This window comes from Sinohyriopsis cumingii, chromosome 7, assembly GCF_028554795.1.
Source record: "Sinohyriopsis cumingii isolate HCF-2022 chromosome 7, ASM2855479v2, whole genome shotgun sequence".
NCBI lineage: Eukaryota > Metazoa > Mollusca > Bivalvia > Unionida > Unionidae > Sinohyriopsis > Sinohyriopsis cumingii.
In genome coordinates, this window is record NC_142967.1 from 51,153,966 (window position 1) to 51,298,144 (window position 144,179).

General features: G+C 34.7%; 4 protein-coding genes across 5 annotated transcripts; 1 reads left to right on the top strand and 3 right to left on the bottom strand.

Moving 5' to 3' along the window:
- Nucleotides 1-8,719: 8,719 nt before the first annotated feature.
- LOC149795215 (uncharacterized) lies at nucleotides 8,720-77,612 on the bottom strand. Of its 2 annotated transcripts, XM_089964958.1 has the most exons (14): nucleotides 77,524-77,612; nucleotides 70,721-70,830; nucleotides 68,499-69,077; nucleotides 65,938-66,227; nucleotides 61,657-61,835; nucleotides 55,558-55,584; nucleotides 51,267-51,358; nucleotides 45,012-45,135; nucleotides 40,187-40,309; nucleotides 36,114-36,244; nucleotides 32,499-32,575; nucleotides 26,413-26,540; nucleotides 22,386-22,496; nucleotides 8,720-8,982 (listed from the first exon to the last, which is right to left on the bottom strand). In XM_089964958.1, the coding sequence occupies exons 2-14, from the start codon at nucleotides 70,775-70,777 to the stop codon at nucleotides 8,960-8,962; spliced, it is 1,941 nt and encodes a 646-aa protein (XP_089821084.1). In that variant the 5' UTR covers nucleotides 70,778-70,830; nucleotides 77,524-77,612; the 3' UTR covers nucleotides 8,720-8,959. The 2 variants fall into 2 exon arrangements, with proteins under 2 accessions (XP_089821084.1, XP_089821083.1); XM_089964957.1 differs by lacking the exon at nucleotides 8,720-8,982 and having other exon boundaries at nucleotides 10,111-22,496.
- A 393-nt stretch (nucleotides 77,613-78,005) lies between these two features.
- Nucleotides 78,006-90,902, top strand: LOC149795216 (uncharacterized). The gene is made up of 5 exons (XM_089964959.1): nucleotides 78,006-78,121; nucleotides 83,268-83,539; nucleotides 86,283-86,366; nucleotides 87,216-87,342; nucleotides 90,739-90,902. The coding sequence occupies exons 1-5, from the start codon at nucleotides 78,037-78,039 to the stop codon at nucleotides 90,816-90,818; spliced, it is 648 nt and encodes a 215-aa protein (XP_089821085.1). The 5' UTR covers nucleotides 78,006-78,036; the 3' UTR covers nucleotides 90,819-90,902.
- A 17,099-nt stretch (nucleotides 90,903-108,001) lies between these two features.
- LOC149795217 (uncharacterized) lies at nucleotides 108,002-110,688 on the bottom strand. Its single transcript, XM_089964051.1, has 3 exons — nucleotides 110,630-110,688; nucleotides 108,336-108,640; nucleotides 108,002-108,110 (listed from the first exon to the last, which is right to left on the bottom strand). Exons 2-3 carry the CDS (start codon nucleotides 108,632-108,634, stop codon nucleotides 108,104-108,106), a joined length of 306 nt encoding a protein of 101 aa, XP_089820177.1. The 5' UTR covers nucleotides 108,635-108,640; nucleotides 110,630-110,688; the 3' UTR covers nucleotides 108,002-108,103.
- A 30,239-nt stretch (nucleotides 110,689-140,927) lies between these two features.
- LOC149795218 (uncharacterized) lies at nucleotides 140,928-143,277 on the bottom strand. Its single transcript, XM_089964052.1, has 3 exons — nucleotides 143,210-143,277; nucleotides 141,764-142,068; nucleotides 140,928-141,520 (listed from the first exon to the last, which is right to left on the bottom strand). Exons 2-3 carry the CDS (start codon nucleotides 142,060-142,062, stop codon nucleotides 141,514-141,516), a joined length of 306 nt encoding a protein of 101 aa, XP_089820178.1. The 5' UTR covers nucleotides 142,063-142,068; nucleotides 143,210-143,277; the 3' UTR covers nucleotides 140,928-141,513.
- Nucleotides 143,278-144,179: the final 902 nt, after the last annotated feature.

A 144,179-nucleotide genomic window follows, 5' to 3' on the forward strand; every position in this document is an offset into this window, starting at 1 on the left:
AGTGTCGAGTGGAAGGAGAGTACTTGGGAAATTTTAATCAGTTGACTATTGAATTGTCATTAAATTGTTATACGTTGAATTTCACTTAAAAAAATATACAATCATTTAACCGTCGGCATATTGCTGACTGGGGGCACGGAGATTTACATCTATCTTTCACTAATTTAACGTTCAGGAAAAAATCGAGTCTGGGTGGGACTTCTATAAAAATGTAAATAAAATATTGGAAGCACCCCACCCCACCCCACACCTACCAGTGACGTCATAACAACCCGTCACGCCACAATGGGTAGCATCGTCTGGGATCTGAATTAGACATAAATATTATCTTTATTTGTTAGGTTATATTAGTGAACAGTTGTGAGATATTTTCCATCCTGTGTATTTTGAATCATTATGATTTTTCAACTTGTGTATGGGGGCCCCCGAGTGGCCGATCGGTCTAAAGCGCTCTTCGTTACGGATCACTGCCATCTCACCTCTGTCTGCGTGGGTTCGAGTCTAGGATTCGGCTAATGTGGGTATGTGAGAAAGCTTGCTCGTGGGTCGGTGGTTCTTTCCGGGGTTTTCCCCCGAGTTCTTCCTCCACCATTAATACTAGCAGCCATCTATAGCCTATCGTGTGCTGAAAAATGGCGTAAACCCTAAACAACAACAACAACTTGTGTATGTTATAGTTTGATATTTGCATACTTGGTATATTTCAGTTACCTGCAGTAATTGTGAAGCAAATATCGGGTAAAATAACTTACCTGAGCGAAGTTAGTTATTGTCAACAGGTAAATATTGGGTTAGGAACGTTTAACATATGCTAATTGTTTAGTGAGTCGAGACAAGGTATCACTTCCTGTTAGTATTATCACAAAATGGTTACAGAAAAACAGATGATTAAAGAGTATCGCGCCATAGAGTCGGAAGATCTAGGGTACGAGGGAGATCGTCAAGCAGCGTTCATAGAGGAGAAAATGAATGAATGGAGGGCCGAAAAAGCAGCCGAAAGAGAGAGGCCCAGAAAAAGCTGGCCATGATAGCCGAAAATGCACAGAAAGAGCTGGAGCTGGCCAAAATATCAGCGGACGGAGAAACACAGAAAGAGCTGGAGCTGGCCAGGATAGCATAGACCGCAAAAGATGGAGAGCTCGCTCTTGCTCTCGAAATGGAGAATTTATGGGTAGAAGCTAGGACCACCGATAGCGACGACTTCAGTAGGAGTTCTGGAGAAAGTGTACGACCGATTATCGACCACCGAATGGTACAGTTAAGTATGCCGCGGTTCAATGACAAAGAAAAGTTCATGACGATTTCCTTGTGCAAATTGAGAAACTGGCGTGCGCTCATAAAATTCCCGAGCAACATTGGGCGATTAAAGTCTCAACCTATTTGCAAGGTGCAAATTTACCATAACTTAGCTGAAGAAAAAGCTCACGACTACAACGCGCTCAAGAAGGCCCTTCTTCGCCATTATCGGCTGACCGCCGAAACGTACCGTAAACTTTTTCGGGACATGACGAAAAAGGCAATGGAAACCCACTCTTAATTCCACACCCGTCTTCGAGGTTATTTGACATGTGGATAAAGATGGCAGAAGTCGAACGATCGTACGACGGGCTACGCGATGTTATACTGAACATGTCCTAAGTACTTACCGTTGCGTGTTGACAGTATTCCTTGCGGAGAGAGAGATAGAGAGAGAGAGAGAGCACCGGACTCTCGAAGATGTTGCCAGCATGGCGGACAGATACGTGCAGGCACACTAGAAGAGTGGAGGTTCCGGGGTACGGACCGACCCCGACCCACTGATTCGCGCCCTGTGGTTGAGGGAGAGCTGGCTTTCCGTAACCGTCAGGGCGACAGCAAGGTCGGAGGGGGATCTACAGGTAAGGATGCCACCCATAGACCAGGACAGGTCTCACCCACGAAAACGGGCCTATCAGGACGGCGAAGGCCACCGACGTGCCACAACTGCAAGCGTCCGAGGCATTTTGCAAGGGACTGTCCTAAGGGCAGACAGACCCATGTGAATGCCGTCGCTAGGATGGAATGCGAGCCGGAGTCAAGCTGTAAACCAGTAAACCTCGCGTCCGCAACTGTCAATGAATAAGGTGCCTCCCTCTTGTACGACACTGGGTGTAGCGTCCCAGCCCTTGTCCACAAGACGTGTGCTAAGCCCGAGAAATGCACAGGGGAGGTAATTGAGGTCCAGTACGCGAACAACCCGCGTGCCAATGGCTGTCATTGACCTCGATTCACCGTACGTGAAGGGGAAAATTGAAGCTGCGTGCTTGGATGGACTATCACATGACGTCATACTGGGATGTCGTTATGTGTTGCCACAACCGAACCCCGAAACCTGCACACCGACGCCGGTGAGTGCTGTGAAACCAGGTCCAAGAGTTAACAGACGAAACCGACGCCGATTAAAGGAAAGAAATTGATTGATTTTCTTAATGACTGAAATAAGAACTGATTAACTCATTCTTCTGATGTAAAGTATTTGCTTATACTACGACTCTTTACACGTCCAATTGAGTGAAGTTTTCACTATATTTAGTTCATTGTTTGGTTTACAAAGGAACTTAAAGACAAAAAAAAAAGTAATGGTAGGAGAAGTCGGTGAGGCAATGTCAAGATTACAGATTTTTATTTTAAAAATTACTAGACGAACATTATACAAGGATATTTTGAAAATTAAAAACATTCACTAGATCAGTCATATTTTTCTGTTTGCCCATCTCGTATAAGAATACAAACATACTAAAATAAAGAATAAAACATTTTAAGACGGTAAGACCCTTGTGTGTTTGTTCATGTTACATCTGCCAAATAGTAGGAAAATCCAGTCAGAAGATATCTTAGGCTCATTTGCAACGTATTCCTGCGTTTGACGAACCATTTAGCAGACTCAAGGTAGACTGTTGGACCCTTATCTAAGACCAAATCAGGCAACAAACACTTGCTGACCATAAAGTGTGCGACTACGAGATTTTCAGAGTCGTTTTCTGTAAAAATATTAAAACTACACAATTGTAAAAGCTTTCACACTTTTGTCAGAGACACAGACACAGACACACACACACACACTTGTATAGTAACGGACACTAAAGTATTGATATACATAGAAGAGTTGGAGTGGAAGTTTCTGACTGGAAAGCAAACAATATTTGGAAATATCACCATGGAACCGGTAAACTGAAAAATCAGCGATGCATTGCCACACCAGTGGAATGTCAAATTTAGCAATGTCGGTTTCGAAGAGAATAGGGGGATACAACCTTAGCCAGTCTTTCGCATAACTACAAGAGTTAAGGAGAATTAAAGAAGGGCGAGATTTTAAATTAAAGACACAAACTCAGTCTAACTTATTTTATTTTGCAAAAGTTATTACTCTTGTGAGCAAAGTCTTTGGAAAGCACTATTTTAACGCACACCTGTTTGAGTAAAGACCTACTCATAACTGTCAAATAAAACATATGCATACACATAATTTAAACATAATAATCACGAAATGTTTTAGATATTAATTTATCACAAATGTCAATGGCGATGTACTTTAAATGTGCAAAAAAGAAATATTTATATGAATTTATTAATGATATTGAATTACACATGAAGAAGATACTCATTAAAAACTTAAACAATTTGATTCATGGAAAGTTCAATAGATTTATAAGACCCATATAGGAAGATGAACGGGTTGAGAAAGTTTATGTCTATCTATCCATCTGTCCGTCCGTCCGTCCTTCCATCCATCCATCTATCCATACATCCACTCATCCATTTAGCTTACAGAACAATGTCTCTAAATATACTGGCCAAATGGATAATGTAATGAACGTTTATTTGAATTTTTATATATCAAATCTGGTGAAGATGGATGTTTCACCGGACTGAACATTTAATAGTGTATAAAGGTGGATATGCAGTTTGGGTTCGTATCAGTGTGGAAAATAAAGATGATAAATCCACCAAGTAAAACTGTACACTGATCATCAAACTACAATTTAGATAGATACAGTCGTTAATTGTACAGTTATCCTGTAAAAATGGGATATAACGAAAACTGAAAATGAATTTGATACATGTGCAAATGTGTATCAATATTGGAAGAAGGAGACAGCGGTGGGGAAGAGACCGTATTAAGTCTATTGGAATAACTTAGAGAGTAAAATTTGCGGTGACATTTCAATTTTATTTATGTGTAGTGGTTTTAATGACCATTAAGACCGAAGGGGCCTTTACGTTGGAACGAAATATTTTAAACGTTATTTTCTCACTTAAAAATGATCAAAATATAAATAATTTTGGGAGACTTAAATGGAGATAATAATATTCAATATCCATTTCTTTTAAGTCTTCCAGTTTATATGCAACAAAGTTTCATAATATTAATTGCCTAAGTGAACAAAAATGTGAAATTAAGAACTTATAGACCTTAGTAAAAATAGACTTATACTTTGAGATCCCAATATTTGTGAATGGATCTGGGGTTTCGGTAGCCCTACAACGTAAAACATCACCCGATGTTTTTGTTATGGAGGGTGATGGGTCTTACAGTCTAACTAACGGCGTTGTGTAGCGTGTTTTATTTAAAATGTCGACTAACAGTCACATTTTCAGGAATATCTCACACAAATGGCAACCAATAACGATGATTTTCTACAAAGTCATACTATTTTTGTCAGACTTTACTTGCTCTGATGTCTTTTTCTCTAATAAATTAAAATTCTCAGAAAAGAAATGGACCTGTTTTCAAGTTTCGTTGGCCTACATTTCAGTTCGCTGGAATGCGATGAAAGTCGGAGATGCCGAAATCGGGTTAAGTTGAAATATACTTCTTTAACGAAACGAATACAAATATATTATGTCTATTGGAACTGTAAGCAACGTTTCGTTTGGTTTAATAAACATATCCCCCATATGAACCTACTTTGGCATACCTCGACTACCGTCGCATTGTAACAAATTCAAACATGAAAATGCGTCCATTTGCTAATGTCACATTTTGATTCCACCAGGATAAAAACAGCACAGTAAGTATATTCAATACATATCAATATGTGGAAGAGTTTCGATATGGACTGCCAAGTGTGTTAGATATTCCTGAAACTTTGACTACTCGTTCCGATGTCAACCGACATCGGAACACGCTATACAAGGCCTGTAGTAGGGTAGTAAGACGTAGTACTGAAACATAAACAGGGCGATACGTCTTACATAGTAGGACTAATGTTTCAGCATCGTAGTATAAATACCTTAAATTCTGTAATTTGTTCGCTTCTGTCAATTAATTGAAAATGTGATCTATTTATGAGTAATGCTATGTACTCCAGATCACGGGGGCTCGTATCGTTGCTTACAATTTACCTGTCATACATGTACCATATAATAACAACAAGGGAGGACACTTGTCTCCTTGCTCGTGTGACCTATTTAAGAATAAACACTGATCTTTCAAGCTACGCTTTGCGTAGCTTAATAAATTTGGTACCGATATTTAAATAATGCATTCGAATGTGTACTTCTCTCAAACGTTTGACTTAATAGCATACATTTAAGGAATGCCAAATCATTTCCCCACGCTACTGCTCGACATGGCCGTGATCGCACCTGCTTAATATGCAAGTGAGATCCCGTTGAATGGAATACTGTCCTCTTATTGGTTAAAAGAAAATAACGTCCTCTATTTTTTATAACTTATTTTCAGTTTGCCAATGAGAAGGTAGTATTCCATTCAGTGCGTTGGTCCTGCATATTAAAATATTATTTCTTAATTAAATTGGCCGTTATTTTGCTTCGATTTTGTATAAATTGTGCACTTCGCACAAGCCATATTGAAGATCATATGTGTTTCGCTATGCTAGGATCTCCAGACGTTTGTCAGGCTATCTGGATTTGCGAACTACCCCTGGGGACTATGGTGCACCGGAAGTTCGCAGGACTCTAAATTTGTACCAGTTTCGTCTCATACCCCGCGCACCGATTTGGTGTCATACTTGATTTACGGTATGGCTAGAGTAGGGAGATACACAGAATTACTGAAACATAGAATATCCGAAAGGAGAATTGAACTCACATTAATAACATCTGTGTGCCTGTCTTAAATCACCACTACTACATCTATGCCCTCCTAAGAACTTGAAAGCCTTCCTTTAAAAGACAAATAAAACCCTAAAATTAATCCTCCAATGCCTGTCACGTAAGAAGGCCAGCAGCGAACCATGTCAGCTGCCTATATAAATTCGTCTTTTCATTCCCACAAAATGTATATTTGGTTGTAAGGTGTGGCTCTGGATAATTTCAACGTTATGACCTAGGGGATAAATTCCAAGAGTTAGGGAAAAGCCCTGCTGTAAACGCCAGTCTAACATGTGTTGACACTTGGGTTATCGATTACACATATCAGTTATCAGACATATGAGGGATAACACTCAAATGTAAAATTTATGTAAAATATCCTTTACATTCAACCCCACCCTCAAGGAGACATGATTAAGTTCCAAAAGTGTTGGCACCATATACATTCAAGAAGTATAACTGACCAAACTTTCATGCATCTTGCTTTAACGGTACAGGAGGTTTTCACGCGTATTAAACACGTAGGTACGCCAAACCCGGTGTTACGAAACACCCAAATCAACCCAAATTCACTCAAATCCAGCCAAATGAAGACGTACTCAATAAGATACATATACATATCATATAATATTGTATAGTTTTAATTTTATACTTCAAATATATAGTGTTAGCTTCGAAATATGTGGCACCATCGCAAAAAGACAAGGGTAGAAGCACATAGCAAGGGTGTGCAGATTGGTAAAGTCGCAAGCGATAATGAGCAAAAGCTACCAAATTTTTAGTTTGCAATTTTACACAGTTCTATTGGGTTAGATCGGTTTAGACTGATGAGAAACCTATAAATTGATATCAAATTTGTCAAAATCGGTGGTTGTTTAAGATTGTTATGACTTATTTGCCTATATGGAAATTATTCGTATAGGCAGCCATTAGGCGCACGGACTGACGCAAATGAAGACGTACTTAATACGATATATACACATATTATGTACTGGTGTATAGTTTTCAATTCTATGCTTTATTTCTTAACTGTTATATTTCTATACAAAATCAGAGCCACATGTTTAACAAAATCTCTATTCAGGCAAATTAAATTTTACGTGATGAGTATCAGTTCCGACATTGTACTGATAAAAAACCAAACATTATTGTGTTAATTACAAGCAACTAAATGCAAGGTATATAATCTTAATGTTTCATGAGCTCGTCTCTCATTTTGAAACAAAGCTTAAATACTGCACATTTCTTGTTTTCATTTGTGATTTTTTAAGTGAATCATGGCGGATTTCAGTATTTAAAAAAAACCGCATAGCCAGGTTTACATTTGGTGGATGCAAATCAAATTGTTCAAATGGCTGTGTTAAATGTTCATTGTGTAAGAACTGGTATCATAGAAAATGTCAAAAAATGTCGGACGATGAATTGAAAATGTGTGGAAAGATTGATCTGGACTATGTGTGCATTTCGTGTCGTACATTGGATGGTAAAGTGTCTGACTAACTGATGGGCATGCATCGTCTGCAGAATGTAAGTATCGGCATTTTTTAAATAATTTGTAACTAATTTTGAACTGCACAGGTTAGCACACGCAAAAACTAAATTCTTTTGCTAGAGACCCCTAATTATGTGTATAGTCATCATGCAGTACCATGGATTTTGAACCGATTCAGTGACCATTTTATCTACGAACAAATGCAGCGAATTTACATATTTTAATTTGTCTAATATTTATATTTTTTTAAAACAACATAAATGTGTGCTATAAATATGATACAACCTGATCACATGACATTGCAAATCAATCGCACCAGGTCAATTTCATAACATGATGTAAGTTAGTCTTCACATCAGATGGGACAAGAATGCATTCACGTGTGTATAGTGTATTGCACTTACTGTGTGAATACTGTTGTAAAATGATTCAATTACTAGAATGTTATATGGTCCACGTGTTATTTTTTTTTCAATGTCTATTTCACTGTTGTATTAAGTTATTGTCAACCAAAATTTGGAATCTTCTTATTAGTAATTGTAATATATTATAGTTCATATAATAATAATGCAGTAAATTCAAAACGGTTGTTGGCTTGTAAAGCCTAGTAATGTTATGTTTTTGATAATGGCCACTTGATTCGCAACATCTGCGACTATAAATAGCAAAAATAAATCCCCTGCTCCTTCATATGCCTAGATCAGGCGAAGGCATTCGATAAAGTTAACTACAAATTCATGTTCATAACTTTAGAATCTTTAGATTTCCATGCAAATTTCATGCCAGATTTAATATTTGTAGTGTATATACATCTTGCCATGGTTTATCTTTTTCGGTTAAAGTAAATCACAAATATATATTTATGATTGTTAATAAATATTTAATAAACACATAAGGCTACACATTTAAAATTTACAATAAACTAAATATAATATTGGTTATAATCAGCCGGTTTGGATAGCGCGCACTTTGCTTTAGTAAAGCATTTGAACCTCTTACTTCGTCACAATGAACGTTTATTAATAATTTTCGGCATATGCGAAATTAATAGACACAACTATGGGTGCGTACGTAGAATTTTTTTTTTTATTAAAACAAGAAAAGAACAAAACGAAATCATGTAAATCTTACCAAGGCAATTGAAAGCTAACTGTTACCCTGAATAATCGGTCCTTGTAACAGTTTCCAAATGTCAAACAGTAGAAAAATCGTCGATGTTCAAGACACGTGCGATGATATGCATATAGTAAATTCCTTTGATAAATAAACAGGATTTGTAGCAGCAATGAATTCAATCACTTGTCATCACATTCAAAGCTGTTACGTAATTATAATCAGATTAAGGTTAGGCTCAACCGTTCAACAATACGGACTGATATAATCTATGTATCTTCAACGGCTATGAGTAGTGTAGTCTGGAGAAGAAAAAAAAACATTGGATATAAAAATTTTGAAAACTTTTTGAAAAGTACGAAGAGAAAATCAATTAATTAGCAGACAGACAACAAGGAACAAAATGAGACAGAAATTGAGGAATGTCATTGTATTTATGCAAAATGATATTACAGCGCAAAACATACAAGATAAACCAAGTGAAGATTATTTCGAGGTTGTGGTGGTTTTAACAAAATCAATAGTGATAGTAAATATATGTGTCATGAAAGAATTAAAGGGAAGGAAATTGAAGAGGCAAGATATTGGAAAGGAAAACTACAATATATACGTAATGCTCCTTTTTTTATTCTTTGCAAATTTGTGGCCTTTTCTTAAATTTTGAATCTCTGAGTGTCTCAAGGCTTCCGAAAATGTTGGGAAAAAGCCAGGCCAGCGGAAATGGCCAGCATCATAACGGACTAAAACATATTATAAATGACCAGCTGGATAAAGTAATGTACTTAGATTATTCTTTTTTACCATCTTAATGCCGAATCAATATAATAACGAATCAAGTTAATTATGCAGGAGTGTGTGTGTGTGGGTGAGAGAGAGAGAGAGAGAGAGAGAGAGAGAGAGAGAGAGACCACTTCTGTATGACAATACAATATTTGCAACATTTGTTTTTGGTCATTTATATATTTTATATGTCATTTATATGGAATCCCGTTAGGGCCAATCGTTCCATCTCTCCACCGTGTAGTATTTGGCCGAGCGATGAAGTGATGCGATGGAGCGATTTGTCATTTATTGCTTAAGAGATTAAAGTCGAAAAATATAATACTAGTAAACTGCATTTATATGTATTATTGATCAACCCGACACAAGAACGCGAAGTTTTAAAGAGAATAAAATCGGGGGAGGGGAGAGCGATGTCATTTATAGGTGAGACGGTAGACACAATGCGATTTGGTGTGGATTTCGGTTGATTTGTCTGGACTTGATTGTGGAATTGGGTGGATTTGGGTGTTTCGTAACACCCTGCCAAACCTAAGTACGTACATATGAATGTTCTGGCTGTAATACAATGTCCTCACGCATCTTTTAAGATTACGAAATTGAAAACGCCACTTAAAAAGAAGCTTACATGCACACAAATAGGCGGAACATTTGTAGTGTTTTTGAACGGTGTATTTTAATTCGTAATTTCATAATTTTCTAACCTGAATACAGGAACCTCTGAATTCTGAATTACTTGTGCCATAATAATAATAATAAAAAATAAATGACCAAACATGTGGGCGTATGAAAATAAAACTGTTTTTGACAGATACTTAATAAAAATACCGTATATTGGGACATTTTCGCAGACGTAAAATTGTGCAATTTTATTTTTAAAAATGCGGGGTTTAAAGTTTGGTCAGTTATATTTTAGTGACTGCACATCTAGAGAGTTTATAATGTACAACACTATATATATTAAATGGCTTAGAGTTTATAATGTACAACACAATACTATAATGTACAACACTACATATTAAATGGCTTAGAGTTTATAATGTACAACACTATACATATTAAATGGCTTAGAGTTTATAATGTACAACACTATACATATGAAATGGCTTAGAGTTTATAATGTACAACACTATACATATGAAATGGCTTAGAGTTTATAATGTACAACACTATACATATGAAATGGCTTAGAGTTTATAATGTACAACACTATACATATGAAATGGCTTAGAATTTATAATGTACAACACTATACCTATTAAATGGCTTAGAATTTATAATGTACAACACTATACATATGAAATGGCTTAGAGTTTATAATGTACAACACTATACCTATTAGATGGCTTAGAATTTATAATGTACAACACTATACATATGAAATGGCTTAGAGTTTATAATGTACAACACTATACATATGAAATGGCTTAGAGTTTATAATGTACAACACTATACATATGAAATGGCTTATAGTTTATAATGTGCAACACTATACCTATTAAATGGATTAGTGTTTATAATGTAAAACACTATACATATTAAATGGATCAGAGTTTATGATGTACAACATTATACATATTAAATAGCTTAGATCCAATACTGCCCTCACTAACTGATGTTATTAAAACCTCTCTCTCATCCAGGGAATTCCCATCATTTTTCAAAACTGCCGTTGTAAAGCCTCTGCTGAAGAAACCAACACTCGACCATAACAAATTAAAGAACTACCACCCAGTTTCTTATCTCCCATTCATATAAAAAAATCTTAGAAAAAGTATCTGATTTGAATTCAAACTCTCCTTTTTTTAGCAATGTACAGTCTGCATATCGCCTTTGTCACTGTACTGAAACTACTCTTCTGAAAGTAGTTAATGACCTTCTCTCTGCTTTGGATAGAAAAAAGATTACAGTCCTCATCTTCCTTGATTTGGGTGCAGCATTTGACACAACAGACCATGATATATTACTTCACCATCTCCAGCATGTATTTGGCATTCATGATACAACCTTACTGCGGTTCAAGTCCTACTTGGTTGACATGACACAAATTGTGTCCGCAAATGGAATACACACCAGCCCAGTTGATCTATGTTGTGTTGTTCCACAGGGGTATGTTTTTGGACCTGTTCTCTTCATTATATATGCTCAGTCGCTCTCAAGTGTCATAGGTCATCATCCAACATCTCACCAATTGTATGCCAAATATACAAATCTAGCCACCCAATTGAAGATGATGCTACCATCTAAGGTGTAGAGAGGTCCTACTTGGTCAACAGGACACAAATTGTGTCTGCAAATGAAATACACTCCAGCCCAGTTAATTTATGTTGTGGTGTTCAACAGCGGTCTGTTCTTGGACATGTTCTCATCATTCTGTACACTCAGCCGCTCTCAAGTGTCATAGATCATCATCCAGTGTCTCACCAATTGTACGCTGATGACACCCAAATATACAAATCTAGCCACCCAACTGAAGTTGATGCTACCATCCAAGGTGTAGAGAGGTGCATTTCTGATGTGAAATCATGGATGACATGTAACAAGCTGCAGATGAATGATGATAAAACTGAATCCATTTTGATCACAACACAAAGACTTTCTCATTCACATCCTTTACCTCAAACAATAAATATCAGCAACACCAACATTAAATTCACACAGTCAGTACACAGTCTAGCTTTTACTCTTGACAGTACTCTCACACTGCACCAACATGTGATGAACACATGCAAGGCTTGAGCTGAGATGTATCAGCTCCATTCACAAATATCTTTCAGTTGATGCCACTAGAACACTTGTGTGTTCATTAGTACTTTCAAGAATGGATTATTGTAACTCAATTCTGTTGGTTTGTCTCAATATCTACTCCAGTAACTTCTAAAAGTTCAAAACACAGCTGCTCGGAGCATCCTTAGAGTACAACGATCAGAGCACACCTCCCAACTGCTCTACAGCTTGGAGCTTCTAAAGATTAGACGCTATACAAAGTCCTCATTATTATTATTTATTTATTTATTTTCAAGACATTACCCCAGATGCTAAATTATTATTTTTTGTTAAAAAATTTCTACCAGGTAGAATACCTACTAAAAGGGAATTTTTGTTATTTGTTTCATCTATGCTTAAAGACTGTGGGCGAGTCAAAGTTTTTGTCACATTCAGGCTGAAAACAGTGTGTAAACAATTCACTGATCCAGCACTAAAAATGTGATTTTTAATATGTCATGCCTACAACATGCAACATCTGCATGACTCCGAAGTACATGTCTTCATGTGCTTATAAACCACAAATGAGGTATTTGAGATACATTCAGAAAAGCTGTTAATCCCCTTTTTCTGGATAGTTTCTTCTTTCTTGGCATAAATATTAACATTTTGAAAGAACCCAGGTACATCACCAGATTTCTTTCAGACCAATGCTAACTGACTCTGTATTGCCATTTTAAACTTCGAGTTGAACATTAAAAAGACCTCTAAATGTAGGCATGGTACAATTACGTGTCTAACTGTTTTGAAGCGATGACAAGTACAGTTGTAGTGTCAACCATGTTCATGAGGGTGTCTGTTACCCTGAAGGTTAGAGACCAGGACTACTTGCACTACACAGGAAATATAAATTTGATTTGCAATAAATTCATGTATTTTCTATAGTCCTGATAGTGATACATTCTTTATGTATTGTTTATAGTCCTGATGGAAATGCACACTTTATGTATTGCAATACAGTCCTGATAGTAATGCATACTTTATGTATTTTCTATTGTCCTGAGAGGGATGCATTATTTATGTATTCTTTATAGTCCTGATAGTGATGCATACTTTATATATTTTCTATAGTCCTGATAGTGATGCATTCATTATGTAATGTTTATAGTCCTCATAGTGATGCATACTGCATGCCTTTTCTACAGTCCTTATAGTGATGCATTTTTTTATGGATTGTTTATAGTTCTGATAGTGATGCATTCTTTATGTACTGTTTATAGTCTGGATAGTGATGCATACTTTATATATTGTTCATAGTCCTGATAGTAATGCATACTTTATGTATTGTAATACAGTCCTGATAGTGATGCATATTTTATGTATTTTTATAGTCCTGATAGTGATGCATTCTTTATTATTTTTATAGTCCTGATAGTGATGCATGCTTTATGTATTTTGTATAGTCCTGATATTGATGTATTCTTTATGTATTTTAAATAATCCTGGTAGTGATGCATTCTTTATGACTGTATTGTTTATAGACCTGATAGTGATGAATACTTTATATATTTTCTATAGTCCTGATAGTGATACATACTTTATGTACTTTCTATAGTCCTGATAGTGTTGCATTCTTTATGCATGTTCTAACATCCTGATAGTGTTGCATCCTTTATCTATTGTTTATAGTCCTGACAGTGATGCATACTTTATGTATTTTCTATAGTCCTGATCGTGTTGCATTCTTTATGCATTTTCTATAGTCCTGATAGTGATGCTAATTTATGTATTGTTTATAGTCCTGATAGTCTTGCATTATGTATTAATAGTCCTGATAGTGATGCATTCTTTATGTATTTCCTATAGTCCTGATAGTGATACATACTTTGTTTTTTTTATAGTTCTGATAGATCTGCAATATTTGTGTATTGTTTATAGTCCTGATAGTAATGCATACTTTATGTATTGTAATACAGTCCTGACAGTGATGCATACTTTATGCATTTTCTATAGTCCTGATAGTAATGCATGCTTTATGTATTTTCTATAGTCCTGAGATTGATACATACTTTATGTATTTTCCATAGTCCTGAGACTGATACATACTTTATGGATTGTTTATAGTCCTGATAGTGATGCATTTGTTATGTATTTTCTATAGTCCCAAGATTGATGCATACTTTATGGATTGTTTACAGTCCTGATAGTTGTATATCCATTATGTGTTATTTATAGTCATGATAGCTGTGCATTCTTTATGTATTGTTTACAGCCAACTTTTGTCTGGTTTGCACTTCAGTAAATATAATTTGAATAAGTTTAAAATTGAAAACTTGATCAAAAGTCAAGCCTCTGTGTTCATATTTCATTTATTGAGAAGGTTAGTTCTCACTAATAAAATCTGAATTTTTGCAGATAAGTAGAATATACCCTGCTTTAGTTAATAAAGCTGTCAACAAGTTACATTAAGATTACTATAAAATTTTCAAACAAAACAATATAAACCCAACCATAGTTAAACCTAACTCTTTACTGGTGGCTCACTCTGTGCTGCTAGATTTTGATAATAAAAAAATAATGACATTACAATATATACACTGAAACAAGTATTTAACCTCAACAACATCTATACAGCCAAGACAAGTATTTAACATTAACAACATCCATAATACCAAAACAAATATTTAACATTAACAACATTTATACTACCAAGACAAGTATTTAACATTAACAACATCTATACTGCCAGGACAAGTATTTAACATTAACAACATCTATAATACCAAAACATATTGTACATTAACATCTACATTGCCAAGACAAGTATTTAACATTAACAACATCTATAATACCAAAACATATTGTACATTAACATCTACATTGCCAAGACAAGTATTTAACATTAACAACATCTATAATACCAAAACATATTGTACATTAACATCTACATTGCCAAGACAAGTATTTAACATTAACAACATCTATAATACCAAAACATATTGTACATTAACATCGACATTGCCAAGACAAGTATTTAACCTTAACATCTACACTGCCAAGACAATTATTTAACCTTTACAACATTTACACTGCCAAGACAAAGTTTTAACACTGAAATCTCATCCCTGAATAGTTTCACAAGTATACAGACATTATCAATGTAACAATACAATCGTAAGTATAGACCCCAATCAACATTTCTCAAAATGTAAAATACAACTGACATCCTTTTGCAAAAAAAGGTCAACAGTCAACCTGGGTAAAACTGCGACTCGCAAATTAAATAAACAAAAAAAAAAAATGCAAGAATTTGGTCCTAAAGTTAAATTTACTATATTTCTGCATGTAAATTTTTCAATTCTTATTCTGATTTGTATGAAGAAATGGAACGGAAATTAAATGATATTACAGCAAAATATAAATTTGTATATTTTATAGACTACATAAATACATGTAGAGAAAATATACATCATATTTTATATTAAAATCATGATGAGTTGAATGTTTTTCAAACCGATGGATTTAAATTCCAGATCTAATTTGTCCCTAGATATATTGGGTATTCCTAGCCATTGAAAACATGGGATACAAAGACTAACACAAATGGCCATCGACTGACTGAAATGGAAAAGTCCTTGAATCTATTCATCTTAAATGGATGCATGACAGATGATAGACATATGGGTCAATGCTCATGTAAAAATGCATCTGATTCAGTTGTTGTTTAGTTCTGTCAACAGTTGAATCCCTTGACTACATCTCTAATTTCAAAAGAGTATTTATTTGAACCATATTTTTTATGTATATGTCTCCAGTCAGTAGTTTCTTTCTTACAAGAATAATAATCTGAATGAAAAGAAAACTGAAATGGTGTCAAGATTATCTATAAGATGAAATAAAGTAAATGGTAAAAGCTTGGTAAACAATACTGATGGAGCAAAGCTCACAGTTATTAAAAATGTAATACAAATTTTACGGTTATGGCTTGGGAAACTTCTTGTTTTACATATATGTCTAGAGAAGTCAAGGATACACAATATAAATAGCTTGGCAATGAATAGAAAAGTGACACCATACCATTTAGCAACAAGACTGCACTGACCAGTAAGAGAATAAGTCAGACACTGTAAGTCAATTATATAAAAGCACCAACAAAAACACTTTAGGTTGCAAAACCCGAAGTCAGCGATAAACAAAGAAGACTTTGCAAGTCAGATCCAAAACAAAACTGGAAAGTAATTATTTAATACTGGAGAAAAGAAAAATAATCCGGACATAAGCATTAATGTGTTTAATAAATAATTCAAAGGTAATCATTCTTTTGATTAAACTTAAAATGATTTTGATCTTTAACTGAGACTGCAAAGACATCTTAGCAGGGAGTGAGGAAGAAATCAGCAATAGTAACAGGCAAGTATTGCATCATTAAAATTAGTTTTACTACAAAACAATAATATTTTAAAAGCAGTAATACATTCTCTGCTTTTATTGCAATACTCAATTTCCCACCCTGGTGTAAGGCTGATGGCAGAAAGATAAGCTTTCAAAGTGAACTTACCACTGCTGTCAGTAGGGTGCTCTTCTGCTGTCTGGATGATGGCTTGACATGTTGGGCCAATATGGATGGCTCTAATGTGCAAATACTCTCGCACTGTTTTGAGATACAACAGGAAGATGGGGTGATTCATGATATCTTCTAGAGAAGGGTGATTATGAAAAGCACAAGATGCAGAAATAGCCCCAATCTCATGAACTCTGATTCTCAGGAAGGAAAGATATATCTGAAAGATGATAAGCTCTTTTGACAGAAAAAAAAATCATCTTGAAATTGTGGCTGCTGAAATATCAGAGGTAACTCTGAGAGGGAGAAAAAGATGGTGAGAATCTGACGATTGTTGTGTAGAAAGAACCTCTGTATTGCGACATCAGATCCCTCCTCAGCAGTAATCTCCTGGGGTCATGTCACTGAAGCATGACTGTTGAAGCTGGGCGAGGGATATCAGTTCTGGCTGCAAAGAATTTGAAGGATTATTCTGAAAGATGGGAATGAGTAGGGGTACAAACAATCCCACTTCAGACTGAAGGCATCCATTGCCCATGTTCTCTCACCTGGAACTGAAGATGGATAGATGGTTACTATTGTTCTGTCTCATAGCAAAGATGAAAAGCTGTCTCTGCTGCCAACTGGTGCAGAGACCATTCTGTGAGGACCACCCAACCATCTAGTCATGTGTGCCATGATACCTCTTGTGCTCTGATTATCGCAGACTCTTGGTGATCTCCTCAAAGACTGTCCAACAAAGGATGTTCCAGACTTCCACACAAAAAGAAGGGGCACTAGTACCCCCCTGAAGTCCTGATAGTGATGCATTCTCTATGTGTTGTCCATGATGGTCATAAGGCAATGACGTATTAACTGATTGACATTCCCTTAAAGTGCTTGAAAAACAACTTGCATTTTCTGGTTGTTTATATGAAGAAAAGATACTTCCCAAGATTAAAAGCCCTGCAGAATCAACACCTTGAGCTCCAGGTAAACACCCCAAGCCGAATGTGGGGCATTGGTGTACAGAAAGGAGTGGGGTTCCAGGGCATGTATCATGAAAACAGTCTCAAATAATTCCTGGTTTTGCCCCACAAACTCTGATGGTAATGAAATTTTGATCCCAGTGAAAGGTGAGGTAGAAATTGAGAAATCTCATGTTCCAGACAAAACCATATGAATTTTCTGTGGGCTGGGAAGATGTGTATGTGACGGTACACATCAGGGAGATTTATGGAGAACCCCAGTCATCTGACCTAATGACATTCCTGAATAAGAACACATTTTCCTTGAGCCACTACTTGGTAATAGCAACTTCCCTACACCAAGGATCCCTCCCTCATAGGTCTGCCAGAAGTGACAGCAATCATTCCCTTGCTGAAGCAAGTGATTTTTTTATCCTGGAAAAAGTCACAGACCCATCCCTTATCGACAAGTTGATATAACAATCTATTCAGGAGGAGTAGTGAGCACAAGATTTTCAAGATGGCCACTGTGTAATGGCCATATTGGATGTCATATCAGCACCATTTTCAATTAAAAAAACTTGACAGCATAAGAAGCCTTCTGGTGAAAACCCCATGTCAATATGACTTCCTGTTCAATAAGGGTTGTGAAACCAAATTTTTAAAAAATGGCTTCCATGGTGGCCATATAGGATATCAGATTGGCACCATTTCTATCAGGATCAGCTTGACATTATAGGCAGTCTTTTTGTGAAAATCCCATGTGATATGACTATACATTCAAGAGGAGTAGTGATATTTTCAAAACGGCTGTCATGGTGGCCATATTTGACATCATACTGACACTATTTTCAATTAAAAAGAGCTGGACATCGCAAGTCTTTCAGGAAAAACATGTTGATATGACCATCCATGTAGAAGGAGTAACAATTGGATTTTTTTAGATGGTCACTGCAGCAACCATATTGGATGTTCAATAGATACCATTTTCATCTGGGACTATCCAGACTTCACAGGAAGTGTTTTAGTGACCATCCATTCATGGGTACTAGCAATAACAGGACTTTCAAGATGGCTGCCTAGGTGGCCATGTTGGATATCTGAGTAGTACCAATTTCATTTATGTCCAACTAAACCATGAAATGAATGTGGGTGTGTAAACTTCATGGCAATCCTGCAAGTGGTTTAGGAGCAGTAGCAATGACAAACTCGTGCTAATGGGCAGATGGAAAGACAATGGACATCTGACAACAGGTCATCCCATAAGCTCTTCTAGTCTATGACCAGTAGAGCTGAAATATAACCTTTATAGAAATGAGTCAAATATTAGTAAAACTCAGGGCCTTCAAAAGGGCTCTCAATGCATATGATATGACTTTTTTATGTGTTTCCCCCACTTTTTTCATTCTGAAGGGTTTTCAAGACCAGACAGAAAATTCAGGGTATCTCAATCTCAATTCAGGGCCAGCTAGATACCATAACAAGTCTTCTGATGAAAACCCCATGCATATGTCACTTCCTTAAGGAGGAGTGGTGATGACAAGATTTTCAAGATGGCTACTATGCAGGCATCATCTTCAATTTGGACCAAGTAGTCACTACAAGGTGTCTTTTGACAAAATGCCCATGCTTTGAAAAGATCATCCATTCAGGAGGAATAACAATAACAAGAATAATATTATAGCTGCCTGAGTGGCATCCATTTTCATATGGGGCTAACTAGACTTTGGAATGAATCTGAGAATAAGGTTTCATGGCAATCCTATCAGTAACAAATGGACGGATGACTGATGATGGACAGAGGCCATCCCATAAGCTCTTTATTCTATTACCAAAAAACAACTTTGCAAAACATACATTTCTGTAAGTGATCCTGTGTGATAAAATTCCAAAGCACTTTGGATGGAAACAAGACACAGTATATTTTCATTTAAACACTGCCTCTTTTGAGTCAGCAAGCAGTTTTGTTTGATATATGTGTCAAGAAAGAAAAAAGCATATCACAAAATGAGAATCAAATTCCATTCACCATAGTCAAATAAAACACTTCACTCATTCATGTGAACAAGTCAGTATGGTTTTGTAAATATTTTTATATATATCAATTGCTTTGTGCAACACATTACTTAGTTTTTGGAGCAAAATAAGAGACATGCTCCAGTTTTCCTAAATTTGTCTTGCTTGCAATAGATTTGACAATACTGGGGTTTTTCCTGATTTGTCTTGCTTACAATACTTTTGACAATACTGGGGTTAGTCCTGCAGGATGAGAAAGTAGAAAGGCTACAGCCTATTGTTTTAATTAGTCTTGCATTTTACACCAATGAATCTTTTTTATTTCTAAGCACAGAGTAACTAACTCCCCAAATTTAAGGAAAACCTTAATTTCTTCCTCAAAGAATTAAAGAAATTTTTACTGTATCTTCCTCTTAAATGGTCCTTTGCGATCATGATGGGTGACACTGATCACTGGCCACATTGCAGCACACAATATTTTCTTACCATATTGTTCCCTTCATGAAAGGCCACATCTTTTTGAAGGTCAACTTATCAATGCAGAAAGGGTAGCCTCGTGAGAGGGTAGGGGGGAATCACTGTATTGATAAATCTGGACTTGACAAGAAACTTTCAGTCATTTTCGGGTGGAAGTAGCAAGAGTATAAAGCCATAAATAGAAGACTCATCCATTATGTACATGTTAGAAGCCACACCTTTGTTCTGTTGCATTTATATAAAATACTAAAAATACAATAAAATATGATACTTCCTTCTCCATTAAGGAATAAATATTTATCAAATAGTTGGTACACTTTGCACATAATGTGTGCAGTTTATTATTTTTGATATGTCAACATATTAACATATCACTTTATGTGAATCTATGAGGTGAAAGAAAAAATTGGAAATTCTTGCACAGTATTTCCTTCAATGATTTTCTGTGATGGGGGAATTTTCCTTACCCAACCTTCTGTGACTTGTTTTAGTTTACTATCACATCAACATTTTGGTGGCCATTTTTCAAAATAAATTGTCCAAGGGGCATTGAGAAAAAAGATTACATCTGTCAGAATATAGCAAATTTACCCCACAATGGCTTGATATAAATAAAACTAAGGGTATCAGGCAATGGATATATGGTTGGGGGAGACATACAGCATGAACCCCACCATATGGCAAGTGTGGTTTAAATATTAACTTATAATAGTAAATAAATAATAGTGAAAAACTCAGTGTTTAGAAAAGAATGTAGGCATGTGCTGGTCTTCCAAATTACAGAATGTTATCAAACCATAGCATTTTTTATGCAGAAAATTAGCTTTAATAAGCTAATGTTTCTTATTATGTGATATAATTGTGACTGTTAATAAATTCTGTCTATGTCTACTGTTCCAAATCAAAGAATGCAAATATCCAGTTACAAATACATTAAATCTGAAATCTCTGCATCAAGTAATCAACCCTTCACATGAATATCTAACAAATGGAAGGCTTGGTAGTGGAACTCACACATGTTTGGTAGAAATGTAAACATTCTCATCGAAATCAATGAATACAGTATGGTCATGGCTTGTCCAACCGAACACAAGTCAACTATGTGTGAAAATATACAGTAATTTCCATTACAGATCCAGTGTTGAAAAAAGATGTCTGTGTCAAATGTTCTATTGATGTGAAGGACAGCTGCTCTTTGAATCATAGTTTCTAAAAGAATCTACTTTTAAATGTTACTGGTTATAGAACTGCACATTATTAATTCAACTAACATCTGGAATTACTTGATTATATGCAAACATTTCTTCCTTGTTCCTTCTAAGCTATTTTCATTAAAATATAAAACTATGTAATAAACAGAATCTCAAATGGGCAATTGTTTAATATTAAATTTACATAATCTGTTGAAGTGCCACAAAAGTTGGCTATTATTCAACTCGTTTCATAAATGCAATAAATCATTACTCATTTGAGATCCTCTGTGTATGACAGTACATATCACATTAACCAAATAAAAACAAAACTTGTGTTTGGTTTTTAATATCATAGCTATAGCTAATTTAAATTTGGTTCCTTTTTCCCAATTAAAAAACTTAAGAGTCATGGATGTAGAACTCTGATCGTTCCTACCAGTGATAACAATCCTCATAAAATAAATTCCTAAAGTGTTTAATCATTACTTTTTAACAAAAATGTGTCAATACCACATGGATTCCCCCATCAATATGATGCAACTGAAAGACAAGTTCTAACTAAATTTGATGAAAATTGTGAATATGGACTTGAACTAAGGTCTTCCTGATGAAAAACCTCATACCAAATTTAACCTTAGTTCATTAAGTCCTCAGTAAAAGTTGAGCAAAAACTAAATTCACAATGAGCGTGACGGTACATGATGGGACCGGGCAGATGAACCAAGGCAATATTATATGCCCACTCCATGCATATGGTGGTGACAAAAGAATTGATTTCCTTATCTCTTTTCTTGCTTAAAATACTCTCCACTCATACAGCATGGCAATGACAAAGTATAAATATTAAACTCTGACCAAAGAACTGAGTCTGTTATAACCAAAAATAAATGAGCACATTCCAAAGTAATGATCCAGGTCATGAGAGAGCTGGATTGGAAACTGGATCCAAACACGAAGACAAAATACAAACAATAACCCAGATAATCATCACCTATCATCACAAACATCAAAAAAATCCTGACCACCTTGTTCTGGTGGAGAATCTGGGGCCAACTTGGGAGATTTCTTCTTATCTAAATATGTCTCTATGTTCTTGATCACCAACTTGGGGTTCTTCTTGGCATAAATTTCAACCTCTGCAAAAGTTAAAGCAAAATAACTAAATGAATACAACAAATATTAAGGAAGTAACTAAGACAAAGATTAGTAAAACACTGATATTGTTTGTATATCGAATATATATATATATATATATATATATATATATATATATATATATATATATATATAAATATATATATATATAATGTTTCATTGTAATTTTTCTTTCTTTAGAGGATATTAAAACAAAAACTTTTATAGTGGAAAAATATTGTAAACATTACTAAATTGGATGAGAAATTTTCATTTCAATCAATTAAACAAAGCAGATCTTATGACAACAAAACAAAATGTGGAAATTTATATATAAAATATTTAGTATTCCCACAACAAACCATCAAGCAAGAACCACATTTTGATTCAATTCAACAGTCCCATTTAACTGAATAACTTTAGAGAGCAATGTATCATTATTTGAATTGGGTTTTATTTTAGATATGAGAAATGACAACCAGTTAAAGCAGGCTACTGAAACCTACTTGTTTGCCCAAAGTCGTTCATAATGAATCCTCAATAAACTGACCATGTTGTAATGTCTGCAAGAGCAACTAACAATGGAGCATGTCATTCTAGGTGACCCTAATGTTTGCCTACCAGCAGTCAAAAACATTATTTTAACATTCATAGTGTCTGCTTAGTTGTACAGTAAATTCCATTTAAAGAGCCCATGGGCAATCAGAATGTTAAGGAAGACTAAAGGGCAACCACTCTGTATCATTAGTTTTTCTGCAGTTTTTTCAATCTATATTTTAAGCTCTGTCATAAACAATAATCATTATCAATAACTCAGAAGAAAGAAAAGAGAACATTTGAAACTAATAAAAATAATTTCATATTGAAGTGCTTTCATTTTGGCTACTGAATTCTGGCTCACAGATGTTTTCCTGCAGCCCATCTTGTGACGAAATGGAGTTAATGTGCAAGTAATGAATACTTGTCAACCTTCCAGACAGTGCCGGGTACTTTTCTGAGACTAAAAAATGTGTTTTGTGGCCCTAAGAGTAAGGAGTTGAATGCATGTAACCCAAACAAGCAACATTGTACAATTAAAAGTAAGTTATTTACTTATATTAACCTATAGAAAAATGACTGAATCCATCAAGCAGTAGTTCTTAAATTTAGTTGTACAAGAATTTACTTGCTTCACAAATGGTTGATCCTTCCATTAAGCAAAGCTGCATTTTGATGTTCCTGCCCTCAAAGATAAATATCACTTCCACAATAGATCAGGTATCAAAATAATATTTTACATGGAGTAAAATTAACCTCAAAGAAAAGCTGCCAGTGATAATGAACTTCAGTAAAGATGGCTTCAACATCTTCATTTAAGGCAACAAAGTATAATAAATTCAACATACTTCTCTTTAATTTGCATAACTTCATATAAATTGGTCTGATCTGCTCTGTGTTCTTTACAGATGCAAAATAGGCATGCCGCTGTTATATACAGACTACATAGCACAATCCTTAATGATCAAAAAATATTGTTACTGAACACTGCCATATTTGGACCTGCCCATGAGCAAGATATATTCCAGTTGTCAGCAACACATACTATGACACTAATGCTAACTAATGCACCCTCAAGATCACATTACTGTCATAATTCCCACCTACTAAAAATAAGCAGATCTGACTAACACCAATAAAGGTTTGCATTCTTGTGACATTTGGAATTCCTGGTCCACCTAGTTTTAGTAACCAAACAGATAAAGCAATGCATTTCAAGTTTGGTTCTAATCATTAGAAATGCTATGTTCTGAATGTGAAGTTATAATTTGATTGGTGAATTGAAGGGTTAACAAAATATGACCTTGTACCAGTGTCAATCAGATCTCTAGTGTGTCAGAGATCTCAATTTTAATCAGATTCCAGAACACCGTGTTGTTTTGTGTGGTCAGAGTTGTTCATTTCAGACAATACAGTTTTAAGACATATATCTCAAAAATGCGAACAAAAGCAATCCATAAGCAAAACAAATGTGATGTTTCTACTGTCTTTTGTCTTAAGAAATATTGTATTTTCTTTTAATAAAAGCAAAACAAAGCAACTGTAGCAAATGTCTTTCAATGGATATGCAGAAGTTATAACCTTATGATTCCAAATCTTTCACATGTGTTCTGTTAAATGTTTGCACACAGCAAATGATTGCTATTTTTTATTCATCACTTACTATGTACATAATTACGTACTAAATACCTACAGTACTCAATATCTACAGTACTCAATACATACAGTACTAAATATTTACAGTACTCAATACCTACAATACTCAATACATACAGTACTCAATACCTACAGTACACAATACCTACATTATTAAATACCTGTTGTACTCAATAAATACAGTACTAAATACCTACAGTACACAATACCTACATTACTAAATACCTACAATACTCAATACCCACAATACTAAAAACCCACAGCACTCAATACCTACAGTATTAAATACCTACAGTACTCAATACATACAGTACTCAATACCTACAGTACACAATACCTACATTATTAAATACCTGTTGTACTCAATACCTACAGTATTAAATACCTACAGTACTCAATAAATACAGTACTAAATATCTACAATACTCAATACCTACAGTACTGTACTCAAAACATACAGATCTCAATATATAAAGTACTCAATACATACAGTACTAAATACCTTCAGAACTATCTACAGTACTAAATACCTTCAGAACTATCTACAGTACTAAATACCTTCAGAACTATCTACAGTACTCAATACCTACAAATAAGATAACACTTGTACTCAAGCAGCATGAAACAATTCTGATGTTCAGATATGACTGCCACCACATAATTAAATGGTCAAAACAGCCAAAACCAGCCTTACCATGTAAGAAAACCAGGCATCACACTTGCAAGCAATTTTGGGCAAAACACTGTCAAATTTTCCTTCTTCATGTCAGGAAAATGAAGTTGACTTTGTCCTGCCAAAAATCAGTTCCCATTCCAATTGAATCCACTCATATATTGCCATAAATAGCGAATCTTGCATGATTTTTGGCTACAAAACTTATGTTTACTGGAGTAAAACAGTACCACATGCTTTAAATTCACATTTATGTACTAATTTAGCATTCTCTGGTGCCTTACAGCTTCTACAGACTTACAATATTTAAATGCAACCATACAAATATGAAACCATAAAATGTGCATTCAATCCAATGTTTTAGAACTCCAAAAATTAAATACTGTTTTCTTAAACAAAGTTCTGAAATTAAACCTATAAAGAGGTTAAAAATTTTTTTCAATATTTACCCTAATAATTTAATTGGATTAAATGATTTTAAATTTCCAGGAATATTAATCACCTAATTTTCGGGAATAGTTTCATGCCTATTTTAAAGCTATGGTCGAGTGGTCTGTTAGTACAATTGACATCTTAACCATTGGTTCAAGTCTCAACCTCAGCCAACATGGGTGAGTGTGAAAGCTCCCATGGGTTGGTGGTTGTTTTTGGCAATTTCCTGCATTCTTCCTCTACCAAATATTCTGGCTACATGTATAGCTAATAAAGTGCTGAAAAATGGCATTACACCACAACAACAACATAACCAATTTTAAAATTTACATCTTATGCTGTTAATAAAGTTTTGAGCAGTTTTTCAGATTCAAGATCAAATACTTTTAACATCCGTATAAAATATGATGATTATTTTATGCACTGTAATACTCTTTAACTTGCAATCAGTAAAACACCAATTCTTGAGGAACTTATTTTGCCACTATAGACTTTGTCCTTTAATTCAATTGTATTTTCCCATCCTAACCCCATCCTAATTAGCTATGCAGAAGAAGTGACTTTGCATAGAATACTACCATTAACTATAGACTACAAAATGTTACTCCATTTATTTTTACCTCTTAGGACATGTCCAGAGTCCGAAATTGTCCTGGATTGACTCTTCCAAATTTCATACATGTGTAGATATGTTCCAACATAAAAATCATTAACAGTGTTCAACACACTTTTACTCTTATTGCACTCCCTGAAATGAAATGAAGAATAAATTATGTTAAACACTAGCCAATCAGACATAGTGTTACATCTATGAAATACTTTATTTAATTTCCATTGAAATATACACAGTAAATTTATCGTGAAAGTCTGCTGTGTTCAAGGATCACCTGTCATGAAATATCAAATTATTCATGCACAAACCAACTGTTACATAACATGATGACATATAAGGAGAAAATACCTGGTTTAAAAGACCACTTTCAGTCAGAAAGAGGAGTGGTCTCTCTGTGCTGTATTAAATCCATTCTTCTAAATATTTACTTTATTTCTGTCAATGTTTTGGATGACCAAAATAATCTTTTTATTGCTGCCTTAAGACATATTAAGTTATAGCTTTTAGTGTCTGAAAAATAAGGGGAGGACAAAATAGGCCTATTCAGCTAAAAACAAATTCCACAAAACAAAGAAGTAAGCACCTACAATTAGAACCATCATAAGGTGTGGGAAACATGGGGTGCTAAGCCCTAGAGGAGGGGGTAGAAAAGGGGTACCATTTCAAGGATCATGCTCTTTTGTTCTGCATTTTACTTAAACATACAGTTTTTCATTTAGTTTTTATTTTCATGAATATTAATACATTTAAAAAATAAACAATTCGCAATGGTTTTTTTTAAGGGGGAGGATAAAAAATGATGTTCACCCTGGGTGCCATTTTGTTCAGCACAAACTTGCAATGGCCTTGCTTATAATAATGTACTATCATGAGTAAAAACAAGCAATACTTCTTTAGATCTAGGGTAATGAATGAAAAAGATATTACTTGCATATTGTTCTGTATTTGATACATGTCTATAAACCAGGAAATGTAGCCATGTATTACTGTCATGTCTTTATGTTTATTTTCAAAGTCAAATGCCATGTTAGGAATTTCCCATGTAACATTTTAACCCTCTGATAAACAGCGATCATTAAAATCTACCCAACAAATGCACAAACATTTTATTTCTGTGTAAATGAGAAGTGTCAACAAATTATATAAAAAGATTTTTAATTATGAAGGTATTTTTCACAGAAAAAAAGGATGCAATTTCAATATTAGGAGTAGAAATACATTTATGATGATAATTTGTTAAGCTTCTTTGGGGTTGGAATTGTAGACAAGCCTAGGATGGCTAAATACCACAAGGAAACAGCAATTTATAATAATTATTATCAGTCAGCATGATTAATATGTTAAGAATCAGAAATACACATGATTTAATAGCTGCCATTCTCTTTTCTTTTCTCTTCTTTTTTTCTCATTTGTTTATAAACCCAAAAAACTGGTTAGTTTGCTGCAGAATAATAAATACTCTTATTCCATGGTGCAGCCAACAATGATAATATTTATTTGGCACTATTCCTTTGAATTTACTAATCATTATTGACAGCTCCGGTGGCTTAATGGTTAGAGCATCTGCCTTGTTTGTGGGAGGTTGTGGTTTTAACCCCGGCCGAGTCATACCAAAGACTTATACAAATTGTACTAACAGCAGCCTTACCTGGCACTCAGCATTAATAGGTTAGTGTTAGGATTGGTCGGCCTTTTGTCAGGATAATGTGACTCAGTGGGATATCATGCCTAATGTCTGTTGCATAATGCCCCAGTGCATGACTATAAACTGTCACAATGCAGACATTGTAGTGATATGACTGAAAAAATGTTAAAGATTCGTTAAAAATTCATTATTAACTCTTTACAGTATTTGTTCTGTTGCACAATTCCTTGGAATTTACTAATCTGTACTCTTATTTTTTTCTTTGTTGCACAATTCCTTTAAATTTATGAATCCATACTCTTTTATTTTCATGTTTTGTTGCATAATTCTTTTAAATTTACTAGTCCATATCGACTCTTTATGTTTTATTTAATGAGTTAAAGCAGAGTATCATGGGTTTTTAAAAAATTACACTAGAGATATCTTTCGTTGTCTGCAATCAAAACCTGACGAGGATTAAGTTTTAAAAAAGTATATTAAATGAAAAACTGGATACCTACCACTGTCAAAAGGTTATTTAAGTTTATATATTTAATAGCTTTCACTGTGAAACCTAATTTTGATGGTAATAACCGTGAAGGATAAGCTTATCATATATTAATGCAACAATAAAGGAGGCACTGCCAAATTCATAGAATCACTGTCCCTTGCCAAAATCATCTCCAAAGAGACAAATGTGCCATCCACAGCAGCTTCAGATGATGCATCTCATTGTCTTAATTCTGAGAGAGTGCTCAACCTTGTTGGCCATTAGAAATACTATAATATCATAAAGCAAAGCAGGAAATTGTTAACCATGACAAACTCCTTAGAATCAGACCCAAAGTTGAAAATTTCAAAATTCCTAAATCCACAGTGAATACATTAATTTGAATTGAATTCTCTGTTAATAAGAACTTGAACAGACATCTGAAATTGAGTGTACTCCCCGTTTTATGTGGAAGAGATAATGATGACAACTTGGTTGAATGGTATTCACTCAGTGTGACATACAGATCAATACGACATATATTCCAGAAAATGTAGAGGGAATTTTTGTATATGCTTTGGAACTCATCCCTAAAAAATTTCTGGACAGCAACTTCAATGCTTCCCAGACTTGGCGAAAGGGTTTCATGTAAAGACCTCCAGCTCAGTCAAGACCTCTCTTGCTCTGTGTTTACCCAGTGATTTGGAAGAAAAGATAGCTTCATTCCACAAGTATGTTTTGTAATTGACAGGGTAAGAAGTACATGTTTGATGATACTGTTATTATTAACAAGGTTGAGACACCCATGTACTTAGTCCCACAAATGTAAGACATCTACCCTGATATTTGAAAAAGACACCCATGTACTTAGTCCTACAATGTGAGACATCTACCATAATATTTGACATGACACCCATAAACATAGTCCTACAATGTAAGACATCTACTCTGACACTTGACAAGACACCCATGTATTTAGTCCTACAATGTAAGACATCTACCCCGATATTTGACAAGACACCCATGTATTCAGTCCTACAATGTAAGACATATACTCTGATATTTGACAAAACACCATTGTACTTAGTCCTACAATGTAAGATGCGTACCCTGATATTTGACAAGACAGCATTGTACTTAGTCTTTCAATGTAAGTCATATACCCTGATATTTGACAAAACAGCATTGTACTTAGTCCTACAATGTAAGATGCATACCCTGATATTTGTTGTTTAGATTTACATTGTAGGACTACCATGTACGTTGATCTTGTGTCAGGAAAAAGAGAGGACAAAGTAGGAGCAAAAAATGTTTTTGTTCATACTCTGAGGAAAGACATGTCCTGCATATTACACCATTATCTTTTTCAAGGGACAGAAATATCTTGACCTTAAGATATCAAAGATAGTAGATTATCACTGTACAAGGTAATGGGGGTAAGGATAAAACACTAAATGGATAATTGAGGAAATCTGTTTGCAATTCACCAAGAAACCGTGATCAGTATTATTAGTGATAGCCTCATTCTGGGCCCACATCAGCAGCAATGTGAAAAAGCAGCTGCAGCATGGAAATGTTGTGGCAGCAATAATTTGTGAAGGCTATGCTTTTACGTTACAACCTCCGAAAATGAGCATCAGCAAACCTTTCAACTTGATCTCCAGCCAACCAGACTACATGATAGAAGCTACAAGTGCTCTGACATCATCAGGTTAAAGCAGCAATGGACAGATTCAAACAGCCAGAAAACAGACTGTTGCAAACTGGATTGTATGTGGTACTGACACATTGAAGGAAAACAGCACAATGATCATAAAATCCTTAAAGGTTTGTGGGATAAGATTAAGCTTTAGTGGCAGTGAAACCACCCTGATCCCAATGAGAAACAGTGAAACAATGTGGATTACAATGATACAATTATTCTTAAAAAAAAAGGCATTTTGTCACAGGACCTTTCAACAGGCTCTGGAAAAATGGCTTGCAAATGAATAGGAGAATATATTGCAGCATTAAATCACATTTATTTCATACTTTGATATTGTGTTTTATTGTGTGTGGCTAATTAAAAAAAAAGAAAGAGGAATTCTCTCTCTCTCCTGAATATATACATGCATTACAGAAATACATACAAAAAGAAAAATTGTACTTAGTAACAATATTTGACAGGACATTTCAACACGGGCCCTTGAAGTTTTAGAACTTTCAAGATTAAGGCTGAGAATTTACAAGAAATTTCAATATCAAATAACTATGAAGCCATTGGAGGTAACTGCTGTTACATTTTTAATCATTTGCAGTAATTTTCCTTTGTAAAAATATAGCTACAAAAGTTTGGAAATACTGACGGAAGTCAAAGGAACTATAATTTCCACATCTTAAGTTTAGAGTAAGAGTGTAATTTTAAGTGTTTTACTGCCCATTTTTTTTCTTTTTTAAATTCTAGGCCTGAAAACTTTGCATCTATTAGATTTGGGAAAAAAATCAAGATGATATAATACATCTACTAAAATCTTCCCAACATTGTTGTGCATTCATTATTTTACACATATTTGATCCTTATACTGTGCCATGTTTTCTGACACAGGCAGTCAGGTAGCAGCCTTCACAAAATGTCAAACATTAAACTATTTCTAGCTACCCAAAATGAAATGAACTTCATCGGGCTAATTACTGATAAATATAGAGACCTTTACTTTATATGAGACACCAAGTCTTCTTGGATTCTGTCTGAAAACATAAGTTCTAGAAAAAAATTATCACAAAGCATCAGTGAGATTTACCAAGCAATACAATACTATTTTTTACCCCCAAAATTGGTCTGAAAATGTATATACAATATTTTTTCCCCCAAAAGAATATTACATTTTTCATGCTATGAAACACAATCTATGAACAAATTCAAAGAATTTGATACAAATGCATGTGAACAATTTACAATTGTCTTTAGAATGAATTAATCATGTTTCATTATTATATCCTTTATACTTAATCAGGGTTCTTATGGTCTTTGAAGATCTTTGACAATTTGGGAAAAATGAGGTAGCATTTTCAAGGCCATGAAAGTTTGCGGAAATCGAGCAGATTACCCTGAGGTCTCTAAAAGTCTTTGAAAATTGAAATAAACCCAAACATTTTAATTTCTTTTAAGAGAACAATTTATTTTGTATTAAGTATGCTCATAAGTTACATATTTCTGAAATAACAATGAATGTTAACCGATCTTCCAGATCATTATAAAGCAATTTTAGGAATTAATTATAGTTTGAATTTCATCATTAAACAAGTATTTTGCATTCATTGTTTTCTCATATAACATAACTTGTATTCAAAATGTTAGTGAATAGGTCTTGGAAATCTACGTTTGTGGACTTCAAAAGTTTGGGAAAAGTCTTTGAATTTATCATTCAGAATTCTGTATGAACCCTGTTAATCATTAAGTGTGGAACATCTGAAATCTAAGACAGGGAAAACCACATTCCCTACTCAATGTTTCAACCTAAAATATTAGAGCCATTTTTATGCCTTGACAGATTTATACTGCTAGACATTATGCTGGTGAATTCACTGAATGCGCTCCAAATGCAACAAATAAACATCACTCATATATTCTTTCTAAGTCAACTCCATCCAAATGCACTCCATCATTTTCCATGTACAATAGAGAATTTTAAAACAATATTCAATTATTTAATTTGTCATGCCTTGGGATTTGCAGGGAGATAACTCTTGGAATTTACAACTGTAAGCTGATGGAATTCCTGTTATTAGCAGAGAGTCCAGAAATAGCTTATCCATCTGTAAATGTACACACAGGAAACCATGCTAGTGAAAATGAGAGAAAACCTACTTAAAGATTATCATCTGCACCAAATCTGATCAAACGGAATTTACTGTCAAACTTTTCCAATTTTCTAAAATATGACCTTTTGTGTAATCTGAGCAAGATTAAAAGAAAACAATAAAACTGGGATATCCTTACCTATTAAGTCCCTCCTCTCTGAGTGACTGAAGGGCAATTCTTGATATATTTATTCCCATGACACAAAATGGAAAGTTCTGAAATGATCAATCATAATCATTAGAAAACCCCAAAACTCTTGTAATGTTTTAAAAATGTAATTGCTGATAAATTTATCTAACCAGTCTATGCTTACGTTTTCCATGTGAATAACATTTTTCAAACAGTAATCAGATTGGGTCATATGATACGAACAATCACAAATATAAAATGATTATTAATGAAAACATAATTTTTTCTCTCCTGCTAATTGCAATATACACCATAAAGTATTTACTCTATAACTTTTAAAGTCAATTTCTACTATAAACTCTTTATTTTCCAATAAATTTCATGTTTTGAAAACACTTAAATCAAAATAAAATAACTGTGTTACATTTGCATCCTGATCCTGGCTTTTTACATCATCAAACTGATATGGTTTTAATGACTGGGATGATTAATACAATAAGCATCTTGGCAAATTGCCAAATTTGTTAATCTGGATATAGTTTCTTTCATCTACTGTATGTGTCATTTCCATTGTGTAGCCAATGTCAAGGTCAGTCTTGCAGTTTCTCATGATAAATTAAACTATAAGTATTTATTCCTTATTTGTCAAAACTTGCTTTGAATATTACTATGATATGTTGTTTATGTATTAATTACAGGAGACTTTATTACATAAAGTTGTGAAACAAGTAAATGAACAAAAATAAGTATTCTCAAATCATTCTCAAAAGTTGAATTCTCAAATATTTTGATGCATGTCACCGATTCTAAGGTGGCTCTATGATAATTGTAAATGGATAAAATGAGTGTTCACAAATCCTTGTGTAGTGAGTATAAATAAATCATTACAAACAGTCTTGCTTTAAGTCTCTCTCTCTCTGAATTAAAAATGCAGCTACTTCCAAAATCATTTTACATAACACTTTATCTGTCTCTATACGTGTACATGTCTACTTTTTCTCTTCCAACATAATGCATTCTAACTCTTTCTAATCAACATGTCTATCTTCATACATTATTTACAAATAGATTTTTGGATAACTTTAACTGTCTGCAAATGGTTATAAAGTGCCAACTGAAATAAAAAAGAAACAAATGTTTAAATAAACAAGATTTACTAAAAATATACCATATTTTATCTTCTTGTTTTACTCATTTTGGGATATTATGTTTGGGGAAACCTCAAATTTTCCAAGGGCAAGTTCAATTTTCCAGTCAGCTTACCCAGGGCTAATTTGTAAACCCCAGAATATTGTCAAACCTGTCCTAACAGTCACCTTTACATATCATTCACCTGGTAACAATGGCCATTCTAAATTCCCCCAACACACTCCCCATAAACTTCCTCTATAAATGCCATGTGTATCAGTCAACTGCTTTCTGTACCATTAATTATTATTTTGTTGTACAGTGTACATAAAACAATCTTGATAATGTAATAATAATAATAATAAAAATAATAATAACAACAATAATAATAATAATGATATTTGGTGCATGGTATTTGTTCAAAAATCAATTTAAAAAGGTGAACCAGTGTATTGCGGTCACCTGTGTACAATGACCAGTTACGCCTTTTCCAATATTGACAGGTTTGACTGTATATCTAAAAATATAACCTAATAAATCGAGCTAGGCATCAAAGCAAGGCATTCCAATCAATATCACACACACAGAATTTTGAGATTCCAATCAATATCACACACACACACACACACACACAAAATTCAGTGATTCCAATCAATATCACACACACAGAATTCTGAGATTCCAATCAATATCACACTGAATTCTGAGATCCCAATCAATATCACAAACACAGAATTCAGTGATTCCAATCAAAGTGAAGGATGGTAGCCATGTTCAAGCATCAGCAATCTCAAATCAGATTTACAGTAAAACCTGTTATGAGAGACCTCTGCTATGAACAACCACCTGTCATTTCTGGCCACAATCAATTTGCATGGATTGATTTTATTATATAAATGATGTCATGAGTGACCACCTGCTGAATGTGACCAGCAAGCATGATGTCTTGGTACAATATGCATTTCAACACTGCTATGAATGACTGCATTGCGAAAATTGGGATAAACTCCACCAAACTTTATTTAATCCTTGTAACAATGACTGTTTACAACATTAAAAAAATATTTAAAAAAACAAAACCAAAACAAAACTTAGGCTGGCTACCGATATCTGAAATTTTGGTAGGTATGCTTATTCTGCTTTATATTTTCTATTGTAAACCAGACTAAAGTACACGTAGCTTACTCCATCAAGCCTGGTTCCCAACCTTATTTGTAGCTACCATTCATATGTATGAATAGGACCCAGTATCCAGCTCTAAGAACAACCCTTTTGCAAGAATAGAGACAGACATCACTGACCTTTATGAACTCATTTGTAACAATGACAGTTTGAATAATAAAGATTGTTTTGATCAAAAACAAATATAACAAGAACAAAATAAACAAAAAAAATGATCCTGGCTACCGGTTTGTACACAGTGACAGATGCTACAATCTGTGAACCAGGTTAATGTACATTTCTTGAATTGCCATTGTTGTGCCCAAATTAAGGTAGTGATCACATATATTGCCTGTCTTTAGAGTTAATACGTATTGCTTGGGGGTGAATAATGTCTTTGTTTATTAAACCAGCAAGTGAGTATTGATTGCAGGATTCGATTGATAGTGTTAAAGGCTTGTGATTTTTTTTTTTTTACCCCAATGTTACAGTAATTACATTCCACTCACCAAGCTGTTGTCTATTCAAGTTGGTGAGACAGCGTTGTCTATAGAGTTAATCCCTGTATGTCATCTTTGAATTAAGCCGTTTAATTTTGTCTCTGAACAAATGATTCTGTTTCTGGATGAGATAACTGTTTCTTTGTATTTCATTAAGTGTTAGATATGCAATGCACATGTATAGATTTTTCATATTTTCCCAAAGTCTAGTCAAAACCGTCTTTACTGTCGACATTACAACTGAGCACTAATTATGTTAACACCTAGTACCTTAATTATAATGGAGTTACATCCAACTAAAAAGAGACAAATTTTAATGCAGGAGAAAATAATTATTGTAACTGATGGAAGTGAAATAGAGCCGATAACTCACAAAATAGTAGTTTAAATGTCGGTAAAACAAATTTAGGGTGTTATAATGGAAAAGGAGTAACTCTGTAACTCTGTAACAATATTTTATGTTAATACATTTACATTTTGTGCTTGATCTTTGCATCAAATTTTGTAATAAAAATGGAATCATGCATGAAGTTTTTATATATAAAATTAAATTATTTATATACAAAATTTATGTTTGGTATCGAATTTAAACAAATTTCACCTGAATATATTTTTTAATGAAAAAAGCACATTTTTCCATAAAAATGCTGACTTTAAAAATTGGAAAATATTAATTTGCTGGTACTGTTTAATAAAAACATCCTAATTGGAATGACTGTTAAATATGTGAAATGTTTGGGTTTGGGATAACGAGGAGAGTGTTAAATTAGAGGCAGCCCAGCAATAGCATGACAAAGAACAGAGGCCAGATATATATCAAACTTTTGTATATTACCTGTGTAGGGTGTAGTGAGAGTTTATAGACATCATGTGCTATGGATTTACATCTTCTGTCTGTCAGAAAGTATAGGAGGTTTACAAGACCAAGTAAACCACATCCTCTCAAGTCAGTGGCTGGGTCAGTTCCTGCAACAAACTATCATATTACTGTCTGGCATGCTTCTACACTTAATTTAAAATCAAAACAAGATAATATTTGTAATAAAAAGGTATGTCTCAGTTGAAAATGTCATAAAAAAGCTGATAAAGATTGTGAAAGTTATATGAATGGAAACAAAATCTCATGCCACCTACATGCAACAATCTTGATAATAATAATAATAAAAAAAATAATAATAATAATGATGATAATAATAATAATAATAATGACAATGATATTTTGGTGCATGGTATTTGCCAAAGTCATGCAGATTTATAATAATTGTGCTATCTTGTTTCTTTTCCTCAAGAAAGTCTATATGAAAAAGGTCTAATAAAAAATAATTTTTTTTGACGTAAGGATATGAAAATCTAATGAGGTCATTCATATAAGCATACCAACATTGCTTACCGAATTTAGTTTGCCACAAATAGTTGTGACAATTATCTCCCCATGACCAAAGGATATACATACAGAAATACAGACAGATGGATGGACAGGCAAACTGAATCAAGATACCTTCAAAAGCAGCAGATATGTCCCTTACTTATCTTGACTAGGGTCTAGGGTCTATGCTATAACTGAAAATTTATGGGGAAATTCTCCCTCCATTTGACAACAAGTTTTTTTTTCTTCAAAATAAATATGAAATGGATTTGAAACATAAATATACATTATACTGTCCATAAAATAATTCTTGGCATTGACATGAGCTTGAATAAAAAAAATTGCATTTAGAGTTTCCTGCCTTTATCACTTGATAAGTTGCACTTTAATGGAAAAAAGCATCTAGAATCCTATATACAACCCATGCTGTAAACAAAAGGCAAATCTGGACTTAATTTCACTCACCAACCCAGGGCCTCAAAATTATGGTGGTCTGCAGTGCATGACAGATCATTTTGGATGGGGGACCTATCACTGCAGTCCAGGACAGATCATTTGGGACTGTGGACCTATCATTGCAGTCCAGGACTAATCATTTGGGACTGTGGACCTATCATTGCAGTTCAGGACAGATCATTCTGGACTGTGGAACTATCATTGCAGTCCAGGACAGATCATTTTGGACTGTGGACCTATCATTGCAGTTCAGGACAGATCATTCTGGACTGTGGACCTATCATTGCAGTCCAGGACTGATCATTTGGGTCTGTGGACCTATCATTGCAGTCCAGGACTGATCATTTTGGACTGTGGTACTATATTACCTTCACTTGCCCATCAGACCATTAACATTTTTTTGCTTGTTCTTATAAATTAAAACAAAAATGTGCAATTTAATCCTCAAAATGTTTCAAAGTGTCATAAAAGTACACGAATGCAAGCATAAGTTGATGGTTCGCTAGTGAGAGACTGTTGTAAAATGTTAATGGGAATATGTAATTCTGGCATGCAATACATGGAGCAAGAGTCGAAGCTTGATCCTTGACAATCAAACATGTCTTTCCTCAATCCCTGCTAAAACCTAGTATCTACAGTATAGGCAAATTGAATCTTCCAAAATGAGTTTATTTAGGTATGGATTTTTGGCAAGCCAAGATAAAGGACCAATAATTTACTACTAGTGCAGTATTTGTTGCACTGCAGGACTGCAAATGTTCTAGGTCTGAAAAGGATTGCAAATGTTCTAGGTCCAAAAAGGATCATAAATATTCTAGGTCTGAAAAGGGTTATAAATGTTCTAGGTCTGACAGGATTGCAAATGTTCTAGGTTCAAAAAGGATTATAAATGTTCTAGGTCTGAAAAAGATTATAAATGTTCTAGGTCTGAATAGGATTATAAATGTTCTAGGTCTGAAAAGGACTGTAAATGTTCTAGGTCTGAAAAAGGATAGCAAATATTTTGGGCCAGAAAGGATTCCAACTACAATAAAAATTAAACTAAGGATTGTTTGTCAGTTTCTTCCTGTAAAGAAAGGTGACAAGGGAGATAACCCCATTTCCTGCTTGATTAATTGGGTCCAGAAATATTCAATGTGAGGCTTCTCACTTCAAGTAAAACATTTTCCTACCATGGTTCAGATTTTCATTTTAAAGTATATAAGAAATAATTATTTGCTCAAAAGATTTCTGAAAATCATGAATGATTAGAGGAAGTATAAAATTTTCTTTGACTATGTAGTAACTCAATAAATAAATTGTTGTTATTATAGGGTTTAACGTCATTTTTCAGCAGAAGATAAGCTATAAATGGCAGCCAGTATAAATGGTGGAGGAAGATGCCGGAAAGAACCACCGACCCACAAGAAGCTATTGGCAAGTCTTCTCACATACCCACATTGGCCAAGACTGAGATTTGAACCCATGAAGTCAGAGGTGAGATGGCAATGATCCATAACGGTGAGCGCTTTAGACCACTCGGGGTCCCAGATAAATAAATAAAATAATTTATAACTGAATAAGCATTGACATAAGGACCTCTCCAGTGGCCTAGTGGTTAGAGCATCTGCCTTGGATGCAGAAGGTTGCGGGTTCAAACCCCGGCCAAGTCATACCAAAGACTTAAAAAATGGTCCTAATAGCTGCCTCACTAGGCGCTCAGCTTTAAGATGTTAGTGTTAGGACTGGTCAGCCTGGTGTTAGGACATCACTATAAACTGCCACACTGCAGACATTGTAGTGATATGACTGAAACTCATTCAACATCTCAATAAGACTTTAAAAAGGAATCAGTGATATTCATTATATCAATACAGTGTGTGTGTGTGTGTGTGTGTGTGATTTGGATTTTTAAGTGAGCCTAAAAAAAAATTCCATCATATCACTATCTGCAGTGTGGCAGTTTATAGTGATGTCAAGCATTGAGGCATCGTTCTGCATAAATGTTGCATCCTGTCCCACCCAGTCACATTATCCTGACACCAGGTCTACCAGTCCTAACCCTAACCTCTTCATGCTGAGCGCCAAGTGAGGCAGCTGTTAGTTATAGCAATGCAGTAGCACTGTACAAAATATCAGTGATATTCATGATAGCAATACAGTGGCACTGTACAAAGTATCAGTGATATTCATTATAGCAATACAGTAACACTGTACAAAGTATCAGTGATATTCATTATAGCAATACAGTATCACTGTACAAAGTATCAGTGATACTCATTATAGCAATACAGTATCACTGTACAAAGTATCAGTGATATTCATTATAGCAATACAGTATCACTGTACAAAGTATCAGTGATACTCATTATAGCAATACAGTATCACTGTACAAAGTATCAGTGATATTCATTATAGCAATACTCCAGAAGTTCCTACTCTCTAGCATAGGTCTGATGTGCCCATCTAAACATCGTAACATGCAACAAATAAAGATAGGATCCACAATGGCTCTGAGATTTGCATGCCAGTCTTGCAAAATACAGGATGCAGGTTTCAATCCTAACATTGTATCAGCCACGATCGGCTACCATGGTGTCCTTTACTCCACTAAACAACCTACTTGCTGCATGCCATGAAACACCTAACCAAAACCATAAGTTGCTGATAAGCAAGTGCCAGAGTGTTTTCAATTCTTCCTTGTGTCACCCTAACAAATCTTACCAACCCAATCAGATTAAAATTTATAATAATCAGATCAGCACTCAAACAAGCTTATTTTCCACTGACCGTGTCATTTACCATTCAAGCTAAAACTTTCATATTTCTGAAACTGACAAATGTAATTCAGGGCATATCATTACTAATAATAACTGACATAACATGAAATATAATGCTTTTTATCTGATGGTTAAGCATGAACTTTTATCAGTATCTGTCATATTGCTCATAAACCTTGATTAAATTGCCATGGACTTTGCTCATAGCAATTGGCAGAAAATAAAATATATACAGAAAGTAATATAACTTTCTCACACACAAATATGAAAGGCAGATGTTTATTTGTTGCAAAACATTAACTATTTGATGCCAACAAGTCTACCTACCTTGGAATCCAATTTCCTCCCAATGTCCCCCAGTACGAGGACAGTCAAACTTGGAACCAGTCAAGCACCTGTATACACTCTGTAAAGTTCTCACATGTAAACGGTCATCATTAGCAAAAGTTGCTGAAATGAAAACCAATTAATTTTACACACCAATATTTACAAGACATGACAAACATGTAATTTTACATTTAAATGCAGATGGCAAGAAAAATGGAATTTTAAAAATATCACACTTTTAACCAACTCAAAAAGAATTTTAATGTGACTAATTGCTATTGAATGAAACAGTTGTTATTGTTGTTGTTATAGGGCTTAATGCCATTATTCACCACAAGATAGACTATGCATGGCGGCCAGTATAAATGGTAGAGGTAGAACCCAGGAAGACCCCGAAAAGAACTGCTGACCCATGAGAAGCTACCAGCAAGCTTTCTTGCATACCCACATTGGCCGAGCCCGGGACTCGAACCCACAAAGACAGAGGAATAAATGAAACAGAGCAATAAAACCATTTTTCTGGCTCACCAGATAGTTACACTAGCTATACTGTTTCATGCAAAGTACCACATTCTTTCTTTGACATTTTTTTATTCTTGAAGTTTCACAACAACTTATAACAAATTATAAGGTGGAAGCCAATATATATAACAAAGAGTTTTGTGGTCCTTTCTAACGACTCACATTTTTATTCCCACTGGTCTGAATTAAAACAGGGGTCACACTACCAGGTTAAGTGGGCAGCTAAGTCACCTATAAAATGTAAACTTCACTTTCTTCTGTTACGAAAGCAAAAAGGATTTTGTCCTGTGACTTTTTTAGAGGTACATTGATTGACCATACTTTCTGAAATGTCCCCTACCCTTAGTCAGGTTAGTTCTATTGTTGTGTTATAATGAAATGTATTCATCCATCAAGCCATCAGTAACTAGGCATAGTTTTGATATCAATTATGCTGACAAACAAACTTTTGCACATTCACAGGCGTGCGTTTTGATAGCTGACTGACAATTAACCCTTTCCCAAGTAAGTTAGCAAATATCGCTACCCAATTTCCACGTTATTCATTGATGATAAAAAACATATAAACATGTGTTTCGAAACTTTTAAAATGCAATTTTGTAGGTCAGAAACCGATGGGACAATGCTTTGTTGTGAAATTCACGAGAAGCATTGTAAGGTCAAAGTTGTTCTCTGTCTTGACTCGAATTTGTGAAAATACGGAAAAAACCAGTGAAGGACATACTATTTAACCAGTTTCTAAAATTGCTACAAGTAAGTATACAAATAAATAAACTATAAATTTACAATCCTATCAATGAACTGCTGTAATGAGGCTATATCAAGTGAGTGGTTACATTATAAAAACCCCTCCTTCTAAAAATAGATGCACTCACAAGTCTGTGTTGATTCGGTTGAAAAGAAGGGTTTAGTTCATATACCGACCATAAAGGAGCTATGTCTGTAATTTTATGCATTTTAGTGTGTTACGTATGAATAGCTATGGGAATGTTTTATCCGCAACAAAGAAATGAGGACAAATAGTATTGTGAACTTTTAGAAAGTATTTTTTAAAAAATATTATTAAGGGTAGTTGATTAAGCGGTTTTACTAACTTGCAATTACAATAAAGTAATCTGGTTACTCAGTTAAAATTTGTTACAATTTAGTTTCTATTATTCTCATTTAAAGTCATATGACCAAAATAACTCAGAAAATGTTCTACTTGAAATTAAAGTATGGCTTTAATCTAATGTTAAAGACAAATATGAATACTGGGAAAGAGAGGGCATAATTTAAATAAGAGAACACACATTACCGTATTTTCGCGTATATAAGACGCGTCTTATACAAAATTTTACTTACCCCGCACCCAGGGTGCGTCTTATATTAATGGGCGTCTTATCTAAGTATTTTTTAACACGAACGAATGGTACAGTGTGTGATATTGAAGGACAATTATTGCGGTCGATATTCACGTTTCACGATTTTCATTCCTAGTTGTAAAAACAGTTGGGTAAGTGTTCAGTAATTACCACTTCTTAATCTCCTCTTCCTCCAACCTCCAATCACGTACATTCTTCTCGCTGCAGCTAAATTCTCTTCCAGCAGCTCTGTTGCCATGCTCCTTGGCAAACTTGATGACATCTAATTTAAAGTCGGCCGTATATGATTTTCGCTTCGGCATCGTGACAATTTTATAAATTTTAAAAATGCTAAGCAAATTGATCACTCATTTATATATACCGGTAATAAGAGACTGTTCCCACGTTTACCAGTATATATGCTAACCGCATACATCGGGTATTTATTGGTCTATGAACGGTACTAATCCCACCCGCTGAAGACTTGGCCTAGCAGATCAATGAAGCCGCCTTTACATCTGGCGTTTATTGTTCTAGATTCTAGATACCAGGTACTCAACCCATCCGCTATTGGCCCAGCAGGAGATAAGAATAAACGATAACCGTTGCGGTTCTGCCTCAGACAATTCTTTGATCTCAGCTAAAAATGGTAATGAAGCCTTGTTTACATCCGGGTGATGAAACATTGGACAAATTTTAATTTATGATAAAGGAAAGGAAACCACTGGAGATAAATTGCTCAGTGTGGCAGATGGCTAGGCCGCGTGCATCTTATATTTGTGGGCGTCTTATGTAAAATATTTTTTACACAATTCGTCAAAACCCGCGTCTTATATATGGGTGCATCTTATAATTAGGTGTGTCTTAAATGCGTGAAAATACGGTATATATAAATTTTGAATTTCTTGGTCCACTTCTACCTGTAAGCTCTTTTCCCTGTTCTGTCCAAAAGAAGAAATCACTTCTTCCTAAAATTCAAGTCTAGCTTGACCCCCTATAAAATGAAAAGTCCTATGCACATTGCAGTGTACCCTCACTGTAAGATCCTTTATTATAACAGTTTCAGCTAAAAGGCAAGCATGGTCATGGATTCCATTTCGTTGTTAAGTAGTAGTAAAATTATATGTTTCATGTTCTCAGTATAAAGTGCTCTCACTATAAGGTGATATATTCTGTGGCTCCCATGGGAAGCTTTATAATGAGGGAGTACTGTATCATGTACATCATCATATGGCAGTCTCACAATAAGGTGGTATCACTATGGCTCCTTTATACAATATCACAATGATGGAGTACCATATCATGTACTTCATTGTAAGGTAGTCTCACTATAAGGTGGTATGCTCTATGGGTCACATCCCATACAAAATATTATGAGTACTGTTTCATGAACTTCATTATAAGTGGTCTCACTATAAGGTGATATGCTCTATGGATCACATCCCATACAAAATATTATGAGTACTGTTTCATGAACTTCATTATAAGTGGTCTCACTATAAGGTGGTATGCTCTATGGATCACATCCCATACAAAATATTATGAGTACTGTTTCATGAACTTCATTATAAGTGGTCTTACTATAAGGCAACACACTCCACGACTCCCATGGATAGCATTATAAAGAGGAAGCACTGTTTTATGTATTTCATTATAATTCAGTCTCACGATAAAGTGGTATCCTCTGTGACTCCTGTGCACATTATTATAATGAGGATGTACTATATAATGTACTTCATTATAACGTGGTCTGACTATAAGGCAGTCTATTCTTCTGCTCCCATGGACAGTGTTATAATAAGGGAGTATCGCATCATAAACTTCATTAAAAGGCAATCTCACTTTAAGGTGGTATACCCATGGCTTCCATGTACAATATTATAATGAGGGTTTACTGTTATCATGTACTTCATTATAAGGTGGTCTCCCTATAAGACAGTATACTTCATGACTCACATGGGCAGTGTTATAATGAAAGAGTTCAGTATCATGAACTTCAGTATAAAGTGGTCTCACTATTATGCGGTATAATCTATGGCTTCCATGGGTAGCATTATAATGAATTGGTACTGTATCATGTACTTTTGGTATAAGATGGTCTCACTAAAGACAGTATATTCCATGACTCCCAAAAGGAGCATTATAATGGGGTGCTCCAGGTAGCTGAGTGATCAAAAGCACTTGCCTTTACCAACCGCTGCCGTCTCCCTCTGTCCATGTGGGTTCAAGTCTCAGACTCAGACAAAGTAGGTATGTGAGAAAGCTGTCAGTAGTTTCCTGTAGGTCAGTTCAGTGGTTCTTACCGGGGTTTTCCCGGGTTATTCCTCCATCAGTTACAGTGGCGGCCATATATGGCCTATCTTGCAATGAGAAATGGCATTAATCCCATAACAACAGCAACATTATAATGAGGAAGTACTGTATCATTTACTTCATTATAAGATGGTCTTACTATAAGACAGTATACTCTACTACTCACATGGACAGTGTTATAATAAGGGCATACTATATTATGTATTTCATTATAAGACAGACTCACTATAATACAGTGTACTCTATAGCTCCCATAAACTTCATCATAGTGAGGCAGTACTGTACATTCTTGTATTTTATCAGTAACAAATTAATAGTTATTATTATTTGCATTTTTTAATATTTTTTTAGATGATCAAGCATGACAGCAATAATTTTATGTTTTGTACCACAGCTGTCACACAGGTACCTATGTTCTGACCTATTTTTGAATATTACAGCTATTTCATAACCAGACTTGAAAAACCAATGTACCTGATTCTTACTGCATTGGTCAGTTTGTTATATGATGATATAACCCGCTTGTTGTATATCTATGCTATTACAGGAAGTGAGAATGGACAGAGAGACACAGCTGGAAAAAGTGATTACATTAGCACTCCTGAATCTCAAATATGCTGTATTTCATGAATTTTTTTCACACTTACTTGCAGCCACACAAAAGAGAAAATCTCTCTCTTGAATCAAGTCTCTGTGAAGTTTAGGTGGTCCAAATACAGCATGGATGAATGCAGAAAGACCCTTCCTTTCCACGATGGTTCTAACTGATGACTAGAAAAGATGAAACTAAAAGTTACAGAGCTATTGTGGTAATACATAAATCTAAAGTATAGTTGCCGATTTTTTAAAAGAACTATATGGGTCATTCCAGTACTGTTGAATACATCTATACCACAATGGTCCCCCTCTTACAAGGCTAGGCTATGTTTTAACTACAATGGTCCCCATCTCATGAAGCCACCCTTTGTTTACACCACAGCGGACCCCCCTTACAAGGCCAGCCTATGCATAAAGTAGGTTGTCCCCCATTATGGAACCATTCTTTCTATGATATACAGGATGAGTGGACTCCTGTGTGGGGGACAAAATGGAATAATTCCTACAGGATACAGTAGCTCATCACTAGGATGCGGCCTCTGTTGACAGGGGCCTCAGAAGAGCTGACCTTCCAACTCTGTGCATTTTGTGCATGTCTTTAGTATGTATGTGCACTGAGTGGTTTTAAAGACTAAATAAAAGTTATCATTATCATCAAATAAATCTCACCTATCAACTTCTAGCTGTCACTCATGACATGAACTGCATACTGTATACCAGTGGTTTTCAATACTATTAAATAAAAGTTGTCATTATCATTAGAATAAATCTCACCTATCAACTTCTAGCTGTCACTCATGACATGAACTGCATACTGTATACCAGTGGTTTTCAATACTATTAAATAAAAGTTGTCATTATCATTAGAATAAATCTCACCTACCAACTTCTAGCTGTCACTCATGACATGAACTGCATACTGTATACCAGTGGTTTTCAATACTATTAAATAAAAGTTGTCATTATCATTAGAATAAATCTCACCTACCAACTTCTAGCTGTCACTCATGACATGAACTGCATACTGTATACCAGTGGTTTTCAATACTATTAAATAAAAGTTGTCATTATCATTAGAATAAATCTCACCTACCAACCTCTAGCTGTCAGCTGATCATTTGCTTAATTTACTGTGGGTTATTTTTGTAATGCAAAAATGCTGCATTTCAGATCTTAAATATTTCTACTGTTTTAAATTTGAGCCACTGTTTATTTGATATTATTCTTTGTTACATATATGCATTCTCAACATTTTATGTAAATTTTAAACAAGTTAATGTTTGAGAAAGAAAAAAGGATTACATTCAACACAAATATAAAAACCTCCCCACTAAACAGTATGAAAATGTTTGATGGACTACTGACCAACTAGGTCCTGTCATGATCACATAATCACACCTGGGTAGATTGCTAAACTCCAATACAGGATGGATCAATGACTGTTCAACACTGAGATTTTACAATCATATGACAAATGCATATACAAATTCAAATTGTAATATCTTTTATCTAATGTTGGTTTATCTTTGCTATTAACTAAAACTGTTTCTCTAACAAAACTATCAAATAATTAAAGCAAAGTTAATTATTTTTTGAATATTCTATTTTACTGGGTGGGTGGCTTCATGATAGAACTGGCCTATGATAAAAAGTTGCATTAAGCTGGATTTATAAAAGCATATATGCACAATCAAGATGTTTCTCTTAAGAAGCAAATCCAGTTAATTGTGAATTTGTGTCCCTCTAACTTACCATGCTGAATGTAAAAACAACTGAAATGATTATTATTAGAGAAGCTGAGTCATGTGGCAGACATGGAAAGTGTGTGTGTGTGTGTGTGTGTGTGCAATAACACTTCAAAACAAACAGAAGTCATATGGTGTCAATCAAAAGTAAAACTGGAAAAATGAAGCTATCATGACTGGTGATAGCTTGGTTAAGGTTTCATTTTCTCTGGATTCAGTGATGAGAAATTGTGGCCTATTTCCTGACTCAGTAGAGCTTCCTCAATGGTTGAATTATTACTGGTTGTTTTGAAACCAGGTCTCATACTACTGGCTTCAAGTTTTGCTGTGTTTTCCCATAACAGAATACTACTTCATCAACAGAGCACCTCACCCACCTTGAAGCCAAACAAGAGGACATAGATTTATGCTTATTTATTGCATTTCTTATGTCAGGACTACACACAATGATATATATATATATATATATATATATATATATATATATATACTCAAGAAAAGAAACTATACTCAATTGACCCATGTACCACTCTCAGTGGTTGTGTCCTTTGTAATATCCTAAAAGCAGAAGTATTTTTCTTCACTCACTCTGGTGACCTTGAAAAAGAATAGAGATACTGTCTTAAAAATGAGCCCGAAGCACTTGTCATGGTTAGTCACTTGATCAGACATAGTCCCAAAGGGCACCTGTCTAGCTGAAATTGAGGCCAATGTAGTGTACTGCATCTGAGTGGCAAACATCAGCCTCACCTTTACTCATCTACCAGGAACCTCTTGTCCAACAACAAAGGACACAATCCATGGCAAATGGATTACCTCTACTTCTGTCACCTCTTTTGATATGAAGAAGGATTCATCTGGCCTATTCTACATCCCAGAACCCACAGGAAGGAGATGAAAAGTTTCACGACTCTGTCTTAAAGGACATTAGAGCAATAAAGCAGCAAGGAGGAGGAAAAAGTTAGTAACAGTAAACTTGATGTTGACCCTGAAGATACAATCTGACTCTCGCTCACAATTGTTTCTTCACTAATTTGGAAGTCTAGAGAATCTGTAAGAAAAGGAGTTAGTATTTTTGAGAAACAGTAAGTTTGTTTTGTTAGGCAAACAAATGTTCTTGAACTTTTAACTTCAGAACATTTATGTGTGCACTTCCTGTCTACACTGAATTAACCGCTAGCCAACCTTTCAACCAATTAATTCAACAATGTACAGAAAATGGTTACACAGTCATACGTGGTTTCTTATTTTTTTGTCTCCTAGTTAATTAACAATTTCATAAAATCATACTTGCCAAAACAGTATGTCACATGAAAAACAGAATTTTTAATCATAAATTTCCTGACATGGTCATGCTTCAAGAATACAATTTTCAATAATCTTAGAAAAAAACAAAAAGACATTTTTTTGAAGACCACTAAACATGTTTGAAGCATATAGTAAGTATAAATAGTAAACATCTTCCTTAGAGCCCATGTAAAACAATCATTGGGGCAGTTTATACAGCTTATTATCATTCAGCCAATCAAAAGGTATGGTGGTCTTTCGAGATAAGCAACCACCATTTCACGGATTGCTTAACTGTCTGGGAATAGTTAGGATGATGCCATGTCAAGCCCTTTTGAACACTGTTGTGGGAGAGCCCATTAGGCTAATTTGCATAAGTTAAGAACACTAAATTGAACAACCCTAATTATTTTTTGAGTTAGGTACAGCCAGAGAGGTGTGTGTTGAAGAAAAAAAGTTATTACACATCACTGCCTTGAATCAGAATGTTATTACACATCACTGCCTTGAATTAGAATGTTATTGCACATCACTGCCTTGAATCAGAATGTTATTATACATCACTGCCTTGAATCAGAATGTTATTATACATCACTGCCTTGAATCAGAATGTTATTACGCATCACTGCCTTGAATCAGGATGTTATTACGCATCATTGCCTTGAATCAGAATGTTATTACACATCACTGCCTTGAATCAGAATGTTATTACACATCACTGCCTTGAATCAGAATGTTATTACACATCACTGCCTTGAATCAGAATGTTATTACGCATCATTGCCTTGAATCAGAATGTTATTACACATCACTGCCTTGAATCAGAATGTTATTACACATCACTGCCTTGAATCAGAAAGTTATTACACATCACTGCCTTGAATCAGAATGTTATTACACATAACTGCCTTGAATCAGGATGTTATTACGCATCACTGCCTTGAATCAGAATGTTATTACACATCACTGCCTTGAATCAGAATGTTATTACACATCACTGCCTTGAATCAGAATGTTATTACACATCACTGCCTTGAATCAGAATGTTATTACACATCACTGCCTTGAATCAGAATATTTAAGCCATCATTAATATAGATTACTGACAAGTCTGTTAACAAGAGTAACGTTTCTTTGAAGCAAGATTTTACTCCATATATAAAATGCAAAACATTATTCCTGTAGTCAAAATAGTGTACAAGTGTGGTTAATTTTTAAAGGAAAATGCAGAAATGTTGTGATCAAGCAAATGACACATGCATATCCTTAATAAAAGCCAGCAAATGCAGACAAAACACTATAGTGAAGAAGCTTTGACTTCAATTACAAGCCACAAATTGCCATTTTGACATATGTATAGTTACATGATGCATGGTATGCAGCAATATAAATGCAACCCAGATTCAGTCTGAATCACATTTAGTGCTAATCTAAGTTACATCTAAGAAACATTAGTACAGTTTAATAACCCTGGCTAACAAAATTAACAACAGGAGACAGAACTATTGCAACTTTGTGCTGGACGAAATATCAAGCATTACCTTTGTATTTATGTGAAATTAGCAGTACATCATTGCAATCAGTCTATAGATACTGCAGGGATCGTCCTTGGCTTCGCCAATGTCGCAAATTGCGATTTTCTTTCCTTATTGGCGACAAAAATATCCCATCTGGCAATTTGTTTGGCGACATACTTTTTGGTTATTTAACTTGTACATACAATCATGGATTTGGACTGGATAAATTAAAAGGCAGAACGAAAGGAAGCCACAAACTTGACTAAGCAATGCATTGGAATCAATCTGTTACACAAACGATCCTTTGTTCTTATTGACAACCCCATCTTTACAGTGCATTGTTACATCATAATCTGCTTATGCTGACATCTGGGCTGAGGACTGTATGCTGCGATACAGTCAATCATGCTACCGCACTATACCTACAACTGACCGACTTCTGAAGACGCGAATAGAACAGATACAATTAATTGTATGGCTAATCCTTCTGTTTTTTTTTATACATATACCAATACAATAGTTTTGCTGAACCTTCATAGAAAACTGATAACCTTTGAAGTACCGACTACTGTGTATAAATACAAAGCAAATGGAAAAAATCTCAATCACAATTACATCTGTCGCCAGTGCAGCATTTTACTCATTGATCTTTTCCTTTTGCCATCAGTCCCGTGTCACAGCTGCAGAGACTTAAACTCCACAACAAGAAATAGCAAAAAAAAAAAAAAGTTTTGCATAATTAATAATAATTATTTATTTCTCAAAATACAGGAGTGAAAGAATCCCTAAATTGGGTGTGAATTTATGCTTATATATACGGTCCAGTATTGCCAGGTGTTGACTCGTGTACGTTTCATTCGTGGGAATGGAGATCCTATTTTTCTTGTCGAGAAAATTTATACAGCATTCAGTGATCATTCTTGGGAGTTAGGAAGCAATTCGCTACAAGCTTTGTGAAGCTAGCCATGGGGGGGTGTGCTGCTGAGAGACTACTAGTGTCACCTGTCAGCACTGTAGACTGTGAACGTGGATTCCGTATGATGAACCTCATAAAAACAGACATCAGAAATAAGCTCTGCATCTCATCTCTCGAGAATTTAATCAGAATCAGCATGTACAGATGTGAAAAATTAGACTTTGAAACTGCATTCAACAAGTGGGCAGCCCTAAAATCGCGACGGATCTTCATGTAACACTTTGTAACATTTTGTTAATGCTTGTTGTAATTAAAGTATTAACTAACCCATCTTTTGTAATTTTCATTGCCTGTTACATTAATAGACTAAATTAACACTTGGAAAAATGTACACTACATGCTTTGGCGACACTTTTTGAAAATTGGCAACAAAATATTGAGGTTGGCGATTTTTTTTGCGACAGCTTTTTAAACGCCAGGACCATCCCTGATACTCTATGATTTTTGATCAATTACAACCATATCTGCGGGGGTAAAGAGAGGGGGAAAACGGCAACCTGATTTTCTAGTTTTGGTTAACTCACAGAGTTGCTTCATGGCTCCTGAAAACAGCATTGTAAAATGACCCAAGTGTATGATGATGATGATGATGATGATGATGACGATGATGATGATGATTATTATTTTTATGCTGACACTTGTACTAATTTCCAGTATACACTGACCATGATATAATTGTAAGACTGACCACTGACCATGATAACATTGTAAGACTTAGTGCTGTAATTATTATTATTATTGAATTTGTTCCCACTGTTGTTGTTATTGCTGTTGATTTACCTTGACCCTGGTAAAGTCCTGAGACTGCAGGTGTTGCACAAGTTCCGGAACTGACATTAGTGGTGTTGCAGTTGCCATCACAGGTTCTGGACCTGAGAAGGGGATGACACATTTTTAATTAGGGGTTTAATTAAAAGGAATGGAGTTTTTGTGCATCTAAATAAATAAAATAAACTTTGGCACATACTTCCCTGCAATACCTAAACTTTGTGGGGTTTTTTAACACTTATATTAGATGTCCCTAATTTCCTGAAATTTTTTGAAAATTGATGTTAGAGGAAAGTATTGAATATATCAATGTATATATCAAACAGTTTGTCTTATTTATCAAATTAACAGTTTCTTATACAACATATATATGCTTGCTAACAACATTTCTTAAAATGAATTTGGTCATAAAAGGAAGGATAGTCAAGAGTTTAATGTGTTTGATTTGCAATTTGTTAATTTCTTTTTATTCCTTGAATGCAATTTTGGTGTGTTCTGGAGTGTGCAACTAGCCTTCAATGTTTATTCTTCAGTTTATTTATTTCCTCTGGTTCATACCACTTATCTACATGACTACTTGGAATACTTGCTGATTATTCCAGCATGCTTTCTGTGGTTGTGAGACTTCACAGCAGATAACAACCAACTGTCATCTTTGAGCAAAGTAAGGACAATGTGTAGTTTTCACCCATCATGCACCATGCAAGATGTGAAGCTATCGATCAGTCACTACACTTCAGAGAACTTCTAAGCTTAATTCACACTGGCCATATAAAAATGAAGTCATTGTTGTAAAAATGATGTCTGACCTATTATATTGGCTAGCCATTCAGGCCGAGTATGAGTGAACCTGTACCACTTAGAGACCTGTCTCTTTCACGAAACAGTCTGAACTATAATTAAACATTAATCTAATAATGCAACTTGTGAATGCCGCCTTTTTATTATCCAAAATTATTTCTGAGCAACTTTCTTAGTTGAGTAGAATCTTATGATGCAGCGACCTAGAAAAATGGAAAAGTTTTTTTTTTAAAGATTCAAGTTTGGTTTTAAACTAATTTAGTATCTCACTTTCAAGCTCCCCATTATACTGCTTCCCCTATCATAATGTAGGTATGGTCAAGCATAGTAAATTTCTGTCTTATCACTGCTACTGAAAAGATTTCAATTGATCTTTTGTTCTTGACAAACTGAAAACCAATATAAAGCATTTGACATTGCTATAACCCTATGGTCTTAAGCTAAATAGCAAAAAAGAGCAAAAAACAACAAGTTTAATAAAAATTCAACAAATAATTTATTTCCCTAGAACACAATGTGAAAATTTAAAAGGAACTTACAGTCTTGTGAATTAAATCCAAAAGTTCTATCACTAGTCTAAATATAAAAAGAGTTCTGAATGAATTCTAGTACAGAATGTGCTATTTCAGAAGTCTTGAATAGTCTGATGTGCTAACAAACCTAATGTATCACAATGATATAATCTAGGATGTCATTCAAATTCATAATAATCTTAAAATAGTGATTTAGTCCAAAAAGGATCCAACAGTACTATGTAATTAAAATGAATAATTGCAATAAATTAATCATCTGATCACAACTAAAAGACTGATTCCACTACATATATTAAGATGGAAATAAACAATTATGCTGTAAACAACATTGATATAAAAGATAAGATGCAACAAGAGTACCAAGATGAGGGTCAAAAGTTCATTTCTAGAACATTCAAAGTTATAAAGAAGGTCAGGTCTTTTACTTAAATTTTAATAAAGAACATGACAAACATCAGGTAGACCTGGACTTTCCACGGGGGAAAACCAAAGTCCTAAACTCTGATCCAAGTAAACATGCTTACCTACAAGTAATATTTATCTTAAAATATAATCTACAATCAAAGACAAAAATTATCTGCATAATATTTTGTTTACAAAATGACCCTTACAATCTATAATCATGAGCAAAAGCCAAAGATACTATATATATATATATATATATATATATATATATATATATATATATATATATATATACACACACACACAACAACATCATTAAATACCCAAGTTTGTTTATATCCTCTATTAAATATATGACATAGTCAATATCCCTTTTGATAATGTGGACTCTGTTATGATGTGTGTTGCTCTTTTTGGCTCCCATGAACAGCAAATTCCTGTACAATTGATGTACAAAGACTTAGCCCTTGTAACATTTCTGTTCCAGACATACAGATCATTTCTGTCTTTTTATGAGTGCTTTAATACAAAATGTGAAAAATGTGAAAAAATCACGAACATCATTCATTAGAATTAGTGTATACACCTTTGCACAGATTTGTTCTGGCACTGTTCTTACAGATAGTTGATTGGGAAATTCAAGCTCTTTTGAAAGACTATTCAAGAACAACAATTAATTTTCAACCATAATGACTAACTACATCTAAACATTGAAAGAATACTGACTGCAGTGAGAGGAGTTCACATAATTTCAGATTTAAGTATTTCATTGTAAGACAAGAACTCTAGAATACTTTTTCTTCAACTTGGCCTAGGTGAAGACACTGTATCTTAAGGGGGCTTGTGGGGCATAGGCTCATAGGTGCATGTGTGTGTGTGTGATTTGGATTTTTAAGATAGCTTTTAACAATTTTTCAGTTATATCACTACGATGTCTGCAGTGTGGCAGTTGACAGTGATGTCTAGCACTAGGGCAACATGCCGCAGACATGTAGCATCATGTCCCAACCAGTCACATTATCCTGACACCAGGTTGACCGGTCCTAACACTAACCTCTTAATACTGAGTGCCAAGCGAGGCAGCTGTTGGTACCATTTTTGTAAGTCATTGGTATGACTTGGCTGGGGATCAAACCTATGACCTCCCACATCTGAGGCGGATGCTCAAACCACTAGGCCACTAGAGCGGTACGCTTATGGGTGCAGTCTCTCAACTGAATCATTATTTGCTTGAGTTCCTAGCTGTTTCATGATCTTTCATGTTTAAATATAAATATCCTAAATTTATACCCACTGATGATATTCTTTTTATGCTTTTCGCTCTTGTCATGAGACTTAATCCCAATTTTGCACACTAAACCTGCAAAGCATTTTCATGCACTGTTCAAGTACAATTTGGAGACAATCTCAAAATCAAACACTTTTCAAGGTAACCACCAAAATTCAAGCATTTATCATGACTGTGCAAACCCTCTACATTATATATTCCACTTCACTGGGATAAAAAAATGGAAAAACTTTAAAGAATTACAATTCTTATACCTGCTGTTTGCAGTGCCAATTGAATAAATATGAATAATGATTGTGGGGTTTCAACATCTTATATGAATCAATAAAACAGTAATGATAATAAACTTTCAAATGACACAATCTAAAAAAAAAAGACTATTCTAACATTACTATGATTTATGCAGCAAGGATCTGAAACAGTCACGGTGGTATTCATATAAATTAGCCAATCAAAAGCACCCCTGTCCAACTTCCAACTGTTAATTGATTGCATTTGATTTTGTGAAAGTTTTTAAAAATCTATCAAATAAACAGGAAAGGTGAATGAAATGAGATTTTGATAGTTTGGAAGATTCTTGAATACAAGTTAGTGAACAGGAAGTTGCATGTGACCCCTAATGTGCCTGTTCAAATTTTCATAGTATTGATCAAAAAAAAAGCATTACAGTTTTAATTTGGGTCAGATCAAATGAAACATTTTTAAATTTTAATTTTTTTATGAATATATGATAGAATCAAGAGCTAATGCAATCTTTAGCTATGTTTACTTATATTACTTTTATTTATGCCTATCTATTGTTACTGAGTGACTCACTTTAACAGCTTGTTTCAATGCATATGTAAGTGGTTACATAAAAAAGTACCATTCTGGTGGCCTAGCGGTTTGAGCATCTGCCTCAGACACGGGAGGTCATGGGTTTGATCCCTGGCTGAGTCATACCAAGGACTTACAAAAAATGGTACAAACAGCTGCCACGTTTGGCATTCAGCATTAAGAGATTAGTGTTAGGACTGGTTGGCCTGGTGTCAGGATAATGTGACTGGGTGGGACATCATGCTACATGTCTGAGACATGATGCCTCAGTGCTAGACATCACTGTAAACTGCCACACTGCAGACATCATAGCGATATGACTGAAAAATTGCTAAAGCTATGTTAAAAATCTAAATCACACACACATAAAAAAGTCATACTTGTAAGTAACACATATAGTGAGTGCACAGTCTGATGCACAAGAAGATTAGTTGAGAGATATATGTAAAGAGGTCAGTACCTTTCACCTTGTTTTTATCTGCATACCCTGCAAAACACAAACAGGCATATACATATACATGTGCTGAACAGTGAGTTAACAAGGGCACAGAACAGGAAATTTACAGTGTAATATTTGGTTAAAAAGTATTGAATTTAACAGGAATGTTTATTTATTAACTTGATAAACATAGAGAGTGATAAATTCACAGAAGGCACCTTGTAATGAAAACATGAGACCAAAGTGAGTCTCATATTACTCATCTGACTTTATTTCATATCCATATGCAAAAGCAGAAGGCTAAGAAATCTGCATCAGTATAATCCTTTGACAAATTCTGTTAAGCAGTTTTGAGTGGACCTTGCTTTTATTTTTAACATTTTGCAGTAACAGTGACTTTTTTTGACTGCCAATCAGCATTATTTGTATAAAATTCCAAGGCTTTTATTCCAAGATGCCCTCTGTCAAATTTTACATGAATTCTGGAGAGGAACTTTGTTAAATAAAAGAAACTGCTTAAAGGCTTATGAATAAAGTGGTCCTATCTGATAGCAAATGAACAAACTTGAAAAGATCTTAATTTTAACTTATACCTGTAAAATTAGGTTCCATTGATCAAGTTCTTCAAACAGCATATAAAGACAACAAGAAATGAATGATGCACACTGAATACAGGGCCATTTTGGCTAAACAAGGTAAACATTTGGGTGAGTGTGTGAATTCAAACTTTAAATTAAAGGGCCATAACTATGCAAGGGAAAATAATCCAAATATACACATTTAGATAAGTCTGAACAAGACTTATAAATTGGCATGGTAACCATCAAGCCTTGCTGGTTATAACGAAACTATATTAAGCTAAATTTAGAAAGAAATGTTTTCATACAGTGATCTGAATCCACAAGAAAATTAAAAATGGTCACAAACTTTGGCTGACTGATGTCCATATGGTAAGCTAGAGATCCTGCTAATAAAGTTACTGTAGTAAAGAAAACCTCTTCCTAGTTGTTAGTTTTGTATGGATAAACTTTAAGCTGGTTTATATAGTCCTCTTCTGAATCAGGTGTTACAAGAAATCAAACTAGATGTCACAAAATTAAAATATATATATATGTGTGTAACAGAAAGTATAATGATATACAGTGCGACCCCACTATAATGCGAATTCAGATATAATGCGATCGTGGCATGGCTCCCAAAATTGTATATATTCATTCACACATGAAAAAGTATTTTTTGTTCAAAGTACGTGAAATAGTGTATAAAAAATGTATTACCATTTTGGGGAAGAGATCGTGTATGAATTTGAATATAATACGATCATGGCATGGGTCCTGAAATTTCAAATACTTGTACCAGGAAAAATATTCTTTTTAAAGTACGAGAAATAGTGTGTAAAATGTTTATTATCATTTTGGGGAAGAGTTTGCATATGAATTCGAATATAATATGATCATGGCGTGGCTTCTGAAATTTAACAATTTCACAAGTGTTATGCCAAAATAAACATTATTGGAAATGTTACTTATTACTGATCCATGAGTAAAGCCAGTAAACCGTCTTTGGGATTGTCTTCAATTAATTCTGTATACAATCATTGCTCAAACAATAGCCGACATGTGTTTCTTCTTTAACTGTATACACAACCAAGCAACAGACAATGTGGTGGTTGATAGAAGATTCTCACAATTTAATAAACATCAAAAAATAAAAACCGCCAACATATTTGCTGGGCTTTGCAGTGTTATTAGACACAATCAGTTGACCAGTAAATAATGTCCGCTTTATTAGCTGGTCAACTGATAGGGTGTGAAATTGAGCATGCGTTCACCTGAATTTTTTTAAAATAAAAGTTACTTGTGACCATTGCATGAATACTGCACTTATGTCTCGGGTTTTATATGTGTATGGTGTTTGCTTATTAACTCATTATTAATTTCCTAATTTTTATAAAAATATTTTACCATTCTGAAAAAGCAAGTTCACAAATGGCAAGTCTTTCTCTGCACTTTGCAGAATGATTAGTAGTTTTTACTTGTTTCTTTTGATATTCACAAAATCTGAAGTAAAAGTTATATGCATGCTGAAAACATGTGTTGATAGTTAATTATTCTTGCTGTAGTCATTCAAATGAATAGGCATACAAGTGTTAATTATTGGAAATTTACAATGGATAAATGTACATGGAAATGCAATTGAGAAAATTTTAGCAGTATGAAATTGGTACAGACACCATTCATAGACTATGGAACGTAATGAACCATATATGTGCTTCATCTTTCTCAACCTAATTTTGCTGTCAATTTTCCCACTGAATTCAGACACATAATGATCTGTGACAAAATTATTGAATAGTTTAAATATATATGCAATTTTTGCAATGGAATTACATGTATTATAGATTAACTGCAAGCCCAGATAGTACGATATCAGATGGCAAGTAAATGGTGTTAATACTCTGTTCATGCTATATATTAAACGTTGAATTCAGACACAATGATCTGAGACAAAATTATTGAATATTTAAAATCTGTGTGCAATTTTTCAATGGAATTACATGCATTATGGATGAACTTCATGCCACGATGGCATGATAGTAAACGGTGTTGATACCCTATTATTGATATACATTAAAAACGAATACACGTATATGTGCCAACGATTTGTTCTCTGAAAAAAGGAAATTACTGTCAAAACCTCGCATTAACACGACCCTGCTATTGATGCAATCCAATTTTTAGGACCCCAATAACTGCATTATAGCAGGGTTCCACTGTACTTCAAAATAGTAAAACTGGTAATATGTGATGTGAAACATTCAAAATCACTCATTTCAATCAAAAACTGGTGATTATGATATTTTACAAGTTAGCATTGACAGAATGATTATTTGAGACTGCACATTTTCAATATTTCAGGGAACTAAATGCTAATTTTGTGTACAAATTTTACCTAAAAGGGGAAAACAGCGGCCTATGCTCAGAATAGATGTTTTTCAATGCATAAAGGGACTAACTGATAAATGATAATGTTTAAAATATAAAACTCCATGACAGTGTGCATAAATAAATACAATATGAAGCAACAGCCCATTTTACATGGGAATAAATTTCTGATCATTTATTCTCCAGTTATACAGATACTTAAATCCAAAAATGTACTTTAATATTTGAACATTTGTAAATACAAAATTTAACAACTTATAGCAATAGAGGCGATATTCATCTTTCTGTGTAACTTTGGGTCTTATATTTCATGAAGTAACAAGTAAATTAATTCACTTGTTATCCCCTACCAACACTGAAGAGGTGATACAAATAAATTATGTTAGACTGTGAATCTGACCTTGATAATACTGGGTCCTTTACTTTCATTTGGTTTCAAAGTTACCGAGCAGAAACACAGCTGATACAGAAGGATGGATGGACAGCCATACATATGGATGGATCCAGAATGGAAACATGAATAACGTCTCCCACTTTTCAGGAAATGGGCAGGGAAGAATAAAAAAGTGAAAAGTAGGTCTCAACAAATCATTTCTGGCATACTATTTTATTTTCTGAACCCATTATCCTTTGGTATATGACAGGATTTCTTTTGAATTCAAAGAACTGTGACCAATGCAATCATTCCACAAGTTCTGCCAGGAATTAATAAAGTGCTGATCAAGATGCATCATACTGATTTATTAAATCAAGCCTAAATGTTGCAATGAACAAAAAATAATGGATTCATTTATCTAACACACAATTCAACTTTCATGCATTTCAGAATTAAATATTTGGAAATGGATGAAGGCTGATGATTCTTAAGGCTTCATTTGTGAATTTAGTTATGGGAATCAAGACTTTCCTCGAGTATTTATTGGTGACCAGGAAAATGACAACTGAAGAATAACTTTGTCCTATGTCACTAAAATAAATCAAGCTGAAACAGCACATTAAAATCTTATAAGTCAGGAGTATGTGAATTTTTGTATCCATGGTAGTAGTGTTGGTTGGCACTGCAGGCCTCAGGAAAAAATGTCCTCATACCTCAGACAAGTGAGCTACAAGAGTTACTCATCACTGTCCTCATACTCAAAACATTATACTTCTCCACTACGCTGTTTATGCTTTTATTAAGGAAGCAAAGTGCAAGATACTAAAATTGGTCAAAATTATAAAAAATATTATGTTCTAATCACTGCACTTCAAGGTTTGTTACTCAAGAAATCGTAGTACACACATAGCCCTTGATTCTTAGTGGTGTTTTCATTTACAGTGAGCCTTTCAGTAATCTAGGTCACTGGTTCCCAGCCTTTTCAAGCATGAGGACCCCTTCTTAACTTGAAAGAGTTCTGCCCCTCCCCCAAGCTAATAAATGTATTTTAAGCTCCATTGGCATAACTCTGCTGCCCCAATGGGTACGTGGCCCACTAGTTGGGAAGCAGTGATCTAGGTGCCACAGCTTTCCTTTTTAATGAACAATCACACATCTTTATAAGTTAGATATTGGAGAAGGTAACATATGTTAGTTTTGGTTTTGTGGGTTTAACACAAAGGAAGCTAAGTTTTCTCACATACCCACACTGTTTGAGCTATGACTTGCACCCATGTGGACAGAGGTAAGATGTCAGTGATCTGTAAAGGTGAACACCTTAGACCACTCAGTCACACAGAGTACCCAACAGGCAAAGAATGACAACATTTTTATGATTATCATATGGTCAGACATTCTTATGTTTACCCCAGATCACCAGTAGTTTTAAGACTGTAGATTCATTACTACAATGGCATGTCCAAAGAAAGATGCCAGTAGATATTTATACATGAATGTAACTATTTTTCTCAAGAAAAATGTCAGTAACTTGTAACTTGCATCTGAAAGAAAAATTCCAACTACCTCAATTTCCATCAAACTTCATACTAAATGAAATACTTTGGTCAAACCTCCATTCTAGAGAGTTACATACATGTGCCATAAAAAGATTGCTGATTGGCCAAAACAACTGGAAAATTTCTAAGTCATTATCCCAGCTGGATTTTGCCAATCAGCTGTTGTCTTGATGTTATCTGCTTTATAAATAGATTAAAACATTATGTATTATGTGACAGTTGGTGGAAATAGGCTAAAACACTTAAAATAATCATTTTGAATGTAATAATTTTGTACTGGCTTTTTCCCTTTGGCATGACAATCTGTCAATCAAGTTTCACTCTTGAAAATGTCAGCAACTGGAGCAACTATAACACAGCCTGACCAGCTGAAAATTCACAAACATTTTAACCTTTCTGTCTCATAACTTTCGAGAAGTCTGACTCATAAAAATGTTTGATAGCTCATTGAAAGAGAAACTTTCACCTCATCAAAATGATGCCTGAATTACCGAAAAGTGTAACTGTAAACGTGAACACCAAGCAAGGACAAGGTGACAAACTGCAACATAATATGTTCATAACATTTACCCATTTTATTATCAAGCTTATATGGGCCAGTCCATTTTTACCTGGTCTGGATGATGACAACTGTTTTTTTTCTGAGCCCTGCCTAAGTCAAGTCTGGGTTAGCCCTATGTTAAGTTTGGGTTAGCCCTATGTCAGTCTGAGTTAGATCAATGTCAAGTATGGATAAGCACCATGTCAGTTTGGGTTAGCCCTACACCAAGTCTGGGTAAGCCCTATGTTAAGTTTGGGTTAGCCCAATGTCAGTCTGGGTAAGCCCTCTGTCAGCCTGAGTTAGTCCAATGTCATGTATGTGTGAGCCCCATAACAGTCTGGGTTATCCCTACACCAAGTCTGGGTAAGCCCCATGTCAGCCTGGATAAGCCATATGCTAGTCTGGGTTAGCCTTACACCAAGTTGGGGTTAGCCCAAGGTTAGCTCTTATGGGTTGGTATTATCAGTAAGCCTCCTTGCTTCTGGACCCTCATTTGTTTACTTCTGTACTGTCAAATTTCACAATCAAGGCAACTACAATTTTCTACATAAGGGAATACAGTTTCAGGAGAAATGAAGTCTTTGTTTTTTCTTTTAATAAAAAATCCACAGACAACTCAGTGACTATTATAACCTTGTTAATTCCTAGTCCAAAGAGAAGTTGCCTAAGGACTGAGTGTGACATATTTGACCTCTACATTACCAGCTTGTATAGTGGTGACATTCTCCCACTGCACCTGAGCTGACATCAGCCCCCTGTCCTCAGGTATCATACCATGTGATTGCCCTGTGCTTGTGGTGGGTTTTATAACTGCTACTGGCTTAAAAGATTGCAATCCTGTTCGAACATCTTTACTGCCCTCTTGTGTCAACTGTTGTAAGCTAAAAACAATCAGACAACAAACAAATAATGGAATGTTTGTAAAACACATATCCCCATCATAAACTCCCTGCATATTCCACCACCCCAATAAATATATATATATATATATATATATATATATATATATATATATATATATATATATACACACAGTCAAACCCACTTATCTCGACCTCGGTTATCTCGACAACCCGCTTATGTCGAGCGTTTTGGTCCGGTCCCGAAAAAATTCTTCTTTGTTATGCTATTTTTTACCTGCTTATCTCGACCTCTGTTAAGTCGATAACCCGGTTATGTCGGGCATAAGTTTCAGTCCGAAGTAACATGTGGACCCGCTTAATTCGACGAAATGCAACTTTTTAACGTCAATCTCACAGAAATTGTACAAGAAATAGTCAGCAAAAGCGATCGATTTTCAGGCACAATTTTGGTCCGTTACGGCAGTAGTCACATGTTTATTTCATATTCTTTCTATTTTTGGTTCGTAAGAGTAGCTTAATCGATTAGTTTATTAAGAATATATCATGTTCACTACATAAAATATTCAAGGATTCACAAAGACAAGAGTGTGTACAAATTACAATGTAACTTTATTTTACGAAAACACAAAAATATATGGTAAAATTACCTACACGTACATGTACAATAAACGCATACTATATATGAATAAAAAAATGAATACTTTTTTCATTTTGAATCTATACATCTATAAAACACACAAGTACATAAACATATCATAATGTGCACTACATTATTTTTGTAGAAAATATGAAGTAATATCAGTCTGCTTTTGTTTACTCCGGTGCTGATTTGTAACGAACGATTCAAAAGCACTTACGTTTTCATACATATGCTCGGCACCGTCGACACTTGCCACAAACAATTTCATTTTTTTAATGCATTCAGCCATTTCACTGTAGCTTGGGATAGTGATAGGCTGATCATCATCATCATCATCATCATCTTGCTTGCATGACTGTATCTGCTTCGTTGTCACCGATTGGATTATTTCCTCATCAGTAAGTTCACCATAGGCATTGGCATCATCATCCACGTGAACATAATTAGAAAATTCATCCCGAGCAATGCCTATGGAGTCCGCAATCTCATCAGCCATCGCTTCAAGACCTATTTCTGATTGAGGCTCTTTAATTTCTTGTGCAATTAAACACTGCTGGTGAAATTCTTCATCAGAAATTTCCAGAAAAATACAATGGAACCAGCAGTTTTGAATGGTTTTCGGCGATACACTGTTCCAAGCTGCACGGGCATACATGATGGCGTCTAGCAGAGTTGGTTTATAGGATCGCTTTTCCTCAACTGCAAGCAAATAATTGCAAACTAAAGCTTTCCAATAATGGATTTTAAAAGCCTGAATTATTCCTTGGTCGAGTGGCTGAAGCTTACTGGTAGCATTGGGAGGAAGAAAATACACTGTGATTGCTTGTAACCCTTCTACACGTGGGTGAGCACGGCAGTTGTCTATTATCAATGCGATCTTTCGTTTTTCAAACTGTAAGTGGCGATCTAACTTGCGTAACCAGCTGGTAAAGATATCACCTGTCATCCAGCTATTTGACTGGCTTTTATAGTCAACGGGGAGAGAAGACTCTTTGTAACCCATGCTAGCGAAAGGAGTGTCATTTGCACTCACAGTCAATGTACATGTACATGTACATGTATTTTCAAAAACATTTATTGATCTTTATCTGCGAGATACTGTCATATATTAACCTGGATATAATACAATCTTGGTTATTTTGCACCTAACACCGCGTTATGCGTGAATGGCGGGTGCCTGAAAGCAATCAGTGGATGTTTCTCTCTCACTCTCTCGTTTGTGATTTTCTTTGATCCATTTTTCAATCTGATAACATATTCAAACCCCTGAGTACAACCAAACATGATTTGTTTTTCAATATTCACATCAATTATAAAAATGCGTCGTGTGTTATCTGACATAAGTGATGCACACTACAGTAATGGATGCATACGCTACATGTGATATAAGGAGTTCATAGATATATTTTTTCTTTAATAAATTACTTATGATGATAAAAAAGGAATAAATGATAACAACACCAGGTTAGTTCATTTCATTTTATTATCAATTAAGCGTTTTGTTTATTTTATTGTAACATGCAGTGGGAGGGGATTCCAGTAAACACCAGCAAGAGACAGGAGTAATGCTCAAGGACATTTTTAAAATTACCGGTTTTTATGAACCCGGATATCTCGGGACCTGGTTATGTCGACGATTTTTTTACACCCCCGACGTAATCAAGATAACCGGGTTTGACTGTATATATATATATCCCCAGGTCAGGTCTCAAAATGGTAAGAATAGATCCAATAGATCCATGGGCCATTTAAGGGTGCAATAACCAAAAACCAACCTGCATTATGCAAAATTATGTAATTACTCACACAGGACCTCTGCCAATAGCTATCCAATCATTTACTTTACTTTATTACAAGTTTCACAATTACATGTATTTTTAGGGTAAAGAACAATTTGGGACCAATATTCTGTCACTGAAATTTCACTTTACAATGTTTTGTGTAATGAAAACCATTTGGGAAGATGGACACTTTCTGCCAGAATAAATCATGATTTCTGCCAAGGATGCCATTTCTTATGAATAAGGGCAAAACCTGTTAAGCCTGTTAAAATTAACATACTTAAATCAGGGCTTGAAAAAGATTTGGCTCACTACTTGTCTTGCAGGACATGTGACTTGGAACTTTTACTTGTCCTACACCAAATTAACTCATCTCCACACTGTCTATTGCACAGACTGAATCAGCTTAAAATGTCTCAGAGTCATCTAATTAGATCAGCATCATGAAAAAGTGATATGTCCTTCCTCAGGCCTTGCTCATAAATGCAAGTGGAAGAATGGATTTTTTTGACTCTGTACATGAAAGATTTTACAGAGAAAAATTTCAAATGCACACAAAATAAAAGTGAAGTCATTGGAATCAGAAAAAGGACCTTTCCCAAGCTCTCCTTCCCACTAATGACAGCCAACCATTCAACTGTAGGGACCTTTATGGACCCACAGATTGAGGCCAAATTATCAGGGTTCCTTGAATCCATAAAAGCCTGGGCGAGGTGGCACCATCCCCTTCCCCAGGAACAACTAGTAGGCTGTGGTGCAGTCAGAAAAAAGTGGCACATGCACAATTGTGCGAACGCTACTATAATTAAACTCAACAACAACAACAACAACCTTTATAAAATGTCAATCAACCTTATTCAGCATATCTTTACCTCATTACTATAGTCACTGGTATGGCTACCTAATCTCATTTTAATAGCCACTGGTATGGCTAATTTATCTCATCACTAAAGTCACTGGTAGGGCTACTTTATCTCATTACTATAGTTACTGGAAAATCCAAATCACACACACACTTTACTTCATTACTATAGTCATAGGTAGGGCTACTTTATTTCATTACTACAGTCATAGGTATTGGCAGGGCTATGATACCTCATTACTATAGCCATTGGTAAGGCTACTTTACTTACTTTATTTACTATAGCCATAGGTAGGGCTACTTTATTTAATTACTATAGTCATAGGTTCTGGTAGGGCTATGATACCTCATTACTATAGCCATTGGTAAGGCTACTTTATTTAATTACTATAGTCACAGGTAGGGCTACTTTATTTCTATAGTGTGTACTGTTTAAGTTCCTTCTATTGAAGTATTCTGAACTCAACAATTTAACTCTGATGCTATCAGCATGTATATAAACTGATCTCAATAAAAGATGTACTCTCAAGAATCTTTTTGAAAGTAGTCTTTCCTAACACAGTTACCTGTCCTTACTGGTACTCTAATCTTATAGCAACATGCATGTACAACGTACTACTTTCAATTTGATATGATGTACACAATATGTAAAGAAAAAAAAAAAATGATGATTTTATGCTATTAATTTTTCTAATGCAGAAAGTCACATATCAATACTGCTTACAAATTCTGGCTTTTGGGTGAGCTTAAAACTTCCAAAGGAGAGATAAACTGAAACTTCGATATTTTTGAAAAAATTTCCTTGTTAACAATTAAATTTTTATCTGCATTATATACCTGATATATGATTTCTCTGCTGTCTCTGTAACTGATGGTACAGTGCATGCTTTATTAGCAATCATAGTGGGGGTGCTGATGCTGGTGGTAACAGCTGCTGGTGATGATCCAACTGACATGGTAACAGAAGTTATTGGTGATGTTATAGATGATGTCACCACTGATGTTGTTGCTGTTGCTGGTTTAGTTTTAGGAGAAGGCAGTTCAAAATCAAATTCAGAATCAGAGTCGGATTCATCTTTAGGCTTTTTCTGTAATATCTCTTCTAAAGATATGCCTGAAACATCAACCTGTCAAAACAAGAAAGCATGCTTTTGCAACCAGTCCAATTGTCTGACACGGAGCAATTGTTATCAGTAATTATTATACAGTGTACTGTAAATCCACAAATTATGAGTATATTGCATTCCTAAGAAAATTCATGTATGTCGAATTTGCACAACTCGAATCCATCCATCAATGGGTAGTTGAATCATTATCCCAGTTGAATACATAAAAAATTATCAATTCCTGCTTGGGAACTCATGCTGTGTATTTACATATATATGTGAATGACATATTTTGGCATGTATTTTTCTGCTTGTGTGTTAATATTAATTCATGTAAATGCGAGGCATGGGTAAGTTATATATGCATAAATTGGGAGTTTACTGCATAATTTCATGTTTATTCAAGGAACAGACCCAACTATTTGCCCAGAAACAGTATATACTCTAAGACATATCTATCGATACTAACAATGTATTTAACCAATAATGCTTCAGTAAAACCTTCCAAAAAGAGTAAAGACAAGCAATGACAAGCTTTATCATGGACAGACAGACTGTTGTAGAAGTGGGCAGACAAATGCATGATGGAAATGATAATATCCTAGCTCTCTGCTGAAGTGTGAGGAAAATAAATCCTTCAATCAGTTTAAGATAAGCAATAAACATGTTCATTTTTTAAAACATCCCTTTTGGAACCTGTTCAACAAATTTCCACCAGGCCAGGAAGAAAAAGTGAACAGTCTTTTCACATCTTCGCCAACCAGATCTAGTGCACAAAACAATATCCACTAGGAGGTGCTGGAGGACAAACAATGATCTTGATTACCTAACAGCCCATTTTGGGCAATTCTACCAAACATGGGCCAGAGAAAAAAAAACTATAATTATATCTATCAGACAAAGTATCAATAAATATCTTTTATGAAGTTATGAACAAAAATAATGACATAGTCAGTTTCCAAAATACCTCTTTTTGACAATTTTAGAATATTTCTCCAAGAAAGGGCAAGAGGAAATGAGTAAAACCATACAGCACTTTTTCAAATATATGTACCAAACAATAGGGCATAAGGGAAAAATGTCTTAACCTTACTGTACATTTATACCACACATCTAGACAAGAAAGTTTAAAAAAATCCTCCATGTATTGTGGAATAAGTGAAGATGAACTCCATTCACAAAGCAATTCATTTTGTTTAGTTTCTGAAAAAATGAACCAAAAAGGAAAAGAGTAAAACCTTATTGTGCATCTACCAACCACATAATCTGCCAACAAAGTTTCAATCAAATCCTCCAAGCAGGAAGGGAGAAGAGGACAACTTGATTCAATTTTTTGGACACTAGTACGAATTTCCTGAAAAATGGGTCACGTGAACAAAAAATAATCTTATTCTACATCTACAGTAACCAAATATCTAGCCCATAAATCCTGAATAAAACTGTTTAAGCAGTGCTGGACATTAAATGATAAGAAACTAAATACTCAAACTATCTATATTTTACAACTTTTCAAAGAAATTCCCCACAATTTGGCAAAAGTACAAAACAAAATGATACTGTGCATCTAAACCAACCACACAACTAGTCTACAAAGTTTCCATAAAATCGTCTAAGCAGTGTAGGAGTAATAAACTTTGTCACTGCCAGACAAATGGAAGAATGGGCCTATATACAGAATGAGGCATTAGGGCAGTACTCTTCACAGAAGTATATCAACCGCTCCGGTGGCCTACCAAAGACTTTCAAAAATGGTACTAACAGCAGCCTCGCTTGGCGCTCAGCATTAAGAGGTTAGTGTTAGGACTAGTCAGCCTGGTGTCTGGATAATGTGACTGGGTGGGATATCATGCTACTTGTCTGTGGCATGATGCCCCAGTGCTAGACATCACTAAAAACTGCCACACTGCAGACATCGTAGCGATATGACTGAAAAATTGTTAAAGCTACGTTAAAAATCTATATCACACACACTCACACAGAAGTATGAGCACAATGAGGTACAGTGTTTGCTGATGCCCCTGCATCCTTACAAATGTTCTGGGCAGAAAGAGACTCCCTTTAAAAATATAAAGTCCACGCTGAATTGATGTTGTTCATGTTGGCCATATGAACAGATAAAGTGAAATCAATTAACCTGATCAATATTAAAAGCATGAAACATGTTTAAAATACACAGCAATCTGGAAGATAATGAGTTAAGCACAGCAAATATTCTGAATGTGGACATGATTTGAGGAACAAAAAAAGAGAGATTTTTAAAAGTTTATATGCTTTAAATATATTGATACACACCTCATCTATTTCTACTGAGATATCTCCTCCTGCATTATTAGGTAAGTTGTACAGGTATTTCTTTCCCTCCCCTGTGCTCGATGGACCCATGGACACAGTTTCTTTGGTGCCACCAATATTTGCATTAATTTCTGTACATGCCCAAGTCGTGTTAGGGCTTCCATTCTTGGCATTATTCTGTTGAATGATGGGTCCTTCAGTGTGTGGCATGGCTGAGAACAAGTCAACACCTAGAGAATCATCAGGTACTATAAATGATAAATTAGATGTGCCATCTTTTTCATGCATCTCTTTAACAATTTTATCATAATTATGAGATTCATTCTGCTGTGTCCCAGTCTCTATTGCAGATAGGAATTCATCTGTTCCCTTGAATGCCAAATTATCTCCCTTTCCATCAGATAATGTCCGAATAGACAGTTCTCTCCCTTGGCTCTGGTTGTTGCTAGTGTTAACAGAAGCATTTGAATCTGTTTCCTCAGTATTATGCTCAAAGATTATTTCAAACCCTGGATCTTGCTTTTCATAACCTTCTTCAAATGTGATGCTATCAATCGAGATGGATAGTCCATCCCGTGGCTGAAAAATAAGATTTCCATAAAATAAATTGAAATTGCCACATTCGCCCACAATAAACTGATCCCATCATTTTAAAATAAAATGTTAAATGGTTAATATTTTGAGGGCTTTTCTAATGATAATCAAACCCTGATATGTCAAAAAGATTGGCATCCAAGACCTTATCACAAAATGACTGTATACCTCCAAGTGGTCGAGTGGTCTAAAGCGCTCACCATTATGGATCATTGCCATCTCACCTCTGTCTGCGTGGGTTTGAGCCTCGGGTTTGGCCAATGTGGATATATGAAAAAGCTTTTTGTGGGTCGGTGGTTCTTTCTTGGGCTTTTCCCGATGTATTCCTCCACCATATATACTGGCTGCTACGTATAGCATATCTTGTGCGGAAAAATGGCGTTAAACCCTACAACAACAACAACAACAACAACAACAATTGTATACCTTCAGACAATATTTTTGCATTATTATATTTCACTCTATCTCAAGAAATGTGTCATCTTAAAGATGCAAGTTGTTATGGATTATGATGGACTAAATATGTAGTATTTTGTCCTTACTGTAAAAAGTTATTCACAAATTAGGTTGTCTTGCAAAATGAAAATGTTTCCCATCAGCAACTCTGTAAGGTATAACAAAGACAATATTATAGGTCATTACCTGTATATTCACTGATAATTAAAGGAAATGAAATCTTATTTTCACATCTTGAATGAATAAACAACATGAATGGAAATATATGCCAAAATATTCTTTAAATCCAACAAGCAGTTTTAAAAATATGGCCAATTAATTTAAAACAACTTCCATGATGGATTTAGTTATAAAGCCACCAAGTCTCAACCTGATTTAAGACTATCAGTGATACACTGGTCTAACAATTCCGTTTTGATGTAAAGCTCAGTTTGAAACTGTTAACAAATTCACACAAAACACTGATCTTAAACTATACAGAAAATAAGGAAGATAAATTTGAATGATAGAAATACATAACAAAACAATTTCATAATGCTGCTATGAATACCTCCTAGATTAGCCTAACACTTTTCATTACAAAAAAAGATTAAAATACAACTAAAACATGTATTTTTCATATGAGATCAAATACTATACAAATTAAATAAAAACTTTCTAACAACTATCAAAACTTAAAGAAACTTTCAATCCACTGTGACTTCCTGCATGATTGCAGAATGGATTATACAGTGTCACAAGTACAGACAATGGTACTACTGTTTTCAAGTGCACAAAGCTTACAAACATGGCAGCATCCTCCAACATAACTTGACCTGATTATCATTCCATAAAGTACTCAAACTGACACTTAATAAATACAGTTTGTCACAAGCAGTTCATTTTCTTATAAAGATGCACCAAAAACCTGCACAATTTGACTTGTTTGTAGCTTCAACATAGCATTCAATCCAATCATAAATATGAAATGATTTTAGTTTCCATTCATTTATATGAAATGATTTTAGTTTCCATTCATTTATATGAAATGATTTTAGTTTCCATTCATTTATATGCATATGATAATATATTAGAAATGACTCTTTCAATTTCATGAAAATCTCAAAATAGATACATGTAATCTTTCACATTTTCCAGAACCAAATAACCATAATAGCTTTCAATGTACATACTGTATTTGGACCTGAACTGTCACTTCTACTCTCCATTGGTGTGCAACTTGCTGACATTCCTTAACTTGTTGTGAAGTACCAGATGAGCATCGGAAGATTATTTTAATATCCTGCAAAATAAATAATTATTTTTTTGCATCTGTAAGATAAATTTTACAAATGAACAAATCAAATGCAAAGAGACATTCATATCTTAGTAAATGTAGAATACACTCCATCATGAAATACAGATATAAAATGAACCAAAAAATTTGGAAAAGGGTATTTCACTCCAACAACTGAATGGAGTATTAGAAACAGACCTACTTTTGCTACATTGGGGTATTACTGCTCTGGACCACTGTTTATGAACAGCAGTCACTGTAGCTAATTATTAATGCAATTATTAACCTTAAAGATGTGTGCACATGCCGAGTTTTGTGTCTTTAGGGAAAATGAGTATGACATATAGACCACCAGTAAAACTGCAGTAACTCAAACATCAATCACTCGTATACACAGTATCACTCAAATGCAGTCCTGCTGTTTTTATCCCCAAATAAGAGTAACTTGAATGTCGCATTATATGCCCAATCCATGTTTAACTGTCGTCTGTGTAGGCACTAGTAGAATATAGTTATCTCTAGGGATTATTGACCAACAGGTCTCAGCAACCTTGACTTTTGGTTAAAGTATGCTGTCTTTAACTAAACTTAATGTGCAGAAACCTCTTTTTTCTTTAGAGCTAACTTGTTATTGTGGAAACCATTTTTCTTCTTTCAGTCACACTGACCTTAACCTTTGACCTTTATAAAGCAATAGGATCCTTCCTTATTCCATTTGCAAGTCATGCACAAAGCTTGTATCCGTGAACGGTGGAGAACTTGAGTTCTTCTGTGTAAATGAAATTAGTAACAAACAGACAGATTGATGGATGAATGGACAATATAACATAGTAACATAGTTCCAGGAAATCAAAATACAACCATTTATTCCTTTTGGCTGTTAATGTTGAAACCATCTCTGATATTCTTTAGTGTTAACAAGACTTGCAATTAGCAGCCTTAGACACATGGTACATATACTGGATGTCAGATTGGCAGAATTTTCATTTAGGGCACAGCAGACATCATTAGAAGTCTTTTGTTGAAAACCCAATGACATAATATTATCTATTCAGGAGTGCAAACAGGATTTATAAGACAGTTATCATGGCAGTCATATTTATTGTGCGATTGGCAACAGTTTCAATGAGGACCAACTATGCATCATAAGAAGTCTGTTGGTGAAAACCCAATGTTGATATACCATTTACTTGTAAATGAGTTGCGATAACAGTATTTTCAAAATATGACTTTCCATTCAGAAGAAGAAACAATAGCAAGATTTTCAAGAAGGCTACTGTAGTAGCCATACTGGATGTCAGTTTGGTACAATTTTCATTTAAGACCAACTGGTAATCATAAGAAGTCTTCTGGTAGAATTGTGGTAACAAGATTTTTATGATGGCTGCTAAGGCAGCCCTTTTGGATGTCAGAGCAGTACAACTGTTTAAATATAGGACCAGTTAGGCATCGTAAGTCTTGTAATGAAACACCATCTTGAGATGACCATACATTTAGAAGGAATAGTGATTTCAACATATCGGACATCAGATCAACACTATTCTAATCTGAGACCAAACAGATGTAATAAGGTGACAACCCCCCCCACACCAAGATTATATGATGATCCATTCAGGGGGTGTATCAATAAAAATATTTGCAAAATGCTTACCCTGGTAGCCATGCTGGACATCAGATCTGAACCATTTTCATTTAAGACCAACTTGATATCATAAGAAGCCTTGTAGTGAAAATCTCATTTCAAGAGGTGTAGCTCAACAAGATTTTTATGATGGTTACTGCATCTTCATTTAGGACCAACTAAACCATGGGATGAATGTGTGTGTGTGTGTGTAAAGTTTCATGGTAATCCTCCAAATAGTTTAGGAGAAGTAGCAACAGCAAACTTGTCCTAGCTGATGGATGGATGACAGACAACAGGCCATTCCATAAGCTCTTCTGTTTGTGACCAGTAGAGCTAATAAAAACTTAAATGATGAAACTCAAAAACAAGAAAAATAAAAGTTGAAATATTAATCAAAACCCTGCTATCATCCAACCAGTTCTTATCAACATCCAGTTCTTGCAATGGTTATCAAAAGAGCATAGGTTTTAAAATTTCAATGACTTCTGCATTTTCTTAGCCTTTAGTGGTTTTCAAAGTCTGTACAAAGAGCAACAATCAACTTAGTTTATTCAAAATGTGGACTTAAGTTACAATCAATCCGGCCTGTTAAGTTTCTTTAATGGGGGAAGCAAGCACTGAATTTGATTCTAAGAAATTAGATACCAATAATGGGAAATAATAGAGGACAACTATTTTATGTTATGGTCAGCCAAAGAAATATATATGCCAAATTAGCAATAAATATTGTGCAGCAAATGTTGTACTATTTACAGGGAAATAAGCTCATTACCAATTTTCTTGACTTTTTTCTAATTTCTTGGGACAGTGATATTTTTCTAGCTGGGTAATAAGCAAGAAATAAATACACTCCAAAACAAAACATATATTTACATGAAACAGTTGTTCTAGATTATTAATTTGCATAGTTATGGTAAACAAATACTGCTGTAAAAGAAAAATCAGCTCAAAAACAAAAGGTGGTAGTGGGTAGAAAATGTTCATTTTATAGCAGTGTTGAGTGACTACTCATATCATATTGTGTTTTCAGTAAAGACCAGTCATTTCATGTGTCATAATTAACCACATTGTGCTTTTACATATAGCAGTCATTACAAGGCTGTGTGTATTCTAACAGTATTTGTTTCAGTTGGATTTGGTTCACATTCTCAACCAATACAATTTTATCTGGCAAAATGTTCAAATTATCAGAAACTATTAAAGTAAAAGTATTGTTTCATTTATCAGTTTCTTCAGTATTGCCTCCTGTTGAAAGATCTAACACTTGCAAAAATTCCTTAGTAGACAATCTCTTGGTGCCAATGAAGTTTTCTACACTTCCATCATGTCAACTCTAATGATGGAAATCCATGTTTTCTTACAGTCTTGCTTCTTTAGAGCAGTAATTTAATTGTAATCTTTAAGTTCTGATTGAAAACTAATTTTTGTACAATAAAATAATCAGAGGTCTCGCTAGGATTTTACAACTAGGAGTCCAGGACTCCCATTTTGGTAAAAATAGGAGTCCCACCATCAAAAGTTGCAGTCCCTTCTTTCCTACAGAATCAACACAGACATGAGTGCATCTATTTTTAGATGGAGAGGTTTTCGTAATGTAATCACTCACTTTAATATAGCTTCTTTGCAACAGTCCATTGGCAGGATTGCAAATTTATGGTTTATTTATTTGTCTACGTCCTTGTAGTAATTTTAGGCAATGGTTAAATAGCATGTGATTTGCTGTTTTTTCCTCATATTTTCACAAATACGTGTCAAGTCAAAAACATCTTGGACCTTAAAGCGCATCTCGCGAATTCCACAAACATAGCATTGTCCCATACGTTTCTGACCTACATAATTTGCATTTTAAAGCTAAATCTTTAATAAAATAATACCTTGGCTTTGCTTTCAATGATTTGTATATTTTTCTGAAAATATTTGCCCGATGATTTACGAAAACAGACAATCTAATGAACTGGTACATCCCAGACTTAGCTAAGTCAGCAATTATTCCCGTTAGGTCTACTGGTTCACTTACAGTTTAAAACTAATTTTATGACGAAATAGTGTACAAGAGGTAGTTAATATATATCCAGATCACCGATTCTGATCTTAAAACACGTGTTTGTATGTTTTATCATCAAAGTCAAAGCCTTTGCACTTGCTGCCCAGCTATTGCATCATGTTCTGTTTGATGTACTCTTATAATGGCAACATGTATGTACATCAAGGGGTCTTTCATTCACTGAATTCTGTGATTGTAAATATCAGCACTGCTAACTGATCAACACATTTTCCCACAAAGCAGGTGGATGAAGCAGGACTGGCGAGTCTTTGAATTTTGCTGCACACATATTACATGCATACGGAGGACTCCTGCCACAGCGATTTTCTGCATCCCATATCAAAAATTGGCGTCCAAATATGCGTAATTAAGTGTTTCTGAGATCTCTAATAATGTTTGCATTACTTTTTACATCTGGTAGGAAGCCAGTATTTTTATTTTTTTATATTTTATTATTTTTGTTCTTTTTGGTGTTTCAAAAATAAAAGAAACTGCTGTTCAATAACTTTGTCAGAATTTTTCAAAAACACAGTTATTTCATTGATAATTTATACTTTCTAACCTTACTGTTGCCACGGGATCTTCGTACCCGTCAACTGTCTAGACAGAAGCAAAAAAATCCTGATTTTTGGAGTCAATCCATGAATTCCTCCCAATCTCATATCTCACAATTTTTGCAGAGAACTCCAGATTACTTCATTATGTCTGCCAATTTTCATTTTTCCAAAATCAAAACCTACATAAACAGTAGTATTGTATGTAATCCACAAAAGCCATGTTCAGTTTTATCACCTGTGTAAATAGCTGTGACACTGTTCTGTGCCACTACTGGAAATACATGTACATAATGATTGATAACTTGTTGTTCTAAAGCTGTGCAAAGTACTGCATTTCAGCAGAACAAATAAGATGATTATCATACATGCATCTATACCATAAATACAGAGTATTCCATAACTGTTGATCAAATACATTTTCTCTCCATTTGGTCTTGGGTGAATCAAAATATACTAGCTTGAATTCAAGAAGTGTTCATATTCTCTTAGAGGCACAGTTAGGAGACTTATTTTTTGTGACTACTGTTAGTCTGTTATGGTAAGAGTAACACATCACAGGAATTTCAACCCAACTCCAGAGATCATGGCAGCTGCAAAAAAATGGCATGGCCACTCTTATCCAAAGTATTATATATGCCAATATGAAGATTCAATGTGCTATCACTTTATCTGTGATGTGTCCTTTGTATGTGTTACATTTTTATTTTAATTTGTATATGCTTTAAATTTATTTATTTTCATGAGATTTTGATCACTAATATTGATCATATTTCTAAAATGTGTTTTTGTACCATAATCACTATTAATTTAAAAAAAAAACATTTAAAGTTATATGATTATGTGTTTTGTGGTATTTTGTTGAAAATGGTCAAAATTAATGAAAACAAAGCTTGAAAAATGCTGAGAAAAAAAAATCCTATTTTAGATCCCAATCTTCCCATTTTTTTATTCAATCTAACAACCGCTCCATTGGCCTAGTGGTTAGAGCATCTGCCTTGGATGTGGGAGGTCGCGGGTTCGAACTCTGAGTCATACCAAAGACTTATAAAAAATGTTACTAACAGCTACCTCACTAGGTGCTCCACATTAAGAGTTTAGTGTTAGGACTGGTCGGCCTGGTGTCAGGATAATGTGACTGGGTGGGACATCATGCTACATGTCTGTGGCATGATGCCCCAGTGCTAGACATCACTATAAACTGCCACACTGCAGACATCGTAGCGATATGACTGAAAAAATGCTAAAGCTACGTTAAAAATCCTTATCAGACACACACTAACACACATTCAATCTCCCTACTTGGCTTTTGAAAAGCTGACATACATTAGGAATCTCTAACACTGTCAAATTGTTTATGTTTCAAACCAAATATGAGTTTCTTTCCTAAAATGCCACGATACTTGTGTGAGCCAGTATATTTTTGTCAGACAACTGGAGTGATTTTGTTAATAGTCTCTGATAAATACTAAATAATATGGTCCATAAATTTCCATAACGTTGGATATTATATCCTTTGGAACCCATGTAAGTAAGAGTTACACTGCTTGCCCATTTTATTTTGTTTAATTATTTTCAAAAAATATTAAAGCTGGACATTGCAAATACTGACTGCAGATGACTGTTTTGCGTTCTGTGTATAATGAAAAGGACAGTAAGATAACTCCTAATTACCATGAAAATATTCAGTTTGGTTTGAAATACAAACAGGATGACAGTGCCTGGGAGCCCCTGACAACGATCAAATCAGAAATGATCAATTAAAGAATGCAATTAAAGTTTTGTACATTTTTCATTTCCCTGATATTTTCATTTTTAAAATCTGTGGTGGGTACACAAAAAATGGGAGGATACATGAATACTATCCTGTACAGGTTGAGGATATTTTATATAATCACTGCACACCCTCCAGTTTGTTTGCATATCAATACCCATTTAAAAAATGTAAAGTATTAAGAATATAACAAATACACAAAGCTTAAGTCATTTCATGCATGACTTTATAATTTCCGAGTATTGCCGGGGGGGGGGGGGGAGGGGGCCAAACACTGTCAAGTTGTTAGCGTTTTTTTTTCAACCGGGAGTTTCTAAAGTAACATAGTCGACATATTTGCATGGGTAAATCTATGTTTTCAAGCACTGATGATATGTCGGTCACCATCTTTGATAATCTCAATATCTGCATTTAATTTTAAACGCCAAAGAGTAGACAATGTTTGGGACCCCCGGCAACAGATTAAAAATTATAAATTTATTAAAAAAATGACTAAGTTTTGTGCGGCTTTTTTAAATATCCGTTATGTATTTTGTTTTTAAAATCTGATGGAAGGGGTACAAGCAAACTGGAGGGTGTGCGAATGCTGTATCGAATGTGACCGGGGGGGGGGGGTATAGAACAACACCTGTCACAATCAAAATGCTTAGAATTTTCATTTGAATAGAAGAGCAACTTTCAGAATAATGATTTAAATATCTACCTTTGAATTACTCAATAATAATTATGGATCTTAATCAATATTAAATAAAAAATATTCGATCAGATGCGGCAGGCTACACACTCTTAACGTATCTGGCCGCCATTTTAAAACAATGTTGTTGACATGGGTAGTGATTGGTCAAAATAGCTGCTTTGAAAGCAAATATTATTAATATAAATATTTTGACATTTTATTGCTCTAGTTTTTTTATTGTCAAATTATTTAATAGATACATACAACACATTTGTTAACTGTAGCTTTTATAAAAAAGGGACCAACCATTTCTACGTGGAGATGGGAGATTTAATATTAAAAAACCCCGGCTCCAAGTAGACTCAAACAATTTTTTTCGCTTCGTTATATTGCATTGCTAAATAATTCTGATTCTTAAAGAAAAAAAACATATCTTAAGGTAAAATAAAACAAATATTCTTATAAAACCTTGAGGTTCATCCATAAAATGGTCAGTCTCTAATAGTCCCGCACCCTGAGTAGGGTAAGAGGCTTATAAACATGGTGTCCGTTGCAGAAGTTTCCAGACTTTGCTGCAGATTAAATAATTATTTAACGATCAACCGACTGCTTCGTCCAGTATTAGGCAAGCAAAATGTTTTATGAAGCTGTGTTTTTTATAAATATAAAAATTCTGTTAAAGAGACCAGTAATTAGGTAACAGTACCCACAACGATGTAGTTGAATGGCACCCATTTTCGGTTTCATAAACACGTTTTCGTTTGGACAGTGCACAGCAGAGACTCGTTACAGATAAAATTAAAAGTATTGGTCAGTAGATGGGGGAGGGGGGGGGTCCAAACATGTAACAAGATTTATTAGCAACAGGGGATGATTTTTTTCTTCAGAATTATAGAATATATGAAACTTGCATGTTTTCTGGATAAATTGATTGTGGGTAATTCAAAAAGGAAGATGTCTTTTGAAATAAATTCAAGCGTCCAAGCACGTGCATAGTTAGCATATTTTAATATTGGTCTTTGGTCACTTTTAACAAATTCTTGACCTCCTGTTATCTGAAGTTGACATTTGCATATTTTTTGATTTGATCGTATAGATATGTTTTGTGAACATTCAGTTTTACAAATAAATTGACCTTTTCTTAATGCTACAATTTAAGACATATCACAATTTATTTATGTTTTGGTGCTACACAAGAACAAAAATATCATGTGATACATCTTACACTGTAGAACTAGAGCTTTTCTCTGTCCCAGATACGTTTTAAGATTTTCTTTGCCATTTTATCCAGAACCCTCAAACATTTTTGCTGAAAATACCATATTTTTTAGTCAAACAGTTTCAAAGTATATGTTACTCATAAAACCAATACATGTAGTGCAGATTCATTACATTGTTCTTGTACAGAAATACATTATTCTACAGTCACAATTTTGTAAATTGACAATATAGTTATGATGAGATATTTTTTTGTCAATTTTCATCTCTTCAGGATAAGATATTTGTAATCAATTTTCATCTCTTTAAAATAAAATCATTGACCCTAAAAAGTATTCCTAACCACTGTTCATCAAGTAGAGGCAAATGTTCAATGTGGAATCAAGAATCTCTGGCACCGAGTAGGTTCTCAAGAAATTTTTATCAGTGTGTTTGTTTAAATAGGGAAACACAATAAATCAATTTTCTTTTCATTGTTATGACAGCATCAGTTTTGAACTAATGTCATTTTGCCTCTTTTTGCTTTCTAGGGTAATGATATTTGTCACAATCTGTATCCCCAATGATTTATGCCATTTTTGCAAGCAAGCCACATACTGTGTGGATTATTAATCCACAAAAATGACCACTCACATACATGTTCTTGAGGTAGTATACAGTATAATTTACTATACATCAGTGCTGTATCAATTGATATTCCCAAGCTATGCATAGTACATTGTGTAATTACATGAGCTAACTATAATCAAAACAATTTATTTAGTGTGCCAGAAACTTCAGAGATAAATATTTTGATTTCATTTAATATTTTGGCTTGCTTAAATTCAATGTGAAATTAATACAAGATTAATCTGCACCAGTGTTAACAAAATCTGTTTTGCTAATATATGAAAAAATACCTGGAATATTTCTAATGATATATCCAGTTGACCTAAAATTAATATATCATGACCACTGAGGTGGCCTAGTGATTAGAGCATCCGCCTCGGATGCGGGAGGTCATGGGTGCTACATGTCTGACTTAGTGCTAGACATCACTGTAAACTGTCACTCTGCAGAAATCATTGTGATATGACTGAAATTTGTTAAAGCAGTGTTAAAAATCCAAATCACACACACACATACTTTTTCATAACTGTATTTAAATGAGGCGGTGAATATGCATAATGTTCTAAAATTATACCAGTCACTACATTCTCACCACCGTCCACTGTCAGCATGTTTATGTGGGTTCAGGTTTTCGCTTGGCCAATGTGGGTATGTGAGAAAGCTTGCTAGCAGCTTCCCATGGATCACTGATTGTTTGATGTGGATATTTAATGAAGCTTTAACAATTTTTCAGTGATATCGCTATGATGTCTGCAGTGTACCGGCTTATAGAGATGTCTAACAATGGGGCATCATGTTGCAGACATGTAGCATCATGTCCCACCCAGACACATTATCCTGACACCAGGCTGACCAGTCCAGACATTAGCCCCTTAATGCTGACTGCCTAGTGAGGTAGCTGTTGGTATCATTTTTGTAAGTCTTTGGTATGACTCTGCCAGGGTTCGAACCTGCAACCTCCCGCATCCGAAGTGGATGCTAACAACTAGGCCATCGGAGCGGTCATCGCCCATGGGTCTGTGTTTCTTTCCAGGGTTTTCCCAGGCTTTTAATCCATCAGCTATTCTGTCCACCTTTATAGCCTATCATGTGCTGAAAAAGGACTGTAAACCAACAAAAAGAAGCAGGTCTTTGGGTTTATCTACTTAATTTATCAAAACATAACTCTTTGATGTCATGTTTGTGTCCAATAAAAAAGTTAAAATTATATGTATATATATATATATATATATATATATATATATATATATATATATATATATATATATATATTGTGTTTTTCCTTCATATGTGTGAATTAACTTTGCACAATACTGTCATATGCCATTTTATTTATTTTTATATAACATTTTTGCGAACAGTGACTATCCAACAGAGACAAACATTATTTTTGCATGCTCATAAGTACATTATATATGTATATATATATATATATACTATTTAAGATACAAACAATAACCCACAAGAATCTCCATCACTTTCTGTCACATGTATAATTTGCATGTACTCAGTATGTGTGCACACTAGATGAAGCAAAAAGAAACATCTGAAACAAGCACTAATTAAAATCAATTATAGTGTGAAGTAACAAATAGAATATTTCCAAACCTTGTCCTTAGTGACCTTAATGTGGCCCAGTTTTTGTTATCCTTTGTAAGATGCACAGATCCTAATTTTATAGTATAGATCAGATCATTGTAATCCAGAGGATGAGCATATAACATAGTGACATGTGTAACAAGTGACCATGATGTTTCAAGTTACCTACTGTAACATGCATGTCATTGCCCTTTGCAATGTAATTAATACTATATTATAAGAGATAGATATATTTTCTTTTCATGTATTTTGTACTGAGAAAACATCACTTTACTTGTTACAGACACCCTGTTTTGCAAAGTTTTTTTCTTAATATTGTATTCTTTGCTAACGTTCACTCATCTGTACCAGTAAATGATCAAAATCCAAAACCTTAACCTCACCACCACTACTACCACCCCAGATACACTTTTGTTTTCAAAACTTTAGTTTTGTTAGGAACAGGTAAATGCCCAGAAACATTAGCAAGTGTACTATATCAATGGGTTTACAAGCTATCATTACACCAAAGATGAGTAAATAATTTGCAGTTATTGTTGAAAACACTTTCACCATTCTTTTATGAGACAGGATTTTTTTTTGTTTTATCATAAGTCATATAATTTTACCATCTTATTCTTGTTAGCATCTGGCTGATTGTCTGAACAAAATGCTTATTTTGGTCATGTTTTGAGTGGTAACATATGGATTTATCAAACCAAATGATGTCAAAGCATTCTCAGTTACAACTGCAAATTATTTATTTATAAAGACATTTGTAAGGGGCTTACAAATCGAGGCGAAGTAATCATTTTAGAAACTTGTGGTCCTTGTGACATAGCGATGATGCAGTTTCCCCACTTAGGTCAGATGCATTAGATTTCATGAATGCTAGTTTCCCAAAGGTATCATACTGTAAGGATACTGCTAGTGTTTCCAAGGTATCATACTATAAGGATATTGCTAGTGTCCCCAAGGCATCATACTATAAGGATATTGCTAGTGTCCCCAAGGCATCATACTATAAGGATATTGCTAGTGTCCCCAAGGCATCATACTATAAGGATATTGCTAGTGTCCCCAAGGCATCATACTATATTGTCCCTTGCCCATGCATTAGTTTAATTGATTGACCTTTATATCTGTATATCATCATCATGTATAATAAAATTATTCATTTTATATGCTGTGATTGGACTGGGTAACTTAGTACACTGGTAGTCAGAATAGGGGTAATATAGGTTTTTAAATTTGATTTATGATTATGGTTTTGGAAAGAAACAGATGGAATTTCCCCATAAAGCTTTAATGCATTTATTGAAGAATTGTTACAGTATTAATATTACAAATTGATTGAGAATTGTTGCAATATTAATATTAAAATTGATTAAGAATTGTTGCAATACTAATTTTACAGATTGATTAAGAATTGTTGCAGTATTAATATTACAAATTGATTAAGATATATAGCATTGAGGAAATAAAATTAAATTCACAGGAATTTGGTTATTGACATTTTTATAAGTGCATCTGTCTCAAGACTTGTATATTTTCTTTTGCTCTGATTCTTACCAGTGAGGTATAAATTTATATGATTGCACTGAAAAGTGAATGCAGTTTATACAGCAAGTGGTGTCTTTAAACAATAGATTTCATGTTAGTTTGACATCAGACTCATCATCATGCATATTGATACTGTTGTAACAGTAAAGTAAAGTACACTTAAAGGATATCAAAAATAAGAATCTGCTAATGGTTGTTGATGAACAGTTGCCCTGAAATTCTTATTATGAATTTAATTGTATTTCCTCAATGCTATATATCTTAATCAATTTGCAATATAAATCTTGGGGATGTTAGGAGTATTAAAAAAAAACAGTAGTTTTACACTTTTTGGATTTGTGAGATCAGGAAATGCAGTTGGATAGATCCAAACATAGTGCATTCAAAGAACTTGCAGGCATGTTCCTAAGTTGCAAGCCTCTGAAGGACCCAAGATAATGGACTAAAACCCAATTCCGAAATCATAGTACATTCTTAATCACTTTGAAAGTGAAATGATTTATCAGCATAGTGATAAATGAATCCCATCTGCCTTGGCTCTTGTGAGTCAAAGATTGTTTCTCAGTTGATATCTTGGCTGTCAGGGGTGACAGTGTCTTTGACCATCCACTGGAAGTCTAGATAATTCAAATTCATCACAGGACTTTTAAATTAAAACTTGTATATATTTGCCCCCCAAAAATAATTCTTAATTTTAATTTTGAGGAGGCTTTCCATGAATTTCTCATGCTAAGCTTGTAGCTCAGTAATTGGAATTGCTGGTAGTACATGTACCTCATACACAGCTCTTCTCAAATTTCCAGGACAGTTTTTGTCAAGATGTGAACAGTTTAGCACCAGACCAGAAGAAGGGATCAGCAAAAAGCAGGATCACATGACAGCAGGAGATGTAGTACCTTTTGAGCCCCTTCCCCTACCCAAGCGCTCTTGGAAAGGCCGGGTAAAAGTATCCAACTACAGTGTCAGACAGAAGACATACAAACCGACAAAAGCAGAAACTCCAACATTTAACATAGAGGAAGTGGAAACCATCCTCAAGGAAATGGAAAAAGAACTAGTTTCAGATAATGATCAGGTAATATTTTTAGACACAATTTGACAGGGTCCATTTTGAACATAATAGACTTAGTTTTGCTACAGTGGTCCAACTTTTGAATGCCCTCTACCTGTACCCCACCCCACACCTGACAAGTGACCACCCACTTATTACAGCCAGACTCCCTTGGTACCATTGGGTTTGTGTTCAGAAGTATGTATGATGGCCACATCTGTAAACCTGACCATGGCAATTTCATACCTTTACTTTTAGAGACTTTCGTGTTGATTGATTATATTTATATGTACCTGTTAGCATTTACAGACTTGGAAATTTACCTACTGTTCTGCATCAGTTGGTAACTTCCATGCCCATTCACAATAAATGATATTTCATAAATAGTGCTTCATGTACTGGCTATTATTTTTGTCATAGTTTTTTAAATTTATTTCCATACTGTTTACAAGAGCTACCTTGAAGAAATTATTAACTGCATTAATACATATACCAATAAAAGTAAAATAGAGATTTTAAAAAACACCATGCCATTTACCATGCATGTACAATCAGGAACACAGGAACAGTATGACAAGTATATCATAATTCTGCCCAAAGATTATTCTAAAGGAATAAAATGTCGTAATATGTTAAAATAGAAATGATACATGAGCCATGCTTTTCTGTACATTTAACCTTAAACTTAAAATAAAGTATTGTTTATGAGAGTATGATAATTTTTTTAATTGTAGAATTGTGTACAATATATTGTCTGTTGCACTGTGTGAGTGGCCATTCGTGTCATGAACAAAGTGATTTCACTGAAAAAAAGTTACTTCCTGTCATAACATTTTTTAAAAATCTACATGCATTGCGAAGGAGTGAATTTTTTCTTTGAAGTCATCTGCAATGCCTATTACTTTAGTTTCCTGCTTTAAGTCTTGTGGGACAGTTTTTACCAGCTACTGTTCAATGTCACACTTTGATGTTTCAAAATGCACATTAACTGTTGAGTGAAAATGAAAAAAGCCCTCATACATTTGATAGTAAGTTCTCTTATTATTGTATAAAACTGGTCTCTAGCATACATTTATTTTAGTTTCACTGTTGAACTGAAATTTAGGTAAAAGTGTAATGGCCTTGATTGATGTCTAAACTTTTTTCTTCTAAACATCATAAGTGTATTTATTTCAAGCTACATGTATATCCCATCACCTCCGTTACTTTCCCAACCTACCCCCACTCCAGAGTATAATAAACTAATTGAGTATACATTTTAATTGGGTCAGTTCTTAGTACCTACTGGTCATTGTTGCGCTTTGCTGTTTTAAAATAAATACTGTGGAATGAAAATATTTCTTCTTGTCACAAAACCAAACATTAAGATATTAGTTTTTAAGAAAATGTTTGTATTTATTATGGACCAAGCATTTAAATGTATCATGTTAACAGTTTTAATGATCATGGCTCACACCTAAAATTATTAATATTTTATTTTTTTAAAATAGCAACTAGTTTAATTTTTTGTAGAAGCTAAATCCTATGACACTCCCACCTTCAGGAGCACAGAGAGTAAAAATTAATGATTTTAAATCAGAATTTAACCATGCCATGGCATTTGTCTCTTTTAGGAAGCCAATTAAGATGGGATAACGCCCTGTAATGCTAGGGCTCCAAAGATGTGAATAAAAGAGCATTAAATAACAATGACCAGTCAGGAAGGTGTGAGTTTCGGTGCTAGTTTTAACCCCAATGTTTCAAGAAACATCAGCTTCCCCCCCCCAAAATTTGTTGTTTGTGGAAAAACAAATTTTGGACTGAGAAACACATTAAAGTTAAGTTGTGATATTTTAGTGTAAAATTGTTTGGGTTTTTTCTTAGCAGTGTATAAAACAAACTATATAAAGTGTTGCGCAAAGGATAGAATTTGGTTAGATACTCTCATTGTAGAAGGAAAAGTAATATAAATTTGGATAAATGAAAAGATGGAGTGTCCTTTGATCACTGCTAAGAAATTTGACATAGAAAGATTCGGATGAACAATGTCAGTAATATATTCCACTATTGTTGAATACAAAGTTTTTGGAAAGTTATATTAAAAGCCAGATTTCTTGCACCATGATTATTCCTAATATTTTATATAGCTTTAATACAGTTTTTATAACAATTGTTTCCTTAACAGGCCAGTTATTTGTAAATGAATATATGAAATATTTGAAACATTTATACGATCTTTGATACTTTATGTTTAAATATTACTCCCATTTGATGATTTGTGCATTCCCCATCTATAAAGGCAACTGCTTTTACAGGTCACCTGTCTGCAGCAGACAGGGTGGCCATTTAAGAGGGGACCACTGTATTATGTTATTTGGTGTTTAAAAAAATATCATTAGAATTTAGAAAGTGTAAGTTTGGGACCATATAATTATTGCATTCTTTAAGTGTACTGTTTAGAAAACTGTTGATCAAGTGTTGAGAGTGTACCAGCTAATTGTAGAAGAATAAATATCTCATTCATGCTTCAAAGTCATCTGAATTCTGAATACTTTGATTTAAAATGGCCTTTCAGATGGTTGATTTGATATGGATTTTAATGTGATTTGATTAAAAATGACCTTAAATGTGATTTGATTTGAAATGGCCTTTGAAATGATTGATTTGAAATGGCCTTTCACATGATTGAGTTAGAATGGCCTTTCACATGATTATTTGTGCTTACATCTCTGTCATTACATTTCATACTTGAACATTGAATAAATATTTTACTTATTTTCTATTTCAGCCTGTTTCAAACATGCCAAATCCATATGCTGAGAAAGATAAGAAGTGTATTATATGCCAATATAATATAGACCTTAATTACAAGGTAATTTATATACTCATCTAGCTGTTTCTTTTCATCCGGCTGCATGCCTTATGCCATAGAATGTGCTATTAAAGGTGATGGCATCTGTCTGGATCAGTTCATTCACGAAAGTAGAGTACATCCATTTGCATGGTATGAGTGTTTAGAATGACTGCATTTTTAGAGATTTTACAACACATACACAGATCCACAACACTGTGTTATAACATTTTCATTGGAAGAATGCATTTTTGACTAGTGGAACTTCACAGTATTGCCAGCTATATCCTAGAACTGACCAGTCAGAGATACATGGCAGTTGTCAGTCAGCTAATGTATCACAGCAGACTGCTGACTAATCCTGTCACAGCTGATGGAAATCGCTATGTAAATTCAGTGGAATGATTTGGTAGATGGCATTGTCTTATTATGTGCCTACTGTAAGGTAAAATGCTTTATTTTATAATGTCTACTGATCCAGCTGTTTCCTGTTGCATTTCTGTGCAATAACTCAGTTTCTCCACCATCTTATGTTGCCAGATTGTATGAAGGGCTTGCACCTGGGACAAGGAAAATGACTATTGAATTTGGAGTCAAAATGTCATAGGTCAAAATACTAATTAAGCATAAGCATGCAGTTAATATGCTGTTCAGAGTACTCTGTTCCAATTTTCATGAAATTTTCACAATTTGCTTAAGAAGCCCTGTTTAATTCACCAGGAAAATATTAAGCAAGAAAAATCTTGATTTTCTAGGAATAGATCTTAATCTATAATTAGAGTATTTATGGTTTCCCAAGGACACCAAGGGAGGGGTGGGAGTGGGAACAGTTATAAGTTCTTTACTAATTTTATTTTTTTTTCATTTTAGAATGCCCGTTTGTTGAGCCAGTTTGTATCACCATTCACTGGACGAATTTATGGAAGACAAATCACTGGATTGTGTATACCCATGCAGAAGGAAATAGCTCGGCTCATCAAATGTGCAAGGAAAACTGGTAATATATGTACACATACTCTAATGTCCTTTGATGATTTGGCAAACATTTTCTGTAAATTAGACCTTTGACTATTTACCGTTTCTCACCATTGAACTGCTTCTAAGTTCACAAAATATGCAGATCTTAGACATTGTTCCAAGTTTGAGGACAGCAACAGACACACGCATATTAAGCTCACCTGTACAAAGTAGAAATAAGCTAGTGTAATACCCTATTCATTAGCCTCAGCACAGATAAATGTATTTACATTTGCACACCCTCACTGAATGTCAATCATTGTTTCTTCTTAAACCCTAGCAGCAGTTTGGGGTGGGTTTCATAGAACTTACCCCCCAGTGTAGGGGGCTGATTTGTGCATACATATGTATTAGTTGTTCATTATTTGTTTAAGTTTCTTCATGTAGCTCATGTTTTATGCACACTGTGTAAATACTGTTATCCCTGGAATCATGAAACTTGGCGAGAGGCCTCTTAATGAGTACAAATTGTTGGTTACTGTGATCTGTTTTCACACTCACTTAATTTAAATTTCGTTGTTTAATTTTATTCTTAAGCTCAGTTAATAATATTATCATCAAACTACAAGCTTTTGCATTTAGCTCATGATGAACTTGGTTATTTGCATAATGTATAATATTATAACTAGGTTCCTGAAAGTTGGTAAGGATATTCATCTTGATGAATATTACACTCTCATCACAAAAATATGTCACTGTGGTGTATATGTCATGCTTCACTAACTTTGGTTACACTGTATGTTTTATGTGTATTTTTCAAGTTCTCTTCATGCTTTTATCCTCAAACTAGATGATTATATGCGTATCTGTTAGTACCATACCCTTGTCACAAGAAATGTCACTGTGACCTACATTTCACTTATTTCACTGGCTTAGGCTTTGTTTTTGCATTTAAGCTTAAGGCCAAAAAGATCTTATGTATAGACCACTGTCATAGTAAATTCTTGACCTATATTTCATGTTTCACTGACTTTGCTAACAAAATTTGAAAGTTTGTTTCTCAAGCTCTGTTTATACCAGAATCATCGAGCTGGATTATGTGCATTTTTTATTTTGCCCTAACAACAAAAGGCTCATCATGACCTATATTGGAGCTTTTTCTGGCCTTGGTTAGGTTATTATATTAGCTCATGACTACATGAGTTTGGTCATGTTATATGAATACTATCTGACCTAGTATCATGAAACTTGATGAGTTGATGCATCTTGACAAGTTATGCATCTTGACAAGTTATACATCCTTTTGCTCAATGACAGTAAATTTTGTGTCAAAAGATTATTTTTTGGGTGCTGCATATGTTCCAAACATGAAACTTTATAATTTGATATGTCTTTATTACTGATACACCCTTAAACCAAGGTAGGTCACTGTGACCTGCATTTTATATTTTACTAATACAAGTTATAATGATTCATCCATGCTAAACTGATATACATCCTAGCTTATTTAAACTGCCCATTCTGACTTGTGCAGTTGGAAGTATTATTGTTAATATTAATATGTTCATTGCTAACATAGCATGATCCAATTTCTCAACATATCTCAACTACTTTAATGTAAATAATACTTTTAGTTTCAGGTGTCCTCTTTAATGTCAAACTCACTTTGCAGAATCACTGCAAGTGTCTTCATAAAGAGCATGTATGCTGGACCATGGAACTCAAATACCAAGTGCTAAATATATTCCCACAAGCTTTCTTAAACTTCATATCATATAATCATCATCACTAATGGTTTTGTTCAGCTTGACTGAGTATCATGCTGTTCGTACCTTGTAAAATAATCTCAGTAATATTATAAAAAAGTAGACAGGAATGTATTGATAATTTGTGATAACTTCAACCATTGCAGAGACATGTGATTAAAAAGAGTGAATACACAACAGTTTTACTGGACATGTTGGGCAGTTCGGTGATTTTGTCCACCACGTGCATGGAGCAACAGACATAGGTCATGGAATATTCCAAAATATTGTCTTTGACTTGTTTAACCATAGGACTGTTGCAATTCTGTCTGGCTTCCAATTTGTTTCTTTGCCGAACAATCAGTAGAGGTGTCACAGATTAAGCTTGTTACAGCTCAACTACGTGAAGGCTATGCAACCCACAGTTAGCTAGTTAAATTTGGGTAGAGAAGGGTGACTTAATTCTGTCAAATAACTAAAGAACAATAGTGTAGTACATTTCAAACATTTGTTTCTCAGTAAAGATGTTTGTTATTCTAAAGTTTGTTGTTTTTTTTTAAAAAAAAGTTAAGATTTTAATTTGGTAGGATTATATATGCCTAAATGAGACAGTAAGTATCAGTTCAGTTTTACTGCTTGTGAAAACTGTAATCCTCAGCAGGTGCTTGCAGACAAGATATTTTCCATACATTGCCATGAAACCGCATGTTCATATATTTTCAATATTGCTGGAAGCTGAGTACAGAATGAATTAAGTTTAAAAATTGTATATTACAGCGATATTAAAGAGAAAGAGATGCATTAGATTTCGTAAATTTATTGAAGCTCACCTATGAAGTGAAATTTGACATGAAATGAGTTCAGTGATAAGGAACACATTGAATTTTTCCTAAAGTTGCATAAAATTTATATGAAATCAATATACATGTTAGATAATATTTTCTTAGAATTAAATAAGAGAATTATTTAATATTTTCTTAGAATTAAATAAGAGTATTATTTGTTATGAAATGATTAAAAAAGTGGTTAACATACTTTGAACTATGTCAACATAACAGTTCACCACCTCAAACTTGGTTTTTGTAATAGTTTGACACATCTGGCATCATACTTGTATGTTTTATATGACAATGTGTGATGACATCAGACTTGTGCTTTTTATACCATGTATGATGACATCATACATGTACATTTCATGCCAGATGTGATGATATCATGATATATATCATGAGGATGTGCAAAAAATATGTTTATATGACATGATATCAGTGATGTTATATAACAAATAAATAACTTGCATGCCCTTGACATTGACACACATAACTTGATTTGTTCTAGCGAAAGAATCTCTTTATCCTCTGTGCACATGCTCATCCATGTGTTCATTTATATTTTATATTAAACTCAGTGAACCACAATTGTAAATATTCAACAGAAAATATCGCTGTCATAATTGCTTGTTTTATTAAAGACTTCTAGTTTTCAAAAACTACAATAAATATGAGCCACAGAATTAAATTAATTCAGACTATTTGGCATGATAATATTTTGGTGTAATATTTTATTCTGTTCGATAGAAAGATACCATATTTACCTACTTGTGTCCATCTTACATGCTGTATTTTAATTTTGCTTATTTATGTTCAAATCCCCTACAAGTAAAAATATTAAATCACTTTTTGTCATTTCAGGATTCATGTCGGTCTACTACAAGAAGGCAGATTATTTAGCAGATCCAAAGCTATTTAATGCATTCAAGTCAAATAGATAGCAGCCGAAGAAGTAAAGGACATGTAAATAGATTGATCAGACTAATAAATATCTACATGAAAATAAATTATATAATTGAAAGAAACTTGTCATTTATTTAATTCCTCTCTGTGGAGGTTTGGGAGCAGTCACTTTACACTTGTCCATGTGCCTGTCTGTCAACATTGTACGCCACTGTACCCTTGATTTATGTGTGTATTGGGCATATTGTCCTACCCCTGGCACTAATACTGTTAAAATAATTCAGGAATATCGCTGTGATGGACCAGCATAAGTTCTGCAAGAAAAACATACAGTAAAACAGGAATAATTTTTAATGGGATTCCTATATGATCAATAGAACCTTAGCATTTGTACTCAATCCATCACATTTTCCTGCTGGTTCCTTAAATATTCAAATGGCTTATTGTTCTTCTTAATTATATAGAAAGGTGGCCCATTAACCCATCACAATGGCCCACTGGTATTCTGAGGTAGAGAGATCCTAGTTTTTTCTTCAGGATGTAAAATAATAATTGTAATATAATACCACTTGCTCAAAAAACGATTATTATTTTGACTCTGGAGTGATAGGGAGCAGCTATAGAATTAAATTTGCATGTTGTAAGACAAAAGTGCTGTATCACTGGTGCCAATGTTATATTTAGACATGATGTTTCTACGTTTTAAAGTGGATTCTGTTCTCCTGACTTGAATCAGATTTTTCTTGATATAGTCCTTTTTTTTATATCATCTCTGATCCATTTTTAAAATAAAAATGGTCTGTCTAGTCTGATTTTGCAAAGACCTTAGTAAATTATTTGTTCCATGTATTAGTTAGCACACAAATCTTGTAAAGAGTATTCTGATTGGTCAAAGGTTTAAATTCATCCAATTAATCTTCGTGTAATGGAAAATGATGGCAATGGAAAGAAGAAGCATGCTTGTAAGACATGGAATTCCGAGTTGTTGAGAGATAACATGACACGAAACGTTTAGATAAAGGTTAAATAACATACGGAAATAGGAGTGGCTGTAGCGAAAAGTTAACAGAAATTTAGTTGGTCAGTTTATAAGAAAACTGAACCCTAGAGGATGGCATTTTGTGACCTCTGCAAGAAAGATCCAAATTACGGTCATTGTGGTTGTAAGAGTTTGGAACAGCACCTACAAAAGAAGCTGTATGAAAAAAAAAATTGAAGCTTAGAAGGCATCTGGAAAAAGTGGAGTTAATTACTATAAGAAGAAAGATTTCTTGCATGAGAGAACAGATGTAGCCATCTGTTGGAATATGCCCACTGCATGTCGCCAATACAAGCACCAGCTTGAAAAGAAAAAAGGCTCTCATTGAGAAGGAAAAGAAACGATTGCACATTAAGCCAAAAAAGTCAGTGGTGACAAAAAGGAAGGCTAAAGAAGTCTTTGCCAAAGCCACAAAAGTGCTCGACTGGCATATCAACAGGTTGTGTCCAATGGAGAAAGAGAAAAGTGAATTTATGGGATTATTTGTATATAGTTGATGTACTTGGATGTTTATTTTACAGATTTGTTATGAAAAGAGAGAAGTATAATATATTTGCTGCAAAAATTGACAAATTATTGTGACTTAATTATAATGTAAACACTGAAATGCACATGAAATAACTTCAGCATCAATAGTATTGGAGAACAAATTCATGTGACTATAGATAAGTTTATTAGTTTTTTATATGATTATTTTGGTTTATTTTATGATCATAAGTTGCACCAGGAGCAGTTTTGCAGTTTTTTATGAGTGTAAAATGCATTTTCGGACCCCTGGAGCCCCATATATATATATATATATATATATATATATATATATATATATATATATATATATATATATATATGTATATATATTAGTAGTGCAATCTTGATTGCTAGATTGTGTAGAGTTGTCAGCATCAGAAAATCGAATCTTGAGATCCAAAGCATTGTATTTTCTGATGCTGACAACAAGCCATGATCTGGCATTTAAGATCGAATTATTGTGATAACAATATTTCTGTTTTTTATACCTCTCAGTTGTCAGATAATTCAGTAAAATCACAGCACATAACCAAATAACAAAAGAAATTTATAAACATTTCAACTTTTTTAATACAGTTTCATCATAAATCATAAACAAAATCACATTTTGGTCAGCTAATGCACACATGAATATCATTTTTATGAATGAAGTAAATGAAACAACAGTTGCAACATTTCACTTTTATCCCAGTCAACAACATGAATTCTTCAATAAACAGGGAACCAGACTCATATATGTTGTTTAGTTATTTTGCAGTTGTCAGTTGCAACACATAAGATTTCACTAGCTGAATGGATATGCAAGTTTGTATCCATGGCCAGGCTAATATTGGTTGAACTGGTCCTAATGGGACATTGTGAGAGGCTTCGATGGGCCTTGACATGGAAATGACAGCAGTTTTATTTACAGTTATTTACAGTGGAATTGGGCAATTTATTTGAACCTGATGAAACAGATATGTTACAGAGAATATTACTCATTTTCTTTTGCATGTCAGTTAAGGCTGTGGCAAAGTTCTTGTGACTTCATTTGTTACCAGGAAACCTAAAGGAATTAGTAGTTTCAGCCTCATTTGTGAGTATGGTAATATGGAATTAGAAAATGAGAGTATCATTGTAATAGTTCTAGGATATAACTGTAAGATGTCTCAAGTAAAACATTAATAACTATGTAATAAAACATAGTAGTGCTCACAGTAACTTATGGATCCAAGTTATTATAAGTTTGGCCATATGTCGGGATTTCTATGTAGTTTATTTAAAAATCTTGTTTTTTTTCAGATTCTTTGAGGTAGTTATTTTATATATTCTTGAACATGTAAATTCCATTTTTGAACAAGACATTTAAAAAATATTGAATTTTACTATTATTGCTAAATGGTTGATTAATATTGTAATATAATTTTGAACAGAAACTAACAGTTTTTAAAAGTAATTTGAATATTCATATAAAATTTATCTTTAAAAAGTTTTTTTTAATGGGTTCTGAAGTAATTAGTTAATAAGGCATTTCCAGGATATGATCAAAACAGTCAATATGTAATAACAGAAGGGACATGCCGGAGACATGTATACGTATTTAATTTTTGGTAAAATTCTGTGTAAACATTTTTTTTCAAAGTTTTTAGTACTTTGGACTTGATTGTACTTTCATAAAAACATAAATGTTTCCTTCAAAATTTCAAATAGAATTTAACAAAAGTTTCTCCAGGGAGTTTCAGATTTCACAATATGTAGTTTTATTTATAAACCAGATTTTATACGATGTAGCTGGGTGGTTTTAGCTCTGCTGTTCTGAGACTAGAACACCTTATGGGATGATCTTTTGTCCATCTTATGACATCCATCCATCCCATTAGCACAGGTTTGTTATCACAACTCATCCTGAACTACTTGGAGGATTGTGGTATGGTCTCACTTATTTCATATGCTGGAAAATTCCAAATTTAAAATAAGAGTAAAGCATGTCCACAAAATAAGTAAACATAAGTAACAATTAACACCAAACAAAAACAGAAAAACTGCATCCTACCAAAAGCCTAATTCTTTAAGAAACTGAATGAGATATACATACTACCAAATGCAAGTGAAAAAAATGCATGCAACATACATCCAATACAAAAGACAACTCTTTTTACCTTTACTCCATTTGCTTTTTATTAGTCTCATAGAGTTTTCATTTTGTTTCCCCTTATATTATCCAGAAGTGTGGTATGATCTAGACATTAAATAAAAAACACACAAAGGAATGTGATCAAAATTATTTTTTTAATGAGGTTGGGGGAGGAAAAGTAATAACCATTGGGATGGAGGGCAATATTTATATGTATATCACTCCTGCCAGGGGAGATAATGTGTCTACTAGCCTACCCCTCACAATCACAAGCTAGAAGAGTTCTACCTTGCCACCTCCAACTGTGAGTTCCAAATAACCCCAATATAATATTTTTTGTCATTAAAAATATATAAATAGGCCAGTCCAAACAACACCAAAAAAGGAAATGCTTCTCTTACAAAGAACAAACCTATCAATCCCTGGCCAGGATCACATAATAATCCTTATGAAGGTTGAGGTAACCAGCCATAAGGTATGATTCCAGAAGGAGGGAGTACAAGCCAGTTTGTTTTAAAGAAATTAGGCCTAGGCATGGAATGAATGGAAACCTGTCTCTGCAACTGGTAGTGCCAGTAGATCTCTGATAAAAAAAATGTATTAAGCTAATAATTCGCTATGGCAACACAATGCATCAATAGTGCTATGACCACATATCAAAAGATGCATTCTTTGTGAAAGGCAGCAACAGAATAAATGATGCTTGATCCAAAGAATGAATAAAACTGAACCAATAAAACCATGGTTTCAATCATGTCCATGTTGGAATATTTTTTAATCCTTTTTTGAACAACACGCTTGGATAATACATTTTTTTCAGACAGAGATGATGTTACACTAAATACATGTATGTATGTATGAATGTATGTATATATGTATGTATGTATGTATGTATGTATGTATGTATGTATAACTCTATCTCGCTTCTAGAAATACATTCTCATTCATTTATTTATGCTTTCATTTACACATTAATTTCAGTCTAGATTCTAAATTCCTCTAAATTGCACTCAAAATGGCTTATGGCATAGGAGCGAGAGAAAGCCATGTGTGACAGAAAATAAAATGATATATAAACAGTACACATTATTTCTGCTACTTAACCAAAGCATTAATCAATGACTGTAGACAAACTTTGACTTTAACTTCATCCTTTATTGTGTTGGGAGGTAAATCAGATTTGAACCCAAGTCTGATTACATGTTAGTTCTATTTCAGTTTTTCGTGTTTACTTTTGAACTTGACACTTTTTCAGATTCAAATTCCAGTGGCATATATATATATATATATATATTGCCTTTACCCACATCCAGATGATTGGTCAGAGACCATATTTTACATATTCTGTTAATACATGTATAGTTCTGCTCCGTCCTATCAAATATCTTTTTTTGGTCACTCAATACCATCGCAGCTCTTTCCCATTTAATTTGGTTGTAGTCTATTACTGTTTGAATAATTAGTGTGTTATTTATTATACTTCTGATTAATATTAATTATTTTACCCTTGTATTGTTTAATTACTTTTGCTAATATTTTTCTTACTATTTTATTGTCCGTTTTTAGTAATGGTATTGGCCCCTTTCCCCTTATATATCATGGTTATTATACCCTCCTTCATTCAGTCATTTCTCTCTGAAAGAGAATATTATTATACAAAATCTTGTATTGGTGTGATTTCTGTGTGAAATGTCTTGTCGAATTCTTCCGATAGGCCATCTGAGTCTTGTGACTGTCTTCTATTTATTTGTCTTATGTCACTTGTTTAGGCTCGAATAAACAGTAGCACAAGAAAGAGTGAAAACAACAAGCTTTGAAAAATACAATAATAATTTATTTCCCTGGAAAATTCTGTAAAAAGGAAAAAATAATGAACTTATGGTTTTAAGAATATAATCCAAGAATTATCCACGAATACAATTTTTGAAGTCATAACAAAATGTTCTACTGATTTCAAGTTCGAATCCTGACAAAGACGATGACGTATGCTGTAACCTGTAGTGTTGAAGTCTACAGTTCCTTGTAACAAGAATTATCACTCCGGTTTTGGAAATCTAAATAAATTTCTTATAAGAACTTTGCTTGATTAAGAATCTCACATGAGCACGTATTTTCCAGGAAAAAAAGAATTAATCCTTTTGAATCCAAGTAATTTGAAATAACTGCAAACAGCACAACATACAACTTCCAGTGTAACAGCCAAACTTCTACTGAGAATAATTCTCCAAAACAAAGGTTATATCGTCTTCCATAATCTGCCCCTTCAGATCTGCAATCTGCTGTGCTTTCATTTCAGCACACTCATCGTACATGAGCAATGCACCTGCAGAAACGTGCACCCGGGCCTAAAGCAAGTATTGCAACGGATGAACTGTCATTTTTCCTCTTTGTTCAGTCGCTGAGCCAGTTCTTTCATGTTTCTATCTGCACAATCCTTAGATCCTCTTCTGCAAGTACATATATCTCCATGTTTGAGTGCAGACAGTTCCGATTGTTCATCATGAAAATACAAGCTATGATCTCGAACGTATATTACACTTTATATGTTGTTACGCCTTGGGGCTTAAACGTATGTAACAAGCATTCAATTGTCCAAAAATAGAAATTTCCCCAAAAATATAAAATCAAACAAAGTGACAGAATTAAAAATAGCATAAAAAGTATGAATTCCTAGAATATCCTAAAATTATACTATCAGTTAATTTAACGCTAGTCGGGAAACTGTCCAAAAGTATTCTGAATGAAAGTTTCACTGAAGTCCTTTAAAGTTTTACATAATCGGATAGAAGTATTTAAATATTAAAGTCCTTGAAAAATTTCACCTAATCTGACAGGTATTGACTATTTAAAGAAAATAAATCAGTTTTCTGTTTATCTGCCTGTCTGCCACTCTCTTTAACACACACACACACACACACACACACACACACACACACACACAGAATAACATGTGGATCCTGTATTGACCTATATAGTCTCTATATACGCATCAAATCAACAAAATCTGAATCACTAAAATATTATCCAACAATTTAAATCATTGTATTATAAAATAGCTTAAACGTGATAATCTTACGTCATTTTATTGAGCTAATTAATAATTAGGGCGTGTGTGATACCTCTATGGGACAAAATGCGCTCGTACTTTCACGTTATATTTTCGTGTCCTCCATTCAAACTAAGTGCGTGGCGTACTTGACCGAAATAGTTGATGACTTGACCTAGACGATCCGTCTTATGAATGAGAAATTTCACAACTAATCCTACAAGCACACTAAACATGAGACGTGACATCAGCTTTAAAGCGTATTCTATAGTGTTATAATTACCAATCATAATAATATTGCCATTAATCCAAATCACTTAGATAAAGCTAAATTATAAATTTAATAGATGATACAGATATCCGTAACCATGTGGACACCCATTGTACATTCCTAAAATATGGAACTGGTTCGATCTAATGTTATGTCTTTGTGTTATTCCTTATCCTCCCTTTTATTTCTTACTTTGATTTTTCTCTGTAATTCCTAATTTGTAGCATTATGACACGAGTTTGAAAAACCATTGTTTGAATTAGTTTTATTTAGCAGAGAAAGCTTTATGTTCAGTTCTTGTACGATTGTATTAAGTAGGGAAGGGTTGTTAGTATTTTCTCTGTTTTCCCTCGAGTTTTGTCTTTGTCAATTTACCATGACCTTAGTTCAGAAGCTCCTCTGCATTTCTGTCTACCTCGCGTTAGCAATGCATAATAGTCGCGTATGTTTCCCTGATCTCGTCTGTTTTACTTCATTGTCCCTTTTTTGAACCTTTGGTGACTCAGGGCGTGCTTACCCAAAAGCTAGTAAAGACTGGATCTAGTTCAACGGGCAGAAAGGTGATTCCTAGCAAAGCGTCGTGGAGCGCAAAGAGCAGGACGAGGCATGTAGGTAGGACTGGTCATCCACTGCATCCGATTCCCTCTCCAGCCGTCTTGACCTTGTCTTGCCACTGGATCCAGATGGTCTTGGACGAGAGAGTAAGGTCGACATTGCGGATCTCTTCCTTACTTCAAACCAAGTCAACACGCATGTCACTCGGTCATCCTTGTCCGCAAAGTCTTGTGGCAACGGACGAACGACGAAGCAGCAGGTGTGGGTACACTGTCAGCCGTAGCCACAAATCTGCACACAGGCGTTTCAGGCCATGTGGTCATTTTTCACTGAACGAAGCAGCAGTGGATTTTGGTAGCCCACGGTCATCCTTGTCCGCAAAGTCTTGTGGCAACGGACGAACGACGAAGCAGCAGGTGTGGGTACACTGTCAGCCGTAGCCACAAATCTGTACACAGGCGTTTCAGGCCATGTGGTCGTTTTTCACTGAACGAGGCAGCAGTGGATTTTGGCAGCCCACTGAGCGACTGAACAGCCCTTTTTAGGATTCGCACTGCTCACCTCTATGATACGAGGAAGGGGCTAGAAAAGGTGCCCTAAAATTGCCTGCTCCATCCTTCCATAGCCAGCTGACCGCGGCTGGAGGGGACCCTACATCAGCGGTGAAAACACTACAAAGAAAAAGATGAAAATCGTTCCTCTCACCCTCGGCCCATGGAACGTGTGCACACTTTTGGAGAGAAGTAATGCTGACAGACCTCAGAGGATAACTGCCTCGATTGGCAGGGAGCTAGCCAGATACAACATCGATATTGCAGCCTTGAGTGTAACCCGCCTTACAGGAGAGGGAGAACTTTGTTAAAGGGTCGCTGGCTACACCTTCCACTAAAATGTCTAGACCGGTCAGAGCCGCTAAGGCAAAACTTTCCGAGTCCACATCTTATTTCTTTCAGGTGAGATAACAACCTAAGGGATTTTGAAGTTCAGAAACACAATCTAAAATTTCACACCAGAGATGAAAATATAAGTAAACTCTATGGAAATAAATACGCAGTATGTAAGTATGTGACGAAGTCCAACCTTTTTTACATGACTAAAGGGACAGAATGCAGTAGCCAAATCCATACATATTGTCAATCAGGGTACGGTCTTTATTGAAAAATGAATTTAATACGTGCATAGGATCGGCTGAAAGGATTCGTTAATATATTCTAATAAGGTTATATTGTTATGAACATCTATAACTTTTGTAACTTCTGGTACACAATTTTATTTAATTTTTATAATTCTAATTTATGGCTGTACTGTGTACACAATATCTTTAATTAGATCTAGCCTTTGTGACTTGAGTAAAATATTGCATTGGATTTATAAATAGATGTTTTCCTATGTGTTGACAATTAGTGCTACTAATGTTAATCATGAGAGGAACTAGTTCGATTATGGTGTAGTTTCTCAGTGACTGATGGGATATCGGTGTCTCGAGAATAATTGTGTCTTTCCATTGGTGGAGCGAGGTCAAGTGATTATGCTTAATTCGACGTAAAACAAATGTGAATACTGTCACGCGGGGTCTTTTACGAAGTACAGTCGCAATATGATGCATATAAGGAGCAAATTAAACAATCAGATTCATTTTGAGTTTTCGAGTCATTCACACTTCATGTGTTCCTGTTGTAAGTCTGCGGACGTATTGTATGTTGTACTTAGATATTTCTCGAGAGGAATTATTTTTGAGACTGTTTGGTGTAAAAATAAAGTGCTCATTGTTGCTATAATATTATTCTGGAACTGTTAAAAATTATTCGAAGAAGTTCAGGACAACGCCATATTGTCAACGTACCGTTCTTGGAGGACCGGTACATTTTTCCTGTATTGAAATTCATAAGAAGCCCTTCATTCATTTCAGACTTTCATAGGCCTTCATAGGGACTATTTTGATTTTCTTTATAAATACTGTAAGTTTCTCTAAATTGTTGTTCTATAACTTTCATAATTAAGCTGTTTGTTAAATTTTATAAACGTTGTTGGTTTTGCTTCTTTTCTGTTATTTAGTTTATGACCATAGAGTCGGAACAATAGTGTATACCAACATTTACATGACCTGGGGATGAGAAGATGAGTATTGCACATTCTGGTGAATATTTGTTTGTTTGACACGAATAATTGTAGTGTTTTGCTATTTCGCTTGAGGAATTTAACACGTTCTTAATATCAATGCATTATTCAGCAAAGTTCGTTCTTAGTATTCAGTACATCAGGACATGCACGCAAAGTAGTCCTCGTGCAAATATGCTCCGATTCTCAATCTGATTATGAAATAATTAAACGCCATTTGTATTAGAATTTTGGCATTCTCTTCACACTGGAATTCTGCAATTCTAATGGCTTGGTAGCTAACAAACCATCTGGACTTCGTTGGTAATAGATTCCGCCCCAAATCACAAAGAGCTAAATCAGTGCTCTATAAGGGATGTGGCAAAGCGTTTATGTTGCATCCTTTAGGACGCCTAATTCTCATTATGCGCCAGTCGATTGTCACGTAATGTACGGGCGCGCGGTCGAGTGGTTATTCACTGTTCCTTAATGTTGGGAAATATTTGACACTTTAAAATGTCCAGTGAGAGTGGAGTCAAGAAAGTATACCTGGACTATCATGACTTTTTCCATTGAAAAATAATATGTATAAAATTCTCTCGACAATTTGAATTTATGTAGCTATTTGTGGTCTCTGCTTGTTTTCGTCGATCTAAACTTTTTTTCTCTTGAATCAGGATCAAAAATTAATTCTTTGTTTCATCCCTTAGTCAATCTCTTTCAAACATCTGTGGTCACCTTTTTTATTTTTGGAGAGTAGTAGTTTGAAGATATCTAGCCGTGTCTGTTTTATATCAACATGAATGAAGTGATCGATCCATTGAGTGTAAACCTTATTGATCTTCACCTGATTCTTTAATATGTTAAGCACAGCTAACAAATTAATGCCCCTTATTTCTTTTAGACTCTTAATAAACGCAGAACTCACTGTTAGATAAATTAATTGCCAAACTTGCATCAATGAGTTTCCGAATTGTTGCTAAATGTTCTTTCCATGTATCGTTGTAGATGATGACATCATGTATGTAAGCATGACAACTATCTAGACCAGAAGTGATCATATTCATTACTCATATTGATTACACGATGAAAAGTACTTGGCGAACCTTTTGTCCCAAACTGGATCACTTTATATTGATAAAGTCTATCAAAAGTCAAGAATGCCGAAATTTTCGTAGGTCTTTCCGTCAGTGGAATGTACCAAAATCCTTTCAGAAGGTCACATTTGGTGATATACTTGACATTTCCGATTTTATGAATGCAGTGCTTGATTTTTGGTAATGGAAATGAATGTGTCTTGTCACAATGTTCACTTTCCTTTAATCAGTGCATAGACGGAAAGTTTTATCTGGTTTCGGAACAAGTATACATGGTGAACTCCAGTCACTTTTATTGGACTTTGTGAAATAAAGTTTCAGCAAATAATGAATTTACTTTTTCCAAGTATTGCTGTGTGTAAGAGTTCATCCTGTTCAGTTGTTGTTTGACAGGTTTAGAATTCACAATTTTAATGTCATGAAAAAATTTGTTTGTTATTTCAGGAATATGTAGAAATAAGTGCTCATATTCAAATAATAAATGTTTAAGTTCCTTCCTTTCTTGTTGTTGAACGTTTCTGGTCCAGATCATTCATACTTTCTCTTTCTGAATTCCGAATATTTGTCACTGCAATATTAGTAGAGTCCGATGGTATTCCTTAACTGAAATCTTCACTGAGTGGGACAGGTACAACTAAATTAATTGCCTGTTTAACCTGGCCATCTCTCTCAATATATTGGTACTCTATTAATTATTTAGATTCCAGGAGTACTAACATTATAATTTAACTCATTCATTTTCTTCTTAATTTTGTAAGGGCCGTAATACCTAATCTGAAGGACATTTTGATGAGAGAGAGAGAGAGAGAGAGAACTATATTACCAGACTCAAAAGCTCTTTCCACTGTTGTTCTGTGAAACCATTAATTTCACTTTTGACTTAAATTGTTGGATGCCAAATGCAAGCATAATCAGCTGGAATGTTCCAGACCTAAACTTTGATCCTCGACCCGATTGGACAGATTTATAAAAACCAAACTGAGCAAATAAAACTTTATCAAAGCTTTTACTAATGTTTTAGATTTAATATTTCTCAAAGGAATTGCCTCTGGGAACATTGTTGACGCACATAATATGGTCAACAAGTATTGGCTACCTGACTTGGCCTTACGTAAGGGACCAATATAATCTACCATAATTCTACTAAATGGTTCGCCAAATGCAGGAATATGTCGCAGAGAAGTCCTATGTATCTTCTGATTGGGTTTTTCTACCCTTTGAGAAGAACGACAAGATCTGCAGTATTTACAAACATCACTTTTGATTTTACGCCAATACGGGTGAGTCAAGATCTTGCGATAAGTCCTTTTAATCCCTAAATGACTAGCCATATGAGTTTCATAGTCCAAACAAAGTGTTTCCGGTCTGTAAGATTTTAGAACTACAAAAGTTAACCGAGCGCTCGTCACCAGCAGGTACCTCGGGAGGTCTACATTTTCTCATAATAATTCCATTTTTAATGGAATCACATACAGGTACTTAAGTGGATTCAGTTTCACTAATGGGTGTTTGAAACAAACAGATCTCAGAATCTTTTTCCTGTTCAGCGACAAGTGATTATTGTGTCACCCTAATTAGAATAAAGAAAATGAGTTGTTAAAAGAGGACCACTGTGATCAATTCCTTTTGATTGACCCAAACAAGGATTAAAGGTGACCTCGTCAAAAGCCTGACCAATACATGTGTCCGCTAAAAAATCGTTTCCTGATCAACATCATTCTCAAGAGCTTTCTTTGCTATAGCTAGACTAATAATTTCATACGCTGTGTATAAATCAGGGAATTCTTTATCAGTAGGATCGACTTTCTGATCCAAACAAAGCTTGTCATTTACAAGTAGATTTTCCACAACCTTATCTAAGCTAGGTGATTTTCCTTTCTTCTTGCAATAGGTACACGTAGCAAGAGACAAGGATTTTTTTATCAAGTGTATCAGAAGCTTGATGTTTAAAAGTTGTGCCAGATTGCGATTTAGAAGGGGTTGTATTAGGCTGAACTACTCTTCTGCCAGAAGACAGCTGAGTGGAAGACTTGCTTTCAAAATGAACTTTATGAGCTAACAAATACTCGTCAGCAGCACGAGCAGCATTTTCCAAGGTTTCGACCTTATGCTCATCAAGATAAGTTTTAATGTCAATATGGATGCATTTCTTAAACTCTTCAAGAAAGAAAGGTTGTTTGAGACTTTCATAATCTTGATTGACTTTCTTGGCTAAGTACCACCTGTCAAACAACTGCTCTTTTTCTCTTGCAAATTCGACATGAGTTTGTCCAGCATTTTTTATAGTTTCTGAAATTTTTCCGATAAGCCTCAGGGACAAACTCACAACTCCTTAAAATGCATTCCTTAACCAGATCATAGTCACCACGTTGCTGTAATGACAGTGAATGGCAACTATCACTAGCTTTACCAGTAAGTACACATTGTAATAATAGAGTCCAATGCTCCCTTGGCCATTTTAAATTTTCCGCAATTATTTTCAAAAGGAGGAAAATATTTCTCTACATCTTTTCCAGAAAAGGGCACTAAGATAACATTCTTAGTGACACCAAAACTGGAATTTGTATGTGAAGTGAGAATGTGCTTTTCACTTGCCAGTTTCATTTATTTTATTCTAAATTGAAATTTCCACTCTTCCTTCTTTCTTTGCATTTGCATATGTCTCTCTGTCTCCTCTTTCTGATATTGTAGCTGCTGCATTTCGTTGTCTCTCTCCTCTTTCTCCAAAAGCAACTGCATTTGTTTCTCTTCTTTCTGCAACTGCATTTGTTCTTTTTGTAAATGCTTTTGTCTTTCTTCCTCTCTTCTTTATCTAGTTGCATTTGTATTTGTTCTTCCTGTAACTGCATTTGGTTTTCTTATTTATTGTTCTGTAATAACATTTGTTCTTTCTCTTTTTTTTTCAATTGCAACTACATTTGTTTTTCTTTATCATTCTGAAGTTCCAGCTGCCTTAACTCTAATTCCATCTTGTATTTTAATTTTATTTCCTTTACTTATATATCATAGTCTGATACAGACTTACTGATCGAAACCGAAGCACTTTTATCTAAAACACTCTTTTTTACCAAATACTGGACCAAAATATGTTTTTATTTTTTACTTTGTTAAGGCAGCTTTTGCCTCAGAAAGATCATATTTTCTGGCAAGTTGCATCATTTCATCTTTTTTTTCTTCACATGGTCTAATTTTCCTTGGGATCATTTTGAAAGAAAGATTTTCACTTTTGTTGACATTGTAAAAAATGCCTGTTGATTTCACTAAAGATTTCAAAAATTTAAAAATAATACTTATGATTTAAAACAATTTCACAAACTAGTGGAATTTAAATTTTATGAAACAAATTTTTCTGACATATTTTAGCTAAAATTCATATATCCCAAGGACGAACACCCCAGTGTTCTTTGTTACGTTTATGCTCTTAATAAACGCAACAAGAAAAACGTGTAGAAAACAAACTTAGTAAAATGTAACAAATAATTTATTTCCTTTTGAAATACCAAGGTCAAAATGAGAAAAATGACTTACGGTTCTACCAATCAAATCCAAAAAATAATCCGAGAATAATTCAAGAATTACAAATTTGAAGTCCGAGTAATAAAATGTCCTAATGAAAATGAGTTCGTATCCCGATGAAATCCAAAATGGAAGGAGATGACATATGCTGTGGTCAGTGTCGCACTGATGTGTCAACAGTTCTTTGTTGAACCACAGAAAATAATTCAGAATAAAATTTCAATAAATGTTTTTGTCCAAGAATTCTGTATGATCACTTAAATATTTCCAGGAAAAAGAAACAATAATTCACTAAAATAGTATTTCAACTCAAAATGTTCACAAAAACACATTTAAGTGTCAATGGTTTATAGCCCAACTGACTAAATTCTCTATAGAAAAGAGTTTAACACTAATGTAAGACGGAAAACATATCCCTGTATGAGGGTCACATGGTCATGTTTCTAGAACAACATATAATCTTTACATGTCTAAGATCACGTACTCCCAGTATGGCCTCTACTTCACTGTATGAATCTACACTAAGAAAGAATAAAATAAAATAAACAAAAGTTGTTTACTTCACTTCCACTGATTCTGAATCAAGGTTAGGAACTAGGTCAGCATTAGAATTAAAGTTTCTATCATAAGCGTTTACAAAAAAAAAAACAAAAAAAAAAAAAAACAGTCAGGTCAAACTAATTTATGGAAAATCTCATATCCAGTAAATCAAGTTACATTACAATATCATGTAATGAAATAAAAAAAAAAACTAACAAACGAAGAATTAAATTATATCAAATATAAATTAAATAAAAAACATATATAACACCGTTATGATAGATTTGTCCTTCAGTTGCATCCTGCAAAATGACCCCTTTAACGACAGTCACTTCCCGGTAAACAAAAACTGACTAAGGTCTTGCAAAACAATTGTCATTTGAAAGGATTTGCGAACGTCTTTAAACAAAAATCACATCCAATTGAAAGATGAGGCCGATAATTACATCTATAAATTGTATCCCACTTGGTCTTTCGTATCGGACACCAAGTACTCTAAGAGAACCGGATTGAAGAATATTCTGTTTGCCCAGCTGTTAAAAGTGTTCTCCTTCTCTCCTTCTCTGATACTTTTATGGCACCGTTTGTTTACTTTTATGTCTCTGATTCCTAATCTATCTATCTATCTATCTATCTATCTATCTATCTATCTATTGATTTATTGTTCTTTCGTTCGTTCTTTCGTTTCTTCGTTTGTTCGTTTTGTGTGAATGCAGAGAGAGAGAGAGAGAGAGAGAGAGAGTAAACCTCCAGTTGTAAGCCCCCAAACAGAAACCACTTTCCATTATAACAATCACATTTTTGTTAGATTTGTAACACTTCAATTCTATCAATATGCCTGCTTGGGAGATGGCAATATGTTCCACCCTTTTTTATAGTACAGTTTTCAAGAATCATGACTGAGATCTTCATTTTATATAAAATATCTCTGTAGCAACAGTAATTAGCTATGTTCGGTTTGAATAATATACTTTGTGCATAACGACGTATAGGTACAATCATGAGAGAGCTAAAGCTAAATGATACAATTAGATATATGCTTTCTTCTCGATCGAATACATACAATCAATGCTACTAAATTTTCTTTCCAAATTTTGTTTTATTTTCAGTCAACTTCTGTCATTTCGTATCTTCAAACAAATCGAATATTACGTTTTGACAGCACAGTACAAGAGATATGCGAGGAAATATCTGGCGGTACAGTACCTTGTATATTTGCAGGCAGTACCTTGTATATTTGCAGGCAGACTAGACCATTTACGTACACGAACTCTACTAACAGCCATTAGGTCAGAAAGACACTAACAAACAGTATTGAGTACAGACTTTAAAAAACACTATACAACCTACTGATCCATATTTTGTGGAGTGAGGTAGGATCTTTTGTTACTGAGCTTAAAAAAGCATACTTCAAAACATAAACGAAAATACATCCGTCACTGTTTTGAGACGACTTTCCTTTAGAATTAAATTACCGTCCATTCTGAAGTTTTTCAAGTACGTGACGTTTGGATAACGCACGGTTTGTAGCAGAAAAAGATAAATGTTGATAAGACAAATTGTGGCAATGTATTTCACGTTTTGTTTTCTTTTCATATGCAGTGACTAAACAAACGTGAGATTCTACTCTTGCCTTGAAACTACTAACGCTCTCTAGGACAATTTATGGCGCCATATTTTATTCACGAGGACACAAATTATTAATACCGATCATCTATGATGATAAAGTACCACCAAAAAATAAAGGATGATTAAGTACCAAAAAATGGAACATGAGTCAAGGAAAGGACGAAAATCTCTATAACAAACGATTTAACAATGACCTACGGGAAAGTTTTAAATAAAAACCGATAACGGAAATCTTAGCCTTGTGTAGAATATCAAATTCTAGACATTGTCTAATATGTTTACGTATGGAGCAGAAATTCGTGGCCTCAAGAGACCGTCTCAGAAGAGGATGAACTCACTAATTTCGTGGGCAATGAATGGTACGTTTAAATGCGCATTGAATGGTAATGGTTATTTGTTGAACATCGAATAATAATTTCAATGAATCACCGTTGTTGGGTCTGCTTTGTACATGCATATATGCAAAAAGTCAAGTAATTAAAACATACAGATAAATTTCATCTATATTAGGATAAAGAAATTTACTACTTGCGTACAAATAGCAGATTTAATCAGTGTTAATCCTTTCCATTGTTTGCATTTACTTAAAAATTTCAAGTTTTAATTAAAGAACATTTTGAGTCAAGTGCCATTCACTTTAAAGGATAACAACTTTTGCAAACTTTTGATCAAATATAATTTGCAGTCAATGTGGAATAAGGGCTTGAGGTATGGGTTAAAATAATCAAAATGGAACAATGAAAGAGAGGGAGATAAGAATGAATACATAATAACCAAAAAGTCCTCTTAATTTCTCCAATTAAATAGTTTTATTTGGTGTAATATTAACAAATGCGACTACAGCATTGCGTCAGGTGGGGTACGCCTCAGTCGTTTAATCTATCTGTTCTTCTTAATATCTGTAAAAAAAAGTAATTGAGTATTTACGCCAGTTGACTGCTTAAACAATACCATATGGATACAATAATGATAACAGAGATTCGTATGGTAGTTCGAAATGTAGGCGTGAACAAATGAAACTAGTAAGTAGAAATGGAAATAGGCAAGATGATGATAAACTCGTGTAGGTAGTCATACTGCAAGATGTGATATATAAATTAACGGTGAAGAATATCATTTCTTACTTTTTGGGGTAATGGCCGTAACTATATCCACCCTTAGGGAAGTGGTGTCCACCATGTCCCCAACTGTATCCTCCAAGTCCACCGCTGTATCCTCCAAATCCACCACCGAATCTCCCGAATCCACCACCGAATCCAAAGCCCAAACCCCTGCCACCGCTGTATCCACCATATCCACCATAACTACCATATCCGCCGTAGCCACCATAACCACCGTAGCCACCATGAATTCCATGTGCGATTGAGGGTGTAACGACGGCAGCACCTACTATGCAAGCTAGAAGAGCTAGTGCGACCTTCATTTTCGGCTGCCAAAAGAAAGTAAGTTCGTGAAACGCATTTTCTCATCGAATGTTTCGTTTTGTCGTGTTGGTTTACTCGGCGAATCTACGTGCATGTTGTTATTAAATTTTCTGATTTTCAGACTGAGACAGGAAATTGTTGAAGTAATATTCTCCAATTTCGTGATCGACGCTCCAGTGTCATTAGATAATGACCGTGTTCTGGAAACGCATATTAATATCCAGATTTGCGAAAGTGCGACGCCTGAAAATATTTCTGTGAGTTTGTAGCCTGAATTCTATTAACCTAGAATCGTGTAGAGTGTTGCGAACGAGCTGGATGATTCTTAAACAGATTTCGAAAAGGAAATAACGATGTTTTCTTTAGTGATAGAGACTGCTTAGAATTCTACAGCATCAGTTCATTCGTATCATGCAATTAATAAACACTCCTGTGTTTTCGGCTGGCAAAAGAAAGAAAGTTCGTGAAACGCATTTTCACATTTAATGTTTCGTTTCGTCGTGTTGGTTTAAGTGGTGAATCTACGTGAATGTTGTTATTAAATTTTCTGATTTTCAGACTGAAACAGGAAAATATTTCCGTGAGCTTGTAGTCTGAATTCTATTAACCTGGAATGGTGTCGATTATTGCGAACGAGATGCATGATTCTTAAACAGATTTTGGAAAGGAAATAACGATGTTTCTCTTTGTGATAGAGACTACTTAGAATGCTACAGCATCATGCAATTAATAAACACTTCATGTGTTGTAGAAGAAAATGCATATTCATTTGAAAATGAATTGTTATTGTGTGCAATGCAGTTTAATAAAGTTGGTTAAGGAAGCTCAATGAGATCCTCTGACGTCAATCTCCATGACGTCTCGCAATGTTAGCAAGAACATGATGTTTATTAAACGTCAGTTAGATGCATTGGCTCTCTAGTGGACATTACAAAAATGGTAGATGAAACTTTCAGTGTCTTCTGTTTCAAATAGATGAGAAAAAATTCAATGTCGTCTATTTAAAACACTAATTAATAATTAATTATATTTATCATACTTGTATATCTGCTTTGTAATGTAAAAAAAAAATGGAATGTAAAAAAATAAACTACACTGAACGTGATATGTTCAAATGTTAAATATTTCCCCTTTACTTACATCGAAAAATCTTTATTGTCGATAGAAAAAAAAAATGTTTCCGTTTTCGAAAACCAGTAAGTGAACTGCATCTATACCGATAATTTCTTTAAGATGCAACTTGTCTACAAATGCCATTCGTCTCTAATTATATATCTTCCACGTTGAATTTCATTGGTCTTTAATGTCCAAAGTGTGAATTGTAAGGTTTTGATCAAATGCATTTTATCGTCCACTTTGTTGCAATTGGTTAGAAAGGTATATGTACAAAACGATTTATAACAGCTATGATTGAAATAATTTAATTGCCAAGTAAACCACATGCTCAAATACAGTGATGAAATTGAATAATGCTTTCGTAGTTTGATTTGTAATCATGTTTTATTGGTCTTCTAAGCAATATACTTTCTGTCGTTTATTTCTACAGTCGTACCATGTAACAAGTAAAACAAGTACAGGGATTGTTTGTCATGTATAAAATATTTATACCTATTAAAGACAACGTAATTATGCAAGTATAGTTTACTGAAGGTACTTTTCTGCTTATATAGCACATTTGTTTCGTTACAAAATGGTACTATTTTGAAATTTCATCTTAGATAAAATTACTGTTCAGCTGAAATCAGAGGTAGCATTTTGTAAGTTGGTCAAAAAGAGATTAAAATGTTATAAGAGAAATGTTTATAGGTGTCTTTTTTATTTGCTTCAATGCAAGATCCACCAACGTTTATTATACTTCAAAACATGTCTTGTGTCCAGTGAACATAATTAATTGAATTTATTAAAATTGTCTGTTTAGTCTGTATTAAAAGGAGAAGCGTGCATTATATAGGTAATCATGAATATTAATTAGCATGTCCAATAACTGCACTTACCTGGATGCCAATGATGTCAAGAAACGCTACAGAACGGGACAGATAATTCACCACCGGACTGGTAGTTGCCTGTGCGGTAACGTTGAATGTGCTGACCTTTTATACCCTTGAACAGCCTATTTTAGATGTATGTGAAACTGATTAATTAGTGACGATGACGGATAGTAATTGAATGATGTTTTGTGTAAAATAAAAAGTATTTTTTTCTTCTGTTTAAATTAAAAAGAAGAATGGTAATTTCAGATTCTTTTTTTCCCACATAACAATGTTGATTGTGCAAAATGATTTATATGAGGCTTTAAGAAGAATGAATTCAAGACAATGGGTCAATTTATCATTGAGTTTTTTTCAAAAAGAATTACATTCGTATTCGTTAAGCTTGTGCATCAATCTAAACTTGAACTTATTGGTTGATTGCGCTAGCTTATTAAAAACGTCTAACTTGCCATTTCAACTAAATGTATTAATTTGCTACTTGGATATTTCATAATCTACTGTGACCTTACTTATCGATTTCTAAAGTGGTTAGCCACATTCGTGATATTTTCGTCAACTGTATACAAGACAGGGGCTAATTTTTGTTGGGATGGTCCAAACTAGTGTTCTGGATCCGAAAAAATGCTATTCTTAAATCTATTTCCAATCGACCAGGTATGGTCTTCCATTTGTACCCATAATGCTATATCGTGTTGTGCAAAAGATTGATAATTAGTTATCGTGGATAATATGGTTGAGTCCATATGTTAAATTATATATTTTATATGACGCAATCGCTAATATTCTTTTTGAAATATCCAGGCATTACTAAAATGCCACCTATATTTATCAAGCGGTCTATGTATTTTTGTTGTAGCGGTGGTTATTGAAGTAGATCTAATATGTCTAATAGACAGTTGTTTTTTTTTTGTGCGAGAACTATACATACGTGCAGTTAACGTTTTATTCTTTGTTTAAGTCCATACTACAAACTTGCAACAGTAAGAAAGTATCATTTCTATTCATTGCATGGCATTTTGTTTCTATGCGAACTACATATAGCATGTAATGAATGCATTACTTCGTAAACATTACATTGATTTATTTGTTGAAAGATCAAAGCATACAAATATTTCAGCTGCATCCTTGGCTATGGAGATGGTTGTTAATAAAGGAGCAGCAGGAAAGGCGAACCCACCTTTTTGTAGGAATGTCCAAATGTCGAAAATAAGCCTTCCTACAAATGATCGAAAAAAAGAAACATGTCGACAGATTTTAAAAAAGCGTCGACACCTTACTGAAAGTGTCTCTATGGAATTTCCAATTAATATTACTTTATTGTCGTTGGTGACTTTTTTTCTAGTTTACTGTGCACGTTGTTTACGCAATTACGTCTTAATTGAGGTCGCGCCTTCCCTGCTGCTATTAATTTATCCAAAAATTTTATCGAGACCCACACGATATCTTGTTCTAGGATCATGTAAATGTATTGTTATAAATCCGTGTGGAGTAGCCTGCGCTCGTGAAAAGAAATTTCTAAACTTATTTATATCCATATCTCCGCTACACCAAGTTTGATGAATATTTCGCAACGTGTGTGTATCAACTCCATTAAACACAACTAAAACATTACAATTGTCTCTGATCACTTTCGGAATCTGTACGTATCGCTGAATAACATATATCACATCAGTGTTTTTATGTCTTCCTCGAGAAAATATTCTAGCTGGATTTGATTGTTTGTCCAGCATCACATCATCGTATACAACCAAATTATTAATAAATCCGTCTAAATCATCAACGGACGGAGCTTCATCAATGTTAGTTATAAATTCAATCACATTCTCGTCATTCAACAGTGTCGCGTTTTCATTAAAATCTTTAAGCACATCGTAGCATCTCTGATCATCAATGTTTTTATATCTTCATCGAGAAAATATTCTAGCTGGATTTGATTGATTCATCAATCGAATCATCCTTAAATCTCAAGTAATATTCTATTTCTGATGGTGGTTTTTCCATTATAGGATCTTTAGTTTTCCTTTTTCTGTAATATGCCATCAGACTTCTGTATCGATCTCCGTGACAATCTTTACAAATCTGATATAGTCCTCTAACGCCGTTGTTGCATCCAACACAGTATCGTGAACCAGAACGAGGATTTTTTTGATAAAATATATTTATGATTTCTGCAATATTTTCCACGGCATCTTTTATTACATCTATCAGTTGTCCCTTGAATCAACCACGTGCAATTATGCATATATCAAAATGATATATATTAAATTAAGTTTATACAATAATGAGCTCACCTGCATGGGATGAATCTGAATTTTGGGATGAACATGAATCGTGGGATGAATCTGATTTTGGGATGAGTCTGAATTTTGGGATGAATCTGGTGGTATAATAGCATCAACAAATTTTGAACGATATTTACCACAACAACATGATTGTGTACATCATCGATCAGAAAAAAACGATGATCTTCAGGGGTTATTTTGACCTGATGATGAGATTTGATTTGTCCATCGAAAAAATCATTGAAAGGTATTTTGATGGTTGGAAGATCATTGAAATACCCGATAATTTGTTAATCTGACGCTTCATGATTGGCGAAAGTGTAGGTAAAATTATAATTATTAAGAACTACCTACACTTTCGCCATCATCAATTTGTCAATGGAACATTTCACCGATGCAGTTAATCTGACATTTCGATGAATCTGTTTCTGTGCATCTCAAGACATTCTTCCGCGGTTGGTGGTTTCTCTTTCGATGTGAAATGTTTTGGTTTTCTTTTTCTGTAATATGCCAGCAGTGATCGATAGAAGTTTCCACCGCAGTTGTTACATATTTTCGAATTGCCTCGTAAACCTCTCTTGCAACTCAAGCACGGTTTAGGACCAGTAGATCCTCGTTTGACGTTCTGATTATGATATCCGCAGTACTATCCGCGACATGTCTTATTGCACCTTTCAGATGATCCTTCGGGAAGCCACTTACAATTGTTCTGACCAATTTGAAATGGCATTACTATATATTTTAAACGTATTCAATTTTTTAATTAAATTGACATTTTAATCACAGTATAATATATGATATACAAAATTAATTCACCACCACATATTTGCGATGTTATGTGTAGCCTCGTTACAGATTTTTGTCCAGAAAGAAGATCGAGCAGCGTCGAAATAGTGCAACAAACTATTCCGGTCCAGCAAAATATCAACGATTATGTGTGCGTCGAGAACTATCCGGCTTTTATCGACGAAGATTTATTCAGTTATAACACACAGGAAGAACTGCAATCTCTAGCAGGATCTAATTATCGTATCCTGCGTGAATATTACTCAATATTTGACGTTGATACATTAGTGATGCATTACGAGCATTACGAAGTTCTTCCGATAATTACTATCTTCACGGAATAATAATCCAACACTTTGATAAATTCTACGTTTTTTTCCTCCGATAATGATTTTGAACGTGTTGCAGATAAATTCATCGGACAATCGTCAGTCAACGAAATAATTCCAAAATTCAGATTGAGATATCCGATCTTTGATATTGATTCATTTTACAGATATCATATTGATCACGAGAATAAATTTGACAAGCAAGGATCTTACAAGCAAACAGAAGAAAAAATTACTCACGATGAAATTATTGATTATTTTACTAAATTGTGCAACTGTGAACGTGATAAAGTTTATTTGTTCAAAACAAACTCGGGTTATCATGTACTTGTCAAATCAGCGGAAATATCGTTACAACAACAACGCGAATTAATCAAGAAGACCAGCAATGATAATCCATCATGGAAACTAGATCATCAAGCAGGATTACACGGAATAAAACTAGCAAATACGCGATCATACAAACTTGGCAAAGTAACGGTAAATAAGACGTGTATATCACACAATGGCATGTCTGCTTCTGAATTACTTGTTTGTCCAACATCGATTCAGCCTAACGAGATTGAACACGTCAAGGAGGAATCAACAAATATCATCAATGACAATCTTACCGAAGATGAACTATCTGAAATATCAATCGCGTTAACGCGTCAACGGGATCAATTAATAAGCATCAAAGGGGTTCGCGGCGACATGATCACGATATCGAGGAAACCCGGACAGTTTTGTAATATCTGTCAACACCGTTACGGATATAACGAGATTCATGGTTATGTCGAATCAAAATGTGTCGATTGTTTTGTTGTTGCTCATTCAGATGTGTTCGTGGTTGGTTGTTTCAGATCATCAGGAAAAAAGATAACGATACCACGCAAGAACATACACGATCAAATTACCGATTATTTATCCGGTACTTCAACGAACGTCGCGATAGCTACTGTCGTTGATAAATTACCATAGCAGCAGCGAAACGTCGATTATGTAAATTATTTGATGGCGTCGAAAGACCGTCGTAGCGATTATCCTGGTCATTTTGTTAGCAGAAATCCTGATCATGTTTATACTGAACCTGCAGCACATAAATCAGGATCGGGTTGTAAAATCATCGACGGAGACTATATTGATGGTTCTCCATGTGGAGCTGGTAAATCCGAAGCAGCGTTAGATCTTTTCGTCGGTGCATAATCACGCAAGATGGAACAAGTTTTCGTCGCTTATTAAATAATCCGGTCGTGTAATTGCTCTAGATGCTGATGATGACGATGACGATTTAACGCTATTCAGGGATATCCTTAAACGATCCAACATGAAGTTCATCGTGAACGATTATCGAATCGATGCTGATAAAAAAATTATCGTGTCAAATTCCCACAAGGACAATTATGCTGATCTTGTATAGATCCTTCAGCGGGGAAATCGCGTTGCAATTTTTACTCATAACGAATCGAACAAGAACTATTCAGTTGAGAATCTCGCTAAACAATTACAACATCAACGATATCGTGTGCGATATTATCACGCGGACACTGATCCGGCACAAAAAAAGATTGATTTCGCTAACACCACCATCGCGTACAACGACATTGATGTTGTTATTACCAACCACACTCTGGAAGCTGGTGTTAGTATCATCGATGATAGATTTCGTCATTTATTCGTGTTCTCCGAAGAACTTGGATCTGTTGAAGCAACTAAACAGGCTCTTCATAGATTTCGTTGCGTCGATGAAATTCATTATTCGGCATCACCACGAAGACGTGATAACATTCCACTGACCCGTGAAGAAATAATCGCAGTCATTGAAGAAAACGAGAACAGGCTTAAACCGATACAGAAGCTATTCAATGCACCAAATAGCGGTGAAATAGAATCTTCATACGGGTTTGCGTTTATCAGCAACATCATCGACGAAAACAATTCGCGGTGTTTCTTTACACAGCGGTTAATAACCACAACGAGATCAACTGGATATGAAATCATCCAAACAATTCCAGACGAATACGATATCTGGTTATCGAAGAAGCGCATCAAGAGTGTCAAATCCGAGATAATAAATAACGACCCTCACGTTGATGAATTTCTAAAAACCAGCATAGGCACGCGAATAAAAAACACATGCAACGACGACGAAACAACAGATTACAGCTGCGACTGTGAGGAAAAATTACCCGCGTACGAGATGAAATTAAAATACCTTAATAATCAATTTCAATGTAACGTTGGAAAATTTTCTCCAGAAGAAATTGAAACGTTATACAAAAAATCATCGAAAATGAAACGAGCAGAACGCATCATCGTTGATAAATTTAATAACGGTGAGGCAACAACAACGATAAGTTTTCGATCGGATAAAATATCACCCGCGGAACGATTAAAAATAATCCGTGGCGTCAATGTGATGTTGGATTTACCTGATATTGTCCCGGATGATCTCAGTGTGACAAGCAAGATTGTTGATAGAAATAATCTTATCAACAAAATAAATGAAATGATAAATCATCAACAACAACTGGCCAAGTACGTCGCGTTGATAAAACACTGGTCTAGTATACTTCCCGAGTCACGAGTTAACTCGAAACAAACACTGACGGTCAAAAATATCATCGAAAGAATCAAATCGATATACAAGGGATTCGGCGCGGAATTAAAACCAAACGATAAAAACTACTCTGATCATGACAATTATACGCTATCTTATCTACGATGGCCAGAATCAGATTTTATCAACAACGACGCATGGAGAAATAAAAAATGAAACTATCAAGGATGTAACGGCGGTTGTGATATTGATGCAACAGACGCGTATACGACGATGTTGAAATTCCACATATGGAACATTAACGGGTGGTTCGCAAGATACGAAACTATTACATAAAGTTCGTCGATGGAACAGTTATTTTACCGATCTGATATTGGCGAAAGTGTAGGTAAAATTATAATTATTAAGAACTACCTACACTTTCGCCATCATCAATTTATCAATGGGACATTTTATCAGATCACCGATGTAACAGTTATTTTACCAATCCGACACTTTTCCCATTCGTGGTAAAACATTCATTTTGTTAATCTAACACTTTTTCAAGAACATTTTTCTGTCCCAATTATAATATATTTAAACAAAAAAATATCAATAGTATATGACTTCAACGAAGAAAAAATCATAGACATATCCGATGATAGATTTGTGAAGAACTAACCTGTTGCTGGATCTAAAGTAACGTACAAAAAAATATTCGGTGATGTTAACGCGATATGTATCACCGATCGATGTCGTGTTGGGTTTTCAGATAAACGTTCAATCAGACCTTTAACACGTGATGAACTAGCACGAAGACGCCTCAGTGATAAATACCCGGAATATCGATTGATGAGATATCTTGTTGTTGGTGAATGATGCAGTTTGTACGTGCATGATTGGGGAAACCCTACATAAAATATTGTATATTATAAGAAATGTAATGTTTCCCCACCAACGATAGAACAGTTATTTTGTTAATCTGAAGTTTTTCTACAATCAACGATAGAACAGTTATTTTGTTAATCTGACCCCGCGAAACTGTTTGGGGAAAGTGGCTATTTATATAATATTGATTTATGCCACTTTCCCCAACATCTTCGTACAAATATCATTGACGATCAGAAATGTCACATACAGTTTGTCAATGGAACATTTTTATCAGATTACTGATGTAACAGTTATTTTGTTGATCTGACACTTCTACGATGAATAACGAAATATTTATTTTGCCAATCTGACGCTTTTATCAACATAACAATTAGAACAAAAAATCACCATAAATGTATAATGGCCGAATACATCATACGAGAACATCCCGTTGCAGTATGTAAATTTTACGGTAAAAAAGTATACGGTGATTTAACACTCGTGCATGTCAATGATGTCTGTTATCCTGGTTTCTCACAGAAGCAGACTTTTTTTCTGCTGATATTTATCCTGAAGACGTTTTCGTGCGATCTCGTCACGACATGGATATCTCATTGTCTGCTTCTGTGAGAAACCAGGATAACAGACATCAATTACACGACCGGATGATTTAATAAGCGACGAAAACTTGTTCCATCTTTCGTGATTAATCCGTGATCGGATTTAATTTTCTCAGTGAGGGTTTTTCTGAAGGACACATATAACGCAGATTTTCTGGTTTGATAGATTTTAACGCTGCTTCGGATTTACCAGCTCCACATGGAGAACCATCAATATAGTCTCCGTCGGTGATTTTACAACCCGATCCTGATTTATGTGCTGCAGGTTCAGTATAAACATGATCAGGATTTCTGCTAACAAAATGACCAGGATAATCGCTACGACGGTATTTCGACGCCATCAAATAATTTACATAATCGACGTTTCGCTGCTGCTATGGTAATTTATCAACGACAGTAGCTATCGCGACGTTCGTTGAAGTACCGGATAAATAATCGGTAATTTGATCGTGTATGTTCTTGCGTGGTATCGTTATCTTTTTTCCTGATGATCTGAAACAACCAACCACGAACACATCTGAATGAGCAACAACAAAACAATCGACACATTTTGATTCGACATAACCATGAATCTCGTTATATCCGTAACGGTGTTGACAGATATTACAAAACTGTCCGGGTTTCCTCGATATCGTGATCATGTCGCCGCGAACCCCTTTGATGCTTATTAATTGATCCCGTTGACGCGTTAACGCGATTGATATTTCAGATAGTTCATCTTCGGTAAGATTGTCATTGATGATATTTGTTGATTCCTCCTTGACGTGTTCAATCTCGTTAGGCTGAATCGATGTTGGACAAACAAGTAATTCAGAAGCAGACATGCCATTGTGTGATATACACGTCTTATTTACCGTTACTTTGCCAAGTTTGTATGATCGCGTATTTGCTAGTTTTATTCCGTGTAATCCTGCTTGATGATCTAGTTTCCATGATGGATTATCATTGCTGGTCTTCTTGATTAATTCGCGTTGTTGTTGTAACGATATTTCCGCTGATTTGACAAGTACATGATAACCCGAGTTTGTTTTGAACAAATAAACTTTATCACGTTCACAGTTGCACAATTTAGTAAAATAATCAATAATTTCATCGTGAGTAATTTTTTCTTCTGTTTGCTTGTAAGATCCTTGCTTGTCAAATTTATTCTCGTGATCAATATATCTGTAAAATGAATCAATATCAAAGATCGGATATCTCAATCTGAACTTTGGAATTATTTCGTTGACTGACGATTGTCCGATGAATTTATCTGCAACACGTTCAAAATCATTATCGGAGGAAAAAAACGTAGAATTTATCAAAGTGTTGGATTATTATTCCGTGAAGATAGTAATTATCGGAAGAACTTCGTAATGCTCGTAATGCATCACTTTTGGTCGATACAACAACGGAATCTTTTAATGTATCAACGTCAAATATTGAGTAATATTCACGCAGGATACGATAATTAGATCCTGCTAGAGATTGCAGTTCTTCCTGTGTGTTATAACTGAATAAATCTTCGTCGATAAAAGCCGGATAGTTCCCGACGCACACATAATCGTTGATATTTTGCTGGACCGGAATAGTTTGTTGCACTATTTCGACGCTGCTCGATCTTCTTTCTGGACAAAAATCTGTAACGAGGCTACACATAACATCGCAAATATGTGGTGGTGAATTAATTTTGTATATCATATATTATACTGTGATTAAAATGTCAATTTAATTAAAAAATTGAATACGTTTAAAATATATAGTAATGCCATTTCAAATTGGTCAGAACAATTGTAAGTGGCTTCCCGAAGGATCATCTGAAAGGTGCAATAAGACATGTCGCGGATAGTACTGCGGATATCATAATCAGAACGTCAAACGAGGATCTACTGGTCCTAAACCGTGCTTGAGTTGCAAGAGAGGTTTACGAGGCAATTCGAAAATATGTAACAGCTGCGGTGGAAACTTCTATCGATCACTGCTGGCATATTACAGAAAAAGAAAACCAAAACATTTCACATCGAAAGAGAAACCACCAACCGCGGAAGAATTTCTTGAGATGCACAGAAACAGATTCATCGAAATGTCAGATTAACTGCATCGGTGAAATGTTCCATTGACAAATTGATGATGGCGAAAGTGTAGGTAGTTCTTAATAATTATAATTTTACCTACACTTTCGCCAATCATGAAGCGTCAGATTAACAAATTATCGGGTATTTCAATGATCTTCCAACCATCAAAATACCTTTCAATGATTTTTTCGATGGACAAATCAAATCTCATCATCAGGTCAAAATAACCCCTGAAGATCATCGTTTTTTTCTGATCGATGATGTACACAATCATGTTGTTGTGGTAAATATCGTTCAAAATTTGTTGATGCTATTATACCACCAGATTCATCCCAAAATTCAGACTCATCCCAAAATCAGATTCATCCCACGATTCATGTTCATCCCAAAATTCAGATTCATCCCATGCAGGTGAGCTCATTATTGTATAAACTTAATTTAATATATATCATTTTGATATATGCATAATTGCACGTGGTTGATTCAAGGAACAACTGATAGATGTAATAAAAGATGCCGTGGAAAATATTGCAGAAATCATAAATATATTTTATCAAAAAAATCCTCGTTCTGGTTCACGACACTGTGTTGGATGCAACAACGGCGTTAGAGGACTATATCAGATTTGTAAAGATTGTCACGGAGATCGATACAGAAGTCTGATGGTATATTACAGAAAAAGGAAAACTAAAGATCCTATAATGGAAAAACCACCATCAGAAATAGAATATTACTTGAGATTTAAGGATGATTCGATTGACGAATCAATCAAATCCAGCTAGAATATTTTCTCGATGAAGATATAAAAACATTGATGATCAGAGATGCTACGATGTGCTTAAAGATTTTAATGAAAACGCGACACTGTTGAATGACGAGAATGTGATTGAATTTATAACTAACATTGATGAAGCTCCGTCCGTTGATGATTTAGACGGATTTATAAATAATTTGGTTGTATACGATGATGTGATGCTGGACAAACAATCAAATCCAGCTAGAATATTTTCTCGAGGAAGACATAAAAACACTGATGTGATATATGTTATTCAGCGATACGTACAGATTCCGAAAGTGATCAGAGACAATTGTAATGTTTTAGTTGTGTTTAATGGAGTTGATACACACACGTTGCGAAACATTCATCAAACTTGGTGTAGCGGAGATATGGATATAAATAAGTTTAGAAATTTCTTTTCACGAGCGCAGGCTGCTCTACACGGATTTATAACGATACATTTACATGATCCTAGAACAAGATATCGTGTGGGTCTCGATAAAATTTTGGATAAATTAATAGCAGCAGGGAAGGCGCGACCTCAATTAAGACGTAATTGCGTAAACAACGTGCACAATAAACTAGAAAAAAAAATCACCAACGACAATAAAGTAATATTAATTGGAAATTCCATAGAGACTCTCTCAGTAAGGTGTCGACGCTTTTTTAAAATCTGTCGACACTTTTCTTTTTTTCGATCATTTGTAGGAAGGCTTACCTTCGACATTTGGACATTCCTACAAAAAGGTGGGTTCGCCTTCCCTGCTGCTAAAGGACCTTTGCTGTGATAGTTATTCCCAGAAGGCCGAAACGAAACAACACATCCTGCTGTATCATGTTTTAATCAACATCCGTATTGTTTTGGGGTAACATCCGCTAAGAATAAACTTTTCAGTAACTCATTTATGTCTAGAATACAATTCCAAGGTTTGAAGCGGAAATCCGGTATAATTTCTTGTGCCTGTTTCTGTATTGTGATCTCGTGTTCAAGCCACTTATAAGGTTTATTATCTAGCTGTTATCTTGGAGATCTTACATGACTATTGAACAATATTTTAACACAAATACAGGACTTAGTTTGTGATCACTGCTCAATTATTGTTATTAACGTTGTCTGAGATAACAAATTACATAACACTAACCATTTTAAGAGTCATACTGTAACATGTGACTATGTCACATAGAAAAGCTCACAACGTTATTAAGTACACAGATATTGTTTTAATGTTCACATATTATTACCGTTATTAAAGATTTGGAATAATATATTGTAAAACTAGGTGCAAGCAACAGGTGGATTATTATAGTCAAATCGTTTCGTACAATGGCATATTAAAATAACATTCAAACATAAATATTTTATAACATCCGCAGAGAGGTTACATCTCAGGCAGACATTATTAGTAATCCATGGTACCATGTGGTTTGTACATCCATGTAGAAGATAAACTTCGAATCTGGCACTTTTTTACCAGCCTGAATTTATTTTTTCTTTCAAACCAATAACAACAATCAAGCGTCGATGAATATATAATACAAACGAGGGTACCATTCTCAAAATCGTTTTATTTCATTCCATTATTTAAAGTTCAACACTTTCCACTGAGCATTGACATTTGAAGCATCGAGAAAGCATTCTTGTTTTACTCACGCTGAGGCAGGACTCACTCTGTCTCTTCTATAAGCGTAATATACAGAATGTGTTTTGCGTGTATTTGTCGATTCATATAAAAATCAGTTTTCAGGCACCAGACATTTGTGCTGCTATTTATAAATTGCCGTCTCTTCCAATTATAGCGTACTACAAATCTGTAACATAACACTAATTATAGTAGGTCTTATCCCATGTGTTTCCTTGAGAGTTTATTTATTACATTGTTTGAGTACGTCCTTGCTTAAGTTGGAATATTATACAATTTATTCAGTGAACTCGGATGAATAAACACACATAAAGTAACACAAACAGTGGAAGACATGTGTTATCACATGTGAGCTTAAAGAGATCATTTTAATATTTATTAAAACCCGTAGTCGTGAATAGTTGATTTTTTTAATTCACTCTTTTCGACTCTATGATTAATTGTTGTTCTAGTATATTACCATAGATATGGTCTTGACTTGATTTATAAAGCAATCACCTGGCTTATATTTCTGCACAATTATCGCTCCACCGACTAACTTTCAGATATGACGCTGAATTAGCCGAGCTCTTTGCTTTTTAAGTTCTTTCTCTAATGGAGAAGTATCGCTTGTGTCACTTGTACTGTTGTATTTAAAATGGATACAATATACTGTATACACTGATGATATCAATGACGTTAAGTTATATCATATAGTTTACATAGTTTTGGATGACGTGTGTTTTAATGGCCAGACATTAGCATACTGCCATCAAAATTGCAAACGTCTGTCACTTAGAAACTTGTATGTTTGTAGCAAAGCTTTTCCACTCACTTAATCGTTTAAATAATGATATATTCTGGTAATAGCCGTCGCTATATTTTTTGTGAGGATTATCGTTTCTAACGATCACCTCTGCATTATATGCCATCTTGACGTATCAGTCCCTAACCCTCCACCTTTACCTGCTACTACGAGTCACCTCTGTTTGATAAATAAAACCAAACTAATGCATGACATCCAAGAAAACCTAACAAACTGCTTACCTCCTACAGCAGAATAACTCGATAACTGCCTGCGTTCATTGCTCGACAAACATGCCCCAGCTACCAAGTGCAGAGTATCAAATAAAAAGTATTCTCCATGGTATAGCAATGTTAGGGACCAGCTTCGCACTGCTTAAAGAGACCGCCGTAAAGCTGAAAGGCTTTGTCTTTCCACCAGCCTCACTATTCATAAGCAAATCTATGAAGCCACGAAGTAGAATGTCGCAAATACAGTCAATGCAGCGAAATCAGCCCACTACACTACAAAGATCATGGAAAGTTCCAGCTGCAAAGAGCTCTTCGAGATTAGCAACAAGCTAATGTTAAGAAACAAATCTACACCACTTCCACCTACCTTCACGGTTTGTACTTTGTCACGGAAGAAATTTGCAAACATGTCCGGAAGGTCGACTGGAGAAGTAAACGTTCCGGACATGTTTGCAAAATTCTTCCCAGACAAAGTACAAACCATCAGAGATAAGCTTGACACCACAGTTTCAATTGACTCGTCGTCACCATACAGTTGAGATACAGATTTTGAGCGGCAACCATTAGCAGCATGTGAACCTGTCTCGATGGATTTTGCATGTACAATCGTGATGAAGAGTGCTCCAAAGTCATGTGAACTTGATCCAATTCCAACATCACTGCTGCTTGAGTGCTTAGATCCAGTATTGCTTTCACTAACTGATGTTATTAATACCTCTCTCTCATCATGGGAATTCCCATCATTTTTCAAGACTGCCATTGTAAAGCCTCTGCTGAAGAAATTAACACAAGGCCATAACGATTTAAAGAACTACTGCCCAGCTTATAATATTCCATTCATATGAAAAATCTTAGAAAAGGTTGTTCTATCCCAGCTTGTATCTCATATGAATTCAAACAGTCTTTTTTTGCAATGTACAATCTGCATATCGCCCTTGCCACAGTACTGAAACTACTCTTCTAAAAGTAGTTAATGACATTCTCTCTGCTTTGGATAGCTGAAAGATTACAGTCCTCACCCTCCTTGATTTGTCTGCAGCATTTGACACAATAGCCCATGATATATTACTTCAGTCTCCAGCATGTATTTGGCATTCATGATACAGCTTTACTGTGGTTCAAATCATACTTGGTCAACAGGACACAAATTGTGTCTGCAAATGGAATAACACTCCAGCCCAGTTAATGTATGGTGTGGTGTTCCACAGGGGTCTGTTCTTTGACCTGTTCTCTTCATTTTATACATTCAGCCGCTCTCAAGTGTCATAGATCATCATCCAGTGTCCCACCATTTGTACACTGATGACACTCAAATATGCAAATCAAGTCACCCAACTGAAGTTGATGCTACCATCCAAGGTGTAGAGAAGTGCATTTCTGTTGTGAAATCATGGATGGCATGTAACAAGCTGCATATGAACGATGATAAAACTGAGGTCATTCTGATCACAACACAAAGACTTTCTCATTCACATCCTTTTACCTCAAACAATAAATATCAGCAACACTAACATTAAATTCACACAATCAATACCAAACCTAGGTGTTACTCTAGACAGTAGTCTCACATTCCTCCAACATGTCATGAACATATGCAAGGCTGCATATCTTGAGCTGAAACGCATCAGCTCCATTCGCAAGTATCTTTCAGTTGATGCCACTAAATCACTTGTGTGTTCATTAGTACTTTCAAGACTGGACTATTGTAACTGATTTCTGTATGGTTCATCTCAGTATCTACTCCACAAACTTCAAAAGATTGAAAACACAGCTGCTCGGATCATACTTAGAGTACCACGATCAGAGCACACCTCCCCGCTGCTCTGTACTCTACACTGGCTATCCATTGAATCCAGAATCAAACATAAAATTTGTTCTCTGTGCTACGTTTCACTGACGGACTCTAGTCCAATATGCCTATCCGACATCACCCATGTGTACAAACCAGCATGATACTTACGCTCCTCTTCTGACAATCGTATTCCCACTATGAAAACAATGTCATATGAACAACGTTCTTTTGCATACCAGAGCCCAGCAACGTGGAATGAATTGTCCACTGAACTTAGACACAAAGACACAGTGATCCCATTCAAGAGTGCTCTCAAAACTCACTTATTTTGACTGACTTCAAGAACAAACTTAAAGACCTAATAATGTTTCCTATCTTAAATATTCTCAGCATGCTTTTTCTATGTTTCCTAATTTCTTGGTGTTTGTGTTTGTAATCATATCATTATATATGTTTTTTATCTTACAGGTGTTGTCTAATGTTGTAAAGCGCTTATATATATATATATATATATATATATATATATATATATATATATATATATATATATATATATATATATATATATATATATATAATTCCTCTAAAAAATGCAAAACTATCTTTGACTTCATTAATCTAAACTTATTGTTTCATTTTTTTCCTCAAATCTTCTAACGTATCGGTATCTAGGGTCCAGCCCGCCTAAAGAACCCGTTACCCTTAGGTAGGCCTAATTATTTCCCGTATCGATAGTGGTTGTACTTAGTTCCTCTAATGAAATCAAATTAATCCGTGTTTAAATTTATATAAATTGATTTCTTTTAATCTAAAGATATTGTTCGGAACATTTTTATACTTTATTACTTTCTGCATTGTTTCTCATGGTTTAAAATAATTTGATATAAAAATACTATTGCTATATCAAATTGTGATCTGTCCATGGCCCAATAATACGCATATATGAACATTCTGGCAAATGTGTGCTGTTTATTCTCGATAAATGATGAATTTCCACTCACTAATCATTAGTGACGTATGAAAAAAAACGATGAAATTTAGTAAAAATCCCGTTTTCTCAATGAATTTGATATGGTACACAATATCGTCGAAATCCTTTCTGCTTTCCGTTCGTCCTCTCCTTTCATGCATAAGGGACAAAATACGCAGAAATCTGGAGTGAGAGAGAAATAGAATTTTGCTATGGATGGGAACCTTTAAACTGAACTTAAACCATGTAATATACATCAATATTGTTCGTCGTAACGTTAAGTGTACACATTTTGTGATTTATATACATTGTTTATGTAATCAATGACGCAAAGTTGCAATAGTCTTTCGACAATATACTGTAGATGTCTTGGTTACAAAGCACACATACTGTAATGAATATGTTTTATTGTTGTTATTGTTGTTTCTATAACATATTATAATCTTTTAAAACTCTATTATTATTAATTAAATATGAAAATGTCCAAAGGCCTCCTCTTTGTCTGTCTGTCTCTTTTTGTTGGTCGGTAGTAATGTTAATTAAAGCAGAATAATGATTCAGAGCAACTGAAAATATATTGAATATGTTAACTACCTCTTGCTAGTTCGTCTTTTTGGTTAGTTTCTACGCAATGCTTATTTCCATGCGCTGGTATGTGAGTGGCTGCGCGTTCAGTTTTTGTAGGCCTAGTGTTCTAGATTCTTCAATAAAACCATCTTTCAAATTTAAATCATAAGTGTTTCTGATATTGATTTAATCAATGTGAATAAAAATAGAAACTCGAAAAAGAAAACACTCGAATTGTTTAGATGCAAACGTGATTGTGAATAACCACAGACGGTACGCAACTACATTTTGTAGCGGACACTCGAGAGGGATGTGCAAAGTCCATTCATTCGGTTAATAAACAGTTGCCTGTAGTTAATCTTAACTCCGTTCAAAGGGCAAATTTGTGTATTTGTATTTGATATAATACTTGGCAAACCTCGTTTCCTTGTAATGAAAAATGTATATATCTCCAGCATACTATACATACATTCTACGTACATTCTATATTTGAGCTATACAAATAATTTTTTTTTTGCAATCTGAGTTCACTCTACAAAATATCAATATCTATATTTCTCTCTCTCTATCTATCCATATATATATATATATATATATATATATATATATATATATATATATATATATATATATATATATATATATATATATATATATATATATATATATAATTAGATATACATATAAAGAATACAAATCATATGTCGAACAACAATCCTTTGAAGCTCACTGGATCCAGCAAAGGATCATGTGTGTCAGGGATTGATTAAGATAAAAACAATAAACTGACAACGAACAGTGTGAAAGTAGTATCTAAATAGCCTGAGAGTCTTCGACTCTTTAATGAGTCATTTTAAAAAGGCAGAAAAAAACATAGATAAGACATACAAATAAAACAGAAATAAATATGTTACTGAATCGGTGTTATATGTACTCGTGTGTAGCAAACACACTCACATGACGACCTAGGCACACACGAGTGCATATAACACTGATTGAGTAACATTTTTTGTCCTCGTGTTTGCAGGCAATGCGATGGGTGCCGTTTACCCGCGGTCCTGGGTTCTAATCTTCATAGAATTGAATTAAAAAGTATCTCTCTCTCTATATATTCTGTTGGGTTTCCAAGAGTATTGCTACTCCACTCCCCTGTTAATAAAATTTCCTTTTTACTAGAATTAGTCTGTCAGCCCAGAACTTTTTCAAGTCTGTCATACTCTTCGATTCACTTTGTGTATAATTCTGCATTTCTAATAAATTTCGTGAAGTCATCTGCATGTCGTAAACCATTTATTATTTGTGTAAATTTTGGAATTTAGGACCACTCTATAAGTATTTGTTTCTTCTATTTTTATGCCACACTTTGCATAGATGTTGACCTAAACCTTGTCCAGGTCTTCCAAACTAATGCCTTACTTCTCGTTGTCAGGATCAGGGTTTCTAAATACTTCATATTCTCCTACTAAAATCTTGAATTTGCGGTTTAAAATTTCTGAATACCGAAGATTGGTTAAACCCGTCATTACATTCAGATTGCATTCCATCGTTTACATTCTCGCCATATGGACATGTACTACTGAACTTATTGAATGATTAAATGTTGTATCTATTACCGCAAAAGAACTCAATTAACATCAATCCAAATCTGACGAAATAAAAAGGAGTCTGGCGCCCACTGATGGATCGCCAGCGGACGGGGAAAGTACAAGTCACTGACGGGTGGCGAGGGGCTTGGAGGAGGAGAGATTTTATTTCTATCTCCTCTAGAATCTTGACGACGACAAGTAAAGGTTTATGACCTATGAGTCGCCTGGCCACTGCTATTATGTCACCTTTGGGAAATTCCTGTATGTATCCCAGTTGAATGATGTCCCTTCTTTTGAACAGCCCCTGAGTAAGAAGTGAGAATCAGAGTTTACGCTGACAGATGTAGTGGGAACTCTTGCGCCGCATGCTTTCTAACCTCAGTGCAACCCTATTAAGAAGGGAGATCCGAACGGGTGGTGTTTAAGGTCGCCGCATAGTGGGATATCTGAGAGGAGGAGTTCATTTTGTCTAAGTTCATGTTGCAGGACATCACTCGTCAGGGAGCAAGCCATGGTGTAGTGAAAAGCCTTACTAACGAACTTGACGATACGGCTCACCGAATCGCAAAAATGATCACTTCTAGCCTTCTCAGCGATGCCAAAACAAAATCGCCAAGTCAAGTGGCGAGGAAGCTGATGTAACGTTCCTCACTAGTTTGGCGTTTCCATTAAAGACTTGCTTAGCCACTTTATAACAAAGAGGTATAGTCATGCAAAAAGTGGACTAATCCTCGTCAACATTAGACATTTCCTAAAAGCATGCATAAGAGTGCGACTTTTACCAATGAGACGAGAAGCTGGCACGTGAATCACGGAAAGGAAGTCTTTGGCGTTATGGGGATGTCGAATTTTTTTTCTAGAACGTCCATTGATTTCGGCAACGATTGAATAAGTGATGGAATATCGTCATCGTTTTCATCAATATAAGCTTAAGACCATGTAAGTAGAAATTAGACATACTTAGGCGAACATTCGGACACAGACAAGATACCATAGATTTCTTCAAAAGTTGCCTTAAAGCTGAATTTCTTTCTGGCGTATTGATTTTGTTGATTTGTTGATTGATGCCTCCATTTTAGAGATTTTAAACGCTGTACATCATTGTTGAGCATGTTCCTGATGTAACGAGCAGCGCTTTCAAGAGACGTTCTGAAATGATTGGTTAAATGAATACACATGTCTGCATAAATCATATCTCTGTATTGAATTTTGTTGATGAAGCTTAATTCATTAGGAGAGAAATCACTGATCATGGATGTGTATTTGTCTCGTAATTTCGTGTCAACTTTTGCAAGAGCTGGATCCATTTTAACTGGTACAGAATGAATGTCGCAAATTCACTATTTAGGGCTTCTGGTTAAGTTGCACTTGAATGCACTTAAAGAAGATTTGCACGGAATATAATATATAGACGAAAGGTTAGTTGGGTATATATGATAATTTGAGCTGTTCAAGCTAGACTACTTTGCACAGGGGTGTACGGGAGTGTATTAGAGGGTAGTGCCTCCTTTAGGGTAGCTCGCCCACCTTTGGCTTCTACATGCACCGAGCTCTCATCTGTGGCTGTTAAGAAGCTGTAACATACGCAACATCCACATCCCGGTAAACCGCTTCGACTGGCGGCATAAACCAGGGTAGGGTAGCCTACGGAATTTAAACCTTCAGTGAAACACGGCGTGCTTACCCAAAAGCATGTAAAGACTGGATTCTGCAGACTTCGCGGAAGAAACCAATAGCTAATTCAACAGGCAGAAAGGCTATTCTCAGCAAAGTGCCGTAGAGCGCAAAGAGCAGGACGAGGCAGGTATGTAAAACTGGTCATCTGCTGCTTCCACTGCATCTGATTCCCTCTCCAGCCGTCTTGACCTTGTCTTGCCACATGATCCAGATGATCTTGGACGAGAGAGTAAGGTCGACATCGCGCATCTCTTCCTCACTTCAAGCCAAGTTAACGAACATGCCATTCGGTCATCCTTGCCCGCAAAGTCCTGTGGCAACGGACAAGCGACGAAGCGGCAGGTGTGGGTACACTGGCAGCCATAGCCACAGATCTGCACACAGGCGTTTTAGGCCATATGGTCGTTTTTCACTGGACGAAGCAGCAGTGGAGTTCGGCAGCCACCTGAGCAACTTTTTAGGAATCGCACTGCTCACCTCCATGGCATGAGGAAGGGGCTAGAAAAGGTTCCCTAAAATTGCCTGCTCCATCCTTCCCTAGGTAGCTAACTGCGCCTGGATGGGACCCTACATCATCGGCGGAAACACTACATAGGAAAATCGTTCCTCTCACCCTCGGCGCATGGAACGTGCGCACACGTTTGGATAGAAATGTTGCTGACAGACCTCAGAGGAGAACTGCCTCGATTGGCAGGGAGAAATTCAGATACAACATCGATATTGCAACCTTGAGTGAAACTCGCTTTGCATAAGAGGGCGAACTTTGTTATAGGGGCGCTGGCTACACATTCCACTAAAATGTCTAGACCGGTCAGAGCCGCTAAGGCAAAACTTTCCGAGTCCACATCTTATTTATTTCAGGTGAGACAATAATCTAAGAGATTTTGAAGTTCAGAAACACGATCTAAAATTTCACACCAGAGATGAAAATATAAGTAACTCTATGGAAACAAATACGCAGTATGTAAATATGTGACGAAGTCCAACCGTGTCTACATGACTAAAGGGATTGAATGTTGTAGCGAAATCCATATTTAATATCAGAGTACGGTCTGTATTGAAAAATGAATTTAATACATGCATAGAATCGTCTGAGATGATTCGTTAATATATTCTAATAAGGTTATATTGTTATGAACATCTATACTTTTTGTAACTTCTGGTACACAATTCTATTTAATTTTTTATGATTCTAATTTCTGGCTGTGCTGTGTACACAATATCTTTAATTAGATCTAGTCTTCGTGACTTGAGTATAATATTGCATTGGATTTATAAACAAATGTTTACCTATGTGTTGATATTTAATACTACTAATCTGATGGGATATCGATGTCTCGAGAATAAGAATAATTGTGCGTCTTCCCACTGGTTGAGCGAGGTCACGTGATTATGCTTAATTCGACGTAAAACAAAAGTGAATACTGTCACGCGGGGTCTTTTACGAAGTACAGTCGCACTATGATGTGTATAAGGAGCAAATTAAGCAATCAAATTCATTTTGAATTTTGAGTCTTTCACACTTTTTGTGTTCTTGTTGTAAGTCTGCATACGTATTCTAGGTTGTACTTAGACATTTTTCGAGAGGAAATTTTTTTGGAACTGTTTGGTGTAAAAATAAAGTGCTCATTGTTTACTATAATATTATTCTGGAACTGTTAAAAATTATTCGAAGAAGTTCAGGACAACGCCATATTGTCAACGTACCGTTCTTGGAGGACCGGTACATTTCCGGTATTGAAATTCATAAGAAGCCTTTCATTCATTTAAAACTTTCATAGGCTTTCATAGGGACTATTTTGATTCACTTCATAAATACTGTTTCTCTCACATGTTATTTTATTACTTTGATAATTAAGCTGTTTGTTAAAGTTTAATATCCTTGTTGGTTTAGCTCCTTTTCTTTTACTTTAGTTTGTAACCATGGAGTCTTACCAATAGTTTATACCCACATTTACATGACCTGGGATGAGAGGACGAGTATTGCACATACTGGTGCATATTTGTTTGTTTGACACGAACAACTGTAGTGTTTTGCTATTTCGTCTTGAGGAATTTAACACGTTCTTAATACTAATGCTTTATTCTGCAAAGTTCTTTCTTAGTATTCAGTACATCAGGACATGCACGCAAAGTACTCCTCGTGCAAATATGCTCCGATTCTCAATCTGATTATGAAATAATTAATGCCATTTGTATTAGAATTTTGGAATTCTCTTCACACTGGAATTCTGCAATTCTAATGCTTTGACAGCTATCAAACCATTTGGACTTCGTTGGTAATAGATTCCGCCCCAAATCACTAAGAGCTAAACCAGTGCTCTATAAGGGATGTTGCAAAGTGTTTATCTTGTATCCTTTAGGAAGCTTGATTCTCATTATGAGCCAGTTGATTGTCATGTAATGTACAGGTGCACTGTGGGTGGTTGTTCACTGTTTCTTAATGTTGGGAAATATTTGACACTTTAAAATGTCCAGTGAGAGTGGAATCAAAAAAATATACCTGGATTATCATGACTTTTTCATCTGAAAAATAATACGTATAAAATTCTCTCGACAATTTGAATTTATGTAGCTATTTGTGGTCTCTGTTTGTTTTCGTCGATCTAAACTTTTTTCTCTTGAATCAGGATCAAAAATTAATTCCGTGTTTCATCCCTTAGTTAATATATTTCAAACATCTGTGGTCACCTGTTTCATCTTTGGAGAGTAGTTGTATGACGATATCTAGCCGTGTCTGTTTTATATCAACATGAATGAAGTGATCGATCCATTGAGTGTAAACATTATTGATCTTCACCTGATTCTTTAATATGTTAAGCACAGCTGACAAATTAATGCCCGTTATTTCGTTTAGGCTCTTAATAAACGCAAGAAGAAAAAAAGTAAGACAGGAAGCTTTGTAAAATTTAACTAATTATTTATTTCCTTAGACAAACAATATAAAAATTAGAAAAAGAATTAAGGGTTCTACGAATCAAATCCAGTACTAATCCAAGAATAATCCAAGAATTAAAAACTTGAAGTCCTAGTAATAAAATATCATAATTAAAATGAGTTCGAATCCCGATGAAATCCGAAATGGAAGGCGATAACGTATGCTGTGGTCAGTGTCGTACTGATGTGTCAACTGATGTGTCAACAGTTCTTTGATGAACCACAGAAAATAATATTCCAGTTTTGAATTCCAAATAAAGTTTCAATAAATGTCTTTGTCCAAGAATTCTGTGTGAGCACTACAATATTTCGAGGAAAAAGAATTTATAATTCCATAAAATAGAAATTCAATAGAACCGGTCACAAAACAACTTTAAGTGTTAATGGTTTATAGCCCAACTGAGCAAATTATCTATAGAAAAGAGTTATGCACTAATTTAAGACGGAAAACAGATTCCCGTATGAGGGTCACATGATTATGTTTCTAGAACAACATATAAGCTTTACATGCCTAATATCAGGTACTCCCAGTATGGCATCGTTTTCACTAATAAATTCGTTTAAAAAAGTCGTTTACTTCACTCTCACTGATTCTGAATCAATGTCAGGAACTAGGTCAGCAATAGATACAATGTTTATATTATTAGTGTTTACGAAAAAACAGTCATGTCAAACAAATTTATGGGAAATGTCAAATCCAGTAAATAAGTTGCATTAAAATAGCATGTAGTGGAATAAAAAAATTAAATCCTACAAACAAACACTTAAATTAAATCAAATATATTTTAATCAAATATACAACACTTACCCCATAAAGACTTAGATAATTAAGCTTTCTTTTTACCATAGATTAATTATATATGAGTTATTTTTTTTAAAAAAAAAAAACCAAACAAAAAAAACAACATAATAAGAACGCGTATGAATTATGCAAGATGATCATGAAATGATACCTTTCTATCACGGGAAAGAGCAACTGCGTTATAATTATCTTTTCCCTTGATGTGCCTAATGTCAATATTATATTCCTGTAACAATAAACTCAACCTTAATAGTCCTTGATTTTTATTTTTCACCTTGCCGATGAAAGTAAGGGTGTTTTGATCATTAAACACAATAATAGAAGAAACAGCTGAACTAATGTAAACTTTAAGATGGTGTAATGCCAATATCAAAGCCAAACATTCCTTCTTGATCTTTGGTGCTTATTTAATTTCTTGAAAAAATAGCTCATTACATTATCAACACCATTTTCTTCTTAAATCGATACTGCTCCAACCCCAAAATCACTTTCATCAACGGACAGTTTAAATGATCGGCTGAAATTTGGAGCTGTGAGGACTGGCGCGCTTTATAGTATGGCTTTGACTTATCTAAAGCTTCGTGACATTCTTCAATCAGAAGGAACTTGTTTTCTTGCTCAAAAAATAGTCAGGGGTTCAACAATCATAGAGTTTGGAACAACATTACCGATAGTATCCAGCCATACCTAGAAATCGCATCAGCTGCTTTTTACTAACAGTCACAAGGAATTCCGAGATAGCCTTGACCTTAGCATCTATAGTTTTAAATTGCCCATGTCCCAGGATATGTCCTAGAAAAGTTACACTAATACGGCAGAACTCACTTTTGGAAAAATTAATTGTCAAACTTGCATCAATGAGTCTGTCAAAGAATTTCCGAATTGTTGCTAAATGTTCTTTCCATGTATCGTTGCAGATGATGACATCATCTATATAAGCATGACAATTATCTAGACCAGAAGTGATCATATTCATTCCACGATGAGAAGTACTTGGCGAACCTTGGATCCCAAACGGTATCACTTTATATTGATAAAGTCCATCGGAAGTCAAGAATGCTGGAATTTCCTTAGCTCTTTCCGTCAGTGGAATTTGCCAAAAGCATTTCATAGACGGAAAGTTTTATCTGGTTTCGGAACAAGTATACATGGTGAACTCGAGTCACTTTTCCTGGGCTTTATGAAATAATTTTTCCTCAAATAATGAATTTTTTAAATGTATTCCTGTTTAAGAGTGTTCATCCTGTTCGAGTGTTGTTTGACAGGTTTAGAATTTTCAATTATAACGTTATGAAACGTTATGTTTGTTTTTGTGGGAATTTGTGGAATTAAGTGCTCATATTCAAATATAAATGTTGAAGTTCAATCCTTTCTTGTTGTTACAAATGTGAAAGCTTCTGGTCCAGATCTTTCATAATTTCTGAATTCCGAAGAATTGTCACTCCAATATTAGTCCGATGGTATTCCGTAACTGAAATCTTCACTTAGTGGGACAGGTACAACTTAATTAATCGCATGTTTAACCTGGCCATCTCTCTCAATATACTGGTACTCTTTTAATGTATTTAGATCCCAGGAGTACTATCATTATAATTTAATTATTCATTTTCTTCTTAATTTTGTAAGGGCCGTAATACCTAATCTTAAGAATATTTTGATGAATGAGCAAGAGAGAGAGAGAGAGAGAGAGAGAGAGAGAGAACTATATTACCAGACTCAAAAGCTCTCTCCATTGTTGTTATGTGAAACCATAATTTCACTTTTGACTTAAAATGAAGGATGCCAAATTCAAGCATAATCAGCTGGAAAGTTCCACACCTAAACTTTGATCCTTGACCCGATTGGACACATTTATAAAGGCCAAATTGAGCAAATAAAACTTTATAAAAGCTCTTACTAATGTTTTAGATTTAATATTCCTCAAAGGAATTGCCTCTGGGAACATTGTTGACGCACACATTATGGTCAACAAGTTTTGGTTACCTGACTTGGCCTTAGGTAAGGGACCAACATAATCTACCATATATCTGCTTAATGGTTCGCCAAATACAGGAATATGTTGCAGATGAGCTTTAAGTATCTTCTTATTGGGCTTTTCTACCATATGAGAAGTATGACAAGAGCTGCAGTATTTAAAAACAGCACTTTTGATTTGTGGCCAATAGAGGCGAGTCAAAATCTTTCAATAGGTCCCTAAATGACCAGCAAATTGAGTTTCATGGTCCAGACTAAGAGGTTCCGGTCTGTAAGATTTTGAAACTACAATCTGATAGTTAACCGATCACTCATCACCAGCATGTACCTCATAATTATTCCATTTTTAATGAAATAACATACAGGTACTTCAGTGGCTTCAGTTTCACTAATGTGGCTTTGAAACAAACAGAAGATCTCAGAATCTTTTTCCTGTTCGGCGACTTGTGATTGTTGTTTGTCACCCTGATTAAAATAAAGAGAATGAGTTGTTAAAAGAGGACCACTGTGATCAATATCATTTGATTGATCCAAACAAGGATTAAAGGTGACCTCGCCAAAGGTCTGACCAATACATGTGTCCGCTAAAATAATATTTTCCTGATCAACATCATTCTCAAGAACTTTGTTTGCCATAGCTTTGTAATTGCACAAGCTGGATATAAATCAGGGAATTATTTTTCAGTAGGATCGTCTCTCTGATCCAAGCAAAACTTGTCAGTTACAAGTGGATTAACCAAAAACCAATCTCCAGTTAGGTCATTGTCCTTTCTTCTTGCAATAGGTACACTTAGGAAGAGACAATGATTTTTTTTAATCAAGTTTATCAGAAGCTTGATGTTTAACAACTGTGCCAGATTGCGATTTAGAAGGAGTTGTATTAGGCTGAAATACCCTTCTGCCAGAAGACAGCTGAGCGGAAGACTTGCTTACAAAATGAACTTTATGAGCTAAAAATACTCGTCAGCAGCACGAGCAGCATTTTCCAAAGTTTCGACCTTATGCTCATCAAGATAAGTTTCAATGTCAATATGGATACATTTCGTAAACTCTTCAAGTAAGAAATGTTGTTTGAGACTTTTATAATCTTGATCGACCTTCTTGGTTAAAGACCACTTGTCAAATAACTGTTCTTTTTTCTCTTGCAAATTCGACATGAGTTTGTCCAGCGTCTTTTTTATAGTTTCTGAAATTTTGCCGATAAGCCTCAGGGACTAACTCACAACCCTTTAAAATGCATTCCTTAACCAGATCCTAGTCACCACGTTGCTGTAGCGACAGTGAATGGCAAATACCACTAGCTTTAGTAAGTACACATTGTAATAATAGAGTCCAATGCTCCTTGCGCCATTTTAAATTTTCCACAACTTTTTCAAAACTAGGCAAATATTTCTCTACATCTATTCCATAAAAGGGGCGCTAAGATAACATTTTTAGTGATACCAAAACTTGAATTTGTATGTGAAGTGAGAATGTGCTTTTAACTTGCCAGTTCCATTTAGTTTATTCTAAATTGAAATTTCCACTCATCCTTCGTTCTTTGCATTTACATCTGTCTCTCTGTCTCCTCTTTCTGCTATTGTAGCTGCATTTGTTTCTCACTCTCCTCTTTCTTCAATAGCAACTGCATTTGTTTCTCTTCTTTCTGTAATTGCATTCGTTCTTTTTGTAACTGCATTTGTCTTTCTGTAATTGCATCTGTATTTGGCCTTCATGTAACTGTATCTGGTTTTCTTCTTTATCGTTCTGTAATAACGTTTGTTATTTCTGTTGTTTTCCAATTGCAACTGCATTTGTTTTTCTTTATCTTTCTGAAGTTCCAGCTGCCTTAACTCTAATTCCATCTTGTATTTTAATGTTATTTCCTTTACTTATCTAAAATAGTCTCATACAGACTTACTGATCGAAACCAAAGCACTTTTATCTAAAACATTCTATTGTACCAAATACTGTACCAAATTTTTTTTCTTTTATTCTTAAGGCAGCTTTTCCCTCGGAAAGATAATATTTTCTGGCAAGTTGAATCAATTCATCTGTTTTCAAAAGGTCTAATTGTTCTAGGGTAGGATTTGAAAGAAAGATTTCCTTCTTTGTTGACATTGTAAAAAATGCATGTGATTTAGCTAAAGAATTAAAAAATGTAAAATAATACTTGGCATTTAAAACAATTTTACAAACTAGAGGAATTTAAATTTCAGAAAACAAAGTTTTCTGACATATTTTAGTCACAATTCATATATCACAAGGTCGAGCACCACAATGTTCTTTGTTACGTTTCGACTTTTTATAAACGCAAGAAGAAAAACGTGAAGGAAACAAACTTAGAAAAATGTAACAAATAATTTATTTCCCTTTGAAAAAACAAGGTTAAAATGAGAAAAATAACATTCGCATTCGGTTCTACGAATCAAATCCAAAAATAATCCAAGAAAAATCCATGAATTAAAAATTCGATGTCCGAATAATAAAATCTCCAAAGGAAAATGAGTTCGAGTCACAATGAAATCCAAAATGGAAGAAGATGACATATGCTGTCGTCAGTGTCGTACTGATGTGTCAACAGTTCTTTGTTGAACCACAGAAAAAAATATTCCAATTTTGAATTCCGGATACAATTTTAATAAATGTCTTTGTCCAAGATATCTGTATGAGCACTTAAATATTATACAGGAAAAAGAAATACTAATTCGATAAAATGGTATTTCAACTTAAACTGGTCACAAAAAAACTTTAAGTGTCAATGGTTTATAGCCCAAGTGACTAAATTCTCTATAGAAAAGAGTTGAATATTAATGTATGAAAACAGATTCCCGTATGAGGGTCACATGATTATGTTTCTTGAATAACATACAATCTTTACGTGTCTAAGATCACGTACTCCCAGTATGGTCTAAATTTCACTTTATGAATCTACACGAAAAAAGAATAAAATAAAATATAAAAAAAATTTTTGCTTATTTCGCTCTCACTGATTCTTAATCAAGGTCAGGAAATATGTCAGCATTATATACAAGGTTTCTATTATTAGTGTTTACGAAAAAGCAGTCAGGTCAAACTAATTTATGGAAAATCTCAAATCCAATCAATAAAGTTACATTACAACAGCATGTAATGGAATAAAAAAAATTAAAACTAACAAACAAACAATTAAATCAAATACAAATAACACTGTTAGCATAGATTTGTCCTTCAGTGTGCATCTTGCAAAATGACCCTTTTCACGACCGTCACTTCCCGGAAAACAAAAACGGACTACGATCTTGCAAAAGAAAAACCATTTTCCAAGGATCTGCGAACGTCTTTTAAGCGAAAATCACATCCAAATTGTAATATATGGCCGAGAATTACATCTATAAATTTTATCCAGTTCGTCTTTGGTTTCGGACACCGAGTACTCTAAGAGAACCGGATTGAAGAATATTCTGTTTGCCCAGCTGTAAAAAGTGTTCTCTGATACTTTAATGGCATTGGTTTTGTACTTTTATGTTAGTTTCCTTATCTATCTATATATCTATCCATCTATTTATCTATCTATCTGTCTATCTATCTACCGTTCCTTCGTTCGTTTTGTGTGCATGCATAGAGAGAGAGAGAGAGAGAGAGAGAGAGAGAGAGAGGGAATAAACCCCCCATTGTAAGCCCCCAAACAGAAACCACGTTCCATTATCACAATCATATTTTTGTTAGATTTGTAACACTTCAATTCTCTCTATATACCTGCTTGGGAGATGGCAATATGTTCCAAGTTTCTTATAGTACAGTTTTCAAGAATCATGACTGATATCTTCATTTTATATAAAATATCTCTGTAGCTACAATAATTTGCTCTGTTCATTTTGAATAATATACTTTGTACATAACGGCGTATGGGTACAATGATGATAAACGCTAAATGACGCAGGTAAATATGTTTTTTTCTCATTCGAATACATGCAATCAATGCTACTAAATTTGTTTCCGATTTTTGTTTTATTTTCAGTCAAATTCTGTCATTTCGTATCTTCAATCAAGTCAAATATTACGTTTTGACAGCACAGTAAAATAGATATCCATCGAAATAACTGGCTGTACAGTACCTTGTATATTTGCAGGCAGACTAGACCATTTACGTACACGAACTCTTCTAACGTCCATTAGGGCAGAAAGATACAAACAAACAATACTGAGTACAGACTTTAAAAAACACTATACAACCTACTGATCCACATTTTGTGGAGTGAGGTAAGATCTTTTGTTACTGAGCTTTAAGAAGCATACTTCAAAACCTAAAAGAAAATACATCCGTCGCTGTTTTGTGACGAATTTCCTTTAGAATTAAATTACCGTCCATTCTGAAGTTTTTCAAGCACGTGACGTTTGGATAACGCACGGTTTGTAGCAAAAAGAAAGATAAATGTCGATAAGACAAATTGTGGCAAAGTATTTAAGTTTTTTTGTTCTTTTCCTTTGCAGTGACTAAACAAACGTGACATTCTACTCTTGCCTTGAAACTACTAACCCTCTGTAGGACAATTTTGTTCCTGAAGACACATGTGATGTGATTTTGATTTTTAACGTAGCTTTAACAATTTTTCAGTCATATCGCTACGATGTCTGCAATGTGGCAGTTTATAGTGATGTCTAGCACTGGGGCATCATGCCGCAGACATGTAGCATGATGTCCCACCCAGTCACATTATCCTGACACCGGGCCGACCAGACCTAACACTAACCTCTTAATGCTGAGCGCCAAGCGAGGCAGCTGTTAGTGCCGTTTTTGTAAGTCTTTGGTTTGACTCGGCCGGGGATCGAACCCACGACCTCCCGCATCCGAGGCGGACGCTCTAACAACTAGGCCACAGGAGCGGTCCTGAAGACACAAATTATTAATACCGATCATCTCGGATAATAAAGAACCAAAACAAAATCAAGGATAATTAAGTACCAAACAATGTAACATGAGTCAGGGAAAGGACGAAAACTTCTTTATTAAATGATTTAACAATGTAATGCGTGAAAGTTTTAAATTAAAACCGATAACGGAAATCTTAGCCTTGTGTAGAGTATCAATTTCCAGACATTGTCTAAGAAGCGCACGTTTACTTCTCAGGCAAAAACACGTGGCCTCAAAAGACCGTCTCATAAGTGGATGAACTCACTGATTTCGTGGCCAATGAATGGTCAGTTTAAATGCGCATTGAATGGTAGTGGTTCTTAGTTAAACATTAAATAATGTTGTCAATGAATCACAATTGCTGAGTGTGCTTTGTACATGCATATATGGGAAAAGTCAAGTAATTAAAACATACAGATAAATGTCATCTATATTAGGAAAAAGAAATTTACTACTTGCATACAAATAGCAGATTTGACTAGTGTTAATCCTTTCCATTGTTTGCATTTATTTAAAAATTTCAAGTTTTAATTAAACAACATTTAGATTCAAGTGTCGGTCACTTTAAAGGATAACAACTTTTGCAAACTTTTGATGAAATATAATTTGCAGTCAATGTGGAATAAGGGCTTGAGGTATGGGTTAAAATAATCAAAATGGAACAAAGAAAGAGAGGGAGATAAAAATGAATACATAATAACCAAAAAGTCCTCTTAGTTTCTCCAGTCAAACAGATTTATTGGGGTAGTATTAACAAATACGACTGTAGCAATGCTTTAGGTGTGGTGCGCCTCAGTCGTTGGATCTATCTGTTCGTCTTAATATCTGTAAAAGAAAAGTAATTGAGTATTTACGCCAGTTGACTGCTTAAACAATACAATATGGATACAATAATGATATGGAGTATAAACAGAGATTCGTTTCGTTAGTTCGAAATGTAGGCGCTCAGAAATGAAAGTAGTAAGTAGAAATGGAAATAGGCAAGATCGAAATAAACTAGTGTAGGTAGTCATGCTGCAAGATGTGATATATTAAGATAAATTAAGGGTGAAGAATATTGGTTCTTACTTTCTAGGGTAATGGCCGTAACTATATCCACCCTTAGGGAAGTGGTGTCCACCATGTCCCCAACTGTATCCTCCAAGTCCACCGCTGTATCCCCCATATCCACCGCCGAATCTCCCGAATCCACCACCGAATCCAAAGCCCAAACCCCTGCCACTGCTGTATCCACCATATCCACCATAACCACCATATCCGCCGTAGCCACCATAACCACCGTAGCCACCATAACCTCCATATCCGATTGAGGGTGTAGCGACGACAGCACCTACTATACAAGCTAGAAGAGCTAGTGCGACCTTCATTTTCGTCTGCCAAAAGAAAGTAAGTTCGTGAAACGCATTTTCACATTGAATGTTTTGTTTCGTCGTGTTGGTTTATACAGTCAATCTGCGTGCATGTTGTTATTAAATTTTCTGTTTTTCAGACTGAAACAGGAAATTGGTAAAATAATATTATCCTATTTCGCAATCGACGCTCCAGTGTCATTAGATAATGACCGTCATCTGGAAACGCATATTGATATCCAGATTTGCGAAAGTGCAATGCCTGAAAATATTTCCGTGAGCTTGTAGTATGAATTCAATTAATAAACACTACATGTGTCATTGAAGAAAATACACATTCATCTGAAAATGAATTGTTATTGTGTGCAACGCAGTTTAATAAAATTGGTTAAGAAAGCTCAGTGAGATACTATAAGATCAATCTCCATGACGTCTCGCAATGTTATTAAGAACATGATGTTTATTAAACGTCAGTTAGATGCATTGGCTATCTAGTGGACAATACAAGAATGGTAGATGAAACTTTCAGTGTCTTCTGTTTCAAATAGATGATAAAACTTTCAATGTCGTCTATTTCCAACACTAATTATGAATTGATTATATTCATCTTACTTGTATATCTGATTTTCAAGTTTCTAACGTACATGGAATGTAAAAATATAAAGTACATTGGACCAGGTATGATCCATTGTTAAATAGTTCCCTTTTATTTATATCGAATAATCTTTATCGTCGATAGGAGAACATGTTTTCGTTTTCGAACGCCAGTAAGCAATCTGCATCTATACCGATAATGTTTTTAAGATGCAACCTGTCTACAAATGCCATTCGTCTCTAATTTTAGAAAATGGTACTATTTTGAAATTTCATCTTATATAAAATTACAGTTCAGCTGAATTCAGTGGTAGCGTTCTAAGTTGGTTATAAAACGATTAAAAGGTTATGCGAGAAATATGCATGGGTGTCTCGTTGTTTTATTTGCTTCAAAGCAAGGTCCACAAACGTTTAGTATACCTCAAACGTGTCTTGTGTCCAGTGCACATAATTCATTGACTTTGTTAAAATTGTCTGTTTAGTCTGAATTAAATGGAGAAGCGTGTATTATATACGTGTATTATATAGGTAATCATGAATGTTAATTAACAAGTCTAATAACTGCACTTACCTGGATGCCAATGATGTCAAGAAACGCAACAGAACGGGACAGATAATTCACCACCGGACTGGTAGTTGCCTGTGCTGTAACGTTGAATACGCTGACCTTTTATAGCCTTAAACGGCCTATTTTAGATGTGTGTGAAAATGAATAATTAGCGACGATGACTGATAGTAATTGAACGATATTTTATGTAAAACAAAAAAAAGAACGTATTTTTCCGTTCTAATTACAAAGAACAATAGTAATTTCAGATTCGTTTTTTGTTTTCACATAGCGATGTGGAATTGTTCAAAATGATTGATATGGGATTTGAAGAAGAATGAATTCAAGACAATGGGTCAATTTATCATTGAGAGCTTTCAAAAAGGATTACATTCATATTCGTTAAGCTTGTGCATCAGTCTAAACTTAAAATTGTTGGTAGGTTGCACTAGCTTATTAAAAACGTCTAACTTGCCATTTCAACTAAATGTATTAAATTGCTGCTTGGTTATCTTATAATCTATTGGGACCTTACTGATCGATTTCTAATGTGGTTCGCCACATTCACTGTATTTTCTTCAACTGCATACAAGACAGGAACTAATATTTGTTGGAATGGTCCAAGCAAGTATTCTGTATCCTTAAAATTGCTATTCTTAAATCTTTTTTAACTGGACCATGTATGGTCATCCATTTTGTACGCATAATGCTACAACGAAGGTTATGTCACCATTTGTAAATGTATTGATGTCCACATAAGTTTGACGAAATAACATTGTGTCAATAACGAATATATGCTGTTCTTCTTACATTGCTGTTAGGTTCTAAATATGGATGAAACGTATTGTGCAAAATATTGATAATTAGTAATCATGGATAACATTGTTGAGTCCACGCGTTAAATTATATATTTAATATGACGCAATAGCTAATACTCTTTTTGAAATATCCAGGCATTACTAAAATGGTACCTATATTTATCAAGCGATCTATG

Bases quoted from the DNA above. Each gene is read 5' to 3' on its own strand.
- LOC149795215 (XM_089964957.1), bottom strand. From the start codon at position 70,777: ATGTCAGCAAGTTGCACACCAATGGAGAGTAGAAGTGACAGTTCAGGT. The intron at 55,585-61,656 runs GTAATGTAGAGG...TGTGTTTTGCAG, and splicing joins TGTCACCACTATACAAGCTG to GGTATGCAGATAAAAACAAG. The intron at 45,136-51,266 runs GTAAATCAACAG...CATCTTTTCTAG, and splicing joins AGGACTTTACCAGGGTCAAG to TCATCAGTTAGAACCATCGT.
- LOC149795216 (XM_089964959.1), top strand. From the start codon at position 78,037: ATGGTGTCCGTTGCAGAAGTTTCCAGACTTTGCTGCAGATTAAATAAT. The intron at 78,122-83,267 runs GCAAGCAAAATG...TCAAATTTCCAG, and splicing joins ACTGCTTCGTCCAGTATTAG to GACAGTTTTTGTCAAGATGT. The intron at 86,367-87,215 runs GTAATTTATATA...TTTTCATTTTAG, and splicing joins ATATAGACCTTAATTACAAG to AATGCCCGTTTGTTGAGCCA.
- LOC149795217 (XM_089964051.1), bottom strand. From the start codon at position 108,634: ATGAAGGTCGCACTAGCTCTTCTAGCTTGCATAGTAGGTGCTGCCGTC.
- LOC149795218 (XM_089964052.1), bottom strand. From the start codon at position 142,062: ATGAAGGTCGCACTAGCTCTTCTAGCTTGTATAGTAGGTGCTGTCGTC.